This window comes from Heteronotia binoei, chromosome 1, assembly GCF_032191835.1.
Source record: "Heteronotia binoei isolate CCM8104 ecotype False Entrance Well chromosome 1, APGP_CSIRO_Hbin_v1, whole genome shotgun sequence".
Lineage (NCBI taxonomy): Eukaryota > Metazoa > Chordata > Lepidosauria > Squamata > Gekkonidae > Heteronotia > Heteronotia binoei.
The window spans coordinates 61,846,207-61,975,168 of NC_083223.1; the positions used below are offsets into that span (position 1 = coordinate 61,846,207).

The following is a 128,962-nucleotide window of genomic DNA, read 5'->3' on the forward strand; positions in this document are numbered from 1 at the left end:
TGAGTTTCTGTTCACAGATTACCCAGTCTTTTGCATACTTTGATCTGAGTTGGATAAAAATGTGCAGGTCTCTGCTTTCAAATGTTGCACTTTTCCTTTATGTAGTATTTCACAGAAGCAGTTAATAACATCTGATTTAGATTTCAGGTGGGTAATACATTCTGCATGCAGTGATAACTTGTTTACCCATTTAGCCTAGTAAATAAAGATGATCACCTGAGAAAGAAACTTGCTAAAGAATGTCACAGCTTGCAAAAAGAGAGTATGTTTGTATCTTTGATAAGAAATAGCCTTATATGTATTTCAATAAGTCTTTGATAGCTTCGTGTCTTCTTTGACGTTGTAATCAACATACCTGCGCAGCTGTCAACCGGTTTTGGGGGCATTGCCCCTTCTTCCAGATACCAATTACGGGCAGAGACATGTTGTTCAGAGAAAACCATTTTATTTTCACTTCTGCAGAGAGTGGAGAGAGGCCAGCCATGAGACTGCCTCTCTACCTGAATCAGCCAAGCCCCTTGCCTTATAAAACCTCCCGGACGTCACATCCCTCTCTTGCCCTGTGGCTGTTTGCCATTGGTCAGAGCTCACAGTCTACCTTAACCGGCCGATTTAGGCTGAGGGCTTAGCCATATAAGGTAAAAGTTATAAATATCTCCGCCCAGCAACACTTCCTCTTGTCAGAACTTGTAACTTCTTTATCTATATGCTTAGCTATAATGGTAGTTAGCACAACAGACTCCATATTTGTGAACTTCATTAACCCCGTGATTCTGCATTTCAAACAACCACTAACCACTAAAAGGTGACAGCTAACCACTCACAAACATCTGCAGATGCTCCTTTGAAATTTCCAGTTCTGACATCTCTTATGAAACCAATTTTGCCCTTATGATTGATTAATTCTTTGTTGTGCACTCTACTCACTATTTATGCTGAATATTATAAATCACTATACTTATAACAATTGTCTTGTTAGCATATATAAAAAGAAAGAAGCATTTTACTTTTGCAGGCTTAAGAGACTGATGTATAGGAAAACTAGCAGGGAGGGGGGAGTGGCAATACTAGCAAGCTTTTGAGAAGCTTCAATAGGAAACAGGCTAACCACCACCAAGCCACATCGAAGAATGCAGGAAGCTAGTACCAGAGAAAAACACTCAGAACTTAATTAAGTGCTTGTTTTATGCTCTATTCTAATGGGTTGTTAATAAGTCTGCAATAGGAAGTAGCTCACCACAAAGCCAGACCAGGAAACCAGCAATTCGAAAATAATTCTGCTGTCAGACAGGTGTTGAGGAGAGCGTGGGGGCTTGGCTTCTTCTAAGTCTCATCTTATGTTGAATAAATGATTGAATAAATGTCAGAGACCATGATTGAATAAATGAACATTCAAACGAACATTATTAATTTCCTAACACAGCCACATTTGCACAGCTTTTAGAGATGTACACAAATGGAGGAAAATTTCCACATTGGATTGTAATAATGCATGATATAAAATTGCATGTGCTTGTAAATGCAATTGTTTGAATTTGCAAAAATAATAACAGTTGGTAATATCTGGCCACCTTCTAAAGTGGCCATTAGTTTATTTAGAGTTTAAGAAGATGGAAGGTAGGGTTCCTAGAAACTTACTCAGTTACGCCCCTGACAGTGATGTTCACAAACCTATAATTACTCACCTAGCCATTTTGTTTGTACACACTGGCATTATAGACAGGCAGGACTGCAGACAAGGGGAAGGATCAATGCAAAGGCTACATATGCCCCTTTGCTATATGCCAGGCAACATCGGCTGTGCTGCTTTAATATGTGTGCGCTACAATCAATTACCATAAGAAAAGGAGAGACAGACTTAGGGCCAGATGAGACATGAGAGAACGTGATCGAAACCAGGCAGCCCTAGATCCTAATATTTCAATGATTATATGAAGGTTTATGAGCCACACATTCTGTGGTTAAGGTTTGGAATATGCAGTCAGAGGTGCCCCCCCCCCCAAGCTGTTTGAATCTGCAAGTTTTTTAAAAAGCAGCTTTCATGTTTGACACACGAGATATTTAAATGGAAACTACTCCCAAGATGTGAATGACATTTTCATTCCATTCCCTTCATAATCGCTTGTACTGAATCTTTAAACTACTTTTTGAGCATGAGGGAGTTTAGTGAGAAGAGACAGGGTGAATGGGGGAGAGATTCTTATGAAGCAACCTCTAGAAGGAAAATAAAGAGAAGTGTGGATGCATGCATGCCCCTCTGGATTGTAGCCATGCACGACAGCAACAACAAGGATTAGTGTGAGAGATGCTATGAGTTTGCATTTGCTTAAACTGTGAACTGTTCTTTGAAATTCAGTTGTGCTTCTGGGGTCTTCAGGCATCACAGCTTATTCCACGAGTTCCAGGTAATTAATGATTTTGTTGTCCTTCGGCACATCTTAATTAACATATTTGATGCTAAGCTGGCATTTATTATCTGTAGCCAGTTGCCTGTCTTCCCGCCGGGTTCTATTTGTGAATTTTCTAAGTCTATAAATGGAAACCTTAGCTAACAAGAAATTATCACCCAGACAGCCTGATACAGTTCTGCCTCACAACTTGAGCCTGAACTGTGGTGGTGTCTAATGTTTAAGGCACTTCCTTAGGGGACCTGAATCTTGCTGTTCCAGGGCAATGGAGTTAGGGAAACACGAGAGAGAAACCTTAACAGGGGAAACATTACGGAAGGGGAGACTAAAGGTAAGGTATAATTTACTTCAGAATTATTGGTTAACTTGGAGTTCAGGCCAATATGAAGCTGTTGCAAAGCAAAGCAAAGGTTTCCAGTTACTATTTTGATACTTCCTCAAGTCAGTGACCTTGAAGCGTAACAAGTTTGATTAGGAGCGTGTTGAAATTAATTACTTGGATATATTTCTGTGAGATATTGAGTAGGGATTTCTGTACTTTTTAGTCTTCTGTTAAAACATTTTTATTCCCATAGTTATTTCTGTGAAGTATTTTTTTTAAAAAAAAGCAAATTCCATGTTATTGTAATGCATTCCATATAATTCTGTGATGGGCAGTTTGATTTAGTAATCCTTATCACATGCTATGTTTTAATTACTACTAATTTGATACTGAAGCATTGAAGGACTGCAATTTCACTTTTGTTTACAATATGTATTTACTACTGTTTTGATCCTGGCTAATATTTGCACTTAAAGAAGTATGACTTTCCTGCCTCCCTCTCTCACTGCTGCCCCAAAATGCCCCCTGAAATGCTATTTCTGGGGGCCTCAGAAGAATAATAAGGTAGACATTGGAGGGTATCTGTGTGAGTGGGGAATTGGCAAAGTCACCCCTTCTCGCACGCGTGGTGCTTTTTAACAGGGTCCAATGCTACAACTCTAAAGGCATACATGGAATTTGCTTATGCCAAAAGTTGTTAGCTGGTGGCATGAAGGCGCCGTGTTATTCTTGACTCTGAAAACTGATAAGCTGTTTTGGTTTTTTTTCAAGTTGGCATTACTTGAACCAAGTGAGAAATTAGAAACCGGGTTGCATTCTTGAACAGGAAGGCAATACTACTGAGGCATCGATCCTATTAGCTTCACAGTGTGTACTGCATAGCTTTAACCCAGCTTTTATTTAACCCCTTCCTTTTTCTCCTTAAGTAAGTAGTATTCTATAAAGAGTAAAAATGTTTAACTAAAGGAATCTTGCAGTTTCTTTATGATCTGTCTGTTAGTCACAAGCCTAGACGTAAACATTACCTTTACTATTTGGGTGTGCTACATTGCTTAAGTTCCAATTCTGAGTATCATTAGCCCCAGGCACAAGGCCACTGCCACCCACTGAGCAGACCTAGAAACACTTTTTCGAATTAGAAGATCTTGGTATGGGTATCAGAGTCTAGTCTCTTTAGCTGGGCTAAATTAAATGGATATTTTCATACCCTCCACACTTCTGCCCAAGATCTCTGTCCTACCACCATCTCCCATTACCAAATGTTCTGTACCTGCTCTGTCCCACATTTCTTTACTTTGCTACAGTCTTTCAGCAGCAGTTGGGGTTTTTGTTCCTTTGTATGAATATTTGCTAGGAAAACTGTCCTTCAATTTGTCATCAATGGGTCAAAATATACCTTAGCAGCTCAGGCCCGTAGCTATGAGGGGGCCTGTGGGGGGGAGAGCCCCCTGACTGCTAGGCAGGGCCCCCTGACTCGGGGCCCTAACCAGCCTCCAGTGCCTCGGCTGCATCCTTCTCCATTCTCCATCGTCATACACCGTTGCTTCTGCTTGCTTAGGGGCCGGAAGAATTCTCTGACTTTCGAAGCTCAGTACTGAAACTTACGCTTCGTATTGCTTCTGCTTCCTTAGGGGCTGGATGAAATCTCTGACCGCTCAGCAAGCAGAAACAATGGGGCACTTTCAGCTCAGGACTGAAAGTTAAGCTCCACCTTGCTTCTGCTTAGAATTAGGGGCTTAGAATTGCCCCCCAAGTTGGAATGAAGAGACTGACACAGTATTTTGGTAAAATGGGTCCTTTTATTAAACAACAACCTTAAAGTAACTTAAGCGGCAAGGGTTACCTGAACTGGACAAGCCCCAAGGTCAACACCTGACCCTTCCTTGTCCAGATGTGGGTGAGCCACCCTGTCCCTGGCATGAGCCACCATTTTGGCTCATGGCAGGCCGGCCAGGCTGATCAACCCACCCCACATTGGCATCATCACCCAGGAAGAGCCAATCTTGTGGGGAGGCATCACAAGATCGGCATTATGCGACATTGAGCCGTGGAGCCCATCTGCCGCTCATGCTGATCGTCTGCACTCAAATGGTGCTGTGCCCTGGGTGCTCCCCTGGGTTTCCATAACCCCTTGCTCCTTCTGCCAACGCCAATGCCAAGCCTCTGCTTAGGCATTAGCTCCCCAACGGGCAGTCTAGAGCTGCCCGAAGCCCTTGCCGTAGGTCACTTAAAAAGGCCCGGTTACCCGCATCTGAAAGATGTACTCCATCAGGTCTATACACCCCGACACAGTTGGCTCGAATTGATGGGTGAGGCAAAAAATTTCCCAAACCCCCATCCAATGGCTTTTGCAGGGCCCGATTGGCTTTCCTCCTAGCCCTTTCAATGCCTGCTGGGTCCCAAGCCCCTCGCCAGACACGACGAGGCAGGATGGCAGACCACACTAGGCAGACCCTAAGCCACCTCCGCACAATGACCTGCAGGTCCGCCACCGCCTGCAGAGAAAGGGCCCTCCCTTTCATCCACCCCAGGTCATTACCACCCAGGTGTATGACCAGGATATTGGGAGGAGGACCACTCCTCTCCTGAAATAAGAGAGGCAGTAAGCCTGGCCACCGAAGCCCATGGCGACCCTGCCACTCCACCACAGCTCATTCGCTGAGACCCAACTGGGAACCAACAGCAGACCTCTGAACGTAGTGGGCCACCCAAAACACAAAACTGTGCCCGCAGACGAGGATCTGCAGTCTCTCCTGACGAGCAACAGCACCTGAAAAGAAAAAACAGTCAACCAAGAACCAACTTGCCCAACAGAAGCATAACCATGTCGCACAAGATTCTTTCATTCAAACAGGAGGAAGCAAAGGGCATATGTAAGAGCGGTAGGCTGTCGAACGCCACCGATCTACTCTCTGTATTGCAGGGCCAGGGTACCCCATTGCCGCCGCCGTGGAGGCCGCCCCAATCCTGAATGAATGGGTGGCAAATTTAACCCCTTTGGACCCAAGTTTATCCAGGGCCCGTGCAGTTATCACCCAAAATTGAAACTTGGTAAGCGGGGAACCGTCCATGTAACGGAATAACAGTCCCTCAGAATCCCCTCTAACTTTCTGAAACTGCCGTAACACCCTAACTGGACACAAACCGACCTCCCCGCAAGGCCCAAGAGTAACTATTACGCCTTTTCCTGACTGATCTGTTTTAGATCGCCTAACCTTCAGAACAACTTGGTAACCTCTAAAGGTAATGTCACCGGACTGTAATGCACGGTTAGACTGATCCTTACACGACTGTAACACCAGTTTGCTAACCCTGAAAGCCCCAAAAAGGCTGTCAGTGCTGCTGCGTGAAAAAGGGCAACTTCATGCTGTGAACAACACACCTCAGGCCAAATCTGGCCCAATCCCTTAAGTAGGGAAGGGGAAATAGGCTGCCGTAGATCCGCCCTTGTCCTCCTTTTCTGAGATCAACCCTCCATCATCTTCCGGACCCTAAAGTCCCCTGTGTTCTCTACCAATCCCTGTGCCTTACTCACAAAGGCAATAGCTGCCAGCTGCCCTCTAATGGACTTAACTGCCAAGCCCCTTTCCTTTTGGTGTACTAAAAACTGCATCAAATGCAGCATAGGCACGGGCCAAATGTCCCGCAACTCCCCCCCCACAGTTCTAAATAATCTGAATTGCCAGACAGCCCTCTCGTACTCCCTTTTGGTACTTGGAGCCAAGGCTAAACTGATTGCCCTACCGGCTTCGACCCTCCAAGCTGCCACAGGTCCTGAGGCATCCTGACCAGCCATGGGTCAGCTTCCGGAGCCAGCTGGCAAAAACGTTCCATCTGTTGGCGAGACAGGGCGTCCGCCACACCATTACAAATGCCAGGCACATGCTTAACCATAAACAACAGGTTCAATTGAAGGCAGCACAATGTAAAAGCTCTAACCAGGTTCATTACTGATACAGATCTGGAGGACAATGAATCACATGGACCACCGCCAAGTTGTCGCACCAGAAATGCACCACATGGTTGGCTAGTTGATCTCCCCAGAGCCACAACGCCACTACAATGGGAAAAAATTCCAAAAATGTTAAATTCCTGCAGAGCCAACCAGCCAACCATTCCCTGGGCCACTTCTCAGCACACCAACGCCCCCTAAAAAATACCCCAAAACCAATAGGACCCGCAGCATCAGACATTATCTGGAGGTCAGCTTCAATCCGCATGTCATCCCTCTAAAAGGAGATCCCATTAAAGGATTCCAAAAATTCCTCCCACACCTCCAAATCCTTTCTCATACCTGAGGTTATCCTCATTCTATGATGAGGCAGACGAAGAAAACCCATTGCATCACAGAGATGCCTCAAGAATGCCCTTCCTGGTGCAACTACTCTACACGCAAAGTTCAAATGCCCCACGAGCTGTTGGAGCTCCCGCAGAGACACTTTACGCTGCCCTGTAATCATCGCAATGCACCTCCGCAGCCCCTGGACCTTGTCATCCGGAAGCTGCGAGGCTTGCTTACAAGAGTCCAACTCAATCCCCAAAAATGTCAACACTGATGCAGGGCCTTCTTTCTTTTCGTGAGCCAATGGCACCCCTAGCTCGTCAGTCAGTTGGACAAATACATCCATTAGTCTGGCACATCACCTCAAGTCAGCAGGACCCACAAAAAAGAAAGTCATCAAGGTAATGAACCGTTTTGGTCAACTCTGACTTCACTTGGAGTGCCCATTCCAAAAAGGAACTGAATCGCTTGAAGGCTGTGCAAGAAATCGAGCAGCCCACAGGCAATGCTCGATCCATGAAAAACTTACCATCAAACATAAAACCCAGCAACTCAAAGTCCCTAGGGTGGACGGGTAACAGACGAAATACTGACTTAATGTCGCATTTTGCCATTTCAGCCCCCTTTCCACATGCCCGCACCACTTTGACTGCCTGGTCAAAGGAGGTGTATCGCACCGAACAAAGCTGCTCGGGAATGGCATCATTCACGGATCCCCCCTTGGGTAAGAGATGGTGAATAAGGCGGTATTCCCCAGAAGCCTTCTTAGGCACCACTCCCAGGGGGGATACCCTGAGGTTGGGTATGGGAGGATCCTCGAATGGGCCAATCACCCGACCCTCATGGCATTCCTTATCAATTTTTTCCCTCACTATCTTCTCCATACCCTTAACAGAATGAAGATTGGACGCCATACAGGGTGCCTGCTTACCCTGATACGGAATCCTAAAACTATTTGTAAAACCATCCCACAAATAAATGCTATCAACCACTAAAGGATAACCCTCTAATAACTTTTTAAGTACTGTCACCCGAACGGGGCTGGGACCCCTTTACAATCTGCGGCGGGTTGACCCCACCCCCTGCTCGCTTGGTGCCACTTCTTGTCTTGGCTTTGGTATAGGTTGAAAATGCATGATATCCCCCACACAATGGCACTCGTGCTTAAATTTACAAGCTTTCCTTGAGCAAACACCTTGGGAAGCGAATTCCCAGCATAACAGTCGGGGTTGAACCGACTGGCCCGCTACTGCGCGGGCTCCTGACATGCTCTGTAGCTTGTGCACAAGGTGGCTGCTATCCACCTGATCACCCGCATTGGGTTTAGCAGGAGACATCAATTGGAGCCACAATTGTTAATTTATCTGGTTCCACGGAAGGGCTGGGTTAATTGCCGCCCTCATTCGGAAGGCCTCATCGTACTGCATCCAGGCACCGACGAAGTTGGTATATGCCTGATAGATAATATGACAGTACTGGAACAAAGGCGCAGCCCAAAAAGGCTGCGCCCTTGCAATAACCCCAGCATAAATCAGGAAACCTGGCAACCAGTTGGCCCAGCTCCTGTCAGCCTTCCTGCATTTCAATTTTTCTTTCTCGTCAAGGTCCTCTTTCTCCTTCTTCTCCAATTCCCTATATAGCAGGCTAAATACCTCCATGTATTCACCCCGCAAAATTTTTTCCCATGTAGCAGGTGTCTAATGGTCCCCCAATGGCATCGCAGTATCTCCGAAGGGGAGAGCTGGAAAAGGCACCGACCCATAAGGATTGGGCAAATAGCCCCCATGCCATCCACTGACCATTAGGCCACCCTGACTGCTGTGGCATCATCATCTGCCCCCCCATGGGAGAACCCCCTGCACTTCTTGCCCCTGGGCTTCTTGCGCCGATGCCACTGCTGTAACCCCAACCTGAGACTGCGTAACCCCGCCTAATCCAACCTGGCCCACCCCCTGCTGAGAAGGGGCTCCTACTGTCCACGTTGAACCCTGCTGGCCTGGGTATACCCACGGCGCCCCCTGACCCATAAAAGGGGAAGCGACGCCAACTGCACCCCCTCCCACCAGTGTAGAAGGGGAACCCCATATACCCCAAGGCCAAGCTTGTACTTGTTGGGGCTGTAAATACTTACCACCACTGGTTCTGACTGTGTGGGCCGTTCCAGATCACCAAGCAACTCCTGGACCTCGTCCCCTCCATCAGACTCCACATCCATGTCAGGCTCCACTCCAGACGTTTGGTCCAAGGGCTGCTGCCTGCCGCCGCTACCTTTCTGTAACACAGAAAGTCATGTGAGTACCTCCTGCTCAAAAGACATCGTACCTGACCATCCAGTAGCCTTGCAACGCCTGGACCCGCCGGACAACACCCTGGAAGAACCCCTTTCACTTTCAAGGGCCCCCAGCTGGTCCATAATTGCACGCCGCGTCCGAGCGGCATCCTCCTTACCATCGGCAACCTTGTCTATGCGAACCCTCTTATTATGGGGCGAGCGGGTTGCTTGCCCTTAGACGGTCGCTGCCCCTTCTTAGGCCCCATTTTCCAACTGCAATTGTATAGACCCACCTGTGTCACTACCTAAGTGGGGCTACCCTGCGTTAAAACGCGTGGCCTACTGTCTCAGCCTGGGCTGCCCCACCAAGCCTGTGCAGATGATCAACCGAGCCCCAGTAAGGAAGATAAGAATTCGAAGAAAAAGGGGGGGGGGTAATAAAATAACCCAGCAACATAATACCCCCTCAAAGGGGTCTACCACCCTCTTTATCCCCACAGTATCTACCACCCTCTTTATCCCCTGGAAACTCTGTTCTGAAAAAAAGGGGGGGGAATGGCCTGGATGGGTTTTTTTTTAAAAGCAGCATGCACGTCGTTGCTAATGCGCCCGCCTTGTTAGCCACAAGTTCCCTCTGCCACAAGAAAATAGCCCCCGTAAGAGCCCACACCACGCAGCCTGCTCCTCGGCGCCTCTCGACCCAGCTCAGGCACTTCAGCCCCGACTCAGCCAGCCACCGCAGTCCCGATGAGCCGCCGATCACAGCCGCCGCTTCTCGCTGTCGCCTGAATCGCCGGCCTCAAAACCCTCAGCTCCGGAGAGGCAACACACGCCTCTTCCGAGAGCCGAAAAGAACTGCGCCACACAGAGCGGGGCCAGGACTCTTATAGTCTTGGTGCACCACCCCGACAGAATCCCCGGATGCCCGGGAAGCCTCCCAGTCTCCCCCTCTTCCAAGGAGGCAAATGCGGCCCAACGACCTATGGCCGCTGATGCGGCATGGCCGTAGGTGGACCAAATTCTCTGACCCCTCAGCAAGCAGAAGCAACAGGGCACTTTCAGAGCCCAGAACTGAAAGTTAAGCTCAAAGTTACTTCTGTTTGCTTAGGGGCTGGAAGAAATCTCCGACCCCTCTGCAAACAGAAACAAAGGGTCACTTTCAGTGCCCAGGACTGAAAGTTAAGCTCAAAGTTGCTTCTGCTTGCTTAGGGGCTGGAAGAAATCTCTGACCTCTCAGCAAACAGAAACAAGGAAGCACTTTCAGTACCCAGGACTGAAAATTAAGCTCAAAGTTTCTTTTGCTTGCTTAGGAGCTGGAAGAAATTTCTGACCCCTCACTAAGCAGAAACAAAGGGGCACTTTTGGAGCCCAGGTCTGAAAGTTAAGTTCCCTATTGCTTCTGCTTGCTTAGGGGCTGGAAGAAATCTCTGACCCCCTCAGCAAGCAAAAAAACAGGGCACTTTCAGCCCCCAGGACTGAAAGTCAAGCTCCGTGTTGCTTCTGTTTGCTTAGGGGCTGGAAGAAATCTCTGACCCCTCAGTAAGCAGAAACAACGGGGCACTTTCAGTGCCCAGGACTGAAAGTTAAGCTCCACGTTGGGCTGACGTTGGGCTAGAGGCCTCCTGCAAGAAGAGGCCGTTCTGGCCCTCAAGTGGGGCAGCAGGGGTAGGGGGCGGATGGCTCCATTGCAGACAGGGCAGGGTAGGCTGGGGCACACAAGTGGAGGTCCCGGCTGCAGTCCGGGGCTGGGCATCAGTGGAGAGGTGATGTTCGCCTACAGGGGTTTTCTGGCCTGGTCTCGCTGGCCACCCAAGCGAGGGTGGAAGTTGCGCTTGGGCAGCCTTGGCTAGCCCTCCGACAGGAAGAAATCCAAATTGGAGGTTTTGTAGCCCCAGAAGTCAGTTGCGACTTGGTGTTGCCTTCCGCCCCCCCACCTTGTCCCGCCAGACTTGCCTAGCTGGAGCATGCTATAGGTAAGGGCAGGAGACCGTGCAGCATGTATCTAAACCTCTGAGTGGCTCCCCACAAGAGCTGCTGGAAGAGGGGTGGAAAGGGATCACTTTGGGGCAGCTGTGGGGAAGGGGGAGGTTGTATGGCAGCAAGCTGGCAGCTTTCCTCCTCAGTGGTGGGGCCACTATGTGCCCCCTGAAAAAAACCAGGGCCCCCCAATTCTTCAAATCTTGGCTATGGGGCTGTAGCAGCTTCAGCATGTGGAATGACAGGCTGCACACATGGTGCATTATCATTCATGCACATATATTAACATGCCTTTGCAGTGGAGATTTAAGTGCTGTCAACTGAGAAAAAGAGTAAACCCTGAGGAGTAAGAATTCTCACAAAATTTTAATAAGGTATTTCTCAAAGGTATGTATATGTGTGTGGACAGAAAATGGACAAAAAAATGAGGACTGAAATTTACCTGAAACAAGGTTAATTGGAACACAGGTATTTTTTATTTGTCCTTTGCTCTTCAGAATATCAAAGGTTTAATCTGGCCATTACTGAAGCAGTAGGATAGAAGTTCTGTTTCAGTTCACATGGAAAAACTTAAATAAAATCCACATTTCTTGCTGCACTGCTTAGGTGAATTGATTATTCATAGTTTTATATTTTGGAGAGAGGGACTGAAGTGAGAACACAATACGCTGATCATGCATAGTCACTTGACTGAAATGGGAACTCTCAAGATTTAAATAATATATTTTTAAAAATTGCTCACTCACAATGCCATCTTTACTGCCATCAGAACTGAATTTATGTACAAGTGCCTCAGATTTTGATTCTAAATGCTTTTTTTTTCCTGCTCAGTTACCTTTTTTCTATATAATACTATTAGGGTTGCCAAGTCCAATTCAAGAAATATCTGGAGATTTTGGGGGTGGAGCCATAAGCAAAGTTGTGACAAGCACAATTGAACTCCAAGGGAGTTCTGGCGATCACATTTAAAGGGGCCACACACCTTTTAAATGCCTTCCCTACATTAGAAATAATGAAGGATAGGGGCACCTCCTTTTGGGCTCATATAATTGGACCCCCTGGTTTAATCTTTTTGAAACTTGGCGAGAATTTTGAGGAGAGACATCAGATGCTATGCTGAAAATTTGGTGCTTCTTCCTCAAAACACAGTCCCCCCAGAGTCCCAGATACCCCCACATCAATTCTCCATTATACCCTATGGGAATTGATCTCCATAGGGAATAATGAAGTGTCCAGCAGACATTTCCCTTCCCCCCTTGTTTCTGAAGCAGGGGAAGGCCTGCTCCCACCTGGGGATTGGCATCTCTACTCACAAGTTGCTGAACTTCCATCTTCTTAAAAGTAACACAGAGCAACCAAAGGTTCAAGTTTACCTTTCCTATTCAAACGACCTCTGAAAAGATTGTGCAACCAATGGAGGGTCTGGGCTGCTTTCACAGCCACTGGGAGCAGCCATGTTGTTCTGCCCCCGCCCCCATTCAGCCTTAAAGACACAGACATGCCATCCCAAGAGGAAGCCCTTCCAAGTGGAGTCTGAAGCCTCCGGAGGTGGAAAGGCACATGGTGGCTGTGGGGGTGGGGCTTCCCCCTGCCAGCCAGCTGACTGGGAGCAGGAAAGAGCCTGGGAAAGTGGGAGAACCCCTGCTGGAACCTGGGGATTGGCAAGCCTAAATACTATGGAGTGTCTTAAACCTGATACATTTCATGGATTTAGCCTATCTTAATTCGGCCTTGACTACCATTCCTTTCCTTCCAAGCTTCCAGGTTGCTTCTCTCCTGCAACTGATGCATCAAAATGCTATAGGCAGTGCTGGTGTTATCCTTTACCCAACAGTTCACATGTCAGCTGTGTGCCTTTCTAGGCATTTTGCATTTGGGAGTAGGCTTCCCAATCCCCAGGTCCCAGCGGGGGATCCCCCGGTTTTACAGGCTTCCCCCCACCCCCAGCCAGCTGGCTGGTGGGGGAAGCCCCACCCCCATAGCCACCCTGTACCTCTAGATATCTGGGAGGTTTAGGAATCTGCAAAAATGTTTGTTTGTGTGCCTTTAAAGTTGAGCAGGAAGTACTTCATGGGGAAGGGTCAGTAGCGGAGCCTGTCAGAGCACAGCCTCTCCCTTTGTTTTGCTTTCGTTTCAGAGCAAGTAAGTAGGTGTGTGTGAGAGAGAGAGCAGCATAGCCCCTGTACTTTTCCAAGACAGTTAAGTGTGTGTGTGTGTGTGTGAGTGAAAGGGAGAGAGAGAGAGAAAGAAAGCGGCCCCTGTACTTTTCAGAAGTCTTTGCAGAGACAGTAAGAGGATGTGTGTGTCTCTGTGCTTGTTTTGTATTCTTTTCAGAGACTTTGTACAGGAACCTGTTTATGGGATGGAGGAAAACTCCACCTCTTTCTCTTTTTTTTGCCAGTGTTAGCCTGAAGAACAGCAGTTCCTGTGAGTAAAGTCCCAGTGAAATGTGAGCATTTTGGTTGCTTTGTGTGTATTCATTTTCATTTACTAAAATTACAGCTATTGGGCAATGACAAAATGATGACTATTCAGGTGAACTGCACTGCTGTATTTTTATGTATTTATTTTGGGAATGGGAAAGTCTGGCTCTGCCCCAAAGTCTCCTGGCTCTACTCCCAAAGTCTCCTGGCTCCACCCCCAAGTCCCCAGATATTTTCTGAATTACGTTACTGAGAGGCGCTGACTGATAAAAATGGAGTACCCCAGTGCAAATAAAGAGAGAGGGTCTCCTACTTCTGTTAAACAAAATGGAGTCCGACCAAAAACAGGCCAAGAAAACACTCCATCTAAACAGGTGGAGTGGACCCAATAGAGAGCTTGTTTTGGTTGACGCCTGAAGTCTGTTTCTCAGTGTAATCTCACACATTTCCCCTCCAGCGCCTCTGCCCAAACGGGATGCATAATAACATGGGAACTGCGGGTAAGTACTACTTTCACTCTGATCTGCTACTTGCCAATTGTCTCTTCCTCCAGCCTATCACCTCTACCTTGCTAACTCCAATCAAATGCATAATTTGATTGATCCTACCCTTAAAGATCTTTGATCCCTTTCCGAGTGTCAGCCAAAACCTAGTAACAAATTATTCAATTGCTCTGAGCTTATCATCCTAGCAAAATGTGTGAAGTTTCCCAACATAGCGATTCAAGATAGCCATCAATGGAACATCAAAGCTCCTTGGTAACTAAGAACTCCCATCCGTTGAACCCCTATATAGTGTGGGTCAAAAACCCACCTCGGTGTGCATTCTGTAGGGCGCCATTTGCAGTCTGTACCACTTGTTACTCCTGTAATTGGGTCTATAGGGCGCGTTATGCTGATCATTTGTGTTCCTCTCCATGTACTTCCCATTGAACAGATGTCCCTTCTTCTGGATCAGGTGACTATTACCCACTTCAACAACCCTTGAATCCCTCTATCGATAACCTCTATTTTCTTAGTCTCTTGATTATTTGTACATAGTTCTCTCTCTCTGTGTGTGTAAATCCTCTTGCTATATATCCTAAGAAAACACTATAAAAAATATAATTGCTTGGACTATTTTTGACTGAAAACTCGAACTCCGTATCATTGAAAGAAAAGATCCTCACTCCTAAATTTGCTCTACCTAGTCTCTTAGCTAATTTCCCCATCAAAATTAAGAGAGTTAAAGCATTGCCTGTAACAATTAGACTTGGCAACCCTACTTGGGAGGGTGTCATGATCCTGGACCCAGTGAGACCTACAGCTCAAGAGAAGCCTGCCTCAGAGTTATACTGGAAAGCCTACATTTCCCAGGATCCCTTCTGTCACTCTGATTGGGTGGCAAGGTTTTGGAAAGAAACTGGCACAGAGATGGGTGGGGCCTGGGAAGAGAACATAAAAAGGCCAAGCCCAGGCAGGGTGTGTTCTTTTCCTAGATGGCAGAGCTGAGGAAGAGTTGCTGCAAGGTAGAGACCCTCGCCCTTAGAGGAAGGGTGAGTAGGCCCAGGTCTGATTGAGACAGTCTAGGGACAGTAAGTCTAGACGTGTTAGGGCATTTGTTTATTTTCCCTTCACCCCTTTTACTGTTTAATGCACCTTGTTTGTTATTTTACACTGCCTGATCTTTTAAATAAACCTTTTTTTTCCTGTTGTTCACGCTGCCTGGTCCTCACGCCTATTATTTGCCCTAAGCTAAAGGCAGCCTGAAGGGCTTGGGAGGGGACACTGGGCCTTCTCAAGGAGAACCCTTAACCCAGAGTGGTGGCAGCAAGTGGTAATACCCCCCTGAGTCATGACAGAGGGGAAATTACATTAGTCTTGCTTCCACTTTTCTTCTGGGTTGCTTGAATCTTCTCTGATATATTATTCTGGATGTGTGTATTGAAGTGCTTATTAATCAAGTGATAATTGATGAAAAATATAAAGCTAGCCTGAAGATAGAATCATAGAGTTGGAAGGGACCTCCAGAATTATCTAATCCATCCCTCTGCACAATGCTGGAAATTCACAAATATCTCCCTTCTGCACACACCTAGTGACCCCTGCTCCATGCCCAGAAGATGGTAAAAAATCTCCAGGATCCCTGGCCAAACTTGCCTGGAGAAAATTGCTTCCTGACTCTGATGATATATGAAAATGCACATTTCCAGTGTCCAGGCATGTCCTTATCTCTGGCAACCTCAGTGTTCTCCCTTATAGTCAAAGATCAAAGCTGTTTCTCTAGAATGCTGCCAGACCCCTTCTAGAGTATGCAATTAGCTGCATTTGAGCCCGGATCCTGTCTGGCTTGGATGTGTTATACAGCAAGTAGATGTACACTTTAGAGCAAGGGTGTCAAACATGTGTCCCGAGGGCCGAATCAGGCCCCTTGAGGGCTCCTATCAGGCTCTTGAGCAACTGGCCTGCTTCCTTCTCCTTCTCTCTTACTTCCTTTTGCATCATAGCTTGCTTTGCCAGGTCTGCTCAATCGCACAGGAGCTACAGAGCAAAGCTGCTATTTTCTCCATTTGCTGAGGCTCCTCCCTTGGGAGGAAAGGGGGGGGAGAGATAGTTTGCTTTGCCAGGCTCTCTCAATCGCACAGCAGAGCTACTGAGCCAAGTTTCTCTACCTTCTATTGGCTGAAGCTCTCCCCCCTCCTGGTCCCCTGGGGATGGAAGGAAAGAGCCAGAGCTTCCTTTGCCCAGTTCCAGATGCCATGGGAGAAATACAAAGAAAGGACCTTAATGTTTTAATCATGTTTTAATTTTTTAAAAAAAGCTTCATGTTTGTCTGTGTCCTTTATAAAGTTCATATCTCTGCTACCTGGCATTACATTTTATGACACACATGGCCAGGCTTGATAAGGTCTCATTTATGTCAGATCTGTTCCTCATAAGAAATGTTTGACACCCCTGCTTTAGAGAATGCCTTAAAATTACTGCACACATGACTTCAAGCTTTGAGCGATCATCTCAGACACTGGTTCCAGGAACTATCATGCATTGGCAGCACATGCAGAGCCTTAGAAAAATCCTGCAGATTTGCTGTCTATTGGGGCAGAGGGACCAGGAATTAACTCCAGTGCCCTCAGTTCAGTGCTATATCACCAGGGATCCTGGGAAACACAGGAAAGCTAAAATGAAACCTGGGTAACATGAGGGATATATATAATGTCGATCCAGTCTCTTAAATGGTATGTACCAAGTAATGGCAGTGCATACCAAAAGGTATGAATGTCTGTAGAGGCAGGGAAGACAACACAATTATGGCATATACAGACTGAACATGAATATGAAGCAATGCCTGAAAGGGCTCTTATTTTGGGTGCTGAAATTGGGCTGTACATGAGTAGCCTTAGTCAATTAGATGGGGGAACTACACATGGACTAATGGGATACAAAATATGCCATTCTGTAAAAAATATGTATCGGGAAACCCACCTTCTGCATCGTGTAGTTCAGCTAAAGTGAAGTACAAATGCACCCTTCAAAGAGGAAGCAAGAAAAAAACATACACTTCAAGAGCAAGCTTGTGTGCTTGTAAGAATACTTGCTCTTAGCCCAAGAAAACACTGAAGCTGAATAGTCAGTGTAAATAATAGTGTTAATTCCACAACTTTCTGTGGAAGGATTAGGAACAATAAATTTCTAGGTGAAATGATTTTTAAACGATGGGTCTTACATGCTATATTCATGTGAGCTTTTCTCATGAAGCACGTTTTTGCAGTTAAGAGTAAAAGTCCATTTTCACAGACATACTGCCTTGACAGACAGGGATAATTGGATAGGACTGAACTGTGATAGGGTTCTCATTACTGTTTCCATAGTGCATGTCTCTTCTACATTAAGGGAGGAATCCATAAAGATTCACAAATGAGGGGAAATCCTCTTTCTTCCCCTTGCTAGATCAGCCCCCCCTCCTGTCACTGACTCAAACACTGGCACTTCTTCCTCCATTGTCTGACTCTGGCTTCCTGCTGCTACTCTCTGCCTCATACTGGCACTTCCCCTCAAGTGTACTTTTAATTTTGTGTTAATAGAAAAACCATTTATTGGCAAAGGATATATTTTCTTACAAGGCCAAAAATGACCTCTAAAGGAATGTTTTTATTCCTACAGGGTCATTTCATAGAAAAAGAGGTACCAGAGTTCATTAGCACTACTCATTTGCATATGCCACACACCCCTGGCATCACCAGAAGGTGCACTAAATTATATCAGCTCAGCATCTAACTTAAAATGCTTCTTGAATTATAATTGTCATAATAAAACCTTATTCCCATCATACTTTTAAGATTACTTTCTCCTATGTGACCACAGTGGCATGATGAAGATTTCCATCTGTCTGCTTTATAGGTTTTGGTTATTTTTCCATTTTTTTTTGTAGGGAAAATATTAGAAAGTTTGTCAGAGTTCAGCAAAATTCTGTCGGGGGTTTGATCAACGGATCCCAGAAACAAGTATTTTGAGGGGAGGGGGAAGAAAGAAAGAGCACAATAAAATTTAGAGGTTCCAAAGCGCCACTTCTGTGAGCTCCTGCCTAAAATGAGGCCTGCCTACAGATGAGTTACTAGCAGTAACCACAGAGTTGATGACCTCTAGATACAGTCTACGATACATAGCATTGTATTGAGACTGCAAATAATGCAGTACAGATCCTTGAAACAGTTTCTTTCAAACAGTTTCACCATTATCTTGCCCCTCTGATTTAAAAAATAATAATAATGGCAGTGATCTTCCTTTTATGTTTGATTTTTAAAAGGTTTTATTAGTTTCAGAAAGAAAAAAGTAGGGGCAGGGAATAGGGGAAATCGAAAACAATACATATTAACCTTGTTCTGCATAAAGTTATTTTCAAAGAATACAAGCCTACATCTGCAATACTTCCTTAAAATACATAATTTGTCACATATCTCTAAGCTAAACATCATCAACATTTTGATATTTTATATTATGAATCTTTTAGTTAAGATATCTATTAAGTTTGACAATTCCAAAAAAGGCAATTTTGTAATATGAAATACAGGAAAAAAGGAGAAATAAGTTCACAGCAAAGAATCTTAAGAGTCTTGAGTGTCTAACCAGGCATAGAATTTCATCCAATATTTTCTTGCTTCATCCTTAGATTTCCCAGCCAATAGCTGGGATAAAAAATCCCGCTCTGATGTTTCCAGAATTTTTCCCACCAAGTCCGTTTTCGTGGGTATTTCCTGCAGTTTCTATCTATGCGCCAAGAGAATCCTGACTGCTGTGTTGAAATGTGCCAACAAATGTCTCATTTCTTTGGAGTAGTCCTCAGGAAAGATATTTAATAAAAATAGTTCTGGTTTGAATGGAATCTGTGTCTTCATAATTTTCTGTAGTGTTTCATGAACCATTTTCCAATAGCCCTTCATCATCTCACATGTCCACCACATATGATAAAAATAACCTACTTGTTTAGTACATTTCCAACATTTGTTAGACGTATTAGTATAAATCTTACAAAAAAAATAAAAAATAAGGAAAAATTTCCATATTTGATAATCCCAAAAAGAAAGGGTGAGGGAAAAAAAAAGGAATCCAGGGCCAAAAATGTTTAAACCATGTCAAAAATATTCCAACCACGGGTAGAAGGAAAGAAAAAAAGTAAAAACAAAATGAAAGGGTTATATCCATAACATCCAACAAGAAGAAGTGAAAATTCACTTTGGAAATTTGCACAGATGTTCTTCTTCCATCCAGAGATCCTGCTATGTCTTATAAGTCAATATAAAATACCCACCAGCTTTTAAAAGTCAAGTTGGAGCTCCTATAAATTCATTCAGAGCACTTCCATTCAAGCTTCAAAGTACTTTTAAGCCAGCTGTCTTCACATCCATATATACTTACAAACAACTTTCCCAAAATCCAAAACTTTTTCCCCTAGAGGGGGTTTAAAACAAGTCAGTTAAATTCAGCCATCAAGTCTCTTCTATAACTAAAGATTGGTGTGATTCTCCTCATGCAGGTATTGTAAATGTTACCAAGGTAGGCAGAAACTTTTAAAAGCCTTGAGAAAGAAGGAGAGAGAGAGAGAGAGAGAGTTTCCCCTCCCTTCTTAATCATTTGCCTCCACTCAAAGTCCGCTTCAGCCCTGGTTCTCCATTTCCCTGCTTGTCGGAAATAATGCCATACAAGTCAGTAATCTGAAGAAAGAATACTTACAGTGATGATGGGATAGATGCAGCTTGTCTTAATATTGCAGAGTTGTTTAAAGTACAGAAAGAAAGTACAGAAAGAAAAGAAAAGCCGGCAGTCGACCCTCATGCCATTTAAAAATGGCGATCGAAGCGATGAGGCTAGGATCAAGCGGGATCGAGGGGCAGCCGCCTCCGCTGACACTCCTGTTCCACCGCTCAAGCACCTTGCCTTCTGGGACCCTTCCTGGTCCCCAGAGTCGAGTCGCTCAATCACTGGTCTGAGCCGCTCCTAATTGCGCGTCGCTGAAACTGGAAGTTTGCTCTTCTTTTTATTTCCATGGAAGATAGATTATTTTTAAATTTGGGATTGTGGAAAAATTCTGTTCATATGGCAAAAATCTTACTTGGTATGGGTATAATTTCTTTTTTAAAGTCTTTCCAATGTAGAGGTGGCCACTATTGCCATAGCTTCCAGAAATCCAAAGTCTTCTGTCAGCTTTTGGGTCCTTTGTTTCCAAAGAGATAGCCATGTCTATTGTAGCCAAATAAAAGGAAGGCCCAGTAACCCCTAAAGAAGAAGAAGAAGATGATATTGGATTTATATCCCGCCCTCCACTCCGAAGAGTCTCAGAGCGGCTCACAATCTTCTTTATCTTCCTTCCCCACAACAGATAGCCTGTGAGGTGAGTGGGGCTGAGAGGACTCTCACAGCAGCTACCTTTTCAAGGACAACCTCTGCCAAGAGCTATGGCTGATCTAAGGTCATTTGAGCAGGTGCAAGTGAAGGAGTGGGGAATCAAACCTGGTTCTCCCCGATAAGAGTCTGCATACTTAACCACTACACCAAACTGGCTCTCTGACAACATGGGGCAGAACTGAGATGTGACTCACAAAAGCTCATATAGAAATAAATGTTGTTAGTCTTTAAGGAGCCCCTGGACTTCTTTTTCATCACATCCTTTGGCAACCCAAATTCCTCATAGCCTTTTGTAATAGCTGCTTTTGTTGCAATAATATTTAAAGAGGAACAATTACTGCCAACTTGTGATGTTCAATATATCAGATAAGCAGAGCAATCCTAGTATAGGCCCACTGACAGCAGTGGACTTTAAAGGGTATAATTTTGCTTAGAACTGCGCTGGAGGCAATCCTGGTTACAGATTCACAAAAACTAGGATTTATACATATGCTGAAATAGCAGCAGATATTACCATATTTCACGTATAGAGACAGCTCATGATAACACTTAACCACTGCTTGCTTTATTTAACCTCATGTTCTTAACTCCCTTGGCAAATAGAAATTGCTCTCAAGAGACAAGGAAGGCCCCATCACAACTCTGTCTTGTGCAGGGCTTTTTTTGTAGAAAAAGCCCAGCAGGAACTCATTTACATATTAGGCCACATTACCATTGTTTCACATAGGGCTTTTTTAGGTAGAAAAAGCCCAGCAGGAACTCATTTGCATATGGGGGTCATGCTTTCCTTACAAGAGAGAGGCAAAATGCTCACACTGTCAGTAGCCATAGGAGTCCCCTGTTTATCCTCTGCGAAAACAGCTACTCACCTTCTAATCCATCCTTTGGTTCCAAAAGCCCTCTGTAATTGCTGCAGCTGTTTCATCAATATTTTAGCTTCACCCTACCTGAATACTTTGCAGTTGCATTTCTCTAGGAAAGCAAAGAAGGACATGATTGATAGGAAGCTGAGGTTAAAAGAAGACGGACAGAGTTACCACATCTTTATTTTGACATTTAGAACATACAGTACATCCAGTAAAAAATGTTTTCCATCTTCTCTCTGCACTGAATTTCACATGCCTAAATTTGTCAGGCACTGTTGCCAGCATAAAATCCACATGGATAATTTGAAATAGACTCTTGTTGGAGATCAGATTACTGTCTGGCATCTCCATCAGAAACATTTCATGATGACATAGCTGCCGGGTGTCACCACAGACACCAGGGGAACATCATGTTGAGCTGGTGCAACAGTTGATAGGTTTCATTCTAATCACATTGGGACAGATTCTTGTAAAGACTTAAGTGACTTGGCAATCATGGCAAAGTTTCAGGTATGAAAATCATTTCCCCAAAGTGAATGATAACTCCAAAGATGTTTGCTTTACCATGGGTGGCTTGAAAAGAAGAGACTTCACAAAGCCAAGTCTTTCCTTGCGTGGTTGCCTAAAAACTATTCTTTCTTGCCATAAAAAACCAGGGATGTAGTTATAGAAGTCTCCTATTGATTTTATAACTGCAATGCTTCTAAAATTGTCATCTAGAAATAGATGTGAATTCAGAGGGAGTAGTGCTTTGTAAGCATCAGTCCTTTGAAGTTCATGACTCCTGTTCCTTTATAAAGTAGAAAATTATGGTTAATTGACCCAGATGTTGTGACTCCTCCTTCTCCTCAAACAACACCATGAACATTCCGCTTCACATGTTATATTTGCTTAAGGATATGCAAATATCTCCTTGGCATTTCATTTTAAAAATGTTTTGTTCATAGTTACATTAATTCACCTTCATTTCTCCACTGGCTTCTGGAGAAATATTTAAATGTGAAAGATGCACATTTGAGCTGTACCTTTTTGTTTGCCCTATCCAAGTGGAAAAAAGGTAAACGTAGTCCCCTGAGCAAGCACCAGGTCATTACTGACCCATGGGATGGTGCAGAGTGGTAAGCTGCAGTACTCTGAACTTGAGTTCAGTCCTGGCAGAAGCTGGGTTCAGGTAGCCGGCTCAAGGTTGACTCAATCTTCTGTCCTTCCAAGGTTGGTAAAATGAGTACCCAGCTTGCTGGGGGTAAAGTGTAGATGACTGGGGAAGGCAATGGCAAGCCACCCCAAAAAAAGTCTGCCAAGAAAACATCATGATGTGACATCAACCCATGGGTTGGTGACAACTCAGTGCTTGCACAGGGGACTACCTTTACCTTTATCCAAGTGGAATGATATTCACAATGATTTTGGCATCCCAAGAAAGGCAGGCAGAGTTGCTCAAGGAGGCACAAAGACCTCCATCTGGAACTTCAAGGAAATGAACAAAAGTTGGCATTCTGAATTAGCATGACAAAATTGTATTAACTTACTGAAAGCACAATGGGGACCCAAAACAGCTTTCAAAAAAACTCAATTTAAAGAATTTAAAATAAAGAAAATATTGTGGAAACAGAGTGAAAAGGTACACTAAATATCCCAAGCTTGGATCCACTAGGAGGGGGTGGGGAGGGATATCTATCAAGGCCTCAGTCTGCAAGTTATATGCCAAAAGGCAAGAACACTTTAACACCCTTCCTAAAAGGTTCATGCTGCTGGCTATGTCCAGGATTTTAAGTACCTGTACAAGAGAGAAACAAAAGTTCAGCCTAGATCTCACACAGCTGGATCCAATTCTTCCCACAATTCCCCTCATTGCTGCAATAAGATATACACTGTATCCTGTGAAAGGCAAGTCTCTGTATATGCCTCTCAGATAGCCACTCTTCTGCCCCCCCCCCCCGATCATAATGCTTGCTGTCTGTGAAAGAACAGATCTCTAAAGGAGAATACTGTTACATTCATTAAAAATACCAAGCATGATTGCTAAAGGGGAACTGGCTTGTGTTTGATAGGGGCTGGCATGTGGAATCCTCCAAGGAGGCAGGAGAAAGGTCAGAGAAGGCATATGGGCTTGCATTTGGTATCCCAAGAACGTGGCACTCCCTAGTGGGCACGGGGTGGTGCTGGATCTCCCAAAGGCAATCATACAGCAGCAAGGAGGGCAACTCTAGTGACTCCGGGGCACTGGGGAAATCATTGCCATCCCCTCCAGCCAGAGTTTCCACCTGCCAGGCCAAGCAAAACAAGACCCTTTCCTATGTGAGGTGGCTGGAAGCCACTGCCTGAAGCCAGCTGCTGGAAACTCAGGCAGGGAGGCCACCAGTGGCAGGCATGGGGAGGCCAAGCCCTGAACAGCTGTTAATAAGCATGCTCTGTGCTGAGGCAATGACTTTAAATGCAGCTGAATACTACCGTGACTGACCTGCAGATGAAAACCTTAACTATCAGTGTGGGCGCCTTGATACTTAAGAACTCAGATCTGCCAATAATCACAGGAGCACACAAGACTTAAGAGTACCGAATTAATGGATTTTTCCATCGTTTTTCTAAAAAAACCCATGATCTGATTTACGGCTCAGTTCAGCAGCTCTTTCTGTTTAACCAATGTTGGGAAGACCTATCACAGGTCTTCGCAGCATTTTGTCCGGTTTGATCCTCAAATATATCAGGCAAAGAAATGCTGTCTGGGGAGAAGAATGCTTATGTAGAATCAAGAAAACTTCAAGCCAGCAAAGACTGGTGAAAAGGCACTGAGAAGAAAAACCAGTCATGAAAATTCCCGTTTGTTATCTGCTTGACAATGATGATTGGAAAGATTTCCTGTCAGTTTCATTATATCCCATCTCTTCTGGCCTTTAAGTTTGGACTCAGCTTGAACTCACTAAGCAAGCCAAATTGACTTTTAATGTATTGGAACTTATCATCATGCCATTCATTTTCCTTAAAAAAAAAAAATCAGGTGAATAGCAATTGAATGTTTCCATTAATTAAACACATCAGCATCTGATTTACAGTACAGGTGTTTGTGCATTCCTATGTTAAGCATGTGGTTGGGTATTCATTGCTTGCTTGTCTGCCCAACGTCTGTTGTCTGATGTATTCCTGAAACAGATCTGCTTATAGACACCTTTTTCTACATACATTGCCTTTGCTGGACTGGAGCCAAGCCCCAATGACTTTCTATCTTAACTATGATTTTAATCCAGATCCTGTTCCAAAAGCACTACACGGTCTCTTAACTAACTTGAGATGAGAACATAGTTCTGAATGGCACACCAGCTGTAACTTGAGAGGCATCACTCTTTTCAGTCCCTCTCCTTGGGGAAGAACATGATTTAAAGCAAGCTGAATCCAGAAACTGGTTTGAACTCTTTCTCATTCTGTTCTGGTCACTCCGGTTCTCATCTCTTGTTGGACTATCCATGAAGTAATTATGCACTAACCATGTAACACTTTTAAAATGTGCCCTTTATTTTCTTAACATGCAAATAAGATCACAAACTGCTTCCCCATAGCTAAGGCATTCAACAGTCACTTTTCTCCCCATTTTAATGACTGGGGCTTTGCACAGCAGAGTTTGAACCGAAACTGGCCCAACCGTTTCATTCCATATGGATGGTCTGGTATGTCGGAGCTGGTGTTTTTAAATGTGTTGAATTCTGAATTATGGGTCAGTTCTGTGGACTCAGGAGTGTGTGTGTGTGTGTGTGTGTGTGTGTGTGTGTGCGTGCGTGCGTGTGGGGGGGGTTATGCCCAAATAGGAAGGCCCACTCTAGACCTTCTTTTATTTAACAATTTATTATGCATACTCATTTTGACAAGGGAACCTGATTCAAAATAATCTGAAAACCCAGACTAGGGAAAGCTTATTCTTTTGTTTAAAATATTTATATTCATCCTTTCCACTGAAGGGCCTGAAGCAGTGTAAAGCAAATCACTGGTGAATGGAGGGGGTCAAAGGCAGGCTTGGTCAATGGTAGTGCAGTCAACAATATTATTCATTTCACTAGTTATTGCCAAAATTTATATCCTGCCTTTCTGTCCTTACAAGGGCTGCCAAGGTGGCAAACATAAACATGCATGACAAAATACGTTATAAAACCATTAAAACAACCTCGCTCCTGAGCATGCCTCATTAAAACACATTTAAAAAGAGTTTTAAAAGAGTTAAAACACACACAAAACAGTTAAAATACATTAAAATACACAACATTGATTAGGAAGGAGGTATTATTGATGGAATACCAAATGAAAGAGGCTGAGCAGAAGTTTCTCAGCACCGCTATTGTGGGTTCTCTGCATTGATGAGTCTCAGGATCAGTCATAACAAGCTCTTTATTAAGAATAGCTACACTACAAGACTGGGAGCTGGGCCAACAGGGCCAAACATATACATCTTTGGGATCCCGCACAAACACGTTATTGGGTCATTCAAACCGGTGGGGGCTTGTGATTGGTCCAGGGCTGCAGAGATTTGGATCCTGCAGCCCATTGTTCCCAATAGGGTTGCCAAGTCCAATTCAAGAAATATCTGGGGACTTTGGGGGTGGAGCCAGGAGACATTAGGGGTGGGGCCAAGATCAAGGCTGTGACAAGCATAATTGAACTCCAAAGAGAGTTCTGGCCGTCACATTTAAAGAGACGGCACACCTTTTCAATTCCTTCCTTCTATAGGAAATAATGAAGGATAGGGGCACCTTCTTTCAGGGCTCATAGAATTGGCCCCCCTGGTCCAATCTTTTTGAAACTTGGGAGGTATTTTGAGGAGAGGCACTAGATTCTATACTGAAAATTTGGTGCCTCTACCTCAAAAAACAGCCCTCCCAGATACCCGTGGATCAATTCTCCATTATTTTCTAGGGGGAATAAATCTCCATAGGGAATCATGAGTACCCAGCAGACATTTCCCTCCCCCCGCTTTCTGACGACCTTGAAGCGGGGGGAAGGCCTCCCAACCGGGTGATCCCCTGCCGCCACCTGGGGATTGGCAACCCTAGTTGCCAAGTCCCCAAGCTCAGTCCATATGGCATTAATGAGCCAGGCAGGAACACCCAAAGTCTTCCTTTGAGTCCACATACATAACAACCGCCTTCTGAAATCTAACCTCCCGGTAGAACTGAAACCACTGCAGAATGGTGCCCCCCAATAGCAGTCCACATAGGCAGTCCAGAAGGATAACATGATCAGTGGTATCAAAGGCTGCTTGGAGACCCAGCAGAATCAAGAGTTGCACCCCCTCTGTTTATCTCCCGGTACAAGACATCTTCCAGGGAAACCAAAGCTGTTTCAGCTCCATAACCAGACCTGAAACCAGGTGGGTAGGGATCTAAACAATTTGTTTCATCCAGGAAGACTCAGAGTTGTCCAGCCACCCCCTGTTCATCCACCTTGCTCAAGAATGAAGCATCTGAGACTAATTTACAATTACTGAGATCTCCTGGGTCCAGGAGTAGGCATCTTTTACAAGGTGGACACAACACAGCCTTTTCAAGGCTGGGGCAACCATTCCCTCTCTTAAGAAAGTGTTGACTACTACTTGAACCATTAGCTATCTCACCCCTGGAAGATTTAAGTAGCCAGGAAGAGTAAGGGTCATATAAGCAGGTGGTAGGCCTCAAACTTCCAGGGAACTTGTTCACATCCATGAACTGAATAAATCAGAAAGTATCACACACAACAGGATGAGTAGGCATCCTGGTAGCATCTGATCCTGTCACTGCTAACATGGTGTCCAAGTTGGAACAGATGCAAGAGATTTTATCTGTAAAGTGCTGAGCAAAAGAGCCACAGTAAGCTACTGAGCAGTCCTTCTCCTGCTGCAGGCCAAATCCCAACAGGCCTCTGACAACCTAGAACTGCTCCATTGGCCTACACTGTGCAGATGCAATGGTGTGGTGGCAGGGCCGGATTAAATCCTGTGGAGGCCCCTAGGCACTTGAAATCTTGGGAGCCCCCTCACAAATTATCTCAAGAGTTGGAGCACCCACCCCATTGTCCATGGCCCCCGCTGCAGCCTGCAGACACTGGTGGCTAAAAAGTCAAATGCAATATTTTATCAACAGAAGTATAGTGTCCAGATCACGCTTTACTATCGCTTTACTCTGCTCTGGTAAGACCTCACCTGGAGTACTGTGTTCAGTTTTGGGCACCGCATTTTAAGAAGGATATAGATAAGCTGGAATGGGTCCAGAGGAGGGCGATGAAGATGGTGAGGGGCCCAGAGACCAAGACCTATGAAGAAAGGTTGAAGGAGCTGGGGATGTTTAGCCTGGAGAGGAGGAGGCTGAGAGGTGATATGATCACCATCTTCAAGGACTTGAAGGGCTGTCATATGGAGGATGGTGTGGAATTGTTTTCTGTGGCCCCAGAAGGTAGGATCAGAAGCAGTGGGTTGAAAATAAATCAAAAGAGTTTCTGGGTCAACATTAGGAAGAACTTCCTAACAGAGGAGTTCCTCAGTGGAACAGGCTTCCTCAGGAGATGGTGGGCTCTTCTTCCTTGGAGGTTTTTAAACAGAGGCTAGATGGCCATCTGTCAGCAATGCAGATCCTGTGAATTTGGGGGAGGTATTTGTGAATTTCCTGCATTGTGCAGGGGGTTGGACTAGATGACCATGGAGGTGCCTTCCAACTTTATGACTCTATGGCTGGTAAGGACTGGAAGTTTTTTTTAAATTTAGCGTATGCCACATATATGAGAATATGCTTACATTTCATGTTGAAGATGAATAGTTAGCACATAGTGACTAACACAGAACAGAATTCACAATATCTGGCATGCATTGGAAAGAAAGTGTGGAAGAGGGAGCATCAACCATTTTGTGATTTTTAATTACCCTGATTGCAACTGCAAGTAGAAACAACCTTCAACAGATATGCATCCTATTTAAAGGTAAGCATGCATACATATTCTATAGAAAGGAGGTGCTCTAAAACTGCACTGAACATTGGTTCTCATATTGGTATGGGTCACATGTGCCACATTTCTTGTAAAAGGTGCCTCATATTCAGGTGAGAGTATTCTATGTACTACAGGGTACTTTCTATTTGTATTTGAAAACATTTATATCCTACCTTTCCTCCTAAGGCAATCAGTAACTTATTTCTAAAGACATCTTACATAAAACCTGTCAGGTGTCAAAACGCACAGAAAACACCCCCCCTTCATTTAAAATGTCCACAGAAACAAAACAATTTTGTCCTTCTGAAGACCAACAGCAATGTGATCCTTATTAGCTCTACAATGAGCTTATTCCACAGAAGTGGAGCCAGTACAGAAAAAGTTCATGAACATCTGATTGCCAGCTCCGTCACTCACAGGGAAGGCAACACTAATCAATACTGATCTTAGGAACACACTGATGGCATGTGGATTCACAGAGACTGATGTCTTTCAGATATTCAGCATCACACTAACCAGGACTCCTAGCCTTTTAACATGGTCTACTAATGACTATAAAGCAGGGGTGGCCAAACTTGCTTAACATAAGAGCCACGTAGAATAAATGTCAGGTGTTTGAAAGCCACAAGACATGAATGTCAGATGTTTGAGAGCTGCAAGGAAGGAAGGAACCTTTGAACTAGGTGACAGTCCTCATCTAGGATGCAAAAACAATAGCCGCATTATACTTTTTATTAGGTTCAATCCAAATGACTCCCAATATTGCTCGAGCTTTCTCCAAATTCTTCATCAGTGAACCTCAAAAGCTCACACATTTTTTGTATCATCTATTTACTTAAGTTATATCCCATCTTTCTCCCCAGTAAAGACCCGAAGCAGCTTACATCATTCTTCTCTTCTTCATTTTATCCTTACAACTATCCTATGAATTAGGTTAGGCTGAGAATGTGTGTGTAACTGGGCCAAGCCAAGGTCACCCAGCAAGCTTCCATGGCAGAGCAGAGACTTGAATCCAGGCCTCCCAGAACCTAGCCTGACACTCTTAACCACAACTCCACACTTGCAGTAAATAAACTTCTACTTCTGTGAAATAAAGGAAGGAAGAATGCACAAAGGCAGTGCTTTCAGCTGCATGGAGAATATGTGCATCGATGATGCCAGCCTTCCTGGGAGTAAGTCCCATTGAACAGACCAGAGTAGGATTCTGAGTAGACCTGCTTAAGTCCCAGAGTCACTGTCAGCTTCATTTACCTTCACAAGTTGTGATGATAAAAATGAAGGAGGAGAGAACAATGTTGTAAGCCAGTTTGAATCCCCACTGGGAAGAAAGGAGGCAGGGTATATATATTACAGTAAGTAATGATTGGGGGGAAAGTCACAGTGCTGAATTAGGGCCGCTGTCAGAGAGCTGGAGTTCTCTGGGAAAGACAACTGATCTCCAGAATTTACCCAGAGTAAATGGCCACTTTCAAGGGTGTATCTAGAGATCCATTCAGCTCCCCCCTGTCCGAGGCACAGCCCCCAGCTTCAGGAATTTCCTAAACTGCAGGGTCGTAGCCAGAATTTGGAAGGTCAGTGGAGCATTTACATTTTTCGGGGGGCATTGATGCCCCCCAGTGCCCCACACGACCTGCCCTCTAGTTGCTCTCCCTCTCCGCCCCAGTCACCAGAACTGCTGCCTACTCACGAGTAGGTGGCAGGCACAGGGCTACGTGCAGGAAGTGGGGGAGGCAAGCAGCAGAGGCCAGGATAAAAGGCCAGGAGAAGAGGCTGAGAGGGAGGGGAAGAGGTCAGGAGAAGCTGGCGATGGTGGCTGGAAGGAAGGAGAAGGAGGGAGAGAAGTGGCCATGATCGGGGCTGGGAGGAGGGGGAAGAGGCCAAGAGAAACCAGTGATGGGGGCAGAAACAGCCACCCACCTCCTGCCCCCCTGCTAGTTAAAGGGTCGGATGATCAGTTGTTCCGTGGGCCCTTTAGCTAGCACAGGGGCTGGGGCTGCTTCTGCCTCCAGCCCAGTGCACTATTTTAATGGTGGGGAAGAGAGGGTGGTGGCAAGGGGCAGGCAAGGAAGAGCTTCCCTCTTCTCCCTACTGCTATCCCCACCACCACCCTCCCTCCCTTCCCCGCCATTAAAATAGTGTGAGGGGCTGGAGGCACTGGCAGAAGCAGCCCCAGCCCCCCTTCTAGTTAAAGGGCCCGCAAAACAGCTGATCATCGGGCCCTTTAACTGCGCCAGGAGGTGGGGGGCTTTTTCTGCCCCAGCGGCACAGTATATTTTAATTGGGGGGAACAGAGGGCTGCAGCAAGAGCAGCAGGGAAGGAAAGGAGAATCTTCCCTTCCCTCCCTGTCACTCTGGTCACCACCCTCCTTTCCTTCCCCGCCACTAAAACAGTGGGCGGAGCCTGCAGCAAAAGCAGCCCCCAGCTCCCCCAAGTATTGGCTGGCCTGGCGCTGCCAGATACAAAAGAAGGGCTGAGGAGCTGCTGAAGGGCAGGCGGCTTGCCTGGCTGGCTTTCTCACTTTTTTTTTGCTGCAGACAATTTGGATTTCTGCTTCGGTCGGGGGAGTGTCCTGTGCCCGCTGCCCACCACTCAAACAGAGCCCAGATGAAAGTGCCTTGCAAGCCCGGCGAGCGCAGAAGCGGTTTTCTCGCTCCAAAGATGGGTTTCTCTAGGGATGGGCCGGCAGATGGGGAGGAGGTGGGGCAGGCGGACAAAGAAGGAAACGGGGGGGGGGGGAAGCTGACGAACAGCAAAGCAACAAGGAGGGAAGCGACGGGGAGGAGGCGAGGCAGGCAAGCTGAGGGGAAGGGGCTGACAAAGGAAGAGACAAATTGGCTGTGGGCCATGGACGGGAACTTGGGTTGGGGGAAAGCTGGCCCCAGGGCCCCTAAAAGCCTTGGGGGCACATAGGCAAGTGCCTCGTTTGCCTAATTGTTAATCCAGCCCTGGGTGGTGATGGGGAATCATTGTTTCTTTGTACACACACAATTTATTATTTGTGCATACACACAATCTGTTGGGGAGAACTATTTCCAGATATTGTAGTGATGGGGCTGGGAAATAAGATTTGCAAAGGAAGCCTTCCTTATTTTGTGAAAAGAGATAATAGTAAGGAGACAAGGAAGGATGGCAAGTGCAGAATATTCAGTGGAAAGATTTTAAACATATTACACGGCAGCCAGCCACAATAGGACTATGCTCCTGTCAGCTCAACCCCGCCCCCCCCCCAATGAAACAGTGCAGAGAAGGGTTCTGAGGGGCATCTACTTTAGGGGTCTGTACAACTGAACCTATTTGTTCACTCTGCTTGAAATTTAGGGGAACTTTATATTAGAGGTAGGACTATACTTTGGGCAAATCTAGTACCATTACCTTTTAAAAAGCTGCCCCAGACCCTTGAATTTTTTCTCATCAAAAATAATGGCCCTGAAATTCAAAAAAACCCACTCCAGATTCTAAAATGTTGGTTTGAATCCCATACTGGTACTATCTAAAAATCAGGAATCCACATAAATTTTTTCTCAGAGCACATCCTAACTCAAAACAAAATATAAGCCATATTCTCAAAGAGCACATACAAATCAGCAGAAAATTTCTGAAACAAAACTAATGTATACTTGCTTTAAAAAACCAGTGGCTCTCCCATCTTTCTGTCCTTTCTATTCATATGAAAGGAAAGAAAAGGTGCCCTGTGCAAGCACCAGTCGTTTGTGACTCTGGGGTGACACTGCTTTCACAACGTTTTCACGGCAGACCTTTTTACGGGGTGGTTTGCCATTGCCTTCCCTGGTCATTACACTTTCCCCCCCAGCAAGCTGGGTACTCATTTTACCGACCTCGGAAGGATGGAAGGCTGAGTCAACCTCGAGCCGGCTACCTGAACCAGCTTCCGCTGGAATCAAACTCAGGTTGTGAGCAGAGGGCTCCAACTGCAGTACTGCAGCTTTACCACTCTGTGCCATGGAGGTCACAGAGGTCATAAGGTCACAGTAAAAAGATATATAGCCATTGTGGTAGCAATTCTTGTAAGGGGCAGCACGATACAGCCATTGTGGTTAGCAATTCTTGTAATGTAAGGGACAGCAAAGGTGATGCATGATGTTGGTCTTCTAGTTTTACATTCCTTCAAGGGAATTCTACGATCACACTTTTGTCTATATTGTGAATCCGGGTTTTGTGACAAAAGGTGGTATAGTGTAGGGAGAGTGTGAGAAGGGATCACACTCATTCTTGTCTACTCCACAACAGGCTCCCTGGGTGAAGACTTACTATTATTAACGTAGAGATAACACAACACTGACCTATCTTATCCATCATCCTTCTTGCATATTCTAAGAATACCACATGCAATCTTGGCCTGCTGCTCTTTCTCTTACTATTTGTTGGCAGCTAAGCTAACCTTGGTGAGGTGATGGATGTGTTGCAATTTGATTCATTAACAGCTTGAGGCAACCATATCTTATTTCTAAGGCTTAGTATGATGAAGTTGTCTGACCTAATGTAGCCCTGCTTGGCCTAATGCAGAAGCAGGAACCATGGCCTTTCCATTTAGATGCCCATGGCCTTTCCATTTTGGTGGAACATTACCGAAATGAACATAGTGGAAGAAATGTTTTTAATTTGTATGCTGCAGATGATGCAGGCTGCTCTATAGAGCAGGAAATTCAAAGACCTTTGTGTTCAAGGTCTGAAAGTAGCATAAACCATGCCAGCAGCATTTTAGAGTCTATCCAATGATAACTAAGCAATAGATTTCGATGGTGCCTTTTTACGGCAATTGGAAAAGATAAGTGTTTATCTATCTGGACATCAGCCGTATGAGACAATGAAAGAGCCAGGGAATATGATTCTGAGAGAACCTATTTACAAGAACCAATATGTTTTCGTGGTTAGAGCACTGGACTAGGATACGGAAGGCCTAGGTTTGGATCCCACATCTGCCATGGGAGCTTTCTGGGTGACCTTGAGCCAGTCACATACTTTCAGCCTAATGTACTTTACAAGGTGGTGTTTGTAAGGAAAAAATGGAAGAATAATCTTGGAAATCACTTTGGGTTCCTACTGAAGATAAAATCAGGGTATGGATATCTGGATGTATGGTCCGGAGACTGCAGAAGACATCTGGATTAGAAATTTTAAAAATGGAGCCCATTTGTTGTAAGTGGAAATGATTTTATACCAGTGATGCCCAGTGGTTGGGGAGCCACATGTGACTCTCTGACAAGGTACCTGTAGTTCTTTTGACCACTGCTCCCCAATATGGCATCTCCTCATGTTTCGGAAAAGTGGGCAAGGCTGTTTTCTGGTGGAGTTTATGATTGGTAGGTTGATAACTCTTTTCTCAAAACAGCAGTTAATCATGTTTCATTACTAATTTCTTAATTTGGGTTGGTTTTGATTAGTAAGCTATAATGGGATGGGCATATCATCAATGTCATTTAGTCATGTTGAGGTTTTGGATTATTTGTCTTCATCCACTACTAAAGCTATTTTCTGAGGAGAAAAAAAATAAGATACATCCCCCCCTCAATGAGTCATCTTTTATAAAATGGCTGAGGCCTGATTCTAGGTCTTTCTTCAACAGGCTGATTCTCAACAGTGTTGAGAAATCTATGAGACAGTGCTTCAGGATCAGTGAATTAACCCATTAAAATTTCTTCTTTTAGAAACTCTGCTCTTCCACTCTGCTAGTTAGTCTCAAAGTTAGACATATAGTGTCTAAACAGGGCTTTTTTTGAGCAGGAATGCAGTTCTGACTGGCTTGGTGTCAGAGGGTGTGGCCTAATATGCAAATGAGTTCATACTGGGCTTTTTCTACAAAAAAGGCCTGTGCGAAACAATGGTGGCATCAGGGGTGTGTGGCCTATTATGCAAATGAGTTCCTGCTAGCCTTTTTTCTATTAAAAAAAGCCTCGGCTCTAAATAAAAAAAAAGGCAAATGACAAAGATTAATCTTTCCCATGTGCTTTTTATAGGCTTCCCACGCTCCCACTGGGGTGGGGTTTCCCCTGGTTTCGGAGCCCCTAACCCACTGGCACAGAGTGGGTCGCTGGGTGGATTCTGGCCTCCAAAGACCTCTGTCATGTGCAGTGGAATGCAGCATGATGACGTCACCTGGAAGTGACGTCATGCTGGGGACATTGCACGGGACATCGCTCTAGCAATTTGGGGAAATTTCATGGAAGATGCTGTAGACATTTTGGGGGAAACTCTATAGTGCCATAGAGTCCTCCCAATTGCTAGAGCACCCCCATGCAAAACCATAGAGTTCCCCCCAAATTGCTAGAGCATTCCTGTGCAACATTCCTGGTGAAATGATGTGTCTTCATCGTGCCCGTGCACATTGCATGCAAAAAAAGTGCCCTGCTGGCAGCCGGTGGGGACTTGGCAACCCTATATTTTTATTATTTTTGAAGGCTATGTTCTTCCTACTTCAGTAGTGTGAAACCTCCTTCCCCAATAATTTGTAATGTGCCTTCCATGAGCTTTCTGCAAACTATGCAAACCTGAATTATTTGAGAGGGCTTTACTGTAGCAAAATGGTTCAGAAAGATACTTAGGTAAAGGGTTATGGATTATGGTTTATACTACTGTTTATAGTTTGTCGTACTGTCTATTGCTTTAAGTAGGTTCCTACTAAACAATTTTTGCATCATTTAATGTGATATGATCATACTTATGCTTTGCTTTAGTTCTGTTTTCAAATTTCTGGTTGGTTCCAGATTTTTACAGTACAAATCCTCTTGTATTGTTTATTGGATGTCTCATCCTGTTGATTGTATTAACTTTCTCTGTGTTATCTCCTTTGAGTTTCAATGAGAAAGGTGGACTGTGAATAGTGTAATAAATAAATAAATCTGTAAATAAGCATGCATCATTTTCTGAAACACGTTACCCAATATATTTGACCAAATCCTTCAGATCAAAATTAACCATGGCTCTTCAAAGAATTCTGTGAGCATCTGTAGATGACGTGAGGAAGATTCTTGACTGGCTTTTCCATAATCTTTTCTTTAAAAGCAACTGCAGAGGAGGGAGTTTGGTTTGGGATACTGAATTGAAAAGGCAAATTCATTAGTTCCTCCAGTTTCTTAGGCAGAAACACTCTACACCTAAGCAGCTATTAGTCTTAGCCAAAATGTATGTGACATTGTACATGTCTTCCATCAAGGGTTGCCTTTAGGGTCACCAGCTATGGGTTAGGAAATACCTGAAGATTTTTGGAGTGGAGCCTGGGCAGGGCAGGATTTGGGGTGGGTACCTCAGCAGAGTATAATCCATAGAGTTCACCTCTCAAAGCAGCCATTTTCTCCAGGAGAGCCAACTTTGGTAACTTGTAGATCAACTGTAATAGCAAGAGATCTCCCTGTGCCACCTGGAGCTTGGCAACCCTAGCTGCCTGACTGTCCTTTTTCATGTAGCTGCAGCTTCACTCGTTTATCTTCCCAGCAGTGTTCTCTGTGTGGGTGTTGCCTACTAAGTTGCCTGAACATCTGATGTCACATCCACATGTTCAATTGACTTATAATTACATTTGCTTGGGGCTGTTTCTTCAACCCCTTGATGGTCCAATCACCAAACCTGTGGCCAGGGAACACTGGAAGGATAGCACATGTGACTGCAGCAGTGAGTGCACAGCAGAAGGGGTAAGAAATATGTGGAATTCCAAGTACTCAAACAAACTCGCATTCAGTGTCACTTAAAGTTTGGCTCTCACTGGGAACTGCTCTGGAGGAAAGGGATATCCTGTCCAGCTCAGCCTCACACCCAACTTCTAAAGCAAAAAATAAAGTCCCAGGGCAATCCAACTACAGGTTTTTCACTTTTAATTGGCGGAGCTTAATTCTCCTTTATGCATGGTGTTATGGACATTTGCTGTTCTTTTAGCCTTCGTGGGAAGATTGGCACATTCAGAGTCTTTCTGTGTGGTCAAACTACCTCTCATCTCCATCACAATTACCCAACAGTTTGAGCAGGCAAAGAACAGGCTGTTCTTCTTTAAGACCCACAAGGGAGAGGCAATCTCTTCTTGAAATATGATACCTCCTTTTAAAGGTTATCTTCAAATGATAAAGATCCTTATCCCAGCCTAGTATATTAACGTTGCTCTCTAGATTGTAAATAATTGTCTGCATGTTAGAGCTTATCTTGAAAACAGCTCTATAAATCAGTGTGATCAGTGTTCATCACAGAGCTGATGTAAAAGTTTTAAAACTAGTGGGTCTGAGGCACTAGAACAGTCAGTGTTGCGCCATTAGCATCAAAGAAGCAAAGGCAGTGCCTTACTTGTCTCAGCAATACCTTTCATGCCCATTTAATACTTTTTCTGCCCAAATTTCTTGACAAAAATGAAGTAGCTAAGATCATAATGCACAAAAACATGGCTGAGAATCTTTTTGCCATGCATATTTTCATCTTGACAGATTAGATGGGCAGTATCTATGTGAGCCCCGTGGCACAGACTGGTAAAGCTGTAGTACTGCAGTCTGAACTGTCTGCTCATGACCTGAGTTCAATCCCAGTGGAAGCTGGTTTCAGGTAGCCGGCTCAGGTTGACTCAGCCTTCCATCCTTCCAAGGTCGGTAAAATGAGTACCCGGCTTGCTGGGGGGAAAGTGTAGATGACTACATTTGGCAAACTACCCCATAAAAAGTCTGCCGTGAAAATGTTGTGAAAGCAATGTCACCCCAGAGTCGGAAACAACTGGTGTTTGCACAGGGGACTACTTTTACCATTTACCTTTTTATTTATATGAACAACTCTGGGCAGATGACTGTGGGAAAATGAATGTGGACAATATGGTCGAAGCGAAGCATTTTTAAGGTCCATTAATTTTAATGGGTTGAACCAAATCCTTTCTCAGTGGAATCAATGAACCTTCATCAGAGCAATGAATTAAAGACACAATTGAGCCAAACTTCATGTTTAGCAAAGGTTGAGTTTGTAATCTCTTTGACTCCTCCTATGCAATGGGAAGAAGTTAGTGGTGTTTGCCAAATGAATAAGCCTTACCAATTATTATTTACTTCATTTATACTTCACCTGTCTCCACAATGTGGGCCCAAAGTGTCTTTCCCTTTTCTCCTCTCCTCTATTTTTTCCTCAAAGCAATCCTGTGAAGTAGGTTAGACTGGGGTAGGGTTGCCAAGTCCCCTCCGCTCTTCTGCAGGGGGCTTTTGCACGCGTGTGAAGTATGCACGTGACATGGTGACGTCACCCAGATGGGACGTCATTGTGCTGGCAACGGCACTCATGGCCACTCTAGGCGTTTCAGGTAAAACTCTTATGTTTTTCCCAGATGCTGCAGCCATTTGGGAGGGGAAAATTCTATGGTACCCATCGTATCATAGAGTTTTCCCTCCCAAATGGCTAGAGCGTCTGGGGAAAGCATAGAGTTTTCCCAGAAATGCCTAGAGTGGCTGCTGTGTGCCAGAGTGATGACATCACCCAGAAGTGACGTCAACATGCTGATGATGTTGGGGGAGGTTCCCCCCACCGGTCCAATATGGGCCGGTGGGTTGGGAACCTCCTGGATGAGGGAACCCGTTTGGGACTGGGAGCTTGGCAGCCCTAGACTGGGGGTGAGATCCCATGAGAGATTTGGCCCAACTTAGCCATGCCTCCCCTCTGAATTTAATGTGCACGATCACTTGCATACATTTGCCCCCCCCCCCAAGTCCTGCCAGTACTTACCTCATTTTAGGACAGGCTGGGACAGGATTAAATAACTACCAGGAACTTCCTGGTTGCAAATCTCTAAAACTTATGCAGGGCACATTTCACACCTGTCTGAATGGCCAGGGCGTGCAGTGCACCCACCCCACATGCACATGCACCACCCTGGTTCTCATATCTCTTTCAGGTCTATTTAACCAATTTATGTATGAAAGGCAGGCAGCTATTCTGATGCTTTGCCAGTTTTTGTTTGCTTGCTTGTTTTTCTTCCAGAAATGGATCAGAGTCGTTTGATTTTAAAGTGGCAATGTAGAAATCTAACTTCGCCTTGATAGGCTGTCATCAAGATGACTCATCAACAGTATGTTCACCTTTCATCGTAGGGTGTGGGACTCTAAGAATAGCAGCAGAACTTGACTCTGACCACAACAGCTATTTCATGACTCACTCAAGTTGACTGAAGTGGCACAGCCGCAGTTCTAAGGAAGCTGGCACTTGCAGAGGAAAGAGTTTTCAAATCAGTGACACTGCTTGAATTATGTTTAAATAAGTACCATTTGGAAGTGTAAAGAAAACCTGTCTCTTTTCCACTACAAATCCCCCAAAACAAGGAAATCTGTACCCAAATAATTCCAGCTAATTAGCTCTGCACTATCAACACAACAGATGTAAAATAACTGTCTTTTAACTTTTCACAGCAAATCCTGAGAATTGTAGTTCAGAGGAAGAGGACAGGACAGAATTTTCAACATCAGGGCTTTTTTTGAGCAGGAACACACAGGAACACAGTTCTATCTGACTTGGTATCAGGGATGAGGCCTAATATGCAAATAAGTTCCTGCTGGGCTTTTTCTGCAAAACAAAACCCTGTTCAACATTGTCACTAAACTAAAACGGTGTTCTTAGAAGAGAAAGCCATCTCAGTTAAGAGTGGAATGTAACCAATCTACCAGGGTAGTGCCAGGGCCAGGGAATCTTGAAAGACTTTTTTGTGAGATTCAGCAGATGACTGTCCTTTTTTCATTTAACTAATTCACATTTGCCAGATGCTGTGTTTTTATAGGGATGCGATTTTCTTTGCTTTTGTTAGCAGAGGTCCTAACTAGAGAGAAAAACTATTGGTAAAGCAGTAGAAAAGAACAAGAGTCCAGTATCACCTTAAAGACTAACAAAAGTTGTGTCAGGGTATGAGCTTTCTTGAGTAACTTTACTTTTTCAAGTATCTGAAGAAGTGAGCAATGACAAAAGCTCATATCCTGACACAAATTTTGTTAGTCTTTACGGTGCTATTGGACTCTTGCTCTTGTCTACTGCTACAGACAAACTGACATGCTACCTATCTTGATCTATGGGTGAAGCAGTAAGTGATGACATAAATGGCAACACTTATTTAAAGGTTTTGACTGGAGATTTGGGGGGAGGGGTTTGCAGAAGGAACTGTAGTGAAAATGATTGGCAGGATCCAGCGGTAACAGATTCCATTTCTGATAGCAGAAAAGAAGTTATCTGCCTCCCTTCTCTCCCTGAATCCCACTGACAATCCTGCAAATGCTGCTTCTGGAAGATAGATGGCCACAGCATGACAGGCAAATTGTGGGTCTGCAGTGAAAGGGAGGGACTGGTGAAAATTGCCCATTCAGTTCACTTACAGAAATGATGGAACCCGCCACACTGAACCTTGGTTATGCCAGGAGTCCACACTGTTATGTTGCATGCAGAAGACTCAAATACATTTACGAGGTCAAGCCTGTCTCCGTTTTCTGGTTTTACAACTGTGTTTCTTAGATTACTCCCTTCCATTTTAATAACTTTTAGTACTACATGGATCAAATTTCCACTCATAGAATTACAGATTTATTGTGGCCTATTTACTACTAGCACAGGCACAATTTTAGAAAATTACTTGAGCAGGGTAGAAAGAGTGCAGAACTGTAGCAAGTCAACACCACAATAATAATTTTTTATTAGAGTTAGCAAACGCCTTTAAAACTAGGAATCGTTTTCATTTTACTTTCCCTTTGCTAATTTTTTGGAAAACAAAACATAGATTATCTCTGGTTATTTTTACAGTAAACTTTGCCAAAAGTTTGTGTTCTTATATTAAAAGATATTCCTAACAGGGAAGTAAAGGCAGAACAGTTCCAGAGATGCCTTTCAGGGGTGGGGGTTCTGATGTGCACATGCCATACTTAGGGATTAGCATAAACTGGCACACGAAGCAAAGTTCATACTGAATTTAGGCTGGATCAGGGATTGTAAAGTGATTTTCTTGGAAGCTTGTGCATTACAAAGATTTCCTGAATTTGGGGGGTGGTTCAGGTCAGTTTGGGAAATGGATATGTTTCCCAGGATCAATCGAACACCAAGGCAATGGTGGAGGTGGAAACTAGCCTTGGAAACACCGGTAGGGTCCCTCCAAAGCTTGACAGGCATTGCTGGCTGCTTATTACAGAGCTCCCATTCAGCTCTATGGGATCTGAAAACTATATAAAGCCCAAGCTGCAGCCCAGCCCCCTCCTTTGTTGGGTTTTGCAGTGAGTTAGAGAGGAATGGAATAGAGAGAAGGAAGCAGATCAACTTTGCTGGGCAGGGGATTGCTTTTTGCTCTGTGTGTGCCACACAGCCTTTCAACTCATGTTGAACTTTGCTTCTGCTGTGGATTCCTCTGAAGAGGACCTTCACTTTCTAATCCCTCTCCATTTTTGATAAACTCTCTAGGCTGGGGTGTGCTTGCTGGGCCAGTGCTCTGGGTGTCACTCAGCCTTTCTGCTAGTGGGGCTTCACTTCTGCTGTGGATTCCTCTAAAGAGGGCTTGCATTTATACACCCCACCCCTCCATTTTGTGATCTTCTATCTTTCTGCTGATTGGCTTTGGGTATTTGGTGGGCCAGGGCTCTGTGTGCCACTCAGCCTTTCTGCTAGGGTTGTCAGGTCTGACCCAAGAAATATCTGGGGATTCTGGGGCCAGGAGACTTTGAGGGTGGAGCCCGGAGCAAGGGCATGACAAGCATAATTGAACTCTGAAGGGAGTTCTGGCCATCACATTTAAAGGGACCACACACCTTTTAAATGCCTTCCTTCCGTTTGAATATAATGAAGGATAGGGGCATCTTCTTTGGGAGCTGATAGAATTGGACCCCCTGGTCCAATCATTTTGAAACTTGGGGGGGGGGGTGTTTTGAGGAGAGGCACCAGATGCTATGCTGAAAATTTGGTGCCTCAACCTCAAAAAAGAGCCCCCAGAGCCCCAAATACCCACAGATCAATTCTCCATCATACCTGTAACTCAGTCCAATCCTCACCACACTTAGTGGGCAGGTAAAGGAGAGTCAGCTGGAGTTCACCTGCAAGTATGTAGTCTCTAGAATGCCACAGGGGATTCTGCTGCATCATGAACTTAATGAACTGGTTCAGTTCATATGAGGCCATTTTAGCTCCATTTGGTTCAATGTTCAGTTTGAGGTTCCACCATGAACCACAGACCGAACTGCATTTTCCCAGTTCGTGCTTATCCCTATAGTGTTCATATTTCAGGCAATGGAGAAATTCATAACTTTTAAGTATAAAAGTCTCCTCCCTTCACTGAAATTAATGGGGTATCTGGGCATCATCCAACACATATCTAAACCTTACATAGAACCAGGGCTTTTTTTGAGCAGGAACTCACAGTTCTGGCTGGCTTGATATCAGGGGGGTGTGGCCTACTATGCAAATGAGTTCCTGCTGGACTTTTTTCTTTTAAAAAAGCCCTGAATAGAAGCCAGCTGTTGATAAAATTCTAAATAAAAGAGGTTCAGGTATCCAGTATATAGTTATGAGAACGTAATGTATGTTTAGAGATAATAAGCAGATAAAAAGCATAATGTGTAACTCTACCTTAATTTATAATGGCCCCAGTTCTCTGCTATTTATGTTCTAGCTATCCAGAGTCCTAACACACATGAAATTTTAGAATAAACAATTAATTTAAGTTCTGATGGGTGACATTTTTAGTTAAATGTTTCTTGGATTCCCACAGATGCAGGCATTGTCAATTATAGATATTAGTGTATCCCAAAGGGACTAATTAATTCGATCCCTTCTCAGCAATGGATGTCATAAACATCAGTTGTATTCCTTGTTCACAGTGGCAAATCTTGATCCAAAGTTTAAAAAGTATGTAAGAGCTTTAAAAAACACCAGATTATTGCTTTAGAAAGCTGGGTTAGCTCTTTACCTATTTTCTGGTTTCAAAGCCTTATTTTGATTTGAAGTAGCTCTCTTGATTTTTAGAAGAATTGCTCAAGGTAAAGTTTCCTTCACATATTCAGCCAGCTGTGCGGAAGCTGCTTCTCTGTACTATAACCAATGTGAAGATTTTGTCTCCCCTACCCACTTGGCACCTCTTCAGAAGTGCAGGTGCACAGATGAAAACAAGCCTGATGTAGGCAGCTATTTTCAATGTAAGTCATAAGAACATAAGAACAGAAGTCATGTTGGATCAGGTCAGTGGCCCATCCAGTCCAACACTCTGTCATACAGTGACCAAAAAAACAGGTGCCATTAGGAGGTCCACTAGTGGGGCCAGGACTCTAGAAGCCCTCCCACTGTTGCCACCCCTTCCCCCAAGCACCAAGAATACAGAGCATCACTGCCCCAGACAGAGAGTTCCATCTATACCCTGTGGTTAACAGCCACTGATGGACCTCTGCTCCATAGGTTTATCCAATCTCCTCTTGAAGCCATCTATGCTTGGAGCTGCCACCACTTTCTGTGGCAGTGAATTCCATGTGTTAATCACTCTTTGGATGAAGAAGTACTTTCTTTTATCCGTTCTAACCCAACTGCTCAGCAATTTAAGTCCAAACTAGAACCAGTTTTAGGCACCTTAGGCTTTTGTTAAGATTGCTAGAAAGGAGTTCTGCAAGCATGCTGCTTGGTATCTGACTAAGGGAGCTTTGATTCTCAAAGGCTTATATCCTGGAAATCAATTTTTTGTATTTTATACGTATGTATATATGTGCGTGTATGGCTGGAAGTCATGGTGAGTTCTGGCAACCCCTACTGGGGCTTGGATGTTCAGAGAGGGGGCTTGCTATTGCCTGCCTCCACATCCCAGCCGTGGTATTCCTTAGAGGTCTCCCTTCCAAGTACTTGCTAGGTTCAGCCCTGCTTAGCTTCCAAGATCTGATAAGATTGGGCTTGCCTGACCTATCCAGGTCAGGGCACCCTGGAAATCTTGTTGGTCATTAAGGCACTGCTGCCTTGGGATCTTCCTTTTCTACATTCCACTTGCAGCATACATCATAACACCTAAGTTACTGCTGTCAGGTAGAGAGTCACAATGTATTTGCCAGAGGATGTGCCAGAAGCATCTGATGGGATTGTGACCTCCTATGTTGTTGTCATTTAGTGTCTAAAGGGGTGTTCTAGACATGGGTCCATGTTAATAAGGGGCCATTTCCACACTGAGACCAAATTCATACAGTTTGCCTGTGCAAGAAAATCTACCACTTCTGGCTCCTTTGTTAAAGGAGCTGCTGGTTTGGTTTCTGCATCCTGCTCAAGATAGGCACCCACAGAACAGTGAGGGGCTTCTACAAGCGTAGAAGGCATACAGGGACCTGGATAGTGTTAAAACAGAAACAAAGTTAATTTTAAGAAATAATAGTTATTTGGGATGGAATTTCAGCAATCTTAAACAGTCAAAATAGCATTCAAGAATTCACAGTAACAGCATCAAATACTAGATTCGCATCAAGAGGCAGTCACTTCAGACACTCAAACACTGCAAGTCACTCCACTCAAGCAAGTAAGAGCGAAACCAGGAGATAAAGAGAAAAAAAGAGAGAGAGAGAGAAGGCACTGCTGGCAGTACCTACCTAATCTGTGCAGCAGATCCAGGTCAAAGATCCCAGCATCTGGACAGTGAATAATCCAAAGGGAAGAAATACAAGGTCACATTAGGAATAATCAGAATGGGAAACTCAGTGCCAGCACCAACAGCAGTGGTTTCAAGTCACACTTTGGGGACAGACACTGGCCCCGGTCCAACAATCAAAGTTTTTTTTTTTTAAAGGCTTGGAAAAAGGAGAGAAGGCAAGGGAAGTGAGCTCTAGGTGTGCAACCTGACTGGATGGAGAAGAGTAGATGGCTCAGGATCTTAGGGGATCCTTTCTTTCTTTCTTTCTTGCATTCCAGCTTTCAGTATGGCTAGAGTTGTTGGCTTACTGGTTTAGGAAAGAAAGGATGCTGTTCAGTGTTTCATTATTTAAAAAGATTATGATTTAAAAGGACCAGCTTTGTTTATCTTTCAGAGCAGATAGTTGCTTAAAACAAATCATTGGCTGCTTTGTAACATACAGCTCTGTTTTTATATGTGGAATGTGTAGTTGTGCATTTTTTGTGACTGCCATTTTTGTGGCAAGAGCTTTTGTGTCTACCATATTAACCTGAAAGGAAGATTATCCTGAACACAAGATTATCCCCCCACAAGAAAGTTCTATTCAAAAGCAGATGACCCTGGATTTAAGACAGCCTCCTTCCTCTCCCTATCTTCGCTGAACTTGGTAGTATGAGATTCTTTCCTCGTGGCAGTTTCCACCTTCTCCACTAGGGATGCCGTTTACCTGTTTGGGACCGGAGAGCTCCTATCCTGATCTTGTTTCCTGTTGCTGCTCTGGCAGGAAGGTGGGGGGTGGGATTAAAAATTGCTGTTGGTGTGACAGGGTCACATAACTTCCAGGCACAAATCTAGAAGTGACATTACTCCACTCTAAAAAGCAGCTGAAGCAGCTATGGGTTTTGGTTGCATAACATGACTTGGAAATTGATTGGGGGAAATGCTTATAGGCACAGTGAGGGAAAAACACCTTCACAATTGTGCCTTTCAACTTTGTATGTGTACTGTTTTGCATAGGTTTTCATACATTTTCACCGCATCTCCCCTTCTGCTGGCACGTTCTTCCATAAGAGGAAATGTGAAGAAACCTATGCAAAGTAGTACACCTACAAAGTTATGAGGTTTTATTGTGAAGGTCCATAAAACAACTGCTGCCATACGTTGTGGCATTCAGTTTGTCTTTCCGCTTCTAGCTGCTTAGTGGCTGTCTGTGAGAGACTAGGTGAATGAGTTGAAAATAAGAAAACTGACCCAGTTCCAAAAGTAGACTCAGTCTGGATTTTCTCATAAAGCATTAGAGCTTTGGATGGACTAAGAAAGCTCTCACAGGAAGGTAGGAGTGCCAGCTCTGGATTGTGAAATATCTGGAGATCTTTGAGGTAGAACCTGGGAAGAGTGGGATTTGGGGATGGAAGGGACCCTCAGTATGCCATAAAGTTCACCCTCCAAAACTGCCATTTTCTCCAGGAGATCCCGAGGTAACACCTGGAAGTTGGCAACCCTACATCTCCTGGGCATATTGCAGCACTTATGTCTAAGTCATATTTTATTTAAAAACTGCCAAGATTTATAAGAAATACCATTTTCCAATTTAGTCAATTAGATTAATTTTGAACAGTCTTTACTGAAGTTGCATCTGAAATCTTAATAAGAATAAGTAGCTGTGTTGTTTTCTGTGGCAAAACTGATATTAAAAAATGGGAGAGTTCTAAGAGTTAGATACTTAATATTTTAATATAAACCATTTTGACTAATGGAAATCATTCACTGAAATTTCTACACACTAGGAAGGATGCAATCTACTTTATAGTGTAGCAAGTAAGTGGGAAGTTGAACAAATTGAGTATTTATATCCCAAATTCTTCCTACACCCACACTAAGTGCCTGCTCTTGGAATATTCCATTAAATGAATCTCTAGAGAGGTTACTGAAATAGCTGAAAATATATTCATTCCCTATGACTCTGGCAGAAATCAAGTGCGTATATTTTTTAACATCTTGGTTTTCCTTCCTTCTTTCCACCAGCAGCCCACACAAAATGGAGAACCAACTGAGACGACAGCTGTGAAAGAAAGTTCTTCTCTAAAGTTGCTTTCCAGGGAACAGGTATGAGACTTTATGGATAAAATCATGTTTTAGCCTTAAAAAATGCTCAGAGAAGTTGTTATTCAACAAGACCATTAAATCGTGGCACTGTTATTCTTTTTTTTTCCCCTTTGGCCATCAAGTCAGAGTTGAATTATGATGATCCAGTAGAGTTTTCAAGGCAAGAGACAAACAGAGGAGGTTTGTCATTGCCTGTCTCTGCATAGTGATCCTGGAATTCCTTGGTGGTTTCCCATTCAAGTACTTCCAGGGTCAACCCTGTTTAACTTCTGAGATCTGTCAAGATCATGCCAGCCTGGGCTATCCAGGTTAGGTCGCTGTTATTCTTAGGTATATTAAAGTTTGGTTTTAAAGTGGAAATCTAAAGGATATTAATCTCTACAGGGATTACCTGATGTAGACTTGTGTCAGATTACTCTTAAATGTGAGGATTGGGAATGTCATTCAGATGCCCAAAATTAGATCTATCAGAATGAACTTTTAAGTGTAACATATGGTTCCTGATCCACAAATCTTGAGCCACTTAGGTAGCTCTGATAATAACAGATGTGTCTTCAAATTGGATATGTGTAGCATTACTAGATTAACTTTGAATTTTAAAATATCTCCTGGTACAACTTTCCTGCAAAAATACAACCCAAATCCAAATGGGTAATTCTTAAACTTAAATGTTTGTTCATGTAAGACACTGACTGTGATCACGCATGCTAAATAATGCAGTTTCAATCCACTTTCAATGCACTTCCAATGCACTACGGTGTGGACTGGCAAAATTCAGTTGGAAAGTGCATTGAAAGTGAATTGAAACTACATTATTTAGATGGATTACAATTATAACCTATGGTTTTTTCTTTCCTTTTCTCTTTTTGCTTTATGATGTTTTCTTTTTTTATGAAGATTCTTTAATAGATAAAATTGATTACCTTTTTTTTAGTAATTTAATTAAAATACACTGTCGGGGGTCACCAAAAGGGGGTGGGACGGTAGAGAAAATGTAATGTATATGTATTAATTTTTAATAACAAATGATAAGTGTTATTACAATATATTACAGTATAATAAATTGTTTTAAACAGAAACTACATTATTTAGCATGTGTGATTGCAGCCTCTGTCATATAAGACACTGTCTGCGCAGGAGAGAAAAATAGATTTTCCATGCCTGTGCTGCTTTTGTGTACACAAGAGATTTCCCCCTCCCTCCAAGATCCACTGAATAAATAGCTTAATAATCTTCTTTGGATATTTTTGATTGGCCATGTATGTATTGGGGATACTTGACATATGCATAGGGTTGCAGGAAAATGTTCTGTCTCTTTTAATAGAGGCATTTAATGCATGGAAATTAGTGGTTGAAGCTTTTCATGGCATGGAGGAAAATAACATCTAGGAATGCAAGACCCCCACTGCCAGGCCCCACATTTCCACAGCTGATCAGCTAGTCAGCAAGGGAGGAACTTACTGCCCCCCAAAAGGAAGGAACACTGGACATATCAGTGATGTGCCTTCATGTCTTCAACATGACCTGGACATCACATATGCACATTGGGGATGCCAAGGTGATGCTCAGAGTGTCACTTCTGGGTCACGTTGAAGTCATGTGAGCACATTGCTGAAAGGAAGTGTAAACTCCTAGTAAACCCACCCCCATCTCCTGCCAGCTGCTCAGAGGGACCTGGCAATCCTAACATCACCTGGCTTAAAAAATCCCATTAAGCCTCCCTTACAGGGTCAAATTGGCTGGCAACTCTATATGTGAGATGAATGGCTATGGACTATGTGACCACCAAATCCCTTTTATTCTATAAACTTTAAAAGTTCAAAGTAACTGAGGGTTTAGGCACCGCCCCCAAGGGCTGCCAATTCCCAGGTGGAGGCAGGGGATCCAACAGTTTGGAGGCCCTCCCCACACTTCAGGGTCATCAGAAAGCGGGGGAGGGGGGAAGGAAATCTGCTGAGCATTCCATTATTCCCTAAGGTATAATGGAGAACTGATCTGGGTATCTAGGGCTCGGGGGGGGGGGCTGTTTTTTTGAGGTAGAGGCACCAAATTTTCAGCATAGTATCCAGTGCCTCTCCTCAAGCCATGCTCCAAGTATCAAAAAGATTGGACCAGGGGGTCCAATTCTATGAGCCCCCAAAGAAGGTGCCCCTAAACTTCATTATTTCCAGTGGAGGGAAGGCATTTAAAAGGTGTGCAGTCCCTTTAAATGTGATGACCAGAACTCCCTTTGGAGTTCAATACTGCTTGTCACAACCTTGCTCCTTGCTCCACCCCCAAAGTCTCCTGTCTCCATCCCCAAAGTGCCCAGATATTTCTTGAATTGGACTTGGCAACCCTAACCCCTCCTCCCACCACTACCCTGGCAACCCTACATCAAAGGGATTTCATGATGCATGTATATGAAAGTATTAAAAGGCAATTTCAGTTTTTCCTGGGCCTTTGGATGTCACTGTGGAGTACTACTTTGTATATTTAGCTTAGAATTGCCAGGCCCAACTCAGGAAATATCTGGGGCCATTGGGGGTGGAGCTAGAAGACTTTGGGGATGGAGCCAGGAGACTTTCTCATTCCCTAAAAATCTCCCCTATAATATAGTTCTTCATATGGACTGGCTACAATTCACCTACTCACCCACTGGTTCAGCCACTGCTGGATCCCGCCTCACTTTGCAAGCATGCTTGGAGGTGCCAGCAGACTCAGAGGGGTCAAGATGGTGGTGGCAGGGTGGTGGTGGCAGGAGGCCACCCTTACACCAGCTGCCCTGTTGTCGCTGTCATCCACTGGCTCAGATGAGGCGGCTGTGCCAGTGCTCTTCCATGGGCCTCCATGTCACTGATCAGCTTCTACTGCCACCACTGTGACCACCACAACGAAGCCACCCCCAGAGGCACCGCTGCCGCTGTGCCTACCACTGCTGCTCCTGGACCCGGGCAGCGGGCAGGTGGCAGAGGGACACTGCTCTAACCACTGATGGGCCTGGACTTGGAAGAGGACAAGTAAGTGGAGAAGGAGGAGGTCACTGCCACCTCCTCCTTCTCTGACATCCCATATAGACAATTTGCTGGTCATCCAACAGATCCCCCATTAAACTGGGGGTGAGCCAGCCCCTGCCAGGCCATGTGGAGAAGCAGTGGAGCTCCTCATGAGTACAATGAGCCAAAAGGCTCGCCCAGGCACGGGGTGTTGGCACCTGCTGAAGCTTCCCCCAGACCAGTGCCTCTAGCCAAGGCAGTGGCCCATGTCACCCACAAGCTCCCCCCAGCACACAGGATGCACAAAACAGCCCTCACCTCACTCCCCACCAGGCCCAATGCCCCAGGTGGGCAAGCAGAGGAAGGATCAGGAGGAGGAGAGCTTGCAGGTGGAGGGGGAAACCTGAGCCAGCCTCGCCCTGCCCTCCTTGCAGAAAGACTGCCCCGACTTCCTGAGGCCTCAATGGGGACACAGCCTCAATGTGATAAAATGCTCCTCCTTTTCAATCCACACAGCTGAGGGAATGGTATATGTATGGGGCGATGGCCGAGAAGGAGGCTTCTCTTTTGGTTCCTTGCAGGGAAAGTATTGCCTTGCCTGGCCGCAAGAACAGAAAAGGGCCTTCTCCTGGATGAGTTTTTTATTGGTGTGTGTGTGGCAAACAGTGACAGGCTTGGCCAAGTCCTACAACACCCTGGAGATGAATTCTCCCCTTTCCCTTTGACTTAATGGGGGGGAAATTTTGTTGGGGGGATGGGGATTCCTGCCACTCACCCAGAGCCTCTTTCTAGAGCCTGTTGTATTTCTTTGAACAACAGGCCTTATTCCTAGTAAATAAATAAAAATACAGCAGTACAGTTCCCCTGAATACAGTCTTCATTTCCTCCTCCTCTTTTTTTGCATTCCAGTGGTTCCACAACAGCTGCACTTCCACTAAAATGAAAGTGAACTCACACACACACATATTCACAAAACAGCCAAAATAAACAGTTCGCATGTCCACACTTTTGTGATCTCCCTGGGGAATGGTATAGATAGCTTTACTATAGCTTTACTCACTGGAGTTGCTGAATGTAACAGTCTGCTGTATTTCAACCAGACTAACACAACTGTCCACTTTCTGTGAACCTAAGTCACATCTGGTTTTATTTGATGGTATTAGGGTTGCCAAGTCCCCTGCTTCCCAGAGCGTAAAGCATGTGCGTGACACAATGACATCACCTGGAAGTGATGTCATCAAAATGGCAGTGAACATGGGCTGCTGTAGGTGGTTCCAGGAAAACTCTATGGTTTTTGTGGATGCTCTAGCCATTTGGGAGGTAAAAACTCTATGGCACCTATTGTACCAGAAACCTAGAGCCGCCCCGCACACGTGCTGCCATTTTGATGACATCACTTCCGGGTGATGTCATTGTGACAGCAACGCGGGGGGAGGTTCCTCTGCCGGCCAATGTGGGCTGGCGAGTTGGGAACCTGCCTGGCGAGGGAATCTGCCTGGACTGGAGGCTTGGCAGTCCTAGATGGTACCTTTAAAAATGATAATTGTGTTTCAAACTGATTGAGATATTTTAAGTCAAAGGATTCCTCCAGGATGTTTTTGAATTGTTGTCTGAGTGACTGACTGTGTGGAATTCCCTCAGAGAAAGGAAGAAATAAATATTACACCTTGATATTTTAAACTAAGGCTTCTATGCACGGCCATTCAGTTTTTAAAAACAATTTATGTGTGAGTGAAACATTTTCTACTATTTTCAGAGCTGTATAAAAACAGATTTTAAAATCTTAAAGCATGGGTGTATAACTACCCCAATAATCAGTAGATAAAAGGGCTCAGTTTTAGTGTGACACATAATCAGCAGCCCTTCTGTTCATGAAATTTTCTCTGATCATATTGAATAAAATTTAGATGTCTATGACAGTAAGGGAATTTTCTTCTGCTCAATTTCACTGCAATATGGAGTTGGCTGTGGTTATGCCGCATCAACTGTTATAGTGACATCTTTTAGGGTAATGAAAGCATCTAATTGAAGCCTTCATGTATAGGGAAAAATCTCAAAGCTGCTGGCTGAACTGAAAAGCATTTTTCTAATGAGATTTAGTTGTGAAATTGCTCTGCAAATTTTATGGGCATTGAATGACTTCTAGATAGCTAAATCTTTTAGTGTGCTTCTAAAACTTCACATTCCTGCCTTTGCTTTAGAAATCTAAATTATTTCAGTTAATTTGATCCTTGCACTGCCCATTTGCCTGCAACTTTAGATTCATTGGTAAAAAATAATATTCATCTACCATAAAAAGTGGAAAGAAGAAGAGGAGCCATCCACCAGTTGTTCAGAATTTATAAGCTTGTAAAGAGCATCTAGCCTGTAAAGAGTGCATAATTGTATCTGAATGATCAGATAGATGTGCATTTTAAAAAGGAACATGAATGAATTGGAGTTTTCCAACTAATTTCTTTTAAAATTATTTATTCCCCTTTCACAATTAAATTATATATCTTTATCCCAGCATGGCCCCACTGTGTGGATAAAAAACCCGTCCTTTATAATAAGAATGCCCATGGACAGAATATGTATTACTATAAACCTGAGAGGAGATCTCTCAAGATTACAGAAAAATAAATAAAAACTAACACAAACAAGTGGGTTGGAGTTTAAAAATGAAAAGTGAACATGCAGTATCTGTACTTCTTGTTGTAGGTTCCTTCTGAATCTGGATTCCTGAGGTTCACATTTATTCCCTCATTTGGAACACTGCCAAGTCAGTTTCATGCTGTAGACGCCACATCATTTCTTGTGAGAATTTCAGAGGATCCTTTGGAGAAGAACTGTCCAGAAACCAGAAACACGGTAGGACTTGGGGGTCTTTTAAAAACTACTACATTCTTTATATTTTAACTCGAATTCATAATACATGAAAAGTTTTTTGTAACCAGTGTCCAAATATTTGATTCTTTTCCTACTTTCATCTCAGTTGTTAGGCAGTGAAATTCAAGAACAGCTTGAAATATAAGGTTGGGTACAATATACAGGAACTGAGTAGCAAACTTCCTTGCAGGATCAGAAAGAACAGACATTCTTGTAGAAGTGGGAGCAGGCTGAAATTTGCATCCATAACAAGCAAAGTGTTGTTTGGAATAGAACCAATCCAAGGCCATTTAGCAAATATCAGATTTACACTCCAAGAGCTCAGCATAGATTCTGGAGACCTCAAGATAATGCAATGGTAGCCAGGGCTTTTTTTGTAGAAAAACTTATTTGCATATTAGGCCCCATCCCCTGACATCGACATTGTTTAACATAGGGCTTTTTTGTAGAAAAAGCCCAGCAGGAACTCATTTGCATATTGAGCCACACCTTCTGATTCCAAGCCACCCGGAACTGCATTCCTGTGCATTCCTGCTCAAAGAAAGCCCTGACAGTAGCCATTATAGGGTTACCAAACTTCAGGTGGTGCCCAGAGTTTTGGAATTACAACTGATCTCTAGACTACAGACATCAGTTTACCTGGAGAAAAAATGGATGCTTTGGAGAGGAGAGGGGACTCTGTGGCATTGCACCCCGTGCAGGTACCTGTTCTCCCCAGCCTCTGTCTCCAAAATTTCAGGAATTTCCTAGCCGGGATCTGGCAGCCTTACCCACCCCTTCCCTGTCAGTGGCCAAGGGGACATGGTAACCCTTCCTCTATCTACTGGTGTGGAACATTTGGTGCTAATCATTAAAAAAAAATCATTAAAATGGGTTGAAATGTGTCGACTCTGTATATTGCTGTGTAGATAGAATATACTATTTATTGTACGTAGGGCTATTTGCTCGTATGAATGTAATAACTAATAGGGATGGACACAAACAGGAAAACGGCCTGCTGCCCACCGCTTGGCTGTTCTGGGCTTTCTTCTGCAGTTGCAGAATCCCTTTAAACCCCTGTTTTTTCCCCCTTTATCCATAAACCACCGTGAACTGCCACAAACTGATTTAACATGAAAGTTTGAAACCATAGACCAGTCACGAACTTTGGTTCGAAAACCATGAACAGGGCAGAATTTGTGATGAATTGCTCATTGTGGTTTGGTTCATGCCCATCCCTAATAGCTAACCCATTTTCAATAATTTTGGAATGATTGCAAATTTTATTGACTACAATCAGTACTCTTTGAAAATTACAGAGATCAGTTTGCATGGAGAAAATGGCTACTTTGGAGGGTGGCCTGTATAGCATTCTTTCCTGCTGAGATCCCTCCCTCTTGAAAATCCATCCTCCTGAGGACCTCCTGAGGTCCCTCCCAAATCTCCAGGAATTTCCCAGACCACAGTTGGCAGTCATAGTGGTTGAAAGAATATGCAATAGAAGAGGAGGTAAAACAGAAAACAATCATAGACATGTTCTTTGATGAAGAAACATGCAGGGCAGGTCGGAAATACTGTAATTCACCAGGTACATTGTTACACTGCTGGTGGGAGTGTCCTAAAATTAAAACCTTCTGGAACTCTATCTTATCCATTATTGTTAGAATAGGATGTGAATTTTCTTTTACTTCTGAATCTATTTTATTAAATCACTGGGTGGACATTTTTCAGTCTAAACTTAAGGCTGAGTTAGCTGCTTTACTATTAATAGCTACAAAAACATTGATTGCACATTTTTGGAAAAAGAAAACAATCCCAACAAAGCATTATTGGGTTTTTTTAAAATTGGGATATTATTGTAACAGATAAAATTGCTTCTCAAATCTTAGTAGCAGAAAACTCTCAGAAATTGTGTGATTTTAATGATAAATGATTTCCATTTTTTCAATATATAACAGCTGAAACTAACATTTTCAGTCAACTACTTGCTAAATATATGGATTTTGCTTTTTATTGACAAGGTAGATGCCTTATTAGTGGTTGTGCACCTCATTGTAATGCTTACACCACTTATAAGAAAAAGGTTTGTTCTGATTTTATTGTACAAGTTATGGTTGATATATATTTCCCTTGTTAAAATTAATATTTGTACTGTTTATGTTTTGACTTAAAAATGGAAAAACTGTAAAAATGTAATAATAAAAATATAGTTAAAACATGCAGGGCAGTTGCTTGTACAGAAAGGTTGCAAGTAGAAAGAAATAGTTACATAAAGATGGAGATATTCTAAAGCCAATCACAAAACATCAGCCAAGGTGTTTGAAGTGTATAGGCCTGGGGCAAGGAAAGGAGAGCTGGAGCAAAAAGCAGAAGATTACTGGTGCAGTAGGAGAATTAGTTTCAATTCAGTTTTGAGACCCCCTCCCTATACATTTTGCGCATTCTTCATCAAGGTAGGACTGCCAAGCCCCCAGTCCAGATGGGGGTTCCCTAGCCCGGGAGGTTCCCAACCTGCCGACCCACATTGGGCCGATGGGGGAACCTCCCCCTACATTGCTGGAGCGATGACGTAAGCCGGAAATGATGTCGTTGTGCCAGCGATGTTGTGCAGTGGCCGCTCTAGGTGTTTCTGTGAAAACTCTATAGTTTTCCTAGATATTCTAGCCATTTGGGAGGGAAAACTCTATGGTACAATTGGTACCATAGAGTTTTTACCTCCGAAATGACTAGAACGTCTGAGGAAACCATACAGTTTCCCCGGGAATGCCTAGAACAGCCCCGCACACATCATCATTGCAATGACGTCACTTCTGGGTGACATCATTGCGTCGCACGCGCGCAAAAGTCTCCCACTGTGAGACGCTGGGGACTTGGCAACCCTAATCGGGGGGACAAAAAAAAATAACAGCCTGTATCTAAGCACAGCATCCCAAAGATTTAAAAATATTTTTATGAAGTGTGCAGGGAGGGACTGTGATGATCAACACCATCCTGGTGTAGCCCAATGAGTGCTCCAAAATGTTGCTTCTGGGGTAGGCCTCAGCCATTAGAGCACAAGGACTACATTAAGAACATAAGAGAAGCCATGTTGGATCAGGCCAATGGCCCATCCAGTCCAACACTCTGTGTCACACAGTGGCCAAAAAATTTATATATATATATATATATATATACACACACACACTGTGACTAATAGCCACTGATGGACCTCTGCTCCATATTTTTATCTAACCCCCTCTTGAAGCTGGCTATGCTTGTAGCTGCCACCACCTCCTGTGGCAGTGAATTCCACATGTTAATCACCCTTTGAGTGAAGAGGTACTTCCTTTTATCCGTTTTAACCCGACTGCTCAGCAATTTCATCGAATGCCTACGAGTTCTTGTATTGTGAGAAAGGGAGAAAAGTACTTCTTTCTCTACTTTCTCCATCCCATGCATAATCTTGTAAACTTCTATCATGTCACCCCGCAGTCGATGTTTCTCCAAGCTAAAGAGCCCCAAGCATTTTAACCTTTCTCATAGGGAAAGTGTTCCAACCCTTTAATCATTCTAGTTGCCCTTTTCTGGACTTTTTCCAATGCTATAATATCCTTTTTGAGGTGTGGTGACCAGAATTGCACACAGTATTCCAAATGAGACCGCACCATCGATTTATACAGGGGCATTATGATACTGGCTGATTTGTTTTCAATTCCCTTCCTAATAATTCCCAGCATGGCGTTGGCCTTTTTTATTGCAATCGCACACTGTCTTGACATTTTCAGTGAGTTATCTACCACGACCCCAAGATCTCTCTCTTGGTCAGTCTCTGCCAGTTCATTGAGGGGCTGGAGTGGCAGACACAGCAATCAGCAGAGATTGGTATCCCTGCTTTGAAAAACAAATACACTTATGTGCCCTTAAGTCTTGGAATGTGGTTGGATACAGATCATTGCCTTTTTCTAAGCAAGCAGATATTTAGTGATTGCTATGCCCATGAGATCTAACTTGTGACAACCAGGAGAACAATATACATATGTAATACGCCTGGCATGGCTGTTGCTGACATCTAAGGAGTTAAGCACCCAAACTTGGCACGCCCACAAATGACACATTGTAAAATGACAGTTCTACTTTGTTTAAACTACTTCTGTATATGAAATTCCCCAATTTTAGTTTCTTTTGTTTAGTCTACTTAGAGAATATTGTATTTTGTTTGAAGCTCTTTTGTTTCTTTGATAATATGGGGGCTTGCCCCAGATTTATCCCTTTTATAATCATGGAAGCTATTGTTTGTTTTAAGTATCCCACAGCCAGAAACCTTTCTCAGTCCCCACTGGTCTAATAAGGACCTAGTAATCCATTCTGCTTGACTGCACCCGTCTCCTCCTCGTTTCTGTAAACAACGTGAATTATTTATTCTGGGTTTTTTTCACTTGTGAAGCTAGAAAGGGGGAAAGGCTTCCCTTGTGTTGGGCCTCAAGTGCCAGACAGTGTAATGGTGAAAGTGTTAAGCATTAAGCATAGATACAGCATTGTTAAATAATAAAATCCCCAACTACCTTTCTCTCTGACCTTTCCAGTCTTTCCTGAGGCCTGAGATCTTGGACGAGCTTTTCCTGTAGGTTCACTTTGTAGTATGCCCAAGTTCTTCTTGATTAGTCAGACAAGCACCATCATCTAGTACAAGCACCTGTTTTTTTGGCCACTGTGTGTCACAGAGTGTTGGACTGGATGGGCCATTGGCCTGATCCAACATGGCTTCTTTTATGTTCTTAATAATAACATAATTTATGCACATGTCTCTCTTTTTTAATAGTATGAAGTAATTTCTGAAGGCCAGGCCATAAAAAGTGGACCTAAGAGAAACAGTGGAGCCTCTGGATGTACAAAGAATATTCACAAACATTTACAACCACAAGACTGTAACGCAAGTAAAGGGAAAATGGACAAAGAGGACCTTTTCCAAGCTGATTTTGTCCTTGTTATGGACTCAGATGAAGAGAAAACAGCAATGGCAGGCAATGGCTATGGATATGCAAGATCCCATATTTTAGACACATCCTGTGCATCTACATCCTGTGCATCTACAAGAGGGAGTGCATCAAAACCACTGTTCACTGAGCTTCCGCACAGTTCTGCCAGTCAACAGAAACAATGCCAGGTATTGTGTTTCAGAAAGAACATTCTTAACATACTCATTTGCATTGATCTTGGTAATGCTTCCTTATCCCCAACTCTGTTATGAATTAACACCACATATGTTTGTTTTACAGCTGAAAGGAAACTTATATCAAATGGAGAGTGATCTGATAGGGAAAATGTCAGCAGAGGGTGGGTCGTAACAAAAAATATATTGCAACTTCTTCTTGATATTTCCATTGGAATTTATATGAAAAATGGATGTTGAATAATTGATAGCTTCATAATGGCTGAAGCAGTATTGTGCCTGACTGGATGTCCTATTAAATCTTCACATGGATTCCCATATAGATAATCTCAGTTCAGTATAGCAATATGCATAAATTCCATATTAAAATTGCCATGTGTAAGCAGCTCGTGAATTGTGTGTGATCAAAAGTATTTTTTAAAGTAATGTGGAGGAAAAGGAAAGGTCTCCTGTGCAAGCACCAGTCGTTTCCGACTCTGGGGTGACATTGCTTTCACAACGTTTTCATGGCAGACTTTTTGCAAGGTGGTTTGCCATTGCCTTCCTCAGTCATCTACACTTCCCCCCCCCCCCTAGCAAGCTGGGTACTCATTTTACCGAACTTGGAAGGATGGAAGGCTGAGTCAACCTCGAGCCAACTACCTGAAAACCCAGCTTCCACCGGGGATTGAAATCAGGTCGTGAGCAGAGCTCAGGACTACAGTACTCCAGCTTTAACACTCTGCGCTACAGGGCTCTTAAAAGTAATGTGGGTTCATCATTTATTCAGCTGGAAGCTTGTGCAATTCGGACAAGTGCATTCTTACCCTAGTAACAGCTGCAAGATAGAAGCTATGCTCAAATTGTGGGGGGAAGGGTAGGGGGACGCTTCATGAGGGCTCACACTTTTTCTCCCATCAATTTTACTCCCATCAAATTTAGCTCCTACCACTAGTTCTCATAAGCCACACTCCAGACAATGTTCCTGAAGAGTATTGTGAAAATTATTCATATAGAAATACATCTATTATGGGAAAAGTCTATGATGGGGACACCATGGATGGCACATATTCTACCTGTGCTGCGCCAGCTACACTGGCTTCCGGTTGAGTACTGAGTCAGATTCAAGGTTCTGGTTATGACCTTTAAGGCCTTGAGCAGTCTGGGACTGATGTATCTATGGGACTGCCTCCTCCACTATGGTCTCAATTTCCTGGTGATCCCTGGCCCTAAAGAGGTCTGGCTGTCCTTAACAAGAACCAGGACTTTTTCAGTCCTGGCCCCAAACTGGTGGAATGCTCTCCTGGAAGGCATCACGGCCCTGTGGAATTTTTTACAGTTCCACAGTGCCTGTAAAGCAGAGTTGTTCTGCTAGATTTTTGCTTGAGGACAGCAATGGTTGCCGGTTTGGCAGTGGCACCCCTTTCCCTCGATACAGAATCTAGAAAGCACATTGGTAGCAAGTTATAACATATGTCATTGGGTTGAAATTTGTTTTAAGAACTGATATTATTGATGATTATTTGTATTTTATTGTTGTATATTGCCTAGAGCAGGGGTGGCCAAACTGTGGCTCAGGAGCCACATGTGACTCTTTCACACATATTGTGTGGCTCTTGAAGCTCCCACTGCCCTGTTGGCCAGCTTGGAGAAGACATTTTTGTCTTGAAACCACTTTTCCAAGCCAAAGTAGCTGGTGACGGAGAATACATTTAAAGTTACTTGCTTTCCACCTTTCACTCTCTCCCCCAGCTTCCTTCCTTCCTTGTGGCACTCAAACATCTGACGTTTTTTCTATGTGGCTTTTATGTTAAGTAAGTTTGGCCGCCCTGGATGAGGCTATTGTTGTTAATAATAATACACAAATTTTTTTAGCAGCAGCCATAACCTCCTTCCAGTTTATTTACTTATGGCTGTGAAAGGGAGGGCCTAGGAAAGAAAATGCCTCTTGGTGAGCCAGCATGGTGTAGTGGTTAAGAGCAGCAGATTTGATTCCTCACTCTGGAGAGTCTGGAGAATGAGGTTTGATTCCCCACCCCTCCGCACAAAACCTGCTAGGTGACCTTGGGCCAGTCACAGCTCTCTTGGAACTCCCTCAGTCCCACCTACCTCAGGTGACTGTTGTGGAGAGGTGAAGGGAAGGAGATTGCAAACCACTTCGAGACTCCTTAAGGTAAAGAAAAGTGGAGAATAAAAACCAAATCTTCTGTTGGGCTCATCCAACAGGGATTCCCCTGGGGAAAGCCTGTCAAATGAGGCATAGAGTGGATGGCACAGGGCAGCAGTGGTTTATTTCTTTCACTAGTTCAATTGCTCTTTGGTCTGCACCAGGCCGTCTTCACACTGTAATGAGATAACATTCATAGGGGGTTCATCTTATCATGGTTGGAGTCCTAGGGTTGCCAGCCTCCAGGTGGGGCCTGAAGATCTCCACTTTTACAACTGATCCACAGCTGGCAGAGTAGGGCTGCCAAGCCCCCAGTCTGGGCGGAGGTTCTCCAGCCCTGGAGGTTCCCAACCTGCTGGCCCACATTGGCCCAGTGGGGAGAACCCCGCCCCCACGTCGCTTGCACGATGGCATCACCTGGAAGTGATGTCATCGCACCGGTGATGTCGTTCGCCAACCACTCTAGGTGTTTCTGGGAAAACTCTATGGTTTTCCCAGATGCTCTACCGATTTGGGAGGGGAAAACTCTATGGTACAATAGAACGTTCGGGAAAACCATAGAGGTTTCTTGGAAACGCCTAAAGCAGCCGGCGAGCAATGTTGCCGGCACGATGGCATCATTTCCGGTCGCGGGGGAGTTGGGAACCCTAAGGCAGAGATCAGCTCCCCTGGAGAAAAATGGATGCTTTGAAGGGTGGACTCTGTGGCATTGTACCATGCTGAGGCCCCTCCCCTCCCCTCCCCAAACCCCACCCTCTCTTGGATCCACCCCCAAAGTATCCAGATATTTTCCAACACAGACCTGGCAACCTTAGTTTTTTTCTTGCTCACTATCTCCTTAATTCTAGAAGAGAATGTTCAGGAATTTGCTTTCCTTTTCCTTTCTGGATTTCACAAAGTAAAGAAATGATAAAATTATTACTGGGGCAGAAGTTCTGCCTCTCTTTTTCCTTCAGGAAAGAGGCTTCCAGCCTGAAGAGACAGAATCAAAGCCTCATCAACGTGGTTGCTGATTGCCATTTTTGTCAGACTCTCCCAACCTTGTGCTGCATGTCTTTGGCCAGAGTGCTTCTGGATCCTCATACTACTCTGTAATGAAGGGAGACCCAGCTTTTTTATATTTATGCTTTATTTTCAAGATTAATGAGGGCACAGAAAAGAAAAGGGGGTGTTGGAGAATAAAAATAGAGATAATTATTTAGAAGTATTTAACATTAATCAAGGACATTCTTATTATGTATAATGCATTACACCAATACATAATATGCATCTTCTCCCAATAGGCTATTAAATAAAAAATAAAAATGCTTATGTTCTATTCCAACTGTCCACCATATATATTTAAAAGCTTATTATAAGTTAAGGCTAGAAGTATAACATCAATATTAATATTAATAAATATTATTAATATTAATAAATGAGTAATTTCCAAACCTTCAATTTGATTTTAACATAATTGTAATCATACTGTTTTATACATCTTACTATACAAACTATATTAAAAATTAGTAAACAAAAGAAATTGATATAATTTAAAAATAAGTATATCCCCTCCATTTTCGCAATTATCTAACAGTACCAAATAGTTCAGGCCTTATATAGATATTTATTCATAGATCTTTATAGATTATGTCTAACTCTTCACTTATGCCCATAATACAAGTAGTAGGCTTTCCAGTGCTCCTGATACTCTTTAGTCAGTCTTTTGTTTGTGTAAGTTCTTAGTTTTGCCCAGCTGCCCAAGCCCAGCAGGAACTCGTTTTCATATTAGGCCACACACTCTGACAGGAAGCCAGCTGGAACTGCACTCCTGTGCGTACCTCCTGGAAAAAAGCCCTGTTTGCCATTACGGAATAATCAGCTAATTCCAAATCTCTATAGCTGGACACTCTTCTGTTTTCCATTTTGTTGCTAGTGTTACTGTAGCCACCTTGAGCATATATCTGAATAGATCTAGGGAAATTCTTTCTACATTTTGGGAGAACCTCTTTGAATCTCCACTCTGCCATGGAATCTTGCTGGAGGATCTTGGGCTGACTCAGTTTAATCTACCTCAGAGTTGTTGTAAGGGTAAAATGAAGGCGAGTAGAACAATGTGAGCTATTTTGGGACCTTATTGGTTAGAAACACAAGGAACAAATAAATTAAATAGAAATGTATGGGCAGCTCTTGGGCAATGATACCTTTTAGAAACCAAAACAAATTCTGTCCATGCTTTTAAACTGGTAAGGGCAAGCTACTGCAGGCAGTGCTGTTTCAAGACTTTTTTTTCCTGAAGGCATTCATATCCACTTGGGAACCAGAGGAATTCATTTTCCACTTGAAAACTGCCAAGACAGGAAAATGAAAGGAGAGCAGCCTAGGGCAGGGGTGGCTAAACTGTGGCTCGGGAGCCACACGTGGCTCTTTCACACATATCGTGTGGCTCTTGAAGGTCCCATCACTCTGTCGGCCAGGTTGAAGAAGGCATTTGTTTCTTTAACTAATTCTCCAAGTCAGCTGGCATTTAAAGTTAAAGTTGCTTTCCTTCCACCTCTCCCTCTCTCCCCCTTCCTTCCTTCCTTCCTTCCTTCCTTCCTTCCTTCCTTCCTTCCTTCCTTCCTTCCTTCCTTCCTTCCTTCCTGTATTGTGGCTCTCAAACATCTGACAATTAGTCTATGTGGCTCTTACATTAATCAAATTTGGCCACCGCTGACCTGGGGGATGGAGTTTCCCTCCATTGCATAATCAGGTTCTAGTTAACTCTCTACTACCCATTTCACGATACACACAACTTCTGAAACAAATGTAAAGCAAACAGAGGGGCTGTGCTCACTTCTCTTCCTTTCTCACATGCTTCACACACTCACTGAGAAGAGTCACGTGGCTCTGCCTGCCTGACCCACCCATGCAGCTTTCCTCCTGCTGAGAGATTTAAAGGCACTCAGTCCAAAACACAAGTGGTTTGCAAGTTTCTTTTAAGCCTGAACAGATTTAAAGGCACAGTGTGACTGTTGGGGTGGGGAGGAGCCTGCAAAACCAGGGAATCCCCTGTCAGGACCTGGGGGCTGGCAAGCCTAAGACAGGCGTTCCCCACAAGGTTCCTATATACTAGTGAACTTCCTTTCTTTTCGAAGGCTATGGTGGTTTCTGAGGTTTGCCAAATGATGGCTAAATGTAGGGTTGCCAGGTCCAGCTCAAGAAATATCTGGGAACTTTGGGGGTGGAGCCAGGAGACTTTGGGGATGGAGCCAGGAACAAGGTTGTGACCAGGGCATTTTTGGTAGAAAAAGCCCAGCAGGAACTCATTTGCATATTAGGCCACACACCCCGATGCCAAACCAGCCGGAACTGCATTCCTGTTGAAAAAAAGCCCTGGTTGTGACAAGCACGATTGAACTCCAAAGGGAGTTCTGGCCATCACATTTAAAGGGACTGCACAATTTTTAAATGTTTTCCCTCCAAATTGGGGGATCGCTTGCCCCCAGTCCACTACAGATGCTATTGGGCTCTAACCCAGCTCCCATGTGGTCTGCACATGTGTAGAAAACACTTAATTTTAAAAATTTTCCTTTGGGGAAAATGTAAACATTTCAGATTTTTCTGCAAATTTATGAAGGCCCTCAAGCTTGCCAAGAAAATCTGTTTAGCATCTGTGTGGCCCTGATCCACAGATTAGCTATCCACAGATGGGAGTCACATGCTACTTATAATATATAGATTTTTATTGCCAAACAAACACTGTATTCCTCTACTATCCTAAATGTTCCCTAATTTACTGCTGCAGCCCCCTCTACCCCCGCAGCCATCAGGGATCTTTTATAAGCTCCCATCATCTAAATTCCTTAAAAGGACAATCTCTAAATTACAGCAATCACTGCAATAACTAAAATTAAAAACAAATGTAGCAGTTATGAAGCATATCTATCAGTGTTTAAAACATTTGATTGGAACAATTGCAAAGCAATGATAGTAGTCGTCAGCAGAAAGCAAACTAAATCTTCATGTAGATTTAGATATTATATGTTCATGTTGACTGTATTGATTCTATATGATGAAATGGTATATTTTATTCACTGTTTGGTGTAGTGGTTAAGTGTGTGGACTCTTGTCTGGGAGAACTGGGTTTGATTCCCCACTCCTCCACTTGCACCTGCTGGAATGGCCTTGGGTCAGCCATAGCAATCTCAGGAGTTGTCCTTGAAAGGGCAGCTGCTGTGAGAGCCCTCTCAGCCCCACCCACCTCACAGGGTGTCTGTTGTGGGGGGAGAAGATATAGGAGATTGTAAGCTGCTCTGAGTCTCTGATTCAGAGAGAAGGGCGGGGTATAAATCTGCAATTCTTCTTCTTCTTCTGTTGACTCTTCCTGCGCCTTTATACTAATTCACTTCCTCATAACAGATGTGCTCAAGCATTTATTTCTAGAAGCCTCAAAGAGGTCTGGAATTCACTCAGCCTGAAATGATATGAAATGAAAAATAATTGCTCATATTGCTACTCAGTTGGATCCATTATCATTGGTTATAGCTGTGGGCTTCTTTAAATTGTGTCCTTATTTTATAAATAGCATCCTGTTAAAATGATGGCCAAGTTAAATTGAAGTTTATGCTGAAACTTAAATTGTACAAATGTCCCTTAGGCAGCCAAGTAGAATATACTTTTAAAAAGATAAATAAAAATGTAAACATCAATGAATTTAAAACATCAGTGTATTTAAAACAGATTTAAAACATCATATTTGAATCTGAATACAGATTAATGGCTTCAGATTAGGCAAACATCTGGATGGGGATGGTGTAATCATTGGTTAAAAACGTGAAATCTGGGATTTGACATACAAATTCTGAATTTTCATCACAAAACTTGAAGCATGGAGCCAATGTTTATCTTATGATTAGGATCCTGGGTTTAAAAAAGTAAAATACCTGCAACTTAAAACTTGATTGTTTTTATTGCTTTGTTAAATTTCATCCTTACCACTCACAGTGGCAATTTTTCATTTTCCATTGTTGTCCTGATGGATATATTTGCTTAGGTAAAGATAGGCTTTCACATGTTCCCACAATCTGCTACCTCCTATTTCTCAGCAATATTCATGGTGACAGCAGCTTATCCCTGTCTTCTGCATCGGGGCCTTGGAAGTTAATAATAAACATTAATGTAATGCAATGTGCCTAGTTGATGGATTGTTTTACTCTGTAAACACATGACTTTTTCTTGTAACTTTTGGCATGATGATTTTCAGAATGTATCAACATATGGTAAACTTTATAGCTAGATTAGATAGCTAGATAAGAGGGGGGGGCATTTGTAGAAAAAGCCCAGCAGGAACTCATTTGCATATTAGACACCAAGCCAGCCGGAACTGCGTTCCTGCTTATATATATATTTCCACTCTTTCCCAGCAAACTACCAGACAGCACACACAAAAAAAAGCTAGCAGCAGAACTGAGAAAGCAAACCTTAATTTGTGAAGGAGCCCAGCAGGAAACATGATGAACCTAATGGCTTATTGTCACTAGTATTGCTTTAGGGATACTAATATTTATTTGCCTAGTTTGTCATACCAGGATTAAGCTCCTACACTCACGTTCTGAAATCCTTCCTGGCTTCTGCTGTGCCACCTACTGGGTCTCTTGCTTTCTACTCTTTCTGCTTGCCCTTTGCAATCCTAATAAATGTTTATTTTCCAAATGTCTTTGACTTGGCTCTGCTCTACTTCCTGATTTCCACTCCAGTTCCAATCCATAGGTCACAGCTCTGCTGCTTTCATTTGTATGGGTCCAGCTCGTTCTCTCTTTCCTATTAAGAATTAATTGTGAATCTTTGACAGGCTTTCTGATTTCACTTTGCCAAACAAAATGAGGAATTAACATTCATTCTCAGCTGATCTTTTATCATGCAACAATAGACACACATACATTGCCAGTAACACAATGCTGACAATTATAAATAGATGTAATGTTTGATCTTCTCAATCTATCTCAATTAAATCTCCATTCAAAAAACAGGCTAGCAGACAACACTGCAAATGCCCTTCTCTATCACAAGGTAAAAATAGTGAAACAGAAAGAGAGTGCTCTTAACTAATTAAATGTTTGAAATATAATATTTTATGCTACAAAAATCAGAGGATAGTGAGCAATGGATTCCTTTTTATCAATGCTTTTTATGCCTACAATGTTGATAGAACTTACACATGCAAAAATAAGAAGTCATTTTTCATGTATACTCATTGCTGCCCTGTACCACACCAAAATGGTAAACATGCCAGAAATTACTTTCTACAAACACTTATAATTCTTTATCCCACTCTTTTTTGCAATTTTCTTTGGATGTTGAACATTAATCATTAAGTTGGTGAAGTTCTGCTCCCCAGAGGGCCGGCGAGTGGGAGTAAGCAAATAGATGGCTGCCGAGGGTGCCACCTCATCACAGGGACTGGGGCGGGCACTCCTCCCCATCCCCACTGTCCCTGATCCACCGCATCATTCTTTCTTAGCTCTGAGCGATCAGAGCCGAGAAAGAATGATGCGCCCCCTGCCCAGCTCCCTCTGAACCAGGAGGGGCCTGGGCGGGGTGGTGGTGTGCCAAGCATTCTTTATAGGCTCTGAGTGATCAGAGCTGAGAAAGAACACTTCAGAAAATCCTGCCAGCACAATGACATCACTTCTGGGTGACATTATCATGCCATATGCACACTTTGCACACATATCAATGGAACTAGGGGGAGGGCAGTTCAGGTTTCTGCCTGGAGTGGTAGAACCCCTAGCACCGGGGCTGACTCCACAAGGCAAGAAGAGATTTTCTTGGCAAATCAGTGTACAATTCTAAACAAATACAAAGGTGTTGGTTAGACTGTGCAATGGTTAGCATGGAGATCTGGGAAAGCTAGGTTCAAATCCACAGTCTGCCAGGAAGCTTCACTGAGTGACTGTGAGCCAGTCACATACTCTCCACCAGGGCTTTTTTGTAGCAGGAGCTCCTTTGCATATTGGGCCACACTCCCCTGATGTTGCCAATCCTCCAAGAGCTTACAGGGCTCTTATTACAGGGCCTACTGTAATCTCTTGGAGGACTGGCTATAGCAGGGGTGTGTGGCCTAATATGCAAAGGAGTTCCTGCTACAAAGAAACCCCTGCTGTCTGCCTAACACACCTCCCAAGGTTACTTGTGATAAGTACTTGTGAGGAGTCAGCCTGTCTTGGAGGGGGTTGCACTCCCCCTGAAGGGACAGGTACATGACCATGTAGGTACTTCTAGATTCTGGCCTACAAGATGCTCTACCACTGAGCTACAGTCTTCTCTAAATTCCAGTTATTAGGACAATTTGCATAAATTGTAAATTAGGTGTGCCATTGTTACTCAAATAGATCTACATGTGTCAGGGCCATAATGTGCAAAGGCATCCCCTTGCTAGCATAGAACAAACATATGTATTTCGGGTATTTCAGTACTTGGGACCTAGTCTATGTAAACTAAGATCCAGATTCAGATCAACGTTTGGAAAAATGAGAGAGAAAAGACTCTTAAACAAAAGGAGTTTTATTTAAAATCCAAATTGATCTAAGCAATATGGTAGAGCAAACAATCAAATTACAGAAAGGAAAATGAAAAGTCATAGATACATTAAAACTTTTCCCTAGAAAAACTGTCAACTTACATGGGGAATAAGACTAAAAGGGGAGGAAACAAGATGTACAAGCCTGTTTCTGAGGAGAAGGGGGCGGGGTTGACCTCAGTGGTGGCCAGGCAGGTGAAAGATGATGCAGAGACAGGTCCATGAAGTGGAAAAGTGAGGCCAACTGAGAAGCTAAAGTAAGAGGATGTGTTCCAAAATGGCTACAAAAGTTGAGAGTGAGGAATAACTCTTCATAGCCTTTTTTCCTGGGATGAAGAGGGGAAGGAGTGCTGCCATTGGAAGGCAGAGATAATAAAAATGCAATATTTCAAAGATGGGACAGCTTGAAAAGAAATCCTTTGTCTGTATGGTAGATGGGAGTCTTCTCCTTGAGTGTTCCCTTAGTAAAATCTGGAAGTTAATATGTCCAAGTACTTGTTGTGATTGGGAAGGGCAGTAATCTTCGTGTTTGTTCATTGAGATATGGAGGAAATTGCCAGAAATGGCCCATTGCTTATTGGTTTTGGGATCTGGGTGTTAGGATTAAATGATCTGGGAAGAAACTTCAAGGTCCTTGGGGGAAAAACCATTGACTGAATCCCTCTTAGGGTGGATATTTGCATGACTGCTAGAGGAGCTGTCCTTCATTCTGCCTTAGTGTGACTCACCACCTCTTGGATATCATTTTAATTCAGTCTCCTATCAATTCAAGACCCACAGTGAGGTGTACACGTGTACTGAAGAAGGGAGAACAAGCCATGCCAAAAACAGGTGTTCCCAAGGGGTGGGGGCCTTGAAGCATCACCATAAAGTGTTTGCTAGTGTAACCCTTACTTGAATTTGCATTTTGAAAAAGGTAAACTTTTTGATGTATTTTTATATCATGCAACAATGACATTCATTAATGCTTTATATTTTTTGCAGAGAACTAATTAGCAGAAAACATTGAAAATCCTAATTTTCTTAATATATATAAAACTAAACAAAGTTGTCAAATAATTTATGCTCATGGATATTTCAGTGTAAAATGGGGGTCACTTAGCAAACCACCATGCTAGATAATTAAGATACAAGTTATGTGGTTAAAGCACAGTGATTACTAGACATGGGCATAAAGCAAATCAGAAATTGCAATTCGTGCACAAATGGGGCCAATTCATGGTTCATTTCAAACAAGTTCATTTGTTTGCACCATGCCCAAACTGGAAAATGAACTCACCCCTTTCCCCTTGGTGCTTCATTTGGTTTGTTTCCCCAGACATCCTGGCACCAATTCAATCAATTCATAGACAATGCTGGGGGTGGACTTCTGGGAGCCCTAGAAACAGCAGTTGTCCATAGCTTGATTGGCAGCTCTGGAAGCCAGTCACAGTGCTCCCATTCTGCTCTATGGGAGCAGACACCCTGACTCCACTGCTTTCATTTTTGCACTCCAGTACAAAGAGAGAAGAGTTAGTTTTCATTGTGAGAGCTGAAGCTGAGCTTTCCTGGGGGCACCTGCTTTGGGGGTCTATAGCTAGAACATTCCAAATCCAATCTTCACCAAATCCAAACTTGGAGGGCAGGTGGAGGAGAGCCTGCTGAAGACTCCCAGTGAGTTTTACACTTCCCAGACAAAATGATCCAGTGAATCACAAATCGGTTCAGGCAACCAGATGAATCACAAAATGAAACAAGCCTCCAGTTCAGGCAATCACATGAACCAACATGAACAACATTTTCACGTTCTGTGCCCATGTCTAGAGATTACTCACAGATGTCATGAATTTGGAAACCAGGTGTATACTTTTAATAGTATCACAGATTCTACTCTACATTAACCTTTTTTCTTCTTTGTTTCCCTCTAGTTAACTTCTCCTCTGTCTACTACTGGTCATCTTTCCCATAAATCACCTGTTGTCCATCCACTTTCTCCAACTAACCTAAAAGCTGAACCTGATCTGGCTACTACTTTTCACCAAGCCTCTTCTGTACAAGAATCCCAAAGCCAGTGGCAGTCTGCAAATGGATCCACCACACAGCAGTCCTCTACCTACTTGCAGTCTACTGCTTCTTACAGTGTCCCCTTTTCCATATTGAAAAGACCCCTTTTCCCCTTTAACAACCTTTCAGACAGTGTTCAGTCACCTTCTAACATCCAAGCTAGCAATCATCACAAAAAGTCTGAATCCACTGTGTCCCCTCTACCAAGCAAAGATCTGGCTCCCTCTTCACAGATTTCCAGTTCATCAGATACTCTTCAAAGCTCATCCCCTCATACCCTGTCCCCTCCTCCACCCAAGAGATTTAATACATTGGCTTCAGTTCCGATCTATATCACAACACACTTATTATCTCCTACTCCAAAGCCTCTTTCTCCCTCCTGTCAGGGATCCTCCTCAACCATATGTAGTGTAAACAATCCCTGCAGCCAAATGCCTTCCAAGGGAAAGTCTGGAATTAGATCCTCTCTACCAACTAGGCTCTCTCTTTTGACTGCTATTCTAAAGTCAGGATCTTCTCCAAAGAGACCCTTTTCTCCAGCATCATGTCCTGCTACATTTTCTCCCAATTCCCTAGGCTCTTCAACACTCACAATAGATCAGAAGTTTAAAACAACACCTCCAACTCCCAAGAAATTGCCTTCAAATTATTCCGTGAGGTCTGAATCACCAGGCCAAGATGAATATCTCCTTTCGGTGTTTACTAATGTACCCAATCACATGACCTTATCCTCAAAGTCCAGTCCTACTTTTAGAACCAGATCTGTGTCCCCTAAAAGTTATCTTGATGCTGGAGAACTTTCTCCTGACAAATTACGCCCTTTATCACCCACTATTTCCACCTACAGAAAAACAGTTGTCTCTCCACTATTACATCCAATGATGCTCAGTTCTTCTTTACCTCCTCATGTCCCAAGAAACACTTCTCAAATTACTTCAAAGAGGGCATGTTCTCCTGCTCACAGATTTCGAGGACCTGAGAAGTCTAAGAAGGTTCATACATACTCTCCCACTTTTACTGCCAAGTCTTATCCAGTATCTGCCCCTGCTAGCAACCAACAGGACATGGTTTCACCCACTTCAGAAAAATACTCACCTCTCTCCCCAAACTTTCTGCAGTCTACCTGTAAGTCAAAAACATATTTGCCACAAGTCTCTGCTAAGAATCTTAATGGTCATTCATCAGTTCCTGTACAACATTGGCCCTTTTCTCATAAAGGTTCTATCCCACCTGCTTCTCCAGACTATAGCATTAGCCCCCCTTCAATACAGATCGATAATTCCTCCTCCATTCATGCAAGCTACAGAGCTTCCCCCTCATTTTCAAGACCTAGGACCCCATTAATGCAACCTAGATCTCCTACCAGAGTCTGTTCACCATGTTCACTGCTGTCAAGATCCAGGGAGTCAACTTCACCCCTGCCTTCTGACTCGAAGGCTCCCCAGGTATTCCATTTGCTTGTTTGCTAGCTTCTGTTCTCTTATTTCTCCTTCCATCAATCAGTCCATGAAGTGGTGCATTTTTTGTTTCTGTCAGTAAAGGAAGGGGGAAAAAAACCACTCTGAAAACATGACTATACCTGCTTGAACCTGGAGGCTCCAATGTATGCAGCAACCTCTCCTGTCCTGAATGGCTTTCCCATCTTTTTTTCCCAGTGGATGTAAATCAAGGATCCCTGCATCCCTGTACATATTGCATGTTTCCAATAGATACGTATTGAGTAAACCTGAATCACTGGATGGGACAATTATACTAGTTTTTACATAATATATGACTAGCAGTGTGTGCTATATTGCTTTTAAAGTTTTATGCAAGTCACATAACATGAAAATCCTGCCTTGGCTGCTTTGAAAATGCAAGCATTTACTCGATCAGGCAAATGGAGACTGTAGATTGTGACCTGTGTTTGTTAGCTGGAAGAAAGAACTAAGAGAGAGGCAACTTCTGTGTTTGTGCCTGAGTTTTCTGAAGCACATCATATGCTAGCTAGCTACAGTCTTGCATTTCAGACCCATTGTCTGGAGTATACGTTAAGATGTTAAGAATCAGAGGGCTCGCAGACATCATTAATGAATAACAATTACTGCTGCTATAGATTGCTTTGTGCTTGGTCGCACAGAAATTGTTCTAATTAACTTCAACATAAAACGCAGGACTTGGTTGTTGCAAAAATATATGTAGAGTCAGTTTTTATGCTCATGTTCTTGGCCTGTAATAGCACCCCACTCCCAACATTCTATCAATCAATCAATCACCTTTTATTTATATCCCGCCCTCCCCGCCGAAGTGGGCTCAGGGCGGCTAACAACAAAATTCAATAAACATTGTACAACAACATTTTAAACTACAATTAATTAAAATCTATTAAAATTTTAAAACAGTAAAATTAATATTTTGTGCTATTACCTAGATGGCGAATTTACATTAGCAGTTCTAATCAGTGAAGGCCATTTGGAACAAGATGGTCTTGCAGGCCCTGCGGAATTGTTCAAAGTCCCGCAGGGCCCGCATTTCTTCTGGAAGTTGGTTCCATAACTTTGGGGCCATAACAGAGAAAGCCTGGGTATGGGTACTTTGAAGCTTTACCTCTTTTGGCCCGGGGATAGTCAGCAGGTTCTTCCCTGCTGATCTCAGTGCTCTCTGGGGTTCATGTGGGGAGAGACGGTCCCTAAGGTAGGCAGGTCCTCGGCCATATAGGGCTTTAAAGGTGATGACCAGCACTTTGTGACGAATCCGGTAAGTAACTGGTAGCCAGTGCAGTTCACGCAGCCCCGGCTGGATGTGCTCCCACTTTGGGAGCTCCAGCAGTAATCTAGCAGCCGCGTTCTGCACTAGCTGCAGCTTCCGGGTTCGGCACAGAGGCAGCCACATGTAGAGGGCATTACAGTAATCTAATCTTGAGGTGACCGTTGCATGGATCACTGTTGCCAGGTCCCGATGCTCTAGGAAGGGAGCCAGCTGCCTTGCCCGCCTCAGGTGAAAAAAGGCTGACTTGGCAGTGGCTGCTATCTGGGCCTCCATTGATAACGAAGGCTCCAGTAGAACTCCCAGGCTCCTGACCCGGTGCGCCGCTTTCAGCAATGCCCCATCAAAAACCGGGAGAGGTATTTCTCCTCCCAGAGCGCCCCGACCCAAGCAAAGGACCTCTGTCTTCGCTGGATTCAGTTTCAGCCCACTCAGTCTTAACCAAGTTGCCACAGCCTGCAGTGCCAGGTTCAAATTCTCTGGAACGCATCCAGGCTGGCCGTCCATTAGCAAATAGAGCTGGGTGTCATCTGCATATTGGTGACACCCAAGCCCATACCTCCTGGCAATCTGGGCAAGGGGGCGCATATAGATATTAAATAGCATCGGCAATAGAACTGCTCCCTGAGGCACCCCACAATGAAGTGTGCGTCTCTGAGAGAGCTCCCCCCGATTGCCACCCTTTGTCCCCGATCCTCGAGGAAGGAGGCAAGCCATTGTAGGGCCAACCCCCCGACATCGGCGAGGCGGCGGGTCAGTAGCCGGTGGTCGACCGTGTCGAACGCGGCCAACAGATCTAACAACATCAGCACCGCCACACCGCCTTGATCCAGATTCTAGAACTACTGAAAGTGTTCGCCGTTCCTGCTAAATCTTTCCCATTGTTTGAAGAATGTGGAACTGGGCATCATGGTTTACAATTTGCACACATTTAAATAGGTTCTGCAGAAACAAGGAGAGGAGAGATTATCGCTTTCATAATGTGCACTACGGATGCTGTACTCAGCTCTCTCCAGCAGACATATATATATATATATACATACATATATATATATATATATATATATATATATGAAGCTTCTTATATTGAATCATATCCTTGATCCACTGAGCTCAGTAGTGTCTCCTTGTAGCAGCTGCCCAAAGTTCTTGGGCATAGAAAGTTCTTTCTCAGCATCTATAACCTGAGAACCATGGAGTGGAGATGCCAGGACTGAACCAGTGACTCTATGTTTCAAGTGCATCAGTTTCATGATAGCCCCTGTCCAGATCTGCATCTTCACTCTAGCACATGGATTAGAATCTCTAGATCGCCAGAAACTAAAAAATCCAGTCCTTTGAAGGATGGTCCTAGTTGCCAACCTAGAAATAAAAGAAGGACATGGAGGGAGTGGCAGCTGCACTCAAGGGACTTGTTTCACCCTGGCTACTGCACAATGAGTGCCCCATTTGACCAGTCATTCCATTCACATGCTTATATAAGCAGGCATGTTTGGTGAGCTGGCTAATGGCTTCTCACAGGTGCCAGTGCCCATGGATGCCTTTCCTGGGCTGCCTGCAAGTGGGAAGCCACTTGGCTGGACTCAGGGAGGTGGGTCCAAAGAGATTCTGCCTGCCACACATGAACAGCCAGCCATCTTTCCAGCAGCCTAGGTGGCAGATGCAGGAAGCCAGTGTGCTCTGGCTGGAGGAGGAGGCAGCGGCCACAGGCAGCTTGACCTAACACAGTGCCTCAGCCAAGGGCAACAGGCAGTTCCTGAGGGGACTGACTGGGTAGAACTCGGGGCCAAACCAGCCCTCCTTCCGTTATAGTTGCCAACCCCAGGCTGGGCAATCCCAAGAGATCTGGGGGAAGACCCTGTGTTTGGGAAGGGAGGGACCTCAGCAGACGGCATAATACCCTAATATAGGCATTTCCAGTCCACATTTGGACTGGTTTCTCCCAGCTGCTCACAAGCCAAGTAAAAACCCTGGATGTGCCACTTCTGCCCATTGGATCTTATGTTTGGCATATATGTTTTTAAATAGTAAAGGTATTGGACTGCAGTACTGCAGTTTACCACTCTGTGCCATGGGGCTCCTTTTGAATAGTACCAAACTGTAAGTTATGTTTGTTATCACAGTCCTCCTTTGAAACTAACACTATTTGTCCCAGCAAGGATAATCATTAAGATGATCAGTATTGATGTGGCACGTGAGTGTCAGGCAAGCTGCTGCACTGGGACTCCCATGTGAATTTTCTTTTTCCTTCAAGAAGTAACCTGAGTTTTAAGTATCCTAAGTTTGAATATTAATTTCAAATCTTAATATTACCACTTTAATGGACATGTTCAGAGTTTAATTGCATTTTGGGGGAAAAAATCTATCCATTCCGTTTTGTACTCTCTTCTTTTACCTTGTTTATTGTGCCTATGTGTTGTCAACACTGACAATATAAGAGTGGCTCTTCTGGATTTCTCCAGTGGTTCATCTAGTACAGCCTCCTGTTTCACAAAGTGGCCAAACAGTTTTCCCCGACCAAACAGACCTAGCACGAAGCCCCTCCTCCCTGATATTTGCTTCCCAGAACTGGCATTCAGAGAGTTTCTGCCTCCAAACATGGGGAAGAATGGCCAAACTTGCCAGAGTAGTTTCAAATATGCATATTTCCTCACCTGTCTTTTTTACATATTGACTCTACTCTTGCAATATGTGGATGTATGTCCTCATTACTGGAGACTTTTGAAGGAATATCAGGATGTGAGTCTCCCCCACCCCGCAAAATGTTTTACATGGGATGCTAACTAAGCATGCATATCAGCTTTGTATGATCATGAGATGTTGTGCAGGGGCAACATTGCATGGGTGAGTTCTTTTGGCTCAGCCAGTACTGCATTTAAATCAGCTCTCCTTCCCTCATCAGCATGTCTCTTGCATAACAGCATTTGTCATCCATTTGATGGTGTAATTGTGCAAAGCTGCACAGAGCATTCTTACATTGTGCATACAGAACCTCTCCTAAGAGCTGAGCCTGTCAGTACAAACTAATCTAGGGAGGCAGCCATGTTAGCCAACAATGATAAATTTGTATTTCAGCACTGTCCTTTGCTTTCTGTTTGTAGAAGCATCTAGAAAACAACCAATGTCTAGTCTTTAACATTGGTAGTTTGAACTGTGCATGTACAGAGAAAAGCACAGAGTCAAAATTATCTAGATAAAAGACTGCTTGCAGTCTGATCTATTCAATTTCCCCCTTTTTATTGACAAGTAGATAGAAACAGGATGGAAAGCAGTTGTGATTACAAACTGGGGAAAAGGATTAAAACACGTTTTTCCTTCATCAGTGTCTCTTTTCGTCTGCTTTTTGTTACACTTGTACTAGCAAACTACCAGTGCCAAATCAAGACTAGTGCCAAGGAAGCACTAAGTGGAACTTGTACCTAACCTGACTGCCCTTCAGTGTTCTTTCTGATGACCCTATCATCTGTGTAGACCAAAAGAAAAAAGGCAGGAAAACCCTTTTGTGCATGAGGGACTGCATGGTTTTATCCACGCTTGAAATGAGCTCTTGTGTGGACTCTAATTACATTAATATTGTTATTTGTATACTTTCACATACACATATACTTTGTATATTTTCACATATACATAAAGATTGCTATTTGTATTATGTGAAAAGTATGACTATATTAATATATTTAATTCTGAACTTGATCCCTAAGTGAGGATCAAAAAATCCAGACAACTGGGCTGTACAACGGACAGTTACCAGGACTGCAGAAAAATCCAGAAAAGCAGTGGCAGATTGAGGAAGGAAAGAGGCATTGGGAGACAGCTAAATTTCTAGGAGAGTGAGAGAAGAGGTGTCAGTGGAGGGGGGAGGAGGAGAAAGCTGCAAGAGCACACCAAAAGAACAATAGGAAGTGGTGGTGAGTGAACCATCCAGTCTTGATCAGCTACATGGTGTGGAGAGGGAAGGCAGTCTTGAAGAAAAAAGCCTGTCCTGAGTGCTTTTACCCTCCCAAGTCACTTGCTGCCTTTGGCTGTTACTTTTCTTTTGGGTGGGGGGAATCATGTTCCATCTCCAATAGCAGGCCGAGGGCAGTGGCAAAAGGCTTGGAAAAGAAAACATCCTAGACAGTCTTTCTACCCCAGGCAGCCTGCTAGCCAGCAGCTGACTGGAGACTTGAGCAACAGGGAAGTTAAGGAAGAAGACAATATTTTAGACCCCTGGGATATGTTTTGCCACATTAATTTGCCTCTTTTTGGCTTCTGATTTGTAGCCACACAAGATCAAGGCAAGCTACAAGGTGTTTGCAGCAATCCCAACGAACACATTGCTTCTGGAGCAGAAGGTCTGTCTTTCTTCAAGCATTTTGCAAGTTTCACAGTTTATTTGTGTTTACTTCTTCATTAAGAATTGTCTGCTTTTAAAATAAAAATACTTCTAAAACTTTAGGTTTCAGGTTAAGCACTGTCTCAGACCTACAAAACTTATGACATACCAAGACAAATACCATGCACAAACATATTTGGACTAAATGTGTTTCTTAGCTTTGTTGCTTGGGTCCTCATATAGCAAAACTGGGGGAACTTTATTATCTAGGAGGCTTCCTGCAAATTAAGTGACTGTTCCATTGGAGGAAGAACTACTTTAATTGGGGAAAATCTCATTAGGCTGAAGGAAGGCTTCAGATTTGCTTTGTGATGTGGTAGCATGCATGCCGATATGTAAGTAGTAGTAGAAGAAGAAGATATTGGATTTATATCCCACCCTATACTTTGAATCTCAGAGTCTCAGAGTGGTCACAGTCTCACCGCCCCCCCCCCCAAACACACAACAGACACCCTGTGGGGTTGAGAGAGCTCTCCCAGAAGTTGCCTTTTCAAGGACAGCTCTGTGAGAGATATGGCTGACCCAAGGCCATTCTGGCAGCTGCAGGCGGAGGAGTGGGGAGTCAAACCCAGTTCTCCCGGATAAGAGTCTGCACACTTAACCACTACACCAAACTGGCTCTCTAGTAGGCTATATTTGACTCAGTGGGTCCAGTACTAGTAGCTAGAGCCACCAAGGGCTCCAATCAAAATATTCTCTTTGGTCCCTCCTTGCACCACTCAGGCCTGGCCCAAACATCATATAGAAATAAATTACATGGCCCCCTGAATTTTCTCATCTAAGTCCACTTCCCATCTCAGCAGTCCTGGCTGTATCAAACAGTATGGCTTCCTGGCATGCTAACATGACTGTGCTATTCAGGGTAAAACTCTGCAATGTTCACATTAAATGGTTAAGCATTCATTCCCGCCCCCCCCCCCCAATTTTTTTTCAAGGATTATTTTGCAGGCATACCAAGGAATTAAGTTCAAATGACCTAGAAATTGCTGTGACTGTAAACTCATTGTGTTCCACAGTAGATTATCTCCATTTACTGAAAAAAACCTGCTTGATCTGGTCACAAGTAATTATATTTTAATAGAATAACCTCCACTTGGCCCGTTTCAATGATGGGTGATCCCTTTGTATATTATTATATAGCCTTCTAGCTGCTTTTGTTGCAGTACAGCCTGGGTCTCTTTTGACAAACATGAAAACATCCTACAGTGAGCAAAGGAAGAATAAAAGTGAATTTACTGTACCCAGTGGAAGTAGCAAATATAGTGTTTGTGCAGAAATGAAGTTCGGTTAACTGTGAAGATTTAAAATACCCATTATTTCCAGTGCAGCCAGAATAACTGTACAAGGTGTTAGAATTATTCAGAAGAGATAATGTGCCATCTTGCTGTTCTGTGCTTTCTGTACACAGTCTGCTGCCTTGGACGGCTTTTGTCTAGCAGCATAGCTTATCAGGAGCTACTGACAGGGAACGGTTCTCAATAGGAAGCAGAAAACGGGTTGTGCACTGTTTGTTCTGTATTAGTGGGCATACACATTAACTTAATAGAATGCAAATCCTCTGTGATGCTATAGCAGGCTCAGAATGTGGTTGTCCAGTTCAGCTCTGTAGCAATTTAGGTACACTGAATTGGCTTTTTTAAAAAAAGCACTGTAGATGTTAAGTGCTCTCTGTACACAACCCTGGGGTAAAGCTTCAATGAAGATTCACACAAATTTGCTTGGATGGCTTCACCAACTCCTTGCCGTCAGGAAGTCAGCCATTAATCTCAATACGGAAAAATGAAATGAAATCAAAAACAGAAAGACAGCATCAGATGTGAGTCTTGGGGGTGGAAAGTGCCATCAAGTGGTAGCTGACCTTTGATGACCCTGCAGGGTTTTCAAGGCAAGGGACTTTCAGTGGGGCTCCGCCATTGCCTGCTTCTGCATAGTGACCCTGGACTTTCTTGGGGAGTCTTCCATCTAAATACTAACCATGGCCAAACCCGCTTAGCTTTCAAAAATGGGCTAGCCTGGGTCATCAAGTCTTAGCAAAAGATAATGAGAGCTCAGCAAACAGCTTATTTGACTCTGCAATGTTAAGCTGAGTAAAGCAGTTTCTGAGACAGGCTCTGCCAGATCTCCAAAGACTCTGTCCTCTTTTCTGTGGCGAGGGTTTCCAGATCTGTGTTGGAAAATGTCTGGAGACTGGGGGTGGATCTGGGAGAGGGTGGGGTTTAGGGAGGAGAGGGGTCTTAACACAGTACAATGCCAGAGTCCACCCTACAAAGCATCCATTTTCTCCAGGGGAGCTGATCTTTCCCAGGTAGAGATCCGTTGTAAAAGTAGGAGATCTTCTGGCTGCACCTGGAGGCTGGCAACCCTATTTGAGGCCCATTACTTCAAACCATTGCCTAGCAAGAACCTGGAAGCAGTCAACATATGGCAGGAAGTGAGATCTTTACTTTGAATGCCAAACCTTGCAACTTGTTGTCCGGTCAGGACATAACACATAAAGGACAATAATGTACCAGTCTGTTTGACTGGTTTCTTGCCTTCCTTGGCTCTAAACATGTGACTTGTATTTAAAGTAGATAGTGCGGTGGGCTAGAAATCAATATGAATAATTCCGGAGGTGGGTCAAACTACAACACAGTGTGCATGCCCCCTCTAGAGGACAAGGGGGCACACTTCACCAGACATGCAACATGGCTAAGCTTTCACCTAAAACCCCCCTCTTGTTTGGGGGAGATATTAGTTTTGTGTCATACAAGGATGTGAAAACTCAGAGACTTATTTGAGAGAAATCTGCATGCTATGAAATTCATGCTACAAAGTTCTGTTTAATGAAAGAGAATTTGATCCTCTCATATCTGAAGCCTTTTTGCTTCCTTGTTTGATTAAATATGGCACTTAACCTATAGAATGCATCTGATGATGCTGGTTTTGTTGGTTGTTTACCTTATTTTGTGCCTCAACATGTTGGGAACATGGAGTTGTTTGAAAAATGGATAGGATAGTAATGATGGAAATAAATTAATAAATAAAATAGCAAATTGTATTAGTAGTTTATTATTTTATTATTTTTCTCAATCTTGTCTTAATTTCAGAATAATTTCAATTTATCTCCAGGCACTCAATGAACCAGAAGGTGAAGATAACACTTTGGACACACATTCAGAGGTGACTATAATGGTCTCTCCATCTTTAACTCTGTTCAGACTATCCCCGTGAAATGCACTGATTTCTTCTCATATCTCCATTTGTAATATTGTTTCTTTAATCAGAATTGTTGGTCACTACATAAATTCTTTTCACATAACAGAGGATTCCACAAGTCATATGTTGTCTCAAACTGTCTGTAGGCAGGATGGTATTCATACTAAGCACCTTTTAAAAACTGACTATTATATTGGAGCAAAGATGCCAATGGGGTAAGGCATCTTGCTACCACTGCAGTCAAGATAGGGAAGTCAGAAGGAACATCTGCATGTGTGAATATGTGAAGCTACCTTCTAGCAAATCAGACCATTGGTCTGTCTAGCTCATACTGGCCTTTTTGACTGGCAGCAGAAGTCATTCCCATCCTTCTGACATCTTTTGAAACTGGAGAGGCCAGGGATGGAATACTGGGCCTTTCTACATACAAGAGGTAGAATATCCCTGAATATTGGGCCTCTGCCTTGTAGAGAGAACTTATCATGACAATTAGGCAGGCTGCATGCAACCCTGAGAAAAACAGGCATAGACAGATGAAGAAAAGATAGATGCTATAGGAAATAAAGAAAGGAGCGATCAAGGAAAGATGAATAATCATTTTGACTTCTCAAGATTGCTAACAATGGGGGGATGGGTTTACCTCTGGGAGCTTAACAAAATGGTACCCTTTGTACCTTTTAAAATAAATATTAAAACCAAGTAGGGAAAGTATTCAGAAGAGAATGGGTAGTCAAGATGCAATATTTATATAACATGAGCTAATGCCAGTAATTACAGCAGCAGATCATACAACAGAGTGAAGCAAATGCAACTTGAGTTTGGAATGGAGATGCATGGAGCTAATGATGTCTGTGGAAACAACTTCTTAGATCTGCTCCCCTGCTCAGTTGAGACAACAGACTGAAGAGCTGTGTGCTGCAATTGATGAAGTCTTACAGGACCCGCTGCCTACGGTACTTCAATATCTAAAGCCTCAATTTACAGCCTTCTTTCCCCCTTTTTGGTTTCTGCACTTCAGTAGCTATTATTTGTAACTATTTTTTTTACCCAGCATCAACATGATACTTCTCCAAGCTCCTTGAATAGACTGTTGGCATCAGATCCAGGCAAAGTAAGAGAGTCACTTTTACAATATCTATCAGGGTGCATGTTACATGACCCAGTTATAGGGATTAATAGCTTTCTTGGATAGAGAAACAAATATAAGACTATTTTTTATAAAGGTCCTCTAGGTTTTTAGTTGGTCTCAGACCTGAAACTGACCCCTTCTCACATCTTTACAGCTAGAGTTACAAAAAAAGCTACATCAGGGAGGAAAGAGAAGTAAAAGGGAAGGAAGGTCAACTGGGAAAAGCCAGGCTCAATGTTGAGAGTTCTGCCACTTTCTTGCATCATTAGTTCTGGCGCATTAGAAACTCCATAGTAGAGAGAAAAAGAACCATGTGATGGCTGTGTGGAGAAGCTGCCATGAAGACTTGTGTGCTCTAACATTTAGATGTCCTCAGTAACCAGAGGAAACAAAAATATATGTCCGTCTAATGGTTAGTATAAGCCGCATTGCTCCTGATCATTGATGGGCCCCAATTGTTTTTTGAAATATATATACTGGCTACATTCAAACATCGCAAGCAAACCACAATAGATTTATGAGATGTGTGAATCCTGAAATCATCACATTTCCCCCTTCTGCCCCCAAATGCTATGCTGGTTGAGAAGTATAAACAATTAAACTTAATAGGAAGTTCAATTTAACTTTAATTTAAATTGTTCAATTTAAAAAAAACGATGGCTTCTTATTGAGCAACCTGAAGACAATTTTCCTGGGAATAAGCCCTACTGAGGAGACCTGATGTAGCCCTGCTGAGCATGGCATTGGTAAACCACTAAGTCTTCACTAGCGGCGTTCTACCTGAAATTAGCTGCTTAGGGTCAGGATAATAAAAACAAAGTCCTATTTGAAATCTAGGCCCCAAATTAATACAAAACTTTTTGTGACAGCACCTGTCACTCAGAGGTTCTCAGACTCTGTTAGACGTTAATCCTTGACTGTCTGTCACAAATACAAGAAACAATTTTACTTTTGACATCTGAGCACAACAGCTTAACAAGACATCTCTTGAACACATTTAAAACTGTTGATTAAATAAATATGCATATTCACTATATTGTGCAATTAAACAGCAGCTGGCAAAAAATATCAATAGAACAGCAAAACGTGCCTGATACTTGTTGCCACTATGTAATTCTTTTGATTAATCCTTGCTTACAGACGTCTACAGCTTCACGGAGACCAGCAGGACGAGAAACAAGATTTGTAAGTATTATCAGAGTCCAGGCTTAATCTGTTTTCAGTGCTAGAGCTTTATCATGTGACACAGAAATAGAATAAAGAGCTTCTGAGCAGGTGCAGACTGTATTTCTGTCATCACTGAGTGATGATAGAAGCACAGTCCCAACATCTCAGAGGTTAGAGGAAAGAGCTTTCCCATACAAGGCTGACATTTCCAGACTGATTTGAACCCTATGCCTCTTTTTTCTAGAAAGCAAACACTAATCATACCACGTTTAGTTTTTTGGCAGGAAGAATATCATGCATAGAATCATAGAGTTGGAAGGGTCCTCCAGGGTCATCTAGTCCAATCCCCTGCACAATGCAGGAATTCACAAACACCTCCCCTTAAATTCACAGGATCTTCATTGCTGTCAGATGGTCATCTAGCCTCTGTTTAAAAACCTTCAAGGAAGGAGAGCCCACCACCTCCCAAGGAAGCCTGTTCCACTGAGGAATCGCTCTAACTGTCAGGAAGTTCTTCCTAATGTTAAACTGGAAACTCTTTTGATTTAATTTCAACCCACTGGTTCTGGTCCTGCCTTCTGAGGCCACAGAAACAAATTCCACACCATCCTCTATATGACAGCCCTTCAAGTACTTGAAGATGGTGATCATATCACCTCTCAACCACCTCCTCTCCAGGCTAAACATCTCCAGCTCCTTCAACCTTTCTTCATAGGACTTGGTCTCCAGACCCCTCATCATCTTCGTCACCTTCCTCTGGACCCATTCCAGCATGTCTATATCCTTCTTAAAATGTGGTGCCCAAAACTGAACACGATACTCCAGGTGAGGTCGTATCAGAGCAGAGAAAAGTGATACCATCACATCTCGTGATCAGGACACTATACTTCTGTTGATACAGCCCAAAATTGCATTTGCTTTTTTAGCCACCGCATCACACAGTTGACTCATGTTCAGCGTATGATCCACTAAAACCCCTAGATCTTTTTCGCACATACTACTGCTAAGACAAGTCCCCCCATCCTATAACCATGCATTGGATTTTTCCTACCTAAATGCAGAACTTTACATTTATCCCTGTTAAAATTCATTTTATTGATTTTAGCCCAGTTTTCCAGCCTGTCAAGGTCATTCAGTATCCTGTTTCTGTCTTCTACTGTATTTCCAACCCCTCCCAATTTAGTATCATCAGCAAATTTAATAAGCATTCCCTCTATTCCTTCATCCAAATCATTTATAAAGATGTTGAACAAAACAGGTCCCAGGACAGATCTTTGAGGCACTCCACTTGTCACTGCTCTCCAAGAGGATGAGGAACCATTCACAAGCACTCTTTGGGTGTGATCTGTCAACCAGTTACAGATCCACCTAATGGTAACAGGATCCAAACCACATTTTACCAACTTGTCAACAAGGACAGTATGTGGAACCTTATCAAAAGCCTTACTGAAATCAAGATAAACAATGTCTACAGCATTCCCCCTATCCAGCAAGGTAGTCACTTTCTCAAAAAAAGAGATCAGGTTAGTCTGACATGACTTGTTCTTGAGAAACCCATGCTGGTTCTTAGAAATCACATCCATTCTTTCTAAATGTTCCTGGACCGATTGTTTGATGATTTGTTCTAAAACTTTTCCAGGTATAGATGTCAAGCTGATGGGTCTTGAAGATGGGGACAACATTCTCCGGCCTCCAATCTTCTAGCACCTCTCCTGTTCTCCAAGAATTTTCAAAAATAATAGCCAGAGGCTCAGAAATTACATCCACAAGCTCTTTTAGAACCCTTGGATGCAATTCATCTGGCCCTGAGGACCATTTCACTTAAAGAAACTAGGTATTCATGTACTACCCCTATGCTGATGCTAGGTTGGAACGTCATACCCTCTTTATATGTTCTGTTTTTGCCATGTTGAGCACTGGTTCCCTCAGAAGAGAAGACTGAGGAAAAGTAGGAATTGAACAGTTCCGCCCTCTCTTTATTACCTGTTACAATTTCACTTTCTTGCCCTTGCAATGGGCCTACCATGTCCTTTCTCTTTTTCTTACTCTGAACATAAGAAAAGAATTCTTTTTTGTTGTTTTTAGCATCTTTGGCCAGCCTAAGCTTATACTGAGCTTTAGCTTTCATAACTTTTTCTCTACAAGCACTGGTGATTTGTTTATATTCATCTTTGGTTATAAGGCCCTCCTTCCAGTTCCTAGAGGAGTCTTTTTTATTTCTCAAGTCTTTAGAGAGCTGTTTATGGAGCCAACTCGGCTTCTTTATGCTTTTTCCATTTTTTCTTCTCATAGGAATCATCTGTGGTTGTGCTTTCAGTATTTCGCTTTTAAGAAACTCCCACCCCTCCTGAACCCCCTTCTTCCTAAGTATTTCTGACCATGGGATTTTACGCAGCATAGTTCTAAGTTTATTGAAGTTTACCTTTCTGAAATCCAACCTATAAGTCTGACTGTGAATAGCTTTCCCCTTCCCTAAGACTGTAAATTCCAAAACAGAAATTACATTACCCATTGTAGTCACACTAGCACTTAAATTTACCAAACAGGATGACAGGAACCCACCTCTAGGGAGTGAAGATAAGTGGCTTGAGGGCATTAGTAACAGAAATATTAAAGCTTATCACTCAACCCACCTCTGATGAGAATTTCTGTCATAATCCTTAAGAGAGAAGATGTCTGTAGTTGGCATCTTCAAACACAGACAGGGTGTTTGTTTACTAGATATATACAAATCCATGTGTGAAACTGAGCCCTAGACATAAAGAACAGGTGACAAGTTAGAACTCTCTGCTTTAACCTGAAACTATTCTTCAAAACCTCATATTATAAATAGGGCTAATTATCCCTTTAACTTACACCCCCCCCAATGTCTACTGCCTTGGATGGCCTCAGATAGCCAGTAGCAAGCTGACCATGTGTCCCCTGCAGTGCGGGCCAGACCATGGTGTCGACATAGGTGCAGGCATGCCCCCAGAGGAACCACTTGACTCAACTTGCTGAAGTGCTCTTTTCACATTCCAGTTCATCCCTGGTTATAAATGGTGGCAGTATAATTATTCCCAAGGTCATAGAATTTCAAGGACAGTGATGTTCTGTATCCTTGGTGCTGTAGCCTTGGGAGGGCTTCTAGAGTTCTGGCACTGCTTGGTGGACCTCTTGATGGCACCTGGGTTTTGGCCACTGTGTGACTCAGAGTGTTGGACTGGATGGGCCATTGGCCTGATCCAACATGGCTTCTCTTTTGTTCTTATGTTAATTCCTGCTCTGGAGCCTTGTCTTCTGTTCTGCCCAACAGTACAGAAATAGTACAGTTAGCAAAGATGAGGAAAGACCAGACTGGATGTGTTACTTTGAGTAATGTTATAAGCAGGGCTTTTTTTTGTAGCAGGAACTCCTTTGCATATTAGGCCGCACCTCCCTGATGTAGCAAATCCTCATGGAGCTTACAGTAGGACCTATAATAAGAGCCCTGTAAGCTCTTGGAGGATTGGCTGCATCAGGGGTGTGTGGCCTAATATGCAAAGGTGTTCCTGCTACAAAAAAAGCCCTGGTTATAAGCATTTGTTCTGAATGTGTGAGCACTGTCCAGACACATTACTACACTTGCAGATAATAATTTAAAAAGGTGGATCTAAAGGGATATATGATTTTCATGGATAATTGGGAATGTGTGGTTATTTTTGACAACAGGATTTGGACAGTCAAGACTATGTATCAGTAAAGAGAGATTTTAAATCCCCAGAAGATGCAGTTCTCCCACTATTAATTTCTTTCACCATGTCAAAATTTTATTTATTTATTTATTTATTACCCACCTTTCTTCCACCACGTAATGCAGTGCAGCTTCCATAGGATTCCCCAGAGGGTCTCCTATCTGGGTACTGATGAGGCCTGTCTGTGCTTAGCTTCAGTAGGCTGCTGTATCTTGAGCCTCCCAGACATACCCTGGGGCCACAGTTAGTTTTGTTTATGCCACGTTGATGAGGTGCAGAGGTACGGAGATTAGTGGAAGCACCAATGGGTTGTGCACACTCATTTGGTGGAGGGAGAGAGCAGCAACATAAATTCTCTGGGTGAAGTTGTTTATTTCAAGATCAAAATGCTTAAGGCGGTTAAAGTTGTTCAGTTGGTAAAAATGAAAACCCAGCAAATGTTCTTCTTTATTTCATAAAAGCAAAAACCTGATCATGACTCTTCCCTCCCTCCCTTATCTCTCTGTTTAGCCACAAATTTGTTGCCTTGACCTTTCTGATGGTCTATTTCAAACAGTCTTTGTTCAAGGAGAAAGCAATAAAAGCCTCCAATTTATTTTTCATCTATATTGCTTAGTCAATGGCACTAGGTAGCTAGCAAGAGAGAGGCGCTGGGGGGAATTGATGAGCTGTGCTTTGCAGGCCTGTATTTATTTGAAGACAGAACGGAAGAGCTCATTCTCTCTGCTCTTCTGCAATGGTCAAACTGTAAAACAATATCTAGGACAGAGTTGCAGTGGGCTCAAGAAGAGCTTCTCCAATTGATCTGTAGCCCAACTGACCCAGGGGTTTCCTATTTATTTGTTACCCAATAATATCCTAATGAAGTTCTATGTCAGTGCTCAAGATCTTCGAGCAGCCCATTTGTTTCCTCCAGGTAATCTGCTTCAATTGGAGCACCTATTTGGTTTTTAGACACTTCAGTTCTACATTGCTGTTGCAGTCGGATGCAACAGCTTTTGATGAACTGAGAGGTGTTACATGTGGCAATAATTTTCCCACAGCAAATGTAAATTAAGAGTAAGCTTGCAGACATGGACAAGCAGTCCCCGACTGGTTCCTATTACGTATCTGCTGAGTGGGTTTTTTTAAAGTTATAGTTGCTATTGTTTATTGATGATGACACTGGAGAAGTTCAAAGACAAATGAAGCAGACGTGATAGAAACTTGACATGAAAATAGCTTTGAGTAGAATGCATCTTGGCGGGCCTGGGCAATTAAAAGGGTGTATATTAGTGTAGTTAATTTGCTTCATCCCCCTTTGTGCTAAGCTGGAGATAAAGTGGGAGCAAAGATCAAAACATATAAAACAAAGAATTAAACTATTTGATAAATGTCGTTTTGAGATCCTTTCATCTACTAGAGAAGGAGCCTTTTCAGTCGCCGCCCCCTATTGATGGAACCAACTGTCAGAGGAGGCTAGAGTCTTGCGGGACCTTGCACAGTTCCGCAGGGCCTGCAAGACTATACTTTTCCGGCTCACCTTCAATTGATCCTGACATGCCAATAAAGTAGCAGGAAGAACATCCATTATCCAATTGAACTGAAAGGATATCCTGATATTAGCACCATATTGTTTTAAGTGTTTTAGATTGTTTTAATTAAAGGCTGACCTGAACCTGTTTAAATGTAATTGTTTGCTATATTGTTATATGATTTTATAGGTTGTGAGCCTCCCTGAGCCTGCCCTGGCGGGGGGTGGGTGGTGGGATATAAATCAAATAAATAAATGAATAATAATAATAATAATAATAATAATAATAATAATAATAATAATAATACAACTTTTAAAGCCCAGAGCCATACAAATATAGTTTGTATCTGAGCCAACAGAAGGGGAAATTGCTCCCCCCACCCCAGTTCTTTTCTACCTCAAAATCATCCTCCCAAAGCTGCTTTTTCATTTCTTGGGAAAGGTATAGGATTTCTCTGTCTTCCTGTTTCCTCCAGTTTTGAATTGGAAAAGGACTAGAGGAGGATGGGGTCAGTGGCATTTCTCAGCCACAATTCCTCAGCTTAAATTTATAGCCTCTATGACTGCTTTGAGTTTTAAAAAAGTGGAATATAGGATTTGAGTCAAAGATTCAGTCCTGATATTCTCCATTACTAAAAGGAGAGGGAAACTCTGACGGGCATACTTGAATTCAGTTTGCCATTCACAAGTGCAAATGCCAGACCATGGAAATTACATGCAGACCTAGTACTGCGGACAAGCCTCTTGTGTACACGCTGATCTTCCAGAATTATAGCAAGCTCAGAACTAGAAGTCGGCTTTAACATTCAGAGCAAGCTAGTGTTTAAATGGATTAATAGGTAATAACTCACATGGATTTATTTTTGTATTACAAAGGTAAACTAGGGAAAATGGATATTTTATCCTTTGTAATTTTCTAGTGGATATAATTGTAACTGCCAAAAACCAAGGTGAGAAATGTGCCCTAGCTCCACTCTGGCTCTACAGAGGTGAGAAATATGCCCCGACTCAGCTCTCATTAATAGAGATGAATTAAAGTAATGCATTATTCTGCCTGACATGATAACGTAGGTATTTTGTTTCAGGCTAACCTCAACTTACAGACGCCCACAGCGAATGACAGTAAAAAGGTATGCTTTCTGTCTGCACTACAATTATTTTTTTCCAAAAGGGTTATGATGTCTAAAGTAGTGGCTGAATTAATTTATTTGAAAATGTTAGCTGTCACAGGTTCTAAGCAGTTAAGATAAAAACGTAAAATATACAACCGTAGTTAAACCAATAAACAGCAAAGACATCACATGCAGCCCATTATTGAAAATAATGGATCATTTGCTACCTGAAAAGGATCCTATAAAAATGCTCTTTAGAAGAAGTTTCCATCCCTTGCTCAGGCTGAAATTCAAACTGATGTGCACACAGCAGACCCTATTACAGAGTCTATCTGAAGGATCCTGAACATTTTAGAACTGGTGGGCTTCTTTGGAATTCTGACACACGAGTGGTGGGTGCAACCAACAGGGATTGAGGTTATACATCACTCGAATAGTAACTCTTCAACATCTCAGGCAGAAGCTCTGTTTTAATATGACCAGATTCTTTAGTATTTTATTGCATGCATACAGCTTAACCTGAAGTCACGCAGTAAAGATCTTTGAGCTGTGGTGGGACCTTCTCTCAAAGCAGTGACCTATCAGAAGTCCTGGTGGGCAAAAGTCTCACCTGGCCCCACCCATTTCCTGAAAACATTTGGTGGGTGTAAGGAAAGGTGTTAGGGTAGAATGGCACCCACAGGCACCATGTTGGGGACTCCTAGACCAAACAATTCCATGTTGCAGTTTTATTAGGAAGGAGGCAGTGGAAGGCACATCATAGCTTCTGATAGGTGCTAAGTGGAATCTCTGACTGGCACTATAGGCACAGCCCAGGCTAGCAGCTTAGGCATGGGGTATGGCACTTTCAGCCACAGCCATTTGCAGACCCTGCAGAACTACACTAGGTTCCACAGGGCATGAATGTAATTAGGCAGAGATTTCCACCAGGCCAGCACCAGGGCCAAAAAGGACAGCTGGATATCTTTTGGACCAGGGATCACCAGGAAGTCCTCTCTAGAGCATAATGCTGTTCTGGGGATATACCAGAAGAGGCAATCCCATCTGAAAGTTGACGTCTTCCTAACCACAGTGGGCAAAAGTGCTTTGGCAGAGATCTTTGCAGAAGATTGTACAAAATCAGGTTTGGGAATGGCCACAGCAAAGTGGGGAAAGATGAAAAGTGGATGATGAGAAAAAAAAAAGAATTTTGTACATATGCTTACATTGAACTTCATTTACCATGCGACTGCCAACTCACCCAATTTTGAGAGATCCTCCTGGAGTTCTTCACAGTCCACCTTGGTTTTCAGACAGGAGGTGTGTACACATTAAGCCTTTATTTTATGCCGATTGCCTGTGGAGTTCAAAGGTGTTTTAGGATTGTTCTAAGATAGACAAATATATGACTACAGCCTTCTATGGCAGTCATCCAAGGGTTTAATAAACCTGCTGATTTTGCTGCCATCTGCATGTTGGTAGATTGTCAAGAATCAGTCAAGCCACAATAGATTGGCTTAATTCAGTCTGGTGATTCACAAGGTTTCTGGTTGCCATCTGACCCATGCTGAGTTTTGTGCAAATTTATACAGATTGTTAGCATTTGATACACTATGTGATTTAGTGGTTGGATCTGAGAGATCTGGTTCAAAACCCCACTTGGATGTTAAATTCCGTGACTGACCTTGAACCAGGCATTCTCCCTCAGCTTCTTCCATGTCAAAAGGCTTTTGTAAGGACAAAAACGGGAAGGGAGGATCATGTGCATTAGCTCCTTTGAAGGAAGATGGGATAAAGTGTAGTATATGGATAGATAGGGTGGCTTTACGGAATGCTGATTGATGTAAACAGGATATTTTCTTGCCAACTAAATTTTTCCTCCTTGCAAAAGCAGTGTTTCACTAATGCTCTGTTATCAACAGGGATTTTCATCTGTCTGTTTACTGTGCATGATGGGATTTTTATTCCCATCATAGTAGAAAAAGAGAGTCTTACGTTCTATTTTGTACATTATTTTCATTTTAGCACCTGCAAGCTTTCAGATTCTCTTCCCCACATGCACACAGATCAGAAGTTTTGGAAACAATGTAGTCTTTTTGCAAGGCATATTCATATTTGTGCATGTATTTACTATCTTCTCCTGAATCCCTTTTCCTGAGAATAATCCTGCACACGAGTTCCTCAGTGTCCATTTTCTGTGTACCTACAGATGGTTTTGTTATTTATTCCATTATTTCCTTTCCATATCACCTTTCCTCCAAGTTTCTAATAGTGGCTTATGTAAGTAAGTAAGTAAAATTTTATTTATATCCCGCCCTCCCCCGCCAAGCAGGCTCAGGGCGGCTAACAACAGCAAAATAACAATACATTTAACAAAACATTAAATTAACCCCAAACCGATTAATACATTAGTTAAAACAGTTACTAAGTCTAAAAACATTAAGTTAAATCTGGCAGTACCGTTATTGATTGACGCTATGCCTGTCAATTTATGTAATGATGGCGGATCTCCAGATTGGACCATTTTGATGTTTCTTTGTGGACTTGGTCAGCCGTTCATGAATGCCTGTTTGAAAAGGGTGGTCTTGCAGGCCCTGCGGAACTGATCAAGGTTCCGCAGGGCCCGCACCTCCTCTGGCAGTTGATTCCACAAGCATGGGGCCGCGGTAGAGAAGGCCCGTGCATAGGTAGTCCGAAGTTTAACTTCTTTTGGCCCAGGGGTGGTCAGTCTGTTTTTACCTACTGACCTCGGTGCTCTCTGGGGCTCATACGGGGAGAGACGGTCCCTCAGGTAGGTCGGTCCTCGGCCATATAGGGCTTTAAAGGTAATCACCAGCACTTTGTACTGGACCCGGTATACAATCGGCAGCCAGTGCAGTTTGCGTAGCCCCGGCCGTATATGCTCCCATCTTGGGAGGCCAAGCAGCAGCCTGGCCGCCGCGTTCTGCACTAACTGCAATCTCCGGGTCCGGCACAGAGGCAGCCCCATGTAGAGGGCGTTACAGTAGTCCAATCTTGAGGTGACCGTCGCATGGATCACCGTTGCTAGGTCCCGGCGCTCTAGGAAAGGGGCCAACTGCCTCGCCCACTTGAGATGAAAAAATGCTGACTTGGCAGTGGCTGTTATCTGGGCCTCCATTGATAATGAAGGCTCCAGTAAAACACCCAAGCTCTTTACCCACTGCGCCGCCTTCAGCGGTGCACCATCAAAGGTCGGGAGAGATATTTCCTTCCCCAGAGCGCCACGACCCACACAGAGAACCTCTGTCTTCGCTGGGTTCAGCTTCAGCCCACTCAGCCTAAGCCATGTTGCAACAGCCTGCAGGGCCTGATCTAGGCTCCCCAGGGCAGAGGCGGGCCAGCCGTCCATTAGCAGATAGAGCTGGGTGTCATCTGCATATTGATGGCAACCCAGCCCAAACCTCCGGACAATCTGTCATTCTTCCCCCTTATATTTTATCCTTACAACACCCAACCTGTGGGTTGGCCAGACTGAGAGAATGTGACTTGCCCAAGATCACAGAGTGAGTTTCATGGTCAAGTGAGGACCTGAAGCTGGGCTTCCCTGATTTCAGACTGCCCCCCCAAGCTATCCTGCTTTTGTGCAAATGCCCACTGCATGTTAGCATCTGAAACACAGTGTCCAACATAAATTTAGCCAAAAAACAGATGGCTTTTAAATAACGACTCTGCCCCGTAGTTTGGTTTATCAGAAAAGCTCAAGAAGCACAAGACTTGATCCTTATTTGGAATTGAATTCATGCAACTTTGAGAGTCTCATTTCAAATGCTGCTTTTTGTAATCCATTTATAGCAAAATGCATGAAGTGAACAGGTTAGGACTACTGATATTTTATATACAGTCTCTGATAAATATTCTGGCAACTTAGGCGTGTGTCTAGGTGCACAGTTGCTGAAGACAGGCAAACTGGTTGATGAAAACATGGTGTTAAAATAATGGAAAGGAAAGGTCCCCTGTGCAAGCACCAGTCGTTTCCGACTCTGGGGTGACATTACTTTCACAACATTTTCATGGCAGACTTTTTATGTGGTGGTTTGCCATTGCCTTCCCCAGTCATCTACACTTTCCCCCCAGCAAGCTGGGTACTCATTTTACCGACCTTGGAAGGATGGAAGGCTGAGTCAACCTTGAGCCAGCTACCTGAAAACCCAGCTTCTGCTGGGAGTCAAACTAAGGTTGTGAGCAGAGCTTAGGACTGCAGTACTGCAGCTTTAACACTCTGCACCACGGGGCTCTTGAATAATGTAAAATAATGCAAAACTAGGGCTCTAAAACAGTCTTGACCTGGAAATAAGTTCTACTTCCCAAGGGAATTAGTCCCCTACTCTTTTCAGCTTCATGGAACTTTTCCAATCTCAAAATGGTATTCTTTCTAGAATAAAAAAAGGGCAACAAGAAGAAACTCTTGAGTTGTGTTTCCAGTATTTGTGCCATTTGGTTAAATAAAATAAAACTCAGTCCCTACATTAGCGGTCAGTTAAAAATATGAATTTCAGAATTACATCTCTGTTTCATTTTTAAGCTCTTTTTTTAATTTTAGGGAAGAGCTAACAATTTAATTTTGCAGGTGGCTGTGCTACAGGCTGTGGTGATTTGTCCGTTTATGACCTGAAATACCTAGAACATGACTAATTCAGTTGAGAGCTTCTGTTGTCTGAAGAGTTTCAGTCATGACAGTGTTGACTTTGATGGAACACAAACAACTTTGTTATCCATGACAAGTAGTGCAGTGGACTCCAAAAATAAAAGGCATAATTATAAAGAGAGGCCCTTTGTTTCTCATGTTCACAGGGGCCGTGACTTGATGGCAATTGAACTTTTGTCCAGAATACCGAAGGGGAAAGGTTGAAGATAAATTTTGTGGAAGAATAGTGTAAATCTGCAAAAGTTAATAGATGGGAAAGTATGGGAGCAATTCTTTGCAGGCCTTCTCAGATGTATATCTTTGACTCTTACACCTAGGAAACTGCCATTGGGATTAAATTATGTGCATCTATCTGTATGTATCCAGTTCCCCACTCTCTCCATACCTTAACCAATTCAAGTAACAAACACATTGCAGTCTACTAACACCATACACAAAACTGCAGCCTCATCTCACTTTCATTTAACATTCTGCTCTCTGATGCTTGTCTAACCTCCAAATGCCCCCTTAGAATCATTCAATAATGCTGGAGAATTCACAGAGATTTGGTTTGGGGGACTGCAAAATTGGAAGGAATCAAATTACTGTATTTTTTGCTCCATAAGACTCACTTTCCCCCCAAAAAAAAGTGGGGGGGGGGAGTGTGTGCGTCTTAAGGAGCGAATACTGCAAAAAAAATTCACACAGATGCCTCTAAATTCACACAAACGCCTCTAAAAACTAGGTGCGTCTTATGGTCAGGTGCGTCTTATGGAGTGAAAAATACGGTACCAGGTAATGTTTCAGATTATGGAGGTCTCACTACATCACAGCTTTAGGACTTTTTTTGTTTCAGATATTAACAACCCTTGGATTGGGTGAAGAAGGATTTCCAGGGACAGCCAAGGCTGTATTTGTGTCTGAGGAATGAAAGCTAGTTGTACTAGAATATGTGATGAAATGACAACATTTGGCAAAATGACAACAGCATAGTCATTTGAATTTTAAAATTCCCATTTGCTTAGGAATGTAGGGTGAGGCTCAAATTACCCTTGTAGACAGTCTGGTTGAAAGAAAGCACCGGTCCTTTTCCTTCCCCCATTTATTCCAAATTCCAAGGTAGTGGGCTGTAAAAGCATTAAAGCAATAATGAAGGCAAACCAAGAGACAGCATGCAGGCAATGCGGTGCTGAAGTGATCACATGACTCTAGGATTTCTTGTAAATTTATTGTGGGGATGCTCCTGGGGGTTGTGGGAAGAGGATGCTGTCCCTTGAGCAGCGAGGCAGTCATTCAGCTAGTGACTCTATGGGGAATCTGAAGGAGACACACATATGGCCTGTGACCAGATGAAGGACATAAAACTGAGGTGAACAAAGTCTCAACAACCAACTGGAACTGTTAAGATATTTCTGCCCATCTTTTTAACATCACAGAAATAAGCTTTAGACCTAGGGAAAGAGGATTTCATTTATACTTGTTTCATTTTATCTGTGCTCTGATGCTATAGTCCTGTGTTTTTACTCATTGTCCTGTGTTTTTACTCATTGATGCCATTGATTGCTTATATACTTAAAGATACAATCCCCCCCCCCCCGAAATTGGAGTTATTTAGTCTTCACAATAATTGGGAAAGCCATATGCTGTTGTTCATTCTTATCAAAGTGCAACAGAAAAGCAGAGACAGCCCACCTTTGGGGAGATCTCTAATCAGTGAGTTTTCTAAAATTTCCTTCTTTACCTCCACACTTGTTGAACTGAGGAGGGGATTCTGATTCCACCCCCCCCCCCCCGATAGTCTGACTGTACTACAGGCCATGAAAATTCTCACAGTGGCCTGCTGGTGGCAGTGAAGAATAAAACCTCTTTGTGAAAGAGAACGCATAGGATAAATCTGGAGAGATTAATCCTCATGGGGGTTGCAGCATCTTGAGACCTGGGGCAGCTGAGTGAATCCCTCCTTCTCTGTGGTAAAAACTGGGGTCCTATCACAGTATGTATCAGTGGAAAGTTAATATCTCATGATAAATGCTCTTTGCATAACTCTTGATAACATTTTTATATGAAACAATGTATCTTTACCTTTACCTTTCTTCATATCTAGACAAAACCTGGTGTCATCCGCCCAACAACTGTGAAAGCAAAAATAATATTTAAAAAGGAGGATCCTATCCAACCAAACCCATTCAAAAAGTACCTGGAAGAAACCACAGAATCCCAAACTGAACAGGTAAGGGTGGTTTTTGAAAATGAAACATATGTTTTCAGGATTCCCTTTGATTTCAACCTGTTGAATTTTTAAAACAGATTTCATTTAGGCAATGAAAAATATGATGGTGGATATTCTTTAAAGACACTACAAAGCTGGTCCCCCTGTCACAATAGGGGCTCTTTATAGTCCCAGTGCTAAAAAAAAGTTAGGACTGTGTCAGCACTCAAGCTTTTTCAGTGGTATGTCATGTACCTTCTCGCTGTAACACCATCACTCTTTTGTTATTATATCATGTTTTTATGCTCTTGGTCCACATTAATATCTGCTACTGATATGGTAGCCAATGAGGCTTCCAAATGCTGCTCATGGCCAGAACAGGTGTGGGGTGGGAACTGGAGAGTTCATCTCCAGATGGAGATTGAACTGGAACTCTGAAGTGGGAGAAGGACATTCAGTTTTTCCCTCACCCCATTTCCCCATGCTATTTTACCCCCACAAGGCCCTATTTGTTTACCTATTGATCCAATTGCTAGCCTCTGTAGCCACTTCTAAGTAAAAATAAAAATATCCCATGTCTATGAGTTTTGATCCTCAGCCACTGGACAGTGCAGCAGAGCCTGTAGAACAGCTGGTCCTCTCCTTTTCTTTGGGCTCTGCTGGGGTGCCCGGTTGAAGCCGTGCAGTGCATCAGAGCCTGCAGAACACCTAACCCCATGGGGGGAGGTTTCTGCACAGGATCAGCTGCTTTCCCAGCTCTGCTGTGCTGCCTGTTTCTACCAGGCAGACCAGCAGAGCCTGTAGAATAGCTGATTGTGTGGGGAGAGGTCTCCCCGCAGGATCAGCTGCTTTGCCGGCAGCACAGCAGAGCCTATAGAACAACTGATCCTGTGGGAAGAGATCTTGTTCTGCTGCACTGCCCAGTTTCAACCAGGCACCCCAGAAGAGCCTATCCTGTGGGGAGAAATCTCCCGGCAGGAACAGCTGTTCTACAGGCTCTGCTGCACTGGGCAGTGTAGGAGAGCTGGCAAAGCAGCTGGTCCTACAGGGAGACCTCTCCGCATGGGCTCAGTGGAGCTTGGAGGAAAGGCAGTTGAAACTGCCTCCCCTTGGTGCCTGGGGAAGCCAAGTGGGCAGGAACTGTCCTGAACCTTCTGAACCTCCCAGTTTGTGAGAGGCATGGTTCCAAACCAAACCATGAACTGGCCTGATTTACGCAGAAATCGGTATTTGTGGTTCAGTTTGTGCCCATCGCTAGTTTACTGTCACAAACTTTCATGAACTTTGAAAGCAGTTTGTGGCAGTTCATGGATAGAGCAGAAAGCAGAGGGTTAAAGGGACTCCAAGTCACTTCAAACCCCTGCTTTCTGTTCCGTGAAAGCTACAAAAACAGCTGATTGGTGGGGAGCACCTCCTTGCTGCTCAGCTGTTTTTTGGTTTTGTGCAGCCCCTATAAAGAAAGTGATACACTGAGTGTGAGGCAGTGCCTCTCCACTACTTAGCAGTTTTGGGAACCTTCCTTGTGCAGTCCCTTTAAAGTGTAGTCAAGCTTTCTTGTGGAGTCCACAAGAAAGCCCCAAATAGCTGAGCTATTTTTCAGGCTTTCTGCAAACCCTGCTTAAAGGGACTGTGGTCCCTTTCAATGGAGTTTGTGGGGCCATTGAGTGGTTTGATTTGCAGCAACCTGGGACCACAAACTGACACAAACCATATTTTTCCTGTTCATGCCCATCCTTATTCCTGGATAAATTGTTTGGATCCTTTCCAGTCTGGTTTCAGGCTTGGTTATGGGACTATGTTGGTTCTCCTAGAATTCTGAGTTGCTTTCAATACCATTTAATAGGGATTGGGAGGAACTGTTTTGTGGTAATCAGAGCTTTTTTTGTAGCAGGAACTCCTTTGCATATTAGGACACACACCCTGCCCCAGATGTAATCAATTTTCCAAGAGCTTACAGGGCCTACTGTAAGCTTTTGGAGGATTGGCTACATTAGGAGTGTGTGGCCTAATATGCAAAGGAGTTCCTGCTACAAGAAAAGCCCTGGTGGTAGTTCTGGTGCTATCTGGAATGTAAGTTTCAGAAGGCAGTGCTAGGGGACTGCTACTCTCAGTCCTTTGATCTTGTCCTATGGGGTCCTGCAAGGCTCCACCTTGTCCCCTGCGCTTTTTGAGATCTGCATAGAAACTCTCACCCAGAGGTCATCTGGAAATTTGAGCTGGGTTGTCACCAATATGCAGATGATACTCAGCTTTATCTAATGCTTCTTCCCAATCTGAGGGAGGCTATAGAAAACTTGAACCATCTGGAAGCAGTTTTGGAGTAGATGAGGTCTAATAAACTGAAGCTTAATCTTACCAAGATAGAAGTGCTAATAGTAGGTGGAAGGTCTGGCCTGGGACATAAGATGTCAGCTCTTCTTGATAGGACTGCACTCTTTGATGGAAAATTCTGTACTTTGGAGGCAGTCTTGGACCTAGGCCTACTGCTGGATAAGCAGGTGGCAACTGTGAACAGAAATGTCTTTTACTAGGTTGAACTGGTTAGCTAGCTGCAGCTTTTCCCGGGAAGATACAATCTGGTCACTGTGGTGCATGCCCTGGTTACATCTATATTAGATTACTGCAATTAGATTACTCTTTGTGGGGCTGCTCTTGAAAAGTGTTTAGAAACTTCAGTTTCTACAGCATGCTCTGGAGTGGGACTATATCACTCCAATCTTGGCCCATATTCACTGGATCCCAATCTGTTTCTATGCATAATTCATGGTGCTGGTGTTGATTATACGCAAACTGCTCAACCTCTACTGTCATCTTCTGAGGCCCTACTGAGGCACCATGGTGCTGGTGTTGATTATACGCAAACTGCTCAACCTCTACTGTCATCTTCTGAGGCCCCATCTTCTGGTGCCCCTCTCTTCTGAGCTCAAGTAGGTATGGCAGCCTGGGAGAGACCCCTCTCAGTCATGGAACCAAAACTCTGGGACTCTCTCTCCAAACAAACTCTCCTGTTCTCTCCTGTTGTTGTCTTCCACCAGTGGTTGAAGGGTTTTTGTTGTTTGTTCCATCCTGCATTCTATCAGTGATCCCTTCTTGTCCTATTTTTTAATTGTTGCTTTTATTACATTTGTAATGTCATTAGTTATTCAGTTGACTAGGCCAGATGGTAAACTGTGTTTGGCCTGCTCAGTTTTACCCCTAAGAGAAACGCTGATTTAAAATTCAATAAGAAATGATAGGGCTGTACTCAGTACTTTGAGATGTCTGAGACCACCCTGGCAGAAGATGCACCCTTCCAGAGTTTGTTGAAGCAAACATGACAAAGTGATCTAAAGAATAGCCATGTTTTCTGGTATGAGCTTTTATAGGCAACTTCATCAGATACATAAAATTTGCTGGAAAGCTGGTAGAGGCATAAATGAGTAAAATGGAGAGGGAGAAAACAAGGGTTGTCAACATCTACGTGGTAGCTGGATATCTGGGATTACAACTGATCTCCAGGTGAGACAGAGCAGTTCAGCTGGAGAAAATGGCCACCTTGGAAGGTGTACTTTATGGCATTATACCCTGCTGAAGTCCCTCTCCTCCCCAAACTGCACCCTCCTCAGGCTCCACCCCCCCAAGTCCCCAGATATTCCCAACTGAATCTGGCAAGCCTAGGAAAAACATAGTCCACAAAGTGGCCCCAATCCACCACAGATGCAACAGTAGTTGTAAGCAAGACTTTACTCTTTGTGGAAGCACAAGTTAAAATAGGTAGCCAGCTTTCGTCAAGTAATTTTCTGTATTTTGTTCAGTGTCCTAAATCTATAACAGTAGTTTATCTTTTACAAGCCACAAATGAGGCTTGCTAAATTGGAATTAAAAACAAGGTCAACAAGCTAGATGTTCCATAACTATTTCTGTAGCATCAATACTTACTGTTTCTCTACAAATCAAGCTACTTAACGTGTCCACTCAAAAAGTACCAATGAAGTACCTTAGCAGGTTCTAAGTTAGAGGGGTTTTTTTAAAAAAATAAAAAATAAAGGCATTTTTCCCAAATCATAATGAATTGTCTGTCCATAATCTGCTACATATTAACTGTATTAATGACAGTCAGATCATACACCTCATAATTATTAAGCAAGCTAATCATAGTTCCTCTGCTGTAATGCAAGTGAATCTGCTCAAATATCTCAAGTCATCCACTAACCAATCTCTTCATCGACTTCTTTTTATTCCAGGATTCAACTCTTTCCCATCCTTTTTTCCCTACTAAACCAAACTTTCCAACTGTTCCCATTACACCCACAGGTCATCTCTCATCCTGATTTGCTAACTCCTGGACCCTTCAGTCATTTGGGTTCCATCTTTGCTGATACTTATGACAATTCTTATAGTCCTTACCGTCACAATACTTTGTATAACAAGGTGAGAGAACTATCCATCCTGGGCAGTCTGCTGTGGGGGGAAAAGCAATGTTTGAGATAGATCATATCAGGGCTTTTTCCCCTGGGGGAACGTGACAGAACAGAGTTCTGGAACCTCTTTGTGGAAACAGAATTCTCAAAAAAATGTTTATGAGGGGCACTGGGGGAGCATGATGTTACTTGTGAAGACACAAAAATATTAATTTTAAAAAAAAAGATTTAAATGAGGGGATGCCCAGTGGGTGAGTAGGGAAGTAGCTAGACAGCACAGGGGACTTGTTGCTCTCACCAAGGGTGAGGCACAAGCTGTGAGCCCAGGGAGAGTCTAGGCAGGTTTAGGCAAGAGAGAGAAAATCAACTGCACTACTGCTGGGGGAGAAAAGGAGGCTTTTCTCCCCCAGCAGTAGTGCACCCTGGCTGCTGCTCCATACACTGACTCCCAGGTGAGCACAGCATGGATTGCAGCCCCTGAGCTGTAGCTACTTGGCTGCATTTCCCAGCCAGTTCCTCTCCTGTGCCCAGGCCCCCACGGCCTTGGCAGGGAACACCTTGGCCTTTAAAGAAGAGGCAAGACCATAGTATATTAAAATAATATTGTTTCAGAGAATCCTGTTTCTCCTTTATTTCCTTCTTGAGAGTTCTGGCACCTCTTTGTCCAGACCCCCCCCCCCTGGATCTTATCATAAAATAGCTGTACATGACTGTTATTAGCAGGGGCATAGCCAAGATTTTTTACTCAGAGGACTTAAAAAAAATTTTTTTTTGGGGGGGGGGTACTCAAATTTTTAAAAAGCCCTTCCACACACCTAAAAATCTTGCCTATGTCCCTGAGTGAGTCTTTCTGCTTTCACAGCTGGCTGTGAGAAGAAAACCCATGGCCTCTACCTCTCCCCTCCTACTGGGCAGGCAGGAGGGGGGAGAAAGGCAGGGCCAGCAGGCCGGAGTCAGGACCCCCAACTGACCTTCCCTCCCCACTGCTGGCTCCTCCACTATAGCCTGAGGGCTGCTGCCTCCCCCCCCCACTATTCAAATCATATGGGAGGAGTGTGTAGAGGCAGCCCCCAGCCTACCCATGCCATTTAAAGGGCCCACCAACCAGCTGATCAGCTAGTTAGTAGGCACTTTAAATGGTGCAGGGAGGTTGAGGGCTGCTTCTACATACCTTTCCATATGATTTGAGTCAGGGGGTAGGGATAAGGCCATGGTGGCAGGGAGGGAAGGTAGCAGGTTGGGGGCCCTTAGTTGGGGGCCCTGCCAAGAAGTCAGGGGTAGACCCCCACAGCTATGGACCTGGTTATTAGAAATGTGAATTGCGTTTTCAAGGCCATGCAGGAGAAGGGAAGGAGAAGTTAACCCTTTAGCCTTCATTGAGTTGTGGTAACGGTCAGGCATCTGAAAGAGGGGCACATTTTTACCCTTTAAAATGCTACAGAGCAGAAAATCTCTGCAACCAGCAGAGATGGAAAAACTACCCTCCTTTTCCCTTCCCTTCTTGCTTCTGATGCAAAGGGAGGCTGTACAAGCCTACAGTTTACATATTCTAGGTGGACAGAGATGTATTATCATCATCATACCTGTTCTTGCCTTCAAGCTTGGGGAAGAATCAGATTCTTCCAGTCTTGAAGCTTGCTAGATGATCAGGCTGTCAGACAGGACTATCTTGCACCTGTCCTACCTCAGAGGGCTGCACATGGATCAAATTGACAAATGGGGAACCTTGTATGCTTCTCAGAATGTGGACTAGATTTGGGGAAAAGGGAAAGTGTGCTGGGGGTACCTTGTTAAAGGTAAGTAATCTTCTAACACTCTAATGCCAGTATTGGATCACAGAGGTTGAACTATAAACTAGCGATTAGAAAAAGGCTGGATGCCTATAAATGTCAAATTTATGTGACATGTTTAACTTCCTTCTGATTCATCTTGTCTTTTAAGGCTATTTAAGTTCTGTGCGACAGAACTAACACCTGTACCTCTCTGCCTCATGAGCATCTCTTTTTAAAAATCTTTTATATGATTATGCATTTTTAGAAAGAATTCAGTTTTCAGCATCAATGAAATATAGCCAGGAAGCATCTCATTTCCAGTTACTATCTCGCATTGATTCAGAAATGAATCTCTGCCTAATACTGTAGGGTCTGAATTAACCAGATTACCTTTTCATTGCATTAATATTCATTAGACCAGTACGTAATGAGACTCAGTAAGCAGAAATGACCTCGAGCAAAGAACACCTTCCCATGTAGAAGTCGTGCACAAATTTCAGTCGCTTTTGAACAACAAAAAAAGGTGATTCTTCACTCTGAAAGCTTTTTTTCAAAGGTTCTCCCAAGAGAACACTGTGGATTAACCTTGTGAAAAAACAGGGGTCATTTAATGCTCTACAGTAAGTTTCCATTAATGTGAATCATCAAAAGGCTTTTGTTTGGGGGCTGGTTCATACCAGCAATGCAGGGCAGATGCTCTTAAACAAGCCATGATGGTCAAAGTACAAGGTTGTGAGTTTAGCATCTCATGGCTGGTATACTCTGGTCCATCCATTGGAGATGTTGTCTGTGCCAGCAGTCAGGGGCTGGGGGTGATGTGCAAATGTTCAGAATAAAAGATTGCTTTCCATCAATAATTCTAAATTGGCTTTGTTTTGTGTGCTCTCACAGGACTGCTTGTGGGTTGTCATATAGCTGCATGGGTAGTCAGTGTGTTGTCATGTGCTGCAACTCAGTTGATGCATATGTTGTTGTCACCATGATTCCTTGCCCCACGTTCCACCATAGCAGGAGTTCCAGAGTCATTTTGAATCGTCACAAGTTGGAGGAAGAGACCATCCTTTGGGTTTATGATACTGGAGTCAGGGGGAGGCAGTTTGTTAAATTAATGACGACCTGGCAGTCCCAGGTTAGGCCAGGTGTGTTCTTATTTCTGGAAAACAATGGGATATTTTTTAAAAAAATTGCATCGGCCTCCTTGTTACAGTTTTCCGAAAGGAAATAACGATTGTTGGAATTTTTTTTCCTAATCTAGAGCCCCCGCCCTGTTTCTCTGATAATGCAGATTATGATTGCTTTTTAAATCCCTTCCATGCATATTAGGTATGGCAGATACAACCCTAGGGTTCTGCAGGGTTTGGGGAATTTGGATTGCTAAAATCTTCCTTGTAATGAACGGAACATATGGTAGCTACTTAACAGAGAGGAGATTGTCATAAAATATGACTGTATAATGAAACTGCTCTTTACATACATGCAACCTGGCTAGTGTAGTGTAGCATGGATGTTGGTAGTCAGAATATGAAGAACACTGCCTTATATCCATAATGGAAGGAGATATTTATTATAAAACTAAAATCAGAAATGTAATGGCTTTTAAAATGGCAAAACATATTTAAAAAAGGGAGCAGGTACAAAAGAAATAGAAAATACAAACTGCCTGGAGTCACACACACAAATGCAAACAGGATTCTCAAATGCCTTAGACTACTTCCCGGGTGATTTCAGACTATGCAGCCTGATTCAATCAGCAAAAGAGCGGGAAGTTCAGTCCTTTTGGCTCAATTCTGGCTCCACTAAACTTCCATTCAAAACCAAGCTGCTGGTCCTCTATTCCAAACAAAAGAGCCAATTACTTAAACATTGCAGAGGGACCGAAATCTATCAGAATTGGAAGGGACCTCCAGGGCCATCTAGCCCAACCTCCTGCACAATGCAGAAAATGTTCTTATTGGCTGGCAGGTGTATTCTGTGAAGCCAAGGAGAGAGTGAGCCAGAGCGGCCAGTAAGAACATTAGAAGAACTTGGATCAGACCGGTGGTCCCTCTAGTCCAGTGTGCTCTTTCATGAATCAGTTGCTCTGGAAGGCCAGCAAAGAGGGTGTGGAGGTCAAGGCTCTCCCATGACATTGCCTCCTAGCAGTGGGTTTCTGAGATGTGCTGCCTCTCAGTACGAAGGTTCTCTTTATTCACCATGGCCAGTAGCCACTGATGGAATCCTCATCTGAGATTTTGTATAACCTCCTTTTAAAGTCATCTGTGCTTGTGGCCATCGCTGCATCCACTAGCAATGAATTCCATAATTTAACTACTTATTGAGTAAAGTATTTTTGTTTGTCCTAAACCTATTGCCTATTAATTTAGTTGGATTCCCCTGAGTATTATAGGAGAGGGAGAAAACGCTCTGTCCACTTTCTCTATTTGATGCAGAATTTTTTAAACCTCTATTGTATTCCTCCTTAGTTGACTTTCTTCTAAATGGAATACTACCAAACTCTTCAGCCTTTCCTCATATCCCAGAGCGTAGAGCATAGAAAGATAATTGAAACCAAGAACCTATGAATGATGGCTGGAAGCAGCTTACAGATGATTCACACCTATCTAGGTGCAGGGAAAAGGAACATTTCAACAATCAGCAAAACACCTATGGAAGGAATCTATAGCATATTTACAAGGTGCTAGACAAAGGAAGCATCCACATTCAACAAGCAGGTGAGACTTTGCCCTAGCTTCAAAATAGAGTTTGGAAAAGCTTTTGCAAGTTTAGAAGGGCAATTAAAGAAACCACTATAAAACAAAGCAAAAATGTCCCTAAAAGCAAAAGCTGCCCCAGGGATGGCAGGCATGTACATGAAAAAATCCCCTCCACACATGCACGTCTGCCTGCCATCCTGCTTCTGCCCCTGACCTGTCCCTGACTCACCTGGAGTTGGCTCAAAAAGTCAGTGGTACCTAATTGCTGGTACCTAATTGCTGCGGTGCCTCTGAGGCACCTCCCCAGCCATCTGGACAGCTGGGAAGCACCTGGAAAGCACCCAGGGAACAGCAGACAGGGCACGTGAACATTAGGATACTCCCCCAGGGTGCCCTCTTTCTGCTGGCTCACTTCTGGGTCAGCACACTGCCACCCTGAGATGGTGGTCTGGACTCAGCCAAAGTTCACTTTTTTGTGACAAGCTTTAAAAACTATTGCACACACTTTGCATACATTAATTCCACAGTTTGCATACATTAATTGCATTTTTCCATCTTTTGTCAGGAAGAAATAGATCTTGTATGTCTTAAATGTCTGGAGCATGTTATTGTTTAAAAAGAGACAAAAGAATTAAGCAAGCCAATATAATAAGAAGACAAAGACACGCACAGTTGGTTGCTATGGTTTTAGCCAACTGTGATTGGTAGGCTTACTCTGTCAGTCTTGATATACAGCTCCTACCGGGACTGAAAAGAGCACACTATAAACACTCTTCAGAAAGCCCCAGATTAAAGGTTTGACAGCAGGTTATCTATAGAACCATAAAAATTCTGAACACAAACACATCTCACTCTTTTATGATAAAAAAGGCCTAATTAATCTGTTATGCAATCGCTGTTAGCCACAGCTTCTGTGTCAAGAAACACAACAAACAATAGCTGGTTGAGAAAGATGGCTGAGATTATAGTTTTTCAAAATTAAGCCATATATTTTACCGTTTCACGGGGCATACTTCCTTTTTGTAATGGGCCAGATAGCTCTTAATGTCCCCTATTTCTTTCTTAAACAAATGAAGACTTATATAGTAGCCCTTTTCAGTCATTATGGCTCTGGCACTCCTAACTAACAAACTGGTAGAGCATGCTACCTGTGATCCCCTCTATATCCATGATTGCCATATGATATGGTTAGGACAATGCATGTACTTTAAAGCTTTGATACACATCAACACATATCTGCAGTAAACCTAGATTTCTAATCACGTGCCCGGTTCACACAAAGTGTTAACAATGTGATGCGCACTTTCCTGGTATGAAAAGTGTGAGTGCCAAAATTGTAATGATTGAAAAGGACTACTGAGTCATACCATCGGCCTATCAAGGCCAGTATTGTCTATTCTGACTAGTAGTGGCTCACTCTACAGGGTCTCAAGTAAATTTCACATCACCTACAACTTGATCATTTTTAGTTGGAAATGCCAGGGATTGAACCTGGACTTTTGTGCACAGAACAGATGCTTTAACTCTATGCCACATCCCACTGCTATACTGAACATGTTACTTCTAGGAGCATTTACTACTTTTTCAGTCCTTTCACCATCTTTGAATCATCTACATATACAGTGTTAATTCTATAAGAGAAAATAATAAGCTTCTATCTCCAGCCTGCTCTTGAAATATCTTCTGGCTTGGAAGTAGAAAGCATGTAAGATAATGTTCAGCCAAGATACATCAAACTGAATCTGTTCCATTATTCTATTCATACTAGTGGGGAATCCATGAAGACTCACAGGGGAGAACCCTATCCTTCCCAGCCTATTGCCATTTTCCCTCCTTCCTTCTTGATCACCTCTTATACAGTTTTCCTTCCTTCCTTCCTTCCTTCCTTCCTTCCTTCCTTCCTTCCTTCCTTCCTTCCTTCCTTCCTTCCTTCCTTCCTTCCTTCCTTCCTTCCTTCCTTCCGTCTGCCTGCCTGCCTTCCCTCCCTCCCTGTCTTGTGGCTCTCAAACATCTGCCATTTATTCTATGTGGCTCTTACATTAAGCAAGTTTGGCCACCCCTGCTATAGTCTTTGCCAGGATGCAGCCTCCTACAAAGGTCATCATTTCCACCAGTCTATGTTTTTTTCTTCAGTTCCACTCAGCACCTGCACAGCCAGATTTTGCAAAGAGGCAAGGAATTCCAATTCCATTCATTTTTGGCCCTGGGATTCCTATGATCACCCGGAAGGTGGTGGCCAGTTCTGAAATTCCTCGTTTTATTTTTATGATGAGACAGGCCTGCCACAAATGACATGCAGATTCTTGTATTATTATAGATGTGGGGTAACAGCCAGCCAATTGATTTGTTTTATTATGATATTTGGTTTGGATCAGGGTCTTGTGGGGGGCCTCAGATGGAATCCTTGTCAGGGGGCCCATGTTGGCTCTCAGTAGTCTTGGCATCAGATTGCCTGACCCTGAGAGATGTGTGTCCATGGTGTGTATATGTGTGTCTATCACTGTATACCCACACTCCCTGGATCTTTGTGCCAATAAATGGATTATACTAAGGACATTTTTCTAATAACAGAATTTCTCCAACACCAGATGATGAAGTGGGATAATGGAGACCTGTTTGTAAAAGCTGAACATTGGAGAGCCAGTTTGGTGTAGTGGTTAAGTGTGCGGACTCTTATCTGGGAGAACCAGGTTTGATTCCCCACTCCTCCACTTGCACCTGCTGGAATGGCTTTGGGTCAGCCATAGCTTTGGCAGAGGTTGTCCTTGAAAGGACAGCTGTTGTGAGAGTCCTCTCAGCCCCACCCACCTCACAGGGTGTCCGTTGTGGGGGAGGGAAATAAAGGAGATTGTGAGCCGCTCTGAGACTCTTAAGTGGAGGGTGGAATATAAATCCAATGTTTATCACATTGGCCTGAGTTTCAATATGTCAGGTGTTTTTCATGGTGTGCCAGTTTGGGTTACTTGGGCCTCAAGTTAACATTCATGACATTTCAATCCTTTTCAGCCCACTCATCCAATAGTACCTATTCCAGAAAATGAAGCACTCAGCTCCAAAGAGGTAATGGCATTTCAGTTTCTAAATGCATGCAGTTACAAAAACTGGTTTGTTTTTGTTGGCTCACTGTAGAGGGTAAAACCAGAGGGCAAGAAGAATCAATGCAGATTACAAAAGGTACTTAATTTAACAGAACAATATGCTTCTCATTTGCAAGTTAATCCTTTCAGAGGCATGTCTTTACTAATTCACGATCATTTAGGTATGCCATCTGGGTCTCTAACCCTTTACCCTGATAGGAGTCAATTGCACCTTTAAGACCAGCTTAGTGTTATTCAGAACGCAAGCTTTCGAGTGCATGCACACTTCTTCAGACGAGGAATGAGGTACAGTAAGAAGAGCCACATATTACTGGTGGGGTTTGGAATAGTGGGACAAAGTTAAAATCCAATAACAGAATAGTAAAACCAACAAATTCAGAAAAACTTTGATCTGGGTTGCATTAGCGTGGGAAACCATAAAACAGTAACATAAAAAGAGGGCATTTCTTTCCCAGAAGTTTTCCCTGTCCAACTTTTCCTGTCCAATTCATTGCGTATATATATGTTACATGTATATGATGCATATATTTATGTTACATGTTAAAAGGTAAATTAGTTGGACAGGAAAAACTTCTGGGAAAGAAATGCCCTCTTTTTTACCCAGGTTTATTAGCAATAGAATTTTTAACAGTGGAGTTTTTCCATGCCAAAGAGAGGTTTCTAACCCTGCTTTAACAGGCATCATGAGGCTGCAAAATCAAAGGCGGTCCGGAGAAAATAGCAGAGATGAGAAATGTATAACAAAAAGAGAGCAGTGAAGGAGGCACCATCATCTCAGAAGACAAACCCCATGATCTGTAATCTCAAATATGCAAGAGCTTGTGGGAGTTGCTTAGTGGAGAAGAATCACAGAATGTTTGTTTGTTTAGAAAATCTCTAATTCCTTTTAAGGAATTCTCAAGGTGCGTTACAGAATTAACAAAATACAATTAAGAACAAGAATTAACACAATACAATTAAGAATATAAAAGCAACCGCACTGTGTCAGACCAATGGTCCATCAAGTTCAGCTTCCTGTTTCATACAGTGGCTTATTAGATACCCCTGGAAGGCCTACAATCAGCATGCAGAAATAAAAGCTTCCTTCTGTTCCGGTTTCCTATTAAGTTGTTTACTACTTCTGAATGTGGAGTTCCATTTAGTCATTAGCCTAATAGGTATTAATGGACTTACCCTTCATGAATTTGTCTGATTCCTTTTAAAGCCAACTAAACTAGTGGCCATTACTAATCTCTCTGAGAGAAGTGCTTCCTTTCTATCTATTGTCCATCAATAGAGGGAGAAAAAATTCTCTCTATCCATTTTCTCACACCACACATAATTTTATTAACCTCTGTCACTCCCTTCCTCTTTATTTGTCTTTTCTCTAAACTGAAAAGTCTCAAACACTTTAGTATTTTCTTGTAGGAAAGGAGTTGCAATCCCTTGATTGCTTTGCCCATGGCTGCCCTTTTCCAATGCTACAATACCCTTGAAATAAAAATCAAAACAAACCAAAGCTATCCTGTAACATACTCTCCTTTAGGGTTGCCAGGTCTATGTTGGAAAATACCTGGAGACTTTGGGGGTGGAGCCAGGAGAGGGCAGGGTACCTCTGCATGGTACAGTGCCATAGAGTCCACCCTTCCAAGCAGACATTTTCTTCAGGGGAGCTGATCTCTACCAGCTGGAGATCAGTTGTAAAAGCAGGGTATCTCCAGACCCCACCTGGAGGCTGGCAACCCTATTCCCCTTCAATGTGTGCACTTCAATACACTGGCTTTTCCTGTGTTCCAAGGTTTCACCGTGTCTGGCAATGAACGTGGGTTACACAGCTGACTCACATTGAGCTCTGAGGTAGCTTCTGAAGTCCAGTTGCCAAGGCCAACCCTGCCACTAGGCAAAATAGATAATTGCCTAGGGCACTGGCATTTGGAGGCACTGAATCGGATGTCCCCCATGTGATGCTTCCCTTCTGCGCATCCCCGTAAGCTGCACAGCACATCGCTGGGCTGCACCTGTGGAACAGCAGCAGAGACAGCTGGCAGCAGCACATGTCATTGCCTGGCTGCGGAAGAGCATGTGCACAGACATGAAGAGCTGGCCATGGTGGCAAGGAAGGGTGTTCACAGGCTGGTGGTGGCACAGCAGATGCCAGCAGGGGAGGTAGGCAGGGAAGAAAAGTTGCTGAGGGACAGGAGGAAGCCAAACCTCAGGAGCAGAGAGAGGCAAGGAAGGAATTGCACTGGCTACTGCAGGAGTGGCAGGTAAGGCAATCTTGTCCTCGCCCCCCCTGTGGGGTTCCCAGAGATCAAGGCATGAGAAAGTGGCTGCAGCTGTATTTCTCGACCCCCGAAAGGCACAAGACGCCCCGGGAAGAAGTGGCGGGGGGTGGGATGAAAGCATTTCATTTAAAAAAAAAAAAATCTGTGCCATCCTTCCACCTAAATAGGATGCATGCTTAGTCTAGGCAATCAGAAACTGACCAGTAGTCACTTTCTAGTCAGTAGTCAGTAGTCACTTTCTAGGCTGAGTGCCATGGCCGTGCTTTCCCCTAGTTGTTGGGCAGATGTGCCCATGGGTACATTTGAGTGTGTGGAGTCCCCAGTTGCTCATGTTGCCATAGATGCAGCCGCAGGTCACCTTTTTTGCAGGAGTTTTGATGACCACTTGTGTGTTTGTTTGGGTGGGTTGGTGTGTGCCAGGGGGAGCTTGGGGACCATGCGGGGCTGTTGAGAGAGACCCACTGTCAGCACGCACACACACACACCCCTGCGCATATAAATACAAAAATATTAAAAGAAATAAATAAAACCCACCTGGAAGATCAAGGCACATGAGCCCAGTTCACATGTTACTTGTGAAAACATACCCAACCTGCATGGTGAGAAAGAGCCAATACAGGCTGGCTTGACAAATGAAACTGGGGACTGATCCTTGGAGAAACTGGAGGCTTCAGTCACAAATTCAGCTTGTACGTACATTTAATGTGATGTGAGAATTGCTCAACGCATATGAAAAGAAGTATCAAGCCTACAATGCACACAGATGGTTCATAGATTCATTGTAACTTGCAGGGGGTGGGGATGCCAGAAGTTAGCATTGCCTAGAATGCCAAATAGTCTAGGACTGGCCCTGCTAATTGCCCTGGGCCCTTGTTTTTATTTTCCAATGAAAGAGAATGTCTAATAATACTACTCTTATGAAATCATATTTCAAATATTTCTAATTTAGTTTTGTGATGGACTGTCTTGACTTGAACAGTAGTTACTCATGAGATGCAATATCCTTTCCCCTGGGTTAGAAAAAAGGGGGGCTTACAGGGTCATCCTAGGAGACCTGCCTCAGCCCAGCAATTTATGAAAGCAGTTGAAGAATCTTCTCATGAATACATGAGTACATTAGGATTCTGACTGGGCTGCTGGGGTCCTAACTGAGACCACTAAATCTGCATTTTAGTCTCATGTTCTTTGTACCATGAGAATTAGAATTTTTTTTTAAAAAAAAAGGAAGCTCAATATATAGACCTGACTACTTGAATTAAAAAGTCATGTTTCTCCATATTTCAGCATGATTCACATTCTTCCCATATTAACACTCCTCTTCATCCCCTCCTGCTGCCCACCCTGTCTCGAATTTTATACTGCAAGGCAGAAATATCTCCTTTGTGTTTGTTCTATAGAGTGGAATGAATATTAATGACACTAATGATGATGATTTAATGTAGATTTGCAGTCTGCTGCATTCCTTGGTCTGTTATTGAACCACCACATGACAGAGGCAGCTGTCCCAGATTGACTCACGGGCGTCCTTGCGCTTCGAACTCCATAAAATGTGCAGTGTGCTGCCTGTGCTGTACCAGCTCAGATGTGAAAGACTCCGCACACCTATGGCTGGGCAGAAGATGCAGACAGAGATGGCATGATAGGTCTTCAGCGTGCTCATTTCAACAAGAAAATAATAGGAAAAATAGGATGACTATTTAAGCCTATTCATTCCTCCCCCCACCTCCCACACTGAATTTTGAATGCTGGATTTCTATTTTTAAAAGCAAACAAAAATGTCGCTGTATTGTGTTCAATATAACAGCATCCTTTTGAAATTCCAATTCTTGCAGCTTCACTCTGTTCGAGCACAAAGCAAGGCAGACCTGCTACCCCACCAGGAAAACAAAGATCGATGCAGAGGAAGTTTTGCAGACAACGCATTCCCTCACAGTGGGGCGCCTTCTCTGCTCAGAGGAGACTCGGGAGATTATCCTACCAAACCCAACTGAGGTAAAGATGTGATTATTGTTAGTTCTAAGCAAACCTATTGTTGTAGAAAGGCATCTTTTATATGTATATTTATAAGGAAATGTTGTTTGAACACATGAAGCTGCCTTATACTGAATCAGACCAGGGCTTTTTTTGTAGCAGGAACTCCTTTGCATATTAGGCCACACATCCAGGATGTAGGCAATTCTCCAAGAGCTTACAGGGCTCTTAGTACTGGTCCTAGGGATGCCATGTTCCTGGGCCAGGTGGGATTTCCGTGTCCCGGAGGTTCCCAACCCGCCGGCCCACATTGGGCCAGCGGGGGGGGGGGAACCTCTCCCAATGTCACTGGTGCAGTGACATCACTCACAGTGACATCACTGCACCAGCGATGTTGTGCACCGGCCACTCTAGGAGCTTCCAGGAAAACTCTATGGTTTTCCCAGACAGGGAAAGTTTTCCCTCCCAAATTGCTAGAGCATCCAGGAAAACCATAGAGTTTCCCAAAAGCTCCTAGAGCAGCTGGCACGCGACGTTGCAGGCGCAATGACGTCACTTGCGAGTTACATCATCGCACCATGCTTGGAGCATGCGTGAAAACAGTCCCCCATCTTGGCAATCCAAACTGAGCCTACTGTAAGCTCCAGGAGGATTGTCTACATCAGAGGCCTAATATGCAAAGGAGCGTTGCCTAATATGCAAAGGAGTTCAAGGTCAGTATTGTCTACTCAGACCAGCAGCAGCTCACCAGAGTATGAGGCAGAGGTCTTCCACATCACTTACTGCTTGGTCTTTTTAATTGCAGATGCCACCTCTTAGGTATTTAATATCTTCCATCAACAAATAAGTACATTTGTTCTATCTTTAAACTATAGGGTCTGTTGCCCACAAAGATTTTCCCCCTTGTTCTGTATTATTATTATTATTATTATTATTATTATTATTATTTGCCTTCCTTATGGGGATTCAAGGCAAATTACACATATTGAATCAGAACAGTCAACAAAATGGAGTGTTCAATAACCAATTCATTACAGTTGTAGAAGTCTTGAACCCCTAGAAAGAACTGAAGCATAAGGATTAACAAGACACATTAAGCAGTGTAAAAATTTAATAACTTACAATAAGCAATACACAGCAGTATAGACCGCAGTTCCTAATCATATATCCAGATAAGTTTGTGGACCATGTGTATAGTGCAACTCTAATACCTGTGCAGAAAAGCCCTGTTGAATAATTCAGTTTTGCATAGTTTACAGAAATCTGGGAGGGAAACCTCTGCTGTATGTGGGACTATCCACACGATGTTGTGCCCAATGCAGGTTTAGTTCATATAGCACCTGTTTTCCCCCCAGTAAGCCAGAAAAAAAAAATGTTCACCAGAAGTGGCTCTGGCAGCTTCCCCAGCACTTGCTGCTGGCTGCCTTTTTCCTCTTCTTGCTCTCCTCCTCTTCCCTCTACTTCATCTATGTGGCACCTGGCATTGGCGAGGGAGTGAGAGAAAGACTGTGGTGAGGGCATGGAGAGAAAGAGAGAGAGAGAGCAGGCAGCTGATTAGCTGACTGACTGACTGAGGCGAGGAAAGAGTTGGCAGGGCATGTGGAGGGGGGGTGGAAAGGATGCCATCTCAGTTGCTGCTGCCCTGAGATTGACGAGAGAGTGTGGGAAGGGTACACACACCTTCGTTCTGAGGGGGCGCATGTGAGGAAGGAGGGCTTTCCTCTTCAGCTTCAGGGGAAGGGAAGCCTCTTCTCTGTTTAGTGGCTCCTGTTGCTGGAGCCAGGGTGGCCACTGGAGAGAAGAAGCAGCTAAGTCCCACAGCCCCCTCACCCAAAATTTTCTGGCTATGGCCTGCCCCCCCCCCCCAGAACACAGAAAAGAACTCTAGTTGCATTCACATATTACAGCTCTATGGCTGTCTTTTGCAAGAGGATTATCTTGTAAAGACAAGCAAAAATCTACTTGTGAATGACTGCAATAGAACAAAGGAAGCTCAGTTTCTAAATATGTGTGAATGCCGCCCCAGCTACATAGATAATTAAATCAACACATATTTCCAGATTTCTTTGGTTCTATTCAGATCACGTCACACTTAGTGGTGGGTAAGGAAAATTATGCACAAACTCTGCATAAGAAAGTAAGAGGAGGATTTATAATGGTTACCTGTGGTGCATGAATGCAGGCATACTGTTTTAGTGGTTAGCTTATCTCTACACACAAGTATAGTTCTAAGCCTGGGTTAAATTCTGATTTAGAATCCAGGAGGAGCAAGGAACAAGGTGTGAGCCTGCCTAAAAGAATGGCTCATGAGCATTTGTCCTTATCTTTGGCTGGGTATGATGCCTTGAATGCAGCCTGGATTTCAGTGCATTGTAGTTCTCCAAGATTTTGCTTTTCACCAAAGACAGCATCCTGATTTCAGAAAGATGAGACAAAGGTCCCAATTTTATAGACAATTAAAGTTCAGGCTCATTAAACTATATGAAAAAAGCGCTGTCGCATCTAGAACCCAGCTAGTCAGAAAACATGGTGAAACAGTTGTATCCCCTCAAGAGGATTTATGTACAGAAAGTCATCAAAGCAAAACAGATATTTATTTCTGGTATGTATGCTCTGAGGGAGGTGAGGAAAGAGTCAGTAGAGAGAGAGAGAGATCTTATTCATTTATTTAGTATATGCTTGTCCTCCCTTCCTCTAAAGAGCTCAGGGTGGTGTACATTATTGTCTCTGCCTCATTTTATCCAATTTTATCAAGTAGGTTAGGGTGAAAGAGAGAGAGAGAGATTCTAGTCTGACTCTCTAACCACTACATCATGTGAACCAGACAGAAAGCACTGAATCAATAAATCATCAAAAGTGGCTATTTTTCACCTCTGGAAGGACATTCCCACTGTCAGAAGAGGGATAGGCAATCCCTTCAGTTCTCCCCTTCCACTGCAGATCTCCTTACTGGCCAAGAACTTGGACAGGGGAGTGTTCTCAATATCAGGATAGTATTTCAGAAGTTGTGGTTAGTCCATAGTGAGAGAAGAAAGCAGTCCCTGTTGACAAATTTTATTGCTTGTGGTTTTCATTGAGAATAAGCCCAAATCATTTAATCTTGTATATGATTTACGCTCTCTAGCCTGTAAAACAGGGACCCATTCTCCTACATATGTGAAACTTGACAAGCAGGATTTCTTGGGCAAGAAGTACAACCCCTTAAAAAAAAGTTGCAATTGGGTGGACAAGAAAAATTTTAACTGGAATATGGTTCCACTTGACACCAACAGAAACTGAAACTGAATTAATATATAACATGATAAAGAAATCAGTAAATAATACCTGCATACACATGTCCTACTGTTAATCTCTAGCACTTGAGGGTTGTATATTGTGAATATACCTGGATGTTTGCCCTTTTGCTTTTCATGGCTGACATCCAAGTGTTGATAAAATTCTTACTTACATCAATGTGCTGCTGCAAAAGAGTTATGGAGACCCTAGCAAAGGGTTTTCAAGGCAAGCGAGAAGAAGAAGTGGTTTGCCATTTCCCTTCTCAGAATTTCCCTTGGTGGTCTCCCATCCAAGTACTGATCCTGCGTAGCTTCTGAGTTCTGGTGAGATCAGGCTGTAGCATGATATCTTTCCTCCCAATGAAACACTTAGCAGCTGTTCTACTGCAACAGATTCCACAAGGTTAATTTGGCACTGTGTTCTTATTTGACTTAATTTCTTCTCCCTTTTAACAAATATACGTAAGCTGCCACTGTGAGATGTTCTAGGAGCTAGAACAGGTATTCCTTATATCTATCTTGCTTCATTGGCATTCAAATTGCTAATAAAGACCTTTGAAGCATAACTAATGTTACAAGCACCTGTTGTATTAATTCCTACTGCATTTTCCTTCATCTTATTTAGAGACTAGAACCTGTAATTAACAATTCAATCCAAAACAGAGTTACACCCTCTAAAGTCCACTGAAGATTTCTCATGTAATCTTTACAGCGCCCTTGTAAAGTAAAACAAAATATGATATGCAACACGTATTAATGTGTTTATTGCTTTTCTTTTCCAGATACACCTTATGCTGACAGTTCTAGAGAATGCTTACCAGTCAGCACAATGCTGGCATGAAATCCAATGCAGAAATGAACCAAAGTGTTGTGACGGCGGCTTCTCTCTTAACTGCAACGTATTGGTAGTACATGACACTGTTTTGAAATGGCAACCAGGAAGCATGGCAGCACAAGAGTCTACCAAGTTGAAACGATCCAGGGAAAGGTCGATAGCCATCTCCCAAAGTGTATGATAAACTTCTAATGTATTTTGCAAAGTAAAACAGCTGCTTGTTTGAGAAAGCCATTTCTATTTTGAGAAGAAGAAAAGCTGAAATATAGTGTAGAGCACTTCTTGTGAATGGCTATGTGGAATCAGTGCATAAAATATCCTGTTCCATCTGAAGACTGCAGCAATATACCGAATGAGAGCAGTTTTCCATCATTCTCAACAATACCACACACTCTTCCCCCCTTTATTTGTTTTGCTTTTTTCCCCTGGAAAGTATGGAGGCTTATCTAAAATTTGTGGCAAATTGGGTTGGTCCTAATAAATGTTATTGATACTGCTGGGTTTTTTTAGATTATGCCTACCGAATCCCAGTTTACAAGCATTTTCAGACAGATTATTGGCAATAGAGATATCTTAGTTGTAATATTGATCTATACATTACATATTTATGCTGCTCCTTCTCCAGTTTAAGGCACCTTTTATGATTCTTTATTCCCAGTTTTATCCATAGCTAGATAAGGCTCAGTGAGAAAGACTGGTCCAACGTAACATTTGATTTCAGAAGAGGGAACTTGAGGGGGATAGTAAAAAATGAGAGGGATAGTAAAAAGGAAAGTGAAATGGAAACACAAGGCAGTCCAATCCCTAGTGGGTACTTGGAAACTACTTAAAATCATACTAACTGAAGACCAGGTAGAAGGCAGGTTAGGAAAGGCGCTGCCAAGTCTAAAATAATACCTGCATAACTTAACAACAGGTCAAGGAAGGTATAAAAAACAGAGGCTTCTTTTTTAAAAAATAGAAGATCTGTCCCAATGAATTGAACAGAAAGGATCACAGGCTCTAGCAAAAGAAATGTAAGTCAATAATTAAGTTTACAAAAAGGGAATTTGAAGAGCATGTTGCTAAAAACATCAAGAAAAAACTATAAACATGTCTTTAAATATATCCAAAGCAGGAGAAAAGCAGCCAGAGAAGCAGTTGGATGTTTGGATGACCAAGGCATAAAGGGGCTGTTAAGGGGAGATGGAAGAGAAGCTCAATAATTTTTTTGTTTCTGTGTTCACTGTGGAAAGTGTGGGGCATATTCCCATACCACAGTCCCTATTTTCAGCAAGAAATTCTGAAGAACTCAGCCAGATTGAGGTGACCAGAGATGAAGTTCTTAGACCTATTGAGGAAACTGAAAACTGCTAAGTCTCCAGGTCTTGATGGCATACACCCAAGAGTTCTTAGGGAACTCAGATGTGCGATCATTGATCTACTAACCTGTACATGTAAACTATCACTAAATTCAGCCACTGTACCAGAAGACTGGAGAGTAGTTAAATGTTACACCATTAAAAAAAAAAAAGGTCCAAAAGGGAACCAGGAAATCACAGGCCAATTGGCCTAATGTTTGTTCCAGGCAAATTAGTAGAAATTGTAATAAAAATAGAATTATTAGACACATAAAGGAACAAATCCTGCTGAGGAAAAATCAGCATGGTTTCTGCAAAGGGAAGTTCTCACAAAGGAGGGAAGTAAGAAGGGGATCAGTATTGGGGCAAGGGTCAGTATTGGGGCAGGTACTATTTAATTTATTACAAATGATCTGGAACTAGAGGTAAGCAGTATAGTAGCAAAGCTTACACATGCTACAAAATTATTTAGGATACTGAAAACTGTGGCTGACTGTGAAGAGCTCCAGGAGCATCTCTGCATACTGAATGAGTGGGCAAAAATATGGCAAAGTTCAGTGTTGGTAAGTGTAAGGTGATGCACATTGGGACAAAAAAAAAAAATTCCATCTTCAAGTATAGGTTAATGGGGCCTGAACTTGCTGAGACCAAGAGAGGGGAAAAGATCTTGGGGTCATAGCTCAATGAAAGTGTGAACCCAGTATGCCACAATGGTGAAAAAAGTCGACTTTGTGTTAGGGATTATTAGGAAAACAATTGAAAACAAAAGAGCCAATATTATAAAGCTTCTATATAGATCTATGATGCAGACTCATTTGGAATACTGTGTAATGTATAGTTTTAGTACATTATAGAGGTGGAAAAAGTACAGAAGAAGACAACCAAGATGATTGGGGGGTTGGAACGCTTTCCCTATGTGGAAAAGGCTAAGATACTGGGAATTTTCAGTTTAGACAAGAGATGACTAAGGGAGAGACATGATAGAGGTTTATAAAATTATGCACAAAGTGGAGAGTTGACAAAGAGAACTTTTTCTTCTTCTCCCAGAATACTATCTCAAGGGCATCCAATGAAGCTGATGGGCAATAGATTCAGGATGGACAAAAGGAAATCTTTATACAGCAAGTGATTAAAATGTGAAATTCACTGCCAGTGATACAGTGAAGGCCACAGGCATAGACAGCTTTAAAAGGAGACTAGATCGATTAATGGAGAATTGGTTTACCAGTGGCTATTAGCCATGGTGACTAAAGGGAACCTCCAAGTTCAGAGGCATTCATCCTCTAAACCCCAGTGGTAGGAGGCAACATCAAAGTGTTGCACACACCATCAGGGCCAAGAGTTGAGCCCCAGCCCAATTTAAGAGACTCAACTGCAAGAGGCCTTAAGTGAGTTGATCCAGAGATTCTTTTATTGCCATCGATAGCAGGAGGAAAAACAATTCTCTCTATACCAACATCCTCCCTGGGTTTTTCCTCAGCTTTCCTTCACAAAACATAACATATTTATACAATTTTGATAACAAAGCAGGTCAAGTTCTCGCTTCTGGCCTTTTAGGTCACCTTATTGGTATAAAGAAATTCATCTCTGTTCTGGGAGATCATCCAGAATGAGGCAATTTCTTGGGGTTCCTTTGATCTGTACTCCCCAATTCCTGCCTTCCTGGCATCTCACATCTGAATCCACATTCTACAAAAGGAAGGCCTCAGCCTCTATGCCCTGTTGTTGGCCCTCCAAAGGAACTTGTTGGCCAATGGAACAAAGCAGGAGTCATGTTCACCTTTAAGACCAACAAAGTTTTATTCAGAACACGAAAGCTTATGTTCTGAATAAAACTTTGTTGGTCTTAAAGGTGAACATGACTCCTGCTTTGTTCTACTGCTTCAGACCAACACGGTTGTCCACTGGGATCTACCTTGTTGACCAATGGTCACTGTGTGAGACTGGATAGGTGGACCACTGGTCAGGTCCAGCAGGGCTCTTCTTATGTTCTTGTGTCACCCAGCTTCAAGACTGAGGAATGATTTGAATGGCTCTCCTTGAGAGTCCTAGTCAGACTCAGAAGCTAAGCTGGCTGCCTGCTAATAGCATTTAATATGCCATTAGTCTGGGTTATATAAAAGCAGTATTTACTTTTAAGACCTTCTCAAATTGTTCACTTTGATTGCTGCAAGTATACACCAATGCTAAGGAAATTTTCTCCTTTCTATACATTATATATGTTTTTTTCCCTGACAGTATCAGAAAATTGGTATGCTGAAATGGAAGGGCTGCATTATTCTTCCTAATATGCTTAGCAGATTTCCACCCATCTTAAGCTTCAGCTTTCACCTTCAGAATATTTTATTTCAGCTATCACTATCTGAAATTGCTTCCAATGTAACAGGTACTCTACTTGTTATATGAAAGCATATTTCATTAAAACTGGTGCAATTTAATCTCAAGTACCACCAATGACAAGAAATAGTAACCCAGAGAACAAAACTCAGTAACTCAGGTTCAAAAGGTCCATAAGGACAGGAAAGCCTGAATTTTGTCTTTGATCAAGCAGCAGGCCAGCTAGGGTTGCCAGGTGGGTGGGTGGTGTTCTGAGAATGGGTGGAATGTTGCATGATGCACTGATGTCACCCAGGAGTGATATCACATTGGTGATGTCAAGGTGATGTTCTGGTTTGTGGGCAAAATCCATAGAGTTTTGTCCAAATATGAGAGTGTAACTGCACAATGTCCCTGATGCAATGACATCACTTCCATGTGATATTTCACTGAGATATTGTGCAGCAACACTGATGTTTGGGGGTGGGTTTCCCCATTGGCCAGCTGGGGAACTCCCCACCCAGACCTGGGGAATGGGAGCCCTAAGACCAGCATTGTTCACAGTGACTGATTCTTGGTTGGAGTCACATCCACAGTGACTACTGTTTTCATGCTCAGCTTGACTTTACTCAAATTCAGACCAATGTATTTCATTCTCTGTGATAAACACCACGCAAATAAAAAAGTGCTAATATGTATAATGCGAATGTTATTTGAGTCTAAAACAGTTTATTGATGCTTTGAAAAGAAGTGATATTAAAGGCGAGGGTTTAATTAGAAATGTGAACAGCTTGCTTACTGATTTTTCTAATTTTGCTGAATGAATTAAGAAACATGGTGAGAAAGAAGAGAAAAAACAACACAATAACATCATGATCTTTAGCCCCACTTTTTTTTTTTTAACTTCCTTTACTGTATATACTTGTAGGAGCAAAAATTTCACTGGGGTAGTTTATTGTCATTGGTGGTTTTGTGCAGGGATATATGATTGCCCGTTCGTTCAGCTCATACCCTGCTCATGATGGGCAGTTTTCCCTCAAATGTTTTGATTGTTTATTCACATTTGCTAGCTCCCCAACACCAGCATTGCATCTGGCAGTGCTGCTGCTCCAAATATTTTACAAAATCAAACAAAATTATTTATTCATTCATTCAGGGCATTTTTTGTAGAAAAGCCCAGCAAGAATTCATTTGCATATTAGGCTAGCCCCCCCTGACATCACCACTGTTTCACACAGGGCTTTTTTTTTGTAGATAAAGCCCAGCAGGAACTCATTTTCATATTAGGCCACACCCCTGACACTAAGTCAGCCGGAACTGCGTTTCTGTGTGTTCCTGCTCAAAAAAAGCCCTGCATTCATTTATTTTCTAGCTCACCCTCCCCACACAACAGGCTCAAGGCAGGTTACAACATTCTTAGAACATACAAGAAGTTAAAATATAATACAGCCCTTAAAATCTATCAATTACTGCACAATACTAATACATAGAACATTAACTGGTGTCAGCTACACAATTTAATGTATTGAAAAAGACTCTGTTTATGTGTAGCCACAGATGGAACAGGACAAGATAAGTGAGGGGGTGAGGAGAGCACCTCTGATGGACTACAGCAAAGCAGCTAAAGCAGGGCAGGAAAGTAAATAAGTTAGTGCCACCTCAGCCATAGCCCTGGCAGAACATCTCCATTTTATAGGCCCTGCACAACTTCATTAAATCCCTCAGGGCCTGGATCTCACTAGGGAGAGTGTTCCACCAGGCTGGCACCATCATACAGATATACAGAGGTCATTTTGTAGAAAAATAGGTGGTGGCCTTCATCCAGGGATTGTTATGCAGCTGCACATACTATTCAATGTACAAGGAGGTGGAACCCTCAGAAGGAGGAGGAGGAGGAATTCTCAGAAAGGTTCAGGAGCTGCGCTCCTGTGAACTCCCACTGAATCTGAGGCCTGCAAAGGTATATTGTTAAAAAGGAAATGAAAACCATGTAGATTTTGTGCCAAGACTTACTCTTTTGGTGTACCTCTATCCATTAATGGCTGTCAAGCTGTCTGGATCCAGATCAATTTGCACATTTATTTCTTTCCCCAAAAAATTGTTTGGAGGGGGAGAAAAAACCCTTTAAAATACTGTTTAAAGGCATGAATCTCATGCCTTTTATTTACAGCACAGCGTCCCTGGCCAACAGTGTTTGCATAGAGAACAAAAAGAAAAGGGAAAAGACCAGATCATGACTCTTCAGTACAAGCAGCCATTGTCTGGTTGCAATTAAGGTTGCCAACTCCAGGCTCAGAAGTATCTTGAGATTTGGAGGAGATGCTTGGGAAGGATAGAGTTTGGGAAGAAGAGGGAGCTAGCAGGGATATGCTGCCCTACAGTTCCCCCTCTGATGCTGCCCTTTCCTCTATAAGAATTTATCCTTGTAGTCTGCAGATCAACTGTAATTTTGTGGAAATTGAAGTTGGCAGCTCTAGCTGCAATGTTATCTGGCACAATCTTCAAGCTGAACATCAAATAACAATATGAAGACAATCCACTCTGAGATTCGATTTGCATGTAAGCAAGAAGTTCAATCAAAGTTAAGTTTGCCCGGCATCCTGTTTAAACCCATTATGGACTTTTTGATATACAAACAGTCCATCTCTCTGGGAATGGATAAATGATGTCAGTGTTGCCCAGCTGGGCCACACTTCAGGAATTTACAAATTTTGAGGTCTAAAATTGGAGGTGCTCTGGTGATTTATTAAACACTTCCTGACGATGGCAATAGCTCAAACAGTAAAGTTAATGTAATACACTCCTAGGACTCATAAAAAGTAATTAGATTAAATTTGAACAGAATGTGAATTTAATGGACATTTAACATACCCATTATCTTGTAATTCATAATGCTGCTACCACTGTTTCAGGAAGATGCAGAGTGCTGGAAAGTTTTTCCTTCTCCCATTATAGTTCTGAACAAAAACCTGAGAATCTGAAACTTGGAGGGTGGCAGACTAAATATGATGTAGAAGGTGCACAAGAGCTCTATCATTTTAAAACTATGCTCAGTGCAGTTAACATGAGCAAACATATTTAATGAGGAATACAGACTGACCGTGCCATTTTCTTCAAGCAAATTCCCCTCCCTCCAAAAATCTGAGAACATTATGATTGGAGAAATGGTGCAAGGAAAGGAAAGCAGTAGTCCTTTTGCCCATGCAAAAGCAGGTGTTTGCGAAGTTCCTGCATTGTGCAGGGAGTTGGACTAGATGACCTTGGAGGTACTTTCAACTCTATGATTCTATGCTGCGGCCCAAAGCTAGATTTCCTTCCCAATGGGGCTTTCCTTTAAAAAAAAAATCCACGGAAGATCCAGTCATTATATGCTTGTTCCAGAAAGAAAAAAGATTTATTTTCATGACTGTACTTCTCAGATATGATTGCACATATTTGTGGATAGCAATCTCCTTCTTTGTATCCTCATCACAACTCAGTGAAGCAGGTTAGGTTGAGATAGTGAATAGCTCAAGATCACCCAGCAAGCTGTCATGGCAGAGTAAAGATTTGAATCTGGGTGTCCTTCTCAGTAACCATTACACCATACTGTCTTCCTCACAGCAGCTTCTTAATAGTAAGGGAGTTGTGACAGAAACCCAAAAACTTACTAAGGCTCAAGAGTGCCACTGAAAATGCCCTGAAGCATTATATTAGAATAAATCATTCACCTCCATTCCACATTGGACCATCCTGCAGTCGTAATTACTTTGTACAAAGGACTATCTGGTTTGAACCAGACCACCTATTTGTCATGGAAGTTCAGAGCCATTACCAGGTGACTGATGGAGGTGGGACTATATTATCTGTCTTTGACTGGGACTAGGGTTGCCAAGTCCAATTCAAGAAATATTTGGGGACTTTGGGGGTGAAGCCAGGAGACTTCGGGGGTGGAGCCAGGAGCAAGGGTGTGACAAGCATAATTGAATTCCAAGGGAGTTCTGGCGATCACTTTTAAAAGGACCACACACCTTTTTAAATGCCTTTCTTCCATAGGAAATAATGAAGGATAGGGGCACCTTCTTTTGGGGCTCATATAATTGGGCCCCTTGATCCAATCTTTTTTGAAACTTGGGGGAGAGGCACTGGATGCTATACTGAAAATTCGGTGCCTCTACCTCAAACAACAGCCCCTCCAGAGCCCCAGATACCCGCGGATCAATTCTCCATTATTTCCTATGGGAATAAATCTCCATAGGGAATAATGAAGTGCGGAGCAGACATTTCCCTCCCCCCACTTCAGTTTCTGATGAACCTGAAGTGGGGGGAGGGCCTCCAAACTGGGGATCCCCTGCCCCCACCTGGGGGATCGACACCCTGACACACACTTACTTGCTCTGAGACTAAAGCAAAACAAACAGAGGGACTCTACCTTGAGGAACTGAACTGCTTCTGACCCTTCCCAATGAATTACTTATTTCTTATTTAAAGGTACATGCACACATTTTAAAACGGAACCTATTTGCAGGTTTCTAAAGCTGCCGGAGATCTACAGGTAGGTGGTGGCTGTGGGGGGCGGGACTTCCCCCCACTGGCCAGCTGGCTGGGGTGGGGGAAGCCTGTAAAACCAGGGGATCCCCCGCTGGGACCTGGGGATTGGGGAGCCTAACTGGGACAGTAGCCTTTGACATCAGAGATGGGGATTTGCAATGGATTGGAGAAATTAGCTAGAAAGAAGTCTGGCTTAAGTCCAATTCAATTTACAATAAAAATCTGAATATTTGGGATTTTCCCAGTTTTCAGCCCTCAGTGGAAATTGAGTCTGCAGGAAGTTGAGAACATACCGTAAGTATATAAGAGAAGCCATGTTGGATCAAGCCAATGGCCCTGCAAGCTCTGAATCCCCTCTTCCATCTTTAATAGACTGTGTTAACTCTGGCCTAGTGCCAGATTCACTGAACTTCCAATTATTATGGACTCTTTACCCTTATAAACATAGGCATCTTGCTCTATTGAACTCCCAGTCATACTGAGTTCAAGCAAGGATATATGCATCAGCCTAATATGAACATTTTACTTTGTGTGGAGCTAAGCAGAAAGCATTCCAGCCAAGCTGAAGAGGATCCCATGCCTGATCCTGCTATTGGTGTGATTGTGTGCACTTCTCCTGCAAAGAAGGACTCCAGATCGCACTTCCACAAGGAGCTGCCAAGCCCAGCAGACTACAACTGTGATCCTGTCGAGCAGCTTTCCACAGAAGCCATGTTTCCACGAGATCGTGCCAATGGAGATGCAAATGGAGAAGACAATGGTCAACAATAGGCTTGCTGTCACGTATTCACGATTAACAAAAGACTGTTCCTGTCAACCATTTAGAAGATTGCTGGATACAAAGAAGAAGCCCGAGAGATAGTTGTTGCTGAGGTCTTAATCTTGTCATGGAGATAGTTCCCATTGTGTTTGCTATGGTGTTACAACAGATAACAATTTGGCGCTAAATTCCCCACCTATATTTCTTTGCTTTAGGAAAGGGTTACAATAGGTAAACCCATCAACACCCATAATCCTTTTTCAAATCACCCTGGGAGCCTCCCCCTTTCATGATGTCAGGGGTCACATGCCTCTATGTCACAGGTCACATGTATTAGTTTCATGGGTCGCCTGATGCCATTGCCTGGGCTTATGAATTTGACTATATCAAGGCCAGTCTTTGACCATTTAGGTGTGTCTCTTTCAGTATCCCTAACTGCTGTTTGAGCTACTCCCACAAACCTGATCCGTTTTGGGCCCCTTACTGTAAGCTACACTGGTTGTTGCTTGCTTTCCCTTCCCTATATCATAATCACTTCTGGCTGCCATCCTTTTCTGAAGACTTTGAGAGGTACACTATTGCCATTTTTTGTGTTTCTCTTTGTGTTTCTCTATCAACCCTTCACCTCTATTTGCTTAAGGAACTGTATGGTTGCTAAGTGATTTTGATTCCTTGTATGTTTGAACTATTTTCCCAAAAAAACATCTGTTTTAGCCAACAACATTCCTTATTATTGGGTCCGGGCTCCTGGCAAGACCAACTGCTGTATACCCAGGTTATTAATCCTGCTAAGTTTGCCATCTTTGCCCACATACACTAATTCCCCTACCTCATATGAGGGCAATTTGGCCAACAGCCCAGTCAATCCAACACTCTGTGTCACACAGTGGACAAAACCCAGGTGCCATCAGGAGGTCCACCAGAAGTGCCAGAATTCCAGAATCCCTCCCACTGCTGCCCCCAAGCACTAAGAACACAGAGCATCACTCCCCCGGACATAGTCTTCCCTCTATACCTTGTGTCTCGTACCCACTGATGGACCTCTTGAAGCTGTCTATGCTTATAGCAGACACCACTACCTGTGGCAGAGAATTCCATGCGTTAATTATTCTTTGGGTGAAGAAATACTTCCTTTTATCTATTTGAAATCTACAGCCCATTAGTTGCATTGTGTGCCCACGAGTTCTTGTATTGTGAGAAAGGGAGAAAAGTACTTCTTTCTCTATCTTCTCTATCCCATGCATGATTTTGTAAACTTCTATTATGTCACCCTTCAAGTTGAGTAAGGTTAAGGATTCCTTAGCTTCTTGCAAGGAACTCTGAACATGCTCTGAGGAACCTGCTACAGCCTAGGTAATATGCATTTATCTTAGCTAGTTCCATGTCAAGGGCCCTTGCCATAATGATGTTTTTCAGTTGCTTTATAATCTGTACTGTATTGTCCATGCTTCTGATCTTTGCTCTGGGAATGCTGAGTGAGTGCGGCTTTGCTGGCTTTGCCGTAACATCACATGTAACCATTTTGCCCTGCAAGGTACACTGAAGAAGACTGCAGACTGCAGATTTATACCCCGCCCTTCTCTCTGAATCAGAGACTCAGAGCGGCTTACAATCTCCTATATCTTCTCCCCCCACAACAGACACCCTGTGAGGTAGGTGGGGCTGAGAGGGCTCTCACAGCAGCTGCCCTTTCAACCTCTGCCAGAGTTATGGCTGACCCAAGGCCATGCTAGCAGGTGCAAGTGGAGGAGTGGGGAATCAAACCCAGTTATCCCAGATAAGAGTCTGCACACTTAACCACTACACCAAAGTGGCTCTCAAGGTCATGTTATCTCCTTGCAGAGACTGCTTGAATTGTAGACTGTTATGTGGGGGCTGGGTGAGAAACAATTTGTATTGCTTTTCGTGGGCTTTTTACTGTCTCTTTTGGTGGGCCAGGTAACAGCTCATCCAGAGTTTAAAGATCTAGCCATTTCCCAGGTGAGCCAGATCTGACACAAAGCTCTATGCATCTGTTACCTATGCATCAATAAAGCCAACCCCTCTCACAATCGAGAAGTGTGCTGTGTTGAAGATAGTCCCAGAGCTGACAGTTCAGCAGAATTGCTTTTCATTTGTGCCTCTCTGTGCTGTTGTTGCTTTGTGCCTTTATTTATATTGTGTTTTTTGCTCTTCCCCCTTCTTTTGAAATCCAGCCACTTTCACCCTCTCTTTTATAGCAAACATTTTAAAAATAAATCCCCCCCTTTTGTTTTGTTTAGTACAGTTTATTTCTCTGGGATATTTTCCTTAATCTTTTCCATAACGATGAGCATAAACCAATTCATGGATCATGATTTGTGCACGAATTGGGTCAATTCGTGGTTCATTCTGAACTGGTTTGTTTGCTCTCGCCATGCCCATACTGGAAAACGAAACTTGTTGTTTTCTTGGTGCTTTGTTTGTTTTGTTTTTTGTTGTTCATTTCCCCAGACAGCCAGGTGTTGATTCAATTAATTCCTAGACAATGCTGGGGGTGGACTTCTGAGCGCCCTAGAAACACTCACAGCAGTTGTCCATAGTTTGATTGGCAGCTCTGGGAGCCAATCACAGAGCTCCCATTCTGCTCTATGGGAGTGGGTACCCTGACTCCGCTGCTTCCACTTTGCGACATGAAGAGAGAAGAGTAGGTTGTCATGAGAGCTGAAGCTGAGCTTTGCTTGAGGGGCCCTGCTTTTGAGGGCTATAACTTGGACATTCCAAATCCAATCTTTGCCAAACTTGGAAGGCGGGTGGAGGAGAGAGTCTGCTGAAGACTCCCTGTGAGTTTTACACCTCCAGAACCAAATGAAACAATGAACCACGAAACAGTTTGGGCAACCCTATAAATCTTGAAATGAAATGAACCTCCAGTTCAGGTAATCACACAAACCACGAACCAACATGAACCACCATTTTTGCATTCCATGCCCATCGCTCCTCTTCCCTCATCAGCACAGGTGCTACCAGGTTGGTTATAAAGTTGGTAATAAGGCATTACCAGGGTGTTTTCTTGGGAACAGAGAACCATTGAAGTAAGGAGTTTCCCAGCAAGGAAGGATACAATTTCTCCCTTCTTATCATTACAGGGATTATGAAGGAAGGTTTTTGAAACTCTGAAGTTGTCTTATACCAAATAAGACCATTTGTCTATCTAGGTCAGTGCTATTTACTTTGCCTTTCGATTCTTTATTTGAAGGTGTGGGGGAACAAACATGGGATCTCCTGCCTGCAGAGAATGTTTTACCCACTTTGCTCAAAATAAGGTTGCAGGTACTGTACAGTTGAAATGGACTGCAATTAAAGATTGATTATACTTGTTTACCTCTGGACTGCAGTAAATAAGAAAGACGAACTTAAGGCTGCATCCATGTCAATAGGTTCAAGAGATTTGTTTTTTGGCAGGTAATTCAAAATAGCTATGAAGGTAAAAATAGTGAAGAGCCTACAGGTATAAAATTGACTGATCTTTACAGGCTCTTCATCTCTGTGGACCTATACAGTCTTGGAAAGATAATACTGTTCAACAGTTAATAACATAGTGGAGGGGGAATCTATCTATTCCCTGCATCATTGTCAATTATGAAACTACGTCTGTGCTTTTTTGCTAAAGACTATGCTGCCTGGTGAGATGAGGAAATGGTTTTAAAGAGCGGGGTTTTTTGTTCTCTCAGGGCTTAATATGTATTTTCTACATTTTCCCAGGCACACGTGGTCTTAATAATGCGCAGATAGAAAGGCACCAATTTTTCTTGAAATACTTGTCCATGTCACTATCCTAGAGCCAGTTTGGTGTAGTGGTTAAGTGTGCGGACTCTTATCTGGGGGAACCGGGTTTGATTCCCCACTCCTCCACTTGCACCTGCTGAGATGGCCTTGGGTTAGCCATAGCTCTGGCAGAGGTTGTCCTTGAAAGGGCAGCTGCTGTGAGAGCCCTCTCCAGCCCCACCCACCTCACAGGGTGTCTGTTGTGGGGGAGGAAGGTAAAGGAGATTGTGAGCTGCTCTGAGACTCTTCGGAGTGGAGGGCGGGATAGAAATCCAATATCTTCTTCTTCTTCTTCTGTTCAATTTAAATTTGTTGCAATTTGTGCATTCAAAAACACAGATTGGGATAGAACCAATGGCATCTGGACTGCTAAAAATGGGATGTGTCACTTTCTTATCTTTAGTCTGCTTTCACATGGGGGTTGAAATGAAGGCTTCAGCTTTGTATGGGTAAGCTTCTATAGATGTACAGGCCATTTTGTAAGGATAAGCATTGACAAGTCTCCTGGTAAACACCACAGTGATAAACATTATAATGATATACACTTAACAGTATTTTATAACGATGAGCACTGACAGCCACGGCATAGTATTGAGAGAGCAGTTCTTTTTACTTGTTTGTTTTATCAAGTGTCTGACAACACCACTTTCCGAGAGATGCTATTGTGTTGAGTTATGCTACTTTTTAAAATTTATCAAGTATTTTAATTTGATGCTGCTTCATCTCCTCTAGCTGCTCCCTAGCAGATTTTACTACTATTCTGCTGAACTTCTCTGTTCTCAAATGACTGAAGCTCTTTGCTGTTTGGTTAATTTACTGCTACAATCTTATTTTAGGCTTTTGTTTTAGTTGCTGCTGGTTTTATATTTATGACATTCTTCTAGTTGAATTTTCTTATTTTCTATGTCACATTTTAGATATTTGTACGGAGAGGTCTTGCAGCCTTGCAAAGATATTGGGGTACAAAAGCTGGAGTGGATAATGCTGCACTCAGGTAGGGATTGTGCCTCAGCATCCTCCAAGGCATATGAGGGATTCCCAGATGCACCTCTGAAATGTATGATGCCATACTGGTTGCCTTAAAAAATGCTGTTCTAAGGTTCAGTGTGGGTTGCTACAGCTGCTGAGCATAGAAGTTGTGACCATAGAAGAGTGGCATATGACCTGAGCCCTCGGTTTTTGCACATGTGAAGCCTAAGACATGGAAACAGGTGGGGCTTGAGGCAAAACACAAAGAACATATGTAGGTCTGACCTTCAAATTTTTACTTGCAAAAGGATAGGAATAATGAAAATACATGGTAAGAAAAGTTTATGCCATGTGCTCATTCAGTATGAGTCTAGTTCTTTGGGGGAAAATTAATTCAGAAAAATGCAAAGCCTAGAACCAATAGAATCTTTATGAGAT

At 43.2% G+C, this 128,962-nt stretch overlaps 1 protein-coding gene across 1 annotated transcript; it reads left to right on the forward strand.

Annotated features, from left to right (window-relative positions):
* Positions 1–2,480: 2,480 nt before the first annotated feature.
* Positions 2,481–115,101, forward strand: MLIP (muscular LMNA interacting protein). Its single transcript, XM_060235162.1, has 16 exons — positions 2,481–2,739; positions 45,950–46,030; positions 51,706–51,855; positions 56,651–56,995; positions 68,595–70,175; positions 75,738–75,809; positions 78,962–79,012; positions 79,918–80,001; positions 80,100–80,159; positions 81,318–81,362; positions 87,656–87,700; positions 94,411–94,536; positions 98,809–98,925; positions 106,387–106,440; positions 110,575–110,734; positions 114,771–115,101. Exons 1-15 carry the CDS (start codon positions 2,674–2,676, stop codon positions 110,731–110,733), a joined length of 3,036 nt encoding a protein of 1,011 aa, XP_060091145.1. The 5' UTR covers positions 2,481–2,673; the 3' UTR covers position 110,734; positions 114,771–115,101.
* The last annotated feature ends 13,861 nt before the right edge of the window (positions 115,102–128,962 follow it).

Bases quoted from the DNA above. Each gene is read 5' to 3' on its own strand.
- MLIP (XM_060235162.1), top strand. From the start codon at position 2,674: ATGGAGTTAGGGAAACACGAGAGAGAAACCTTAACAGGGGAAACATTA. The intron at 79,013-79,917 runs GTGACTATAATG...ACAACTTCTTAG, and splicing joins CTTTGGACACACATTCAGAG to ATCTGCTCCCCTGCTCAGTT. The intron at 106,441-110,574 runs GTAATGGCATTT...CAATTCTTGCAG, and splicing joins AAGCACTCAGCTCCAAAGAG to CTTCACTCTGTTCGAGCACA.